Source organism: Dermacentor silvarum, chromosome 11 (genome assembly GCF_013339745.2).
Source record: "Dermacentor silvarum isolate Dsil-2018 chromosome 11, BIME_Dsil_1.4, whole genome shotgun sequence".
In the NCBI taxonomy this organism is placed as follows: domain Eukaryota; kingdom Metazoa; phylum Arthropoda; class Arachnida; order Ixodida; family Ixodidae; genus Dermacentor; species Dermacentor silvarum.
In genome coordinates this window covers 68569483-68689621 of record NC_051164.1, presented here as the reverse complement: position 1 = coordinate 68689621, position 120139 = coordinate 68569483, and the positions used below count along the sequence as shown (strand labels likewise).

The 120139-nt window shown below is 45.5% G+C and overlaps 3 protein-coding genes and 1 pseudogene across 3 annotated transcripts; 3 read left to right on the top strand and 1 right to left on the bottom strand.

The window, feature by feature from the left end:
* Positions 1–12443: 12443 nt before the first annotated feature.
* LOC119433542 (heat shock protein 68-like) lies at positions 12444–14853 on the bottom strand (annotated as a pseudogene).
* A 14179-nt stretch (positions 14854–29032) lies between these two features.
* On the top strand, positions 29033–45061 carry LOC119433529 (heat shock protein 68). The gene is made up of 2 exons (XM_037700771.2): positions 29033–30178; positions 44067–45061. The coding sequence occupies exons 1-2, from the start codon at positions 29126–29128 to the stop codon at positions 44925–44927; spliced, it is 1914 nt and encodes a 637-aa protein (XP_037556699.2). The 5' UTR covers positions 29033–29125; the 3' UTR covers positions 44928–45061.
* Positions 45062–47813: 2752 nt separating this feature from the next.
* LOC119433659 (kinesin-like protein KIF3B) lies at positions 47814–78116 on the top strand. The gene is given in 23 exon segments (XM_037700909.2): positions 47814–47959; positions 49535–49647; positions 51233–51318; positions 52309–52416; positions 52551–52675; positions 55643–55767; positions 55908–55991; positions 56086–56165; positions 57872–57941; positions 58074–58166; positions 58653–58785; positions 59640–59654; positions 59657–59726; positions 59844–59939; positions 60683–60878; positions 61594–61791; positions 63845–63964; positions 64353–64471; positions 65264–65380; positions 66319–66370; positions 68718–68857; positions 69941–70006; positions 70981–78116. Coding segments are annotated over 22 exon segments (2238 nt in total). The 5' UTR covers positions 47814–47959; positions 49535–49626; the 3' UTR covers positions 71105–78116.
* Positions 78117–86372: 8256 nt separating this feature from the next.
* LOC119433085 (NADH dehydrogenase [ubiquinone] 1 alpha subcomplex subunit 7-like) lies at positions 86373–90581 on the top strand. The gene is made up of 4 exons (XM_037700225.2): positions 86373–86511; positions 86688–86734; positions 88572–88730; positions 90456–90581. Exons 1-4 carry the CDS (start codon positions 86452–86454, stop codon positions 90496–90498), a joined length of 309 nt encoding a protein of 102 aa, XP_037556153.1. The 5' UTR covers positions 86373–86451; the 3' UTR covers positions 90499–90581.
* Positions 90582–120139: the final 29558 nt, after the last annotated feature.

The following is a 120139-nucleotide window of genomic DNA, read 5'->3' as shown; positions in this document are numbered from 1 at the left end:
AAGCGACGCGTGTCTTTAGCTTTCTGTTGAGCTTTTGTCGCTTCCATCTCTTGAGGAGGGCACTTCTGGCTTCCCAGAGGTGGAGAAGGTGCGCGTCAACCGCGGGCGTATCGGCATCAAGTTGTATGACCTTGGTGTGGCGTTCTGCTATATCTAGCACATTTTTGAGCCACTCGTCAATGTCGGTTATAGTTGCTCCGGAATCTAGGTTGTCCCTAAAGGATTTCCATTCAGTTAGTCGTGCAATTCCGGTCTTGGTCTGTCTACGGGTGTGTGCTACATCTAATTGGAGGATATGGTGATCGCTCCCTAGGGTTTCCGGAAGCCGACTCCACTCTGCCCAGGGGACGTCCGCCGTAAAAGTAAGATCGGGGTTTGTGTCCCTGGAGACGCTGTTTCCAATTCTCGTGGTCTGGAGAGGATCATTCCAGAGGGTGAGTCTGTGTTGTTGGGCGGCATCGTGCACTCTAGCACCCTTCCTCGTGGTGGTATGATAGCCCCATGCCGTGTGCGAGGCGTTGAAGTCCCCCACTATTACGACTTGGTGGCCATTCGTGGACTTCTTGAGTTTTCGTAAAAAATGATCGAAGTCCGGTAACTGGTCCCGAGGGGGGCTGTACACGCTGGCCACGAATAGGCTTTTCTGCGTCTTTCGTTCCGGTAAAACCTCGATTAGGGTGTGTTCTGTCTGGGTGTTTTCTATGTCGTGTTCTTGCGCCGTGAGAGTTTTCTTGACCAGTATGGCAGTGCGTTGGGTGTGTGCATAAGTGGTGTATCCTTGCAGTCGGACATTCTGCGTGTTGGTTTCTTGTAGTGCTATGACGTCGGGTTGATTCAGCTTGATGAATTCTTGCAGGCTTGCGTGTCGAGGGCGGTACGAGCGACAGTTCCATTGCCATATGCGTATAGTTGAATGCTGGTTCTTCGCCTTGTGGTTAGTGGTCGCCATCGTCGATGGATTCGAATTCGCGTCGGCGATCGCGAGTGGGCGAGATGGAGCGAGAGTCGCTGTGGCTGTTCGCCCGCGCTTTCTTCCGAGTCGTGTGGTGCGAATTGTCGAGTTGTGCATTGGTGACATAGTTTTTCTTTACATGCGCGATAAAATTGTTGAGCTGTGGCGCGATCCCATCGATCTTGGCGTTTAGCGTGGCGATCTTGTTTTCGAAGGTCGCGGCTGTTTTTTCGACTGCTGATTGGACGATTTTTTCCATCGTGGCGTGAATGTTGTTCATAAAGGCTTCTTGAAATATCAGGCACCTTGCATCTACTATGGCTTCGACATCCGCCTTGGTCAGCGTCGTTCCCGACTGTCTGTTAATGTTTTCGAGCTCCTGGCATTTTTGATGCAGCTTGTCTGTGAGTTCTTGCTGTTCCTTGCATTTTTGGAGCAGTTTGTCGGTGAGCTCTTGCTGTCTCTGTTGACTGCGGAGTAGTTTGTCTATGAGGTTTTGCTGGCTTTGCAATTGGCTGTGCTGATTCTGCAGTTTGCTCTGCTGGTTCTGCTGTTTGTTTTCGAGGACCCGTATGGCTGTGGCTTCGGTCGACGAGGAGTCCAAGCTGCTCGTACCACTCGGGGCGCTCGAGCCACTTGCCACATCGGCGTAGCTCGCGCGCTTGACCGAGTGGGAGCGCGAGCGAGAACGAGAGCGGGAGCGCGAGGCATTTCGCAGTATTGACTTGGACCTGCTGCGCCTTGGGGAGCTGCCCACACTGATACTGCTCGAGCTGGTGGCCGCGGTGCTCAGCTCCGGGAACTCTTCACTGCTGGAGCTCCAGCGGTTGTCTCTTTCTTGGAGCCTGTTGAGGCGCTGTTGCCGTATATTATATGGTGGTGGGCTTGGCTTCAGTCTCTTCTTGCACTCTGTACTTGCAGTTTCGTGCCCTTCTCCGCAGAGCTTGCAGGTTGGTTTGCAATCATGGTTTTGTGGTTGTCCGGTCTTGCCGCATTTGTAGCAGAAATCCGGGACCGGTCTCGGACAGACGTCTTGACGGTGTCCCGTTGTGCCACAGGTGCAGCAGTACTGCACTGACTTTCGATATGGTCTGCAGCGGAAATCAACGCTCTGGAAGATGATGTAGTAGGGAACGTGCGGTCCTTCGAAGAATACGACTGCCGCGGTCGACTGACCCAGCATTCTGGCGTGAAGAACGGTGTATCTTGCCGGTGCTCGGATTCCTGCCATGAGTTCTGCGGTGCTTGTTCCGGGTATGAGGCCATTGATGACGCCTCTGGAGACGTCATCAGGGGTTCGTATGTTGCCTTTGACGTTGTGATAAGTGCCTCCAAGCTGTATTTTGTTGATGCTGACCAGCATCTTGGCATCTTCCTTGTCGGCCGTGCTTGCGATGATTAAATTTTCGATTCTCTGTACTTGCACGCGTACTTTGTCATTGAAGTCTTGCTGCGATAGTCCACTCGCTCGGCCGATGGCGTGCATAACTGCAACGGTGTTCCATTTGGCGAGGTCGAGACCTGCTTGCGGGCGGTAGACGATCTTAAAGTCGTCTAGTGGCAGGGGCGGCATCCTGGGTCTGCGTTGTTGCTGTGGCGGTGCTGGATTGGACGTCTGCTCATTAGTTGGTTTTGTTGCCGGCGTCTTTACATTCGTGGTGTCCTTCTTGCCCTTTTTGCTCCTCGTGAGCCAGGCGCTTTCCGCTTCGATTGTTCTGCCGCTTTCTGTATCATAGTTCCACATATCTTCCCCGGTGTTTTCTTCCCTCCGGTCCGTTTGCATTGCATTTGTTTCCTCTTCTTTCTGGTTCTCTGACATTTCGCTTGCTGCAGCAGCCTCTCGGCTCATCGTAGTGTCCGTTTGCATTGCATTTGCTTCCTCTTCTTTCTGCGCCTTTGACATTTCGCTTGCTGCAGCTGCCTCTCGGCTCATCGTAGGGGCTCTTCGCCGCGGCGTGGGCGAGCGCTCGTGCGCTCGTGCTCACGTGGCGTGCGCCGCGACGGCGTTTCCTCTGATGGGATTGCAGCAGCTGCTTTGGCGTTAGGCTTAACCTGGTGGGTGTGCGGTCGACTTGATATCTTGAAATAAGGTGCACTTACCCGAAATAGGCTATTGTCCGGCGATTTCTCTCGTCTTGCCGGTTGCACCGGTGCAAAACTTAGATTCGTCACTGGCCTTGTTCCGGGATGAGAAGCACGAAAAGCGGGAGCCCATGTGAGACACGTCTGTTCTCCTCGGCCCCCTGGCGGCGAGTCCCTACTTAAATAAATAAATAAAAATTAAATGCACTGCATGGCGTTGTTTGCTCGCTTGCTTGTTCCTTGTGCCGCTTACCCACTACGGGGGACTGGCCAAGAAACCGGCGGTTAAAAGTTACAAGGGAAGGGGGAGAAACACTTACACGAAAAAGTAAGTCAGAGTGAGCTATAACTTTTATGATAATTATGAAATATATTTATTTGACAGATACAGAAATAAAATGAACTGTAATTATATATAAATAGCAAATTTAGTGGTATTTTTGCTGGTATTCCAATAATTTCGAACACACAATCAGCGATTTAGTGAGCTATCCAATTATTTATTTCGAGAATTAACTACTGAGATGTAGTATGCATGCAAACAGTCCTTTTCACTACTATCCCGCTGCTGACCGCCACTCAGACGATGACAGAGCAGCTGGTACAAGTTTCTTGTTCTATTTTTCGCTACCAAATAAACAACTTCACCACCACCACAACCACCGCCGCTGCCACCGCCGCCACCACCAACCACCACCACCCCCACCACCACTTTTTCTTCTTCGTCTTCTGCGGGTTCCCACGCGTTATTCATCGACGGGGAATTGGTGATTTAAAAGCAACATTTGGGCGTAGAGAGCATGGACGAACAGAAGCCGTATGGAAAACTTCAAACCAGAACAGCAAAAATGAAAAGTCGAGTCAGATAAGGGGACGAGCTTAAACGGGTGATTACATGTTCGAGTGGCGATACTCATTGATCTCTACGGAAAAGCTATTCGCACCCGATTACGATAACCGTGCCGTTGTAATTTCCCTGTTTGAGCTGTTCTGTTCGCGTTCGTTTGTCCTCAATGGGACAATCGCAGTCACTTCTGGAATAACCGAGTTTTCTATTAGTTAAGCCCTACTACTATTACTATAAATAAAGGTTGCAATGAACACTTGGAAAGTGAAAGAAAACGCTATTGGTTGTGGCACAATATAGGTGGATCTATCCACTAGTGCAGATACATTACTGCTAGCTCCCTCCAGATATGCGCAAAATGGATTGAAAAAAAAAGTCCTGGTTGCGCACTAGCTAAACAAATCACACATTTCGCCCAGCTCGAAGAAACGATGACAACGACAACGCGCTCCGCCTCTCAAGTCCCCTGGCACTGAAGTTCTGGCGACGAATCGGGCTTCTTCGCCGCTTCGCGAAGGTAGGTTCCACTGATCTGTACTATAGGGGGCTGGATGGCGCTTCGAGCGCGCGCAACTGAAGCTACCGGAAGTGATAGGCCTTGTCCCGGAAGCCGGCCGTTTGCGGCTTCGCATCGCTTTGCAGCTCGCATGCGCTCGACGTGTCTTCTTTTTCTGCCCAAAAATGCCTGCTTGTTGTGCCGGGAATTGCACACGCAGGCCGGAGAAGTCTTTTGGAAAAATGTTTCACGCGTAAGCATTTTTCAAATCAGTGTAATTTGCATTGTGCGTTGCGTAAAACCAAGGCTGTACCGCTGGCATTTCGGCGTGCATCCCAACACTGCAAACCACAGGCACTACAAGTTGGTTCATTTTATGCAGAGGTTCCCGTGGTCTCGGAGAGATTTTTGCAGTCGATGGGTTGCAAACTTAAGGCGAGACAAGTGGAGGCCATCACCGGGAAGCAGCCTTTGTAACGACCACTTCGCGGAGTCGTGCTTCGACCGCACGCGAGCACGAACGCGGCTATGGCCTGATGCTGTCCCTACGATATTCAATTCATTTTAACATTCTTTTTCACAACCAGTAGTCATCAGCATTGCTGAAGTGTGTGCACAAAGAAAGATTCCAGAATTTTTTTTTTTAATGCGAAGCATTCCTTGGTGAACATTTGCTACTTTGACAGTATCTATCTATCTGTCTATCTAGCTGCATACGTCTTTGTGCTCTCATGGTCGTTTCGTTAACTTGGTATGTACCAAAGTTTGCATACTGTGACAAGATTATATGACAAACATAAATGATATGTCACGGCATGCGTGTCATGTAGGTCATGAAACAGCCGCCTACGTCTTGGTGCCCTCATGGTCGTTTCGTTAACTTGGTCGGTACCAAAATCGGCATAGTAGGACAGGAGTGTATGACGAACATAAGTGATAGGTCATGACACAAATGTCATGACATGCGTGTCATGTAGGTCATGACAATGACCCAGCGAAAAGAATAACACTCAAAAACCACTGAAACGGGTTCGGACGTGGGTACTAAGTGAAGGAAACACTAAAGGGGGCTGGTAGAAGTCAGCCATGAGCATGGCTCAGCAAAAATGACGATGACTCAGCGAAAAAAATCAACACTCTAAAACCAACGGAATGGGTTCGGATGTGGTACTAAGTGAAGGAAAAGCCTAAAGCTTGATGGCCGAAGTCATAAGCATGACTATGGCTTTCGCCTTAAGGTCTCTTAGGTGTAGCTAAAGGGACTCCCGAGGACTCATGACATGCGTGTCATGTAGGTCATGAAAGAGCCGCCTACGTCTTGGTGCTCTCATGGTCGTTTCGTTAACGTTGTAGGCTCCCCGCACACTGCTTCGCATAACATCGATTCCCACATGGCGTGGGATCTGCTGGCTTTTTTTTTAAATAGTAAACAAGATGTTTTGTGCTTAGCCTGCATCCTTTGTACCATATCCTTGCACCGTTAATAGAGTTAACATATGATTTGAAATAAATGCGCATGAGTTTTCTTCACCAAACCTTTTGTTATTCACCACTCCGTGTTTGCTATGTGTTAAAGGAAGGACATCAGTGAGGAGTTATAACACCATGCACTGTAAACTGGCTATATCAGTCACGAGCATGCATAAACTCCGTCTGAAAACAGCAAAGCGGAATTTAGAGCACATATCCAATATGGAAAATGTTTCCTTGCTGGCGCATAAGTTGCCGAGCATATTCGATCGCGTTCAAGCGTGATCGGGAACGAATTTCTCGAATGTGGTTGGCCGTCTTGCGCGAGCCTAATCGCGATCGATCCTGAGACATCCCTACTGCAATCGAAAGTTCCTGATGTGATGCCATGTTTCACGTAATTCTATGCAGCTGCTTTCCAAAGCTGGAATCCCGCGCCGATCGCGTCGCTATTGTGAATGATGGACACTCGAACGCTGGTCATCAATATTATTGTTTTAAGTAAATAAAATTACAAGAATACAGGCTCAGACTGGCAAAAAGGCATGTTCCTGACAGAAAAAAAAAGAATAACTATTATTGCGCAAAAAAGAACGAAAAGAAAAAACCATTCTAACGCAGCTTGATCCCCTTAAAACGCGCACTGGTAAAGGCAGCAGACACCTCCTTCCGGGACAAGCCGCCGGGCGTCTCCTAACTTCCGGTGACTTCACTTGCGCCCGCCGCGGTGAGCGGCGATGCGGCATCCAGCAAATTATAGTGGAGATCAGTGGTAGGTTCACTCGGACCTACTCTATCACACACAAATCCAGAGCACTGATATATATATATATATATATATATATATATATATATATATATATATATATATATATATCCAGTGCATACGCTGGAATCTGCGTGAGGAGAATTAAGCTTTAGTCAATTAAACGTTTCATTAAACGCTATTTACAACTTGAAGATTAATATGCAGAAGACAAACAAAATGTTCAATGGCCTGGCAAGGGAACAAGAACTCAGGATCGCCGGTCAGCCTCTAGAGTCTGTAAACGAGTACGCTTACCTAGGTCAATTACTCAAGGGGGACCCTGATCATGAGAAATAAATTTACAGAAGAATAAAATTGGGTTGGAGTGCATACGGCAGGCATTGCCAAATCCTGACTGGGAGCTTACCACTGTCGTTGAAAAGTGTACAATAATTGCATTCTACCGGTGCTAACATATGGGGCGGAAACTTGGAGATTAATAAAGAAGCTCGAGAACAAGTTAAGGACCGCACAGAGAGCGATGGAACGAAAAATGTTAGGCGTAACGTTAAGAGACAGGAAGAGAGCGGTGTGGATCAAAGAAGAAACGGGGATAGCCGATATTGTAGTTGACATTAAGCGGGGAAAATGGAGCTGGGCAGGCCATGTAATGCGTAGGATGGATAACCGGTGGACCATTAGGGTTACAGAATGGATACCAAGAGAAGGGAAGCGCAGTCGAGGTCGGCAGAAAACCAGATGAGATGATGAAGTTAGGAAATTTGCTGGCGCAAGTTGGAATCAGCTAGCGCAAGACAGGGGTAATTGGAGATCGCAGGGAGTGAGACCTGCGTCCTGAAGTGAACATAAATATAGGTTGATGATGATGATGACAACTAACCGTGATGCGTACAATTGTATTGCCTCCCATACAACTTGTAATCTTGCGCAACGTTTATGTTCATGCACTACACCGTTCACAAGCTACGCCGAAATGAAAACACTAAATCAGGCTGCTGAACAGTGTGAGCATGGCCTCTGAGATCGGGCGGCGCACGCCTCTTGATCTCGGAGGCCGTCGTGTGAAACCTCTACGCAACGATTTCAGGGAGACAAATACGACTTACGATGCTTCTCGAGGAAACAATATTAAGAGAATGTCGACGTGAAATATTGTGTCTTTTTGTTTTCTTTCTTGCCAGGAGGGTGAACCAGTCGAAGCCAAGAAACAAGATCACAAAGCGCTCCACTTTGAACTTCAACCTCTGAAGGACAATAGCGATGGCCTCTGTGCAGCGTCCGAGGCAACATGTGATGATGGACCAACGCTGCCGTTTTCGCCACGTCAAGTGTAGCCGCGACGCCTTAACATCGTAACATAATTTACGGTCGACGAACGCAAAGTGACAATTTTTAGCCGCGTGCGTCACATAAAAGCTGCTTCTCTCGAATGTATACACTCAGGCAGCACGAGACAGTTGCTTCCGGCATTTTTTTCTACAGCAAAGCTCTTAGCCTCTAGTTGGTTAGGATTTTTCGTCGGCTCGTGCTCACCCAAAAACAGTACCGCCACCTAACAGCCGCGGCCACTCAGACAGATCTACCTCAAAGGGCAGCTGGAAAACGGCTTTGTCTTTCGGTTCCCGCGTAACAGAATTACGTTTTCTCGTATATTCGAGTTGCACTCCGAAGCTATCATGTCTGCAGCTTGTGTGTAAGTCGTACTTTACGAATTGTCTGACGCAATTTACTTCGAAAAATTAAATTAGTTCGATGAGGCACTTGCGCTTGGCGGAGGTCCTATACAGGAATCAGGATGCACGCTGCACTACCGCACACGTGCGTGCCCGCGTGACGTACGTACGTGTGCACACAACGTATCTGTCCTTGACGCGAGGGCAGAGCTCTGCCTGTGGCATCTGTCGCGAAGCGTGTGCTGCGACCGTAATCATCATTATGGCAAACACGGTCCAAATAAATGTGTTCCATCGGGAGTTTGCGGCTGTCTAATGTCGTCTGTGTTGTTTTTTACCTGTCTAACGTCGTCTACCGTCAGTTGGGGTGGTGGCACTTGCCTAACGTCGGCAACAGCTTCGCTGTAGTACATCCACTTTCACAGGGTGGAATGAAGGCGTTTTTTTTTTTTAAGCATTCCTAGATATGTATTCATGTGTTTTATTTTACGGTTAAGAGGATGCTTCACCTAGAAGTTCCTATTCAAATACATGGGAACGGAGAAAAATCGATTTGTTCCGAATCCAAGCACTGCACTGATTTCAATGAGGTTTGTTGAACTTAAAGGGACCTTCAGTAGGCTCCACGGAAAATTTTGTTTGTACAATGGAGATTCTAAAATGACGTCTAGGGCGCGTTTTACCTGAAGAATTATTTTCAAGTTGGCTATTATTATAAGACGAGGTAAGGGGAATTGAAATGTCGTGTCGCCGTGCTGCCAGAAGGCTAGCCTCACCACTGGCTTCCACTAAACTCTAGTGGAGATCAGTGACCTTAACTGCCAACACAGACACAATCTCCGTTTTCCTCGGCTACCCTCAGCAAACGACATTCCTTCCCCGCCTTCGCCCATACCGGAGCCGAGGAAGTGCGTCACGTTGACGTCACAAACCCACTATACTACTTCTTTCCGTATGTTGCTGCGCGGCGCACTTTCAGTGGCGGTTTTGCGCGTTCCGCATTGGATGATTTACCGAAGTCACGTCCCATAACCGGTGACGTTGCGGCCAGTGCGTCTCCCATAGAAACAACGCCCGTGTCCCGTGCATTAGAGACAGGTTAATGTTAAGGATACCCTGGTTGTCAAAATTAAGCCAGATTACGGGGTGCCTCATAATCAAATCGTGGTTTTGGCCCGTAAAACGCCAGAATTCGATTCGATTCTGCGGCAGGAAGCGGGCGCTTCCTGCCGCGCTTCCTCGGGTCACGCGCCCCAGTGTCGGAAAATTACTTTTCAAACCAAATTGCAAGTGTCTACAAAAGAAACCTATACCACGGCCCCCGAGATCTGACAGCGCGGAGATCTCCAAGGCCATGCTTACACGAGTTTCCGAGAATTAGTTTTGCAGTTGAAGAAAAACTCGTCCCCGTCCGAAGGGATCGAACCCGAGACAGACGCTCTTCCCTGAACTAGGACGAATTTTATTGCGATAGCAATTATGCGGACGCTGGAGGCGCCATTCCATAGCGCCGACGTTGTCGTGCGTTCCCGTCTATTGTAAAACGAACACAACGCTTCTTTTTTTTATTATGCAGAACGGGAACAGTTATACGGAGAATGGCAATTGCACTCTCAATTTCAATTTTTGTTAGATATCTCCTGCGGTCCAACCTATAGTTTCGTTTTGACGCACACGCGGAAACGCTCTGGTATACGTCGGTGACACTGAAAGGTTTAAGAGGCGAGACATGAACTAAAGACACGAGGGCGAGCGCTAACTTGCAGCTACTGTGGTTTATTTCGACTAAAAATCTACATATGGGTGCAGAACTCCCAAAACCTGAAGGAGCACGCGAACATGTGGAAAAAAACAAGAGAAACGAGCACAAAAATAAAAGAAAATAAACAGTGTAACAGCCTAAACCCTTGCATTCAACAATTCTTTGTCCGCCTGTGCGATGGAGTGCCTGCTAACACAATCCTCTTCACGTGCAATCAGTCATTATTCAGTGTTTCAAGACGAACTAGTCCAATCAGTTACGCTAATAACGTTAGTGTCAAATGAAAATATCCTTGATTATCAACCTTCGCACTTGCTAAGCGTCACACTTGTACGTGCGAAAAACGTGTGAGTCTCTACAACTTCGAAAAAAAAAAAGTGCGAGTACTCCTTTATTGCCTGCGATAAAGCACCTGGTATGATATTCCTTTAAAAATACGGCGCAGACATATCGAGCAAATAATTGAGCGACCGCAACGTCGCAATTCCTATAGCCTCTTCGTCTATATTGTTCTAAAGCGGAACTCTGAAACATATTATTTTATTTACTAGTGTCATCTCCTCCACATATACCTCAGTGTTACTCTAACGCGCAACACTTGCAAGTACAATACAACGGAATCTCGTTGATACGATCTTCACGGGAACCGGAAAATAAAGCGTGTCATCCAAAAATCGTATTATCCAAAGTATTATCCAACCAAATCGTATTATCGGGAAAATAGAAGGAAACGTATTATCCCGGAAACCGTATTATGCAGAATCGTATCAACGACATTCCACTGTGCTTAAGAGCAAGCGTCAGCTCTGGGCCAACTCCCATTTGCCCGTTCAAATACACGTAAAACGCAGAAATACTTTCACGAGACGACCGCTGAACTCAAATTCCAGTGATTCTAGCAAGCAGAATGTAGATTTAGAGCCTGGTATTTTATGCTACGATTGCCGAAAATAGTTGTTTCAAAAAAAAAAAACAATAGAAGCCTGAAGTTCACCCAAATCCTGAACTCTGCACCAAAAGCAGATATCGTAATTCTGTAAGCTGCATCTGTTACGTCGTCTCAAGCGGACAAATGTGACATATAAATTTACAGCTTACATGAAATATTCACAATGTTACAGAACTTTCCTTAAGGAATCGACGGCCGAAATAAAGATTGTGCGTCCTACAGTCACTAGATTTAAACTGTTTATTTTGGGTGCAACAAACCTCATCAAGTTCGGTGCAGTAGATGCCAAGAAAAACGATTATACTTACCTTTGTTACCTGCAGCGCTCAGCGCCCTTATGTCGGTATGTGAAAACAATCTACAATGAGTACAGTTAATTTGAACCACAACGTCACTGCGCTGAACAGATTATGCGCCCACAGCGACTTACCTTTACCGCTCTGGCTAAGGAAGTTGAAGTGAGGTACCCTTCAACTGTGCACACTAGCTAATCCAGGCAGCGTGCTCGCAGGCAGTGATTAAGCGATAGACTGTTCGGCTATTCGGCTGCTGTTTATACACCGTGATCTTCCATCGCGCATGCGTAGTCCAATTTACCAAATAAGCCCACATCAATACTACTTACAGCTGTCGGAAAATTGTTTCCAGGTTCAATAAACCCGACCTCCGCAAGGGCGTAGTCGGCATTAATCGAGAGCTATATATTATACCTCTCGATAGCATTTCGCCTAAACCTACGCGTTTTCGTCGCTGTATACCACTTTGTTTTCTTTTTGCTGCATTATACTTTTTTTTTATTCCACTCCCTTCTGCAACGCCACCTGGTCCTTGAAGGTATTGTAATAAGTGCATAAATATATCTTCCCGTATAGCTTGCGGCTTCTGCTTTTACGTCGGTGTATTTCGCATAGCCATAATGTCTAAAACATAGTTAAGCCTCACTTCCCACAAAAGCCTATTTCATCCAACCGCACATTAATGCGAGAGACGCTTATCATTACCGCAGGCGTAGCGCGCAGAGATCAACACAACCGAATAGTTAAACAAGCTTGAAAATTATTTGAGTAAAGATTTCCAGCGACGACTAATACACATCATCGCCTTATTCACAAGGTTCACTCGCTGAAGTTATTTTAACTATAGCCTTCATCTTGAATGTAAACCAACTATCGCCATTTAAATGTAAGTAACTGTCCGTCCTTTTCACACATTTCTGTTTTCTTCCGCCCCCTCTCCCAGGGTCTTTCAATCCCTCATCCCTTTCCCTTACCCAGTAGGATATATCGGCGACTACATACGCTGGCAGAATTATCTGCGTTTCATTTAAGAGCTTTTCTCTCTCTTTGACGTAAACGCATTTGCGAAGTGCAATTGTGGCACGTACGATGAGCATTGGCCCAAGTGCCACATCAGAGATACGAAGTAAAGCCATACAACTCCTTTATAAAAAAAAAAAAAGAACACGTCCCTTTATTATGGTGTCTCAATAAACAGCCACATACATTTGATAACCTAGATGACTATGAAAAGTTGAGTTATATATACAATTATGAAGGATGAGTGACTAGGTAACAGGCAATCACTAATTTAGTCCACTTCTTCGATTGTGGGTCCGGATTGTTGCGACGTTGAGCTGTGCTTTGGTCCCTGTGCTTGATGGAGTTTGCTCATTATGGGCATGCAGGCTTGCTGCAGTTCCTTGAGCCGGTGTTCGTACTCGTCCTTTTCAGCGAGGCTGTTTGCATCGATCCAAGAGATGGTCCTCACGACACTTGGAAAGCACAGAGTCCTTGTCTGCAGCAGACAGCTTGTCTCCTGCTTCTTCAGCTGCCTGCTTGACTCCATAGGCATAAGACTCCAGAGAGTTCCTAGCAGCCACCCTCTCGCGCTGCGCATCGTCCTCCTGCTTGAACTTCTCGGCTTCGGCAAGCATGCGCTCAATGTCCTCCTTGGAGAGACGGCCCTTGTCGTTGGTAATCCGGATGCTCTCCTGCTTGCCCGTGCTCATGTCCTTAGCCGAGACCTGCAGGATTCCATTGGCGTCCATGTCAAAGGTCACCTCAATCTGGGGAACGCCGCGAGGTGCCGGCGGGATGCCGTTCAGGTTGAACGTTCCCAGCAGGTGGTTGTCCTTGGTGAGGGCACGCTCGCCTTCGAAGACCTGGATGGTGACTGCGGGCTGGTTGTCCGCGTAAGTGGTAAAGGTTTTGGACGTCTTGCAAGGGATCCGTGTGTTCCGTTCGACGATGCGCGTCATCACTCCGCCAGCCGTCTCGATTCCCAGGGACAGCGGAGCCACGTCGACCAGCAACACATCGCGGATGGCCTCGCTCGAGTCGCCGCTCAGGACGGCTGCCTGCACCGCTGCTCCGTATGCGACGGCCTCGTCCGGGTTGATGCCCATGGACAGTTCCTTGCCGTTGAAGAAGTCCCTAAGCAGCTTCTGCACCTTGGGGATCCGCGTAGAGCCGCCCACCAGCACGACGTCCTGGATCTGAGACTTGTCCATCTTGGCGTCGCTGAGTGCGCGCTCCACCGGTTCGAGCGTGCTTCGGAACAAGTCCATGCAGAGCTCTTCGAACCGGGCGCGGGTGATCTTGCTGTAGAAGTCGATGCCTTCGAAGAGCGCGTCGATCTCGATGCTCGCCTCGGCGGAGCTGGACAGGGTCCTCTTGGCACGCTCGCAGGCGGTGCGCAGTCTCCGCACCGCTCTCGGATTTTTTCGGAGGTCCTTGCGGTGTTTGCGCTGGAACTCTTGCACGAAGTGCTCGACCATCCGGTTGTCGAAGTCTTCGCCTCCCAGGTGCGTGTCTCCAGCCGTGGAGCGGACCTCGAACAAGGAGCCCTCGTCGATGGTCAGCACGGAGACGTCGAAGGTTCCGCCTCCCAGGTCGAAGATGAGGACGTTCTTCTCCCCGCGCAGGTTCTTGTCGAGTCCGTACGCGAGAGCGGCTGCGGTCGGTTCGTTGATGATGCGCAGCACGTTGAGCCCCGCTATGGCACCGGCGTCCTTGGTGGCTTGCCTTTGCGAGTCGTTGAAGTAAGCAGGCACCGTGATGACGGCGTCGCTCACTTGCTTCCCCAAGTATGCCTCTGCCGTCTCCTTCATCTTGGTCAGAACCATGGCGCTGATCTCCTCCGGGTTGAAGCGTTTGCGCTCGCCCTTGAACTCGACGCTGATCTTGGGCTTGCCACAGTCGTTCTCCACTTTGAAGGGCCAGTGGCGGATGTCTTCCTGGATCTTGGGGTCGTCGTAGCGGCGCCCGATGAGCCTCTTGGCGTCGAACACCGTGTTCTCCGGGTTCATGGCCGCCTGCGCCTTGGCAGCATCGCCGATCAGCCGTTCCGTATCCGTGAAGGCTACGTAGCTCGGAGTCGTGCGGTTGCCCTGGTCGTTGGCGATGATCTCGACGCGGCCGTGCTGGAAGACACCCACGCAGGAATACGTGGTGCCCAAGTCGATGCCGATGGCCGGCACGTCAGACTTTCTGCCGATAGGCATGATGATTGTGTTGCGGTAGTTGCGTTCCGTTCAGAACACTTGCTCACTCGTTGCAGTGAATGAGTAATCTGCTGTACCGCGGTCGCGACGCGCAATTTATACCCTTCGCGCGCTTTTCTAGAAACGCCCAGAAGCTTCGCGAGCCGCGGTAACCAATCAGGAAAAAGTGGGACAGTGACGTCAGTGCAGCCACTCCGCGATTGGTCTCCTGCGATGCGAAGCATCGAGAATGCTCTCGCGTCGTCTGCTCGCGAGCCCTAGAACGTTTGACAACACCGTGGATTCCTGTCTTACGCATGAACTTTCTATGTGTTGTAGTTAGGATAAATGCGTTTTCTTTCTCGATAATCACAACGTGAAACACCTTGTGAGGGTTTAGTAATTTATAAAACGTTTATGTTTTGTTTTTATCTCGCGAACGCGTGAGCAGCACAAGCGGTTGGTTCGTCTCTATAACGATTCTTAATAGTGATATTGATCGCCAACATACTTCAACTAAAAGCATTTCTACGCACTCCATGTTTCATCAAACCATGTTGTTTAATGTTTCCGACACATCATCTGCAATGTGATGTTTCTCATGAACAGTCCGAGAAGTTCCGAGCTCGTTCGTGGTAAACAGACCTCGCCCGAAAGGTTCGCGAGCCGTTTCGCATACACAGGGTCGTCTGCTATCGCGAGCATACATATCGAAAGTTGACGCATCGATCTCGTGCAACTTGCAAAACATGGTTCGCGTGGCTTTCTATACGCTGTCACCTTTTAGGGCAGCCGTACGGTGCGTTGACACGGCAAGCCTACGATGAAGCCCATCGGAATGTCAAGTCAGCTCCCCCCCACTGCCCCCACTCGCACAACGCTGGCCAGTTCTAGGAATCGCCTGCTGAACTACAGTGGCCACTGTAGCTGAACTAAGCTAGTTACGAAGTCGAAGAGCGTGACCACGGCCGGAGCCCGGTAGAAATTCCCTTTTTTGTTGTGACTTGCAACGTCCGAGCTTATAAGCCGGGAATGCTCACTGTGAAGTCGATCGACGACTTCGTGGAAGTCAGCGGTTAACACGAAGTAGAGACCATAATCTGTTCCCTGTCGTCTTCCGGCATGCTTGCCATACAAGCGCTCAAGCCAGAGCCTCCCAGCAGAAAAACGTGAAGACGACCCCAATTTCTACCGTGAAGGCTCCTATATATTGTTACGAGACAGTGCCAGATCGAGGGAAGCCGGACCTAAAAATGCATCCGTTGCAGCAACACCTGCATCTTAGGATGTGATTGGGCTAGCTATATGTCATATCTTTAGGATCATGTCTTCCCATTCATAAGCTGTTCATCTCGCACCATCACCGAGGAAACAAAGTTATATTTGTTATTCGAAATAGAGTGTGCCCAGGTGAAAATTCCCTGTTGGTTTCTGCTGGGAGCTGCTGGTTTGTGCTGGTTTCTGATGGAACCAGCGAGTAACCTGCTGGTTTTAAGTTGGCTTGAACTGGTTCAAACAATGCTCGCAGTAGTTTTGTTAGAACTCGAACTAACTACTCCAAGCATTCACTCTTGGAGTTAGGATCTGCTGTTTCTAGCTAAGAACTTACTGGTTTTCAACTCGGTGCACTGATCCATTTAGGGAAGGACGTGGCATAGTCAAATACAACCCAAGAATGCTGTTCGAATGTACATATTATGCCTTATGCTGTACATCAGTGCACTCTTTTTCCTTCATTACGCAAAAATTTTACCTCCAGAGGCCCAGCTGAAGCAATCAAGATTTCATATTTCTCAACCCTAAATTTTTTGAAAAGTGTACGAAACATGCATTTAAGTTCATGCGGCATCAGCTTGTTGCTTGGAAATGTTCTCCACATCGGTGAGTAACAAGTCGGCCTACTGCCTGCAACCCTGCGCTGGAACCAGCAGCTACCGGTTTCAGCTACTGGTTCCATCACCTGCTGGTTATTCCATCACCTACTGGTCTCAGTAGCTGCTGGTTCCAGTAGCTGCTGGGAATGTGCTAATAAACCAGCACTACTGGGACCAGTAAAAAAAAAAAAACAGGAAACCAGAAAGAAATTTTCACCTGGGTGGTGCTTGCTTTTGTCACTTTCTGTCACCGCATTTTTTTAAGGCTGAGTAATTCATTATTCATAATTAACTGTATGTTGTATGATGTGTACTGCCAAGTCCGAGATAAGAACTGTCACAATGTCAGGCCAATAAAACCTGTCAATCTTGATAAGCTATCTGACTTCCAGGGAAACTATTTCTGTTTAGTGTGAAAATATGGTGCACTGCTCAGCGATTCAAACGTGACACTAGGAGCAAGCACATGGCTGCTGGTGCTTTTTTTGCCACCGATGTCCTCTAGGGACATTGATGTAATGCATTGAGGTATACAATCAAAGCAATAGCCTTTGTCATGCATTGCGGCTGCATTTGGTCCCCGAATGCATGATCACCGAGCACTCTCTGGTGGTGCAAAAAGCACCGGCAACCTTGCAATCTGAGTATCGCGTTTCAATCACTGAGAACAGTACATATGAAACACTGCAATATTGTATAACAGTATTGTAATAGCAATATTGTAATAGCAATAGCATTCAATTACTGCTTAGCACTACTATATGATATATGCAGCATAGCCCCCCCCCCCCCCAGTCAACAGAACTTGCGACTCTAGTCCCACAGGGTGGCAGTCGCACTGTCAACAAGTCGGCAGGAAAAAAACTGTAATCATGAGCACAACAGCAGCCAGCTCAAAAAGGTAAATTTTTCCACCTATTTAAATTGCTTGAAGAGATATGGCACGTAAGGTGAACCAATTAAATGTTTCCAACCATTTCTATGCACCCTGCTGCAGGATATAATGATTTACATCAATTTTAAATATTAGCCACATTGTACCGACCAAGTAAGATGAATTCCGCTTTTAGGCATCGAATACACGCAATCCGCACAGATATGTGGCCATGTGGTATCTGCAATTTGTGAACCGCATCATCAGAATTAAAGGATAAAACTTAAATAGTAGGAAGCACCCAGAACAAACCCTATCTGCCTATCTGTAATATGTGCCTTGGTGCACAAGCCCATTCATAGCTTAGGTGAACGTGCTTCAGAATTCGTCACGTTAAGGCTCCACTAAGCTTGGTTCATACTCCAGGGAGGTGAATGTACTCTGTTACAGCCCCATTGGAACATGTCAGCACCATGCTGCTGCAGTAAGCTTCTATGGTCTCACATAATGCTGGCATCTACTCTGCTAGAGAATCCCTTTCTTAGAAAGTAACAGCCTTTTTAATGACAGCAAACAGCACTTACACAAAGCTCCTCAGATGTGGAACGTGCTGGCCTCGTATGGGGATCAAACCCAGGAGAAGGAGCGTGGCGCAAGCTAGAGTCGGTGAAAAGCAAAATAATGTGTTTGAAGCAGCGCAGAGCCATTTTATGTTCTCCTAGCACTCACTCATATGAACAGTGACATTAATTAATTATAGTCATGTGATTCCCTGTACGCACCCAGTCAGAACAGCTAGCTGTGTGGGCCCAGAAAAAAACATGATGCGATTTCTTCGGCCCAACACTGATGCGATTGAATCCGTACATGTGGCACTGTTTCTGCACACAGCAGTGAGGTTGCACCACTTTCAATAAATAAGACTAGCTGCCTTCCAGTGTTATACAATGTTTGCCCATGGTGCACTGTTTAAGTTATTTTCATCCAAAACTGTGATCACGTTCAGAACGCAAGCTGCTACTGCAAACCCGGCACTGCTTCCAGACGCCTACTCGCTTCTACTGCACCCTTAAAAAAGTTTGCACTCTTTGCGGCTTATCTTGACCCATAACAATAATCATTATCTACCTTGCTAGCGTTTCCTTTCTTGAAAATTCTGCGCTCGCTACTTTCCTGTCAAGAATGCACTGTTACGTTGATAATGCGCATGCCATTCGTGACGTGAAAGTACTGACCGCGCAGCACTAAAGAAAAGGCGCGCCAGATAGATGACGATTAGTGTTGTGCAACAAGATAATTAAGCCCCAAAGGGTGCAAGCTTTTCTCGGAGTGTGGAATGACTTGTAAGAAGAGAACTGCCCTAGCAAGCTCCACGAGCATACGTAAACATCAGATCATAGCTTTCTCGGCCATATAGTGAACTATTTACCAAATGCTGTGATGCACTGTACCTACCTTTTGCAACAGTGCTTGGGCAAAAGTTGATGCCGCTCGTAACCTGTATTGGAAAGAATACCCTTGATTATACACAGGGTAGTCTATAAAAGGGCATAATAGGTACATCTAAACAGATGATGCACAACTGCCAAGGCTAAACTGAATCAAGTGCTTTTGCAAGACAACCACATGCATACAAAACAAACACATGCATACACAATGCTAGCCACCAGAGGAAAACTAATTTAATGGAAGCACAGACTCTCCACAGTGACTTAACCAGCTCACTTTTGCTCCATAGGAAATATATAGACGCAATGTAAACAAACCTGTCAAACAGATCTGCTCACTAGTACACTTGATTTGAATTACCATTAGTATGTAGCACTTATGGAAAGCGAACTGGCTGCTTCGCAACATTATCTATTTGGAACAGTGTCCCTCTATACGTCAAGTTGTCTCCATCATTAGGCCTCTCCAGCCAATCATTATTTACCTTTTACTAGATAACTAGTTTTCACCATATACCAACCCGCTTCATTATTAGATATTCACATTTTGTTCTTTTTTTTCTTCTCCTCTTTTCTATTTTGTTGTGTTCTCATCTTGCGAATTCTCAATTTGACCTCTTTTCAGTTTATGGATATTTTTGTATGATTCATTGTTTACGATTTCACTGTTGTTTCTGTTGCACTATATATATACTTTGTATTATTACCCGTAAAGAATGTAACCACACTGCTGTTTCTGTCTTGCGCCATATTTTTTGTACAATGTACAATTTCCTGACAGGAGGTCCCCTTTCATATATGTGCTCTGTGACATCCTTCCGTATATTCATGTATGCATGATATGTTTTTTTATAAAACAAGTAAACTGAACAAGTAAACTGACCTGAGCTCAAGAAATTGGTGCTTTCGTGCTCAATACATGTTCACTTTAAATTCATCACCGTGTCTTGTACTGTTGAAGCACGTTGCGTTCTGCAATAACCTACGCGTTCTACGAGCAATGCCATGAAGCAGATTACCACCTTCCAGCTTGAGTGCTAGCCTACAAACTTAAGCAGACAAGTAAGGCATGCAAAGGGAGGAGTGCCTTTTCAGATAGTTTATCATGCTGGAAGAAAATGCAGTAAATAACGTCACAGATATACATTCCTACTTTTGTCTTACCTCATATGTGCCGTAAGTACAGGAAGAGCAATGACACTGGTTGGGATGGCATACATATAGTGAACCGGGACACTGTCACCTGTTCCTCTCCAATCAGTTGAAAACCCTACAGGCAGTATACTTTAATTTGCAAACAAAAAAGCAGCGAGGATATTCAGCAATGGCATGTGCGAAAGATTACAGCTTTGGTCATTACACAGGTGAGTGGTCATTAGGAAAGGAAGCAAGTTACACACTGGGCATGGACTGATGACACACACTCGTGGCACAATGAGGGAGTGTCATGAATCAGCCACGTGCAATAACTGCTTTTCTGCATTCATGACAGGGCGTTACTCGTAAAAAATTGGGAATGTTTTATCTCTTTCATAGCCTCTGATATTTATAGTGATAAGGATGCAAGACGTTTTAAGCAAAATGTTTTGACATTAAAAATTACTATCACTTCGTGCATCCTTTTAAAAGCTTCAATTATCTCGTGAAACCTTCTGAGAACACAAGAAGATACTACAGTCACTGCCCCACTAAGTCACACAGGTGTACATCAGCCAACACTGTCCAAGAACATGTGCTTAATTACTGTCTTACACAATGCAGCAATGATTGCTATGATACATTATAAGAACATTCATCAAAGCAATTATTAATTCAAAGTGATATGATCCCCAAAAGTATTTTATTTGCTGGCTGTGTGGGGCCAACATGTTGAAAAGTGTGACACCATCTAAACTGGCCTATTACCACTAAACACTTAGCAAAAGGTTGCACTATAATTTGTAGGCCTTCCCAATGTTTGACAGCGATAGTTGTTATGGGCTCGCTCCCCTAGTTATTTTTATGTCCACCACTGGCACAACTGTTCATGACAGGGATCCCTAGTTGCGAGTTTATAAGTAAATGCGAAAAAGATGTGGTGCAAAGCCTCCCAAGCAGATTCTAACCCCTTTCCCACAAGGTAGCAGTCAATCAGCCAAAATTTTTTTTTTATTGCCTTTATTCAATTCATACAGAGATACAGTATACAGACATACCAGTCCAGCATGGAAGGACAAGAGAAGCAATCAAAACTCTGGCATGTACACTGTTGTCCTTTATGAAAGGGAACACGTGACCGCATGGCCTGCGCACTGCGGCGGCTGCCTACCGCGCCATCAACCGACCGCTAAAGAAAGCACGTCCACTTTTGGCGTCATCTGTTCGCAAACCAAATAACGAGTCATGGCCGGTGGACAAGCGCAGCTACATTACACTCCCTCTCCGCTCGCGCACATATATTTCTTTTGTGTCATTAAACGTATTGATATCTGCTTTTGAATTTTGTGTTCGCGTCTTTTACATTATAGATACAATGTTGATTAAAATTTTTACAAACATTTGGAACATTTTTTTGCTTCAAGTTTCTTACGTAGCAACATCTCCTTAGCTGTCATGATGGCCAGGGTGCTTTGATTGTGCATGGCGTTGTAGCATCTAGCACGGATATACTAAACGACAGAGCACTTTCTCTGCCAACACACCAGTAATTTATGGGTAAGTAGGATTCTGCTTTGAAGGAAAATTTCAGCGGTGATCAGTGATACACCTTTGAAAAGGCAAACCACAACCAAACCTTCACCTGAGTGCATCACTCTCACCCAAATAGCTCTAGTTTAGGCGAAGCACAACTCGCGTAAGCGGAGAGCGCTTTTACGTTTCGACCGTGCTCGGGCACCACGCTCGATTTGTTGGCAGCAGATGATACGCTGCAGGGATTGGCCGTTGCGCGAGCGGAGAGGGAGCGTAATCTAGCAGCGCTTGTCCACCGGCCATGACTCGTTATTTTGTTTGCCAATAGAAGACGCCAAAAGCGGACCTGCTTTCCATAGCCGTCGGTTGATGACGTGGTAGGCACCCGCCGCAGTGTGCTGGCCACGTACTCGCGTGTTCCCTTTCATAAAGGACGACAGTGTACATCAGCTCTTCTAACCTAGGAACCTAGTTCAGTTCACGGTTCTCGAAGTTTATACATTGAACCATTATGATGGTACAGAAGCGAAAAAATACTGCACCTGGAGAGTGCAGTTACGCTGCTAGCTGCTAAGATTGGCTGACACTGCTGTCTGCAGCTTGACTACAAACCAACACCGAGGTGAAAAAACTTGAATGAAGCCAGCGGTAAAATGCAAAAAGCAGGATAGAAAAGAGGACAAAGACATAGTTTCAGTCTGTATTCTTCACCACCAAGAACCACTACCTCCAAAATGAATGACATTTTCTTCTTCTCATTCTCAACAGAAGACTGCTCTGTGTGTGCCTGCAAATGTTTACTTCAACCAACGCCGCACGAAACTGTCCAGGGCTTGCTGCACATAATATACAGTGTTTCTGCCGATGGTACAGCAGAAAAGAATAATGGACCTGGACAGCAATGATTGGCTGGCAATGCGTGAGTTGAAAGAAATTGAACGAGGGCAGGATAGAAAAAAAGTAAGCAGCAGAAGACAGGATACAACAAAAGGCAGAAGAGGCCGTTTCTGTCAACTTGTTTATTACCGGGAAGTGTCACTCTTCACAAAGGAAGATGATGCAACCTAGAGTCGACCTTGAAAGTTTTCTTCTTGAAAGCAGGTTACTCGCACGTGTATCTGAAGTGGTTACTTGAAATGATACCAGATGAAACATTGCAATATTTATTATGTATCATACTGCACAAGCTATCATGCCACTCTATACTGCCATCATACTGCCAAGCTATCAGCAAAACTGCAATTTTGATCAGTCAGGGTGCTGGATACTGAAACATGACCTCTAACGAGGCTTTAATATGCGATATTATTAAACATCTGTAATGGCAACTGTGCCACTGCTGGTACAAAATGCAGCTCCAAGGGTGCAACCTGCTCATTACACGCACTGGGTATATGCGCATAGTAAGTAGTAAGCTGGGCAAAATGCTCACATGCCAAAGTGTCAAATGACAGCACTTACTGATTTCCAAAGCTGAAGCAAAAGAAGAAGAGAGAGGGTTCTTGTTTTTAATAAAAGCAGGACATAGACGCCTGCCTGGCTGATCGCTTGACATGCTACTTCAGATGTTGGGCGAAATGACATGACATACACGTGATCAGACAAACACATACGGCACATATGTACGGTGCTCAGCAATTCAAATGCAATACACAGAGCAATTAGAAGAGGGGTGCAAATTAGCACATACAGAGATGGTATGATAGCTATGCATCAGCGAACTAGCCCAATAAGAAGTACTAATACTCGGAGTGCATGGCTGCTGGTGCTTGTTCTATCACTGGTGGGCGCTGAAGAAACCAAGCTGATGGTTGTGGTATACGATGAAGCCGAGGGTGTTTCTGACACACAATAACTTCATTTAAACCTCCTTCCTTCCTCTTCCTCTGGAAGGACATCCTGCCAAAATAGTGTATGTGCTAAGTACATAATGAGGATAATCGGTATGCTCCTTGCAATGAGTAAAGGAAGTTCCTAGGACAAACTTTGTATTGCCATGGCACATTTACTCGTGGCTTCATTTAACTAAGCATATGCACTGACAGCCAGCAGCTAGTCATGAATAATCGTACACTCTGTGGTGAAAAGTGTCACACAAGAATTGCCACTTCTACAATGCTCCAAAGTAGGAGAGAAGTTCACAGGAAGATGGAAGCTAGAAGTGGTGAGCAGTGGTCTAAAAGATAGGCTGCTGAAGCCAACGTTTGTTTCGACACGGGGACTGGTCTTCATCGAGGGCAGCAACTGCTTTCCTTAGCAGCGTCTTTAAGTATCCACAGCTCTATCTGCTTTGCCGGTGACCCCCTGAATTGTGGCACAAAAGTTGCAGCACATCATGGTCTCTGGCACCTAGGATGACAGACGCGTCATGGCAAGGGATGGTTCACAACTTACCCCAATCGCCACATGCAGAAAGGATGACTAACAAGCAAGCTGGCACGGCCTAGCCCTTCAACCATCACGGCCCATGCCAGACGATCCCACCCAGCCTTCTCGAACCATGCCTGACTGACCGGCACTTCTTCGTTACAAATGCTCTTTTTTTCTTAATGTTTCTAAGTCTTAAGGCAGCCCTCTGCTACAAAACAGTAATGAACACTGGCCACTTGGGCAAGAGCTCTTTTGGTGTGCTGCCGGAATTTTAAGAAAGACCACGGCTACTTTCAGAGGAGTGCACCACAGAAACTTGTTATGATCCATTATTTGCAGCTGTTGAATACAGCTGCAGCACTAACACCACTAACAGATAAGTAAAACAAAAAAAATTGTTACAATGCTACTACAGCACTGTTTGCAGTAAGTGTCTTGCAGTGCATATGGGAGGGCGTTATGAGCTGCCTTGCATGGCAGTACCAGCCATAACCTGCCGGCACATCACATATGTGACACTTAATTGTACTTTGAGGCCATGTAAATACTGCACATTTAGGAAATACTAAGTAGGCACAGAGCTCTGAAGAAGCACTATTGCAGCATTCAATACAGCCACAAGTCGCAAATGCATTTGCCGAGCTCACTCGTGAAGATGAAAAATCCACTGTCCCACTACTAATCAAACGATTAACTAGCTAGCACACTGAGCAAATCTATAAATCCGCATATCGGAACACAGAGAGAAACATACTTCAATGTGAAACAAGCACCTTGATCAGCAACTGCACCCGTGGGATGGGTACAAAGATCAGTTCTTGCCATTTGAGACCTCATCTGCAAAACCTTTAATGAGTCCACCAAAATTTATATAGTGAAAGAGAAAAGAAACGAGGACGAGCCAATCTTCATAACAAAGCCCCTGCATGTATCTTTGTTATCCGCAAAAAAGAACGAAAATCTTATGCGATTTAAAACATGCTATTTTGTGGGAACAACTCCACAAAGCATGTGGGTATTAGTGTTGAGGCACCGGTTCAGCATTGGCAGCGGTTTCTCCGCCTCCCATATGGTCAGCTTCCGTGCCTGTTTCTCCGAGTATCAGCGGGAGATTACTACAGAGGCATTTCAGCCTGCTTCTACGACTAGAGCACTAAACTAAGAGAGGGCATAGCCACACAAGTGACCTTTCTTTCTCCACTAGACTTTCCGTATTTATTTCCCCTCTTACCCTTCCTCCAATGCAGGGTAGTGCTGAGCTTCTCTTTGGGTTAACCTATCCACCTTTCCCATCGAATTTCTCTCTCTCTTAATATGTCAGCATCCACACACTCCTGTAGGTCAAAGCAGTGGCGTAGCCAGAAATTGATTTCAAGGGGGGGGGGGGGGGGAGTTCTCCGCCGACAACTACCACTCCTCCCCCTCCTTCACTTCACCTCTCTCTCTCTCTCTATATGTGTATATATATATATATATATATATATATAGAGAGAGAGAGAGAGAGAGAGATAGAGAGAGAGAGAGAGGAGAGACAGAAAGACAGAGACGAAGACGCACGTCTTTGCCTTGCCGAAACAACACTTTGCTTACCTTCTGACAAAAGTTTTGCACTGCTAAGGCGTGCAGCCACTTCACATCAAATTATGCTATCGTCCTTATGCTATTTTTAAAAATGCTGATATTAAACATAACTAAAATTTCGTTTATAAATTGATGCATTTAATAATGTATGTCGATGACCTAGCTGGTACATGACTTGGACAAACGAACAGCGCTAAAAATGGGGCCAAACAAAAAGAAGATAGCGCACTATCATGTGTCTTCTTGTTTGCAGGCCAGACTTGTTGCAGCCCAGGTAACAGTCAAGATAACCGTTGTTTTCAAGCCAGATCTTCTAGTGAGTCGTACAGCCACGGCTACGTACGGAAGAGGGCGGGCAGTATTTTGGAAGTCACCTATCACTCAATCGCGCTTTCGGCCATTACGGGCCATTACTCAAGATATAAAAATACAGGATCGAAGCTTTGCCCTAGAACAAGTTTCCTTCACTTTCAATGACCTGCTGTCCAACTTGTTTCAATAGATGTTTGGAAGTAACTTGTGGGCATGGTATTGTAGGTCTCAAGTGATGCATATTGTTATTTGATAACACTCGGGAATTATTGAAGCATACAGTGTGAAGCAGGGCTGCCTCCTGCTTAGAAGCCTTTGTGAAAATTACGTAATCCGTAGTTCGCAGTGAAATAAGGGCCAACAGCTCCAAGAGATTTGAAATTGTCGTGTCTCCTGACACCCATCTATTCTGAAAATTGCCCAGACGTTTGGGCGGGCCCTCCGCAGCAAGCAGCACGTTACGACAGCCCAAGTGAGCCTCAGCTAGGCGACTGGCCACTGGCCGACTAGTGTTGACCGATAGGGCAGTCACGAGACGCTCTCCCTATGTGCATAATTATCTGCCAAATTCGGTTTTCATGTCTTTTGTGTGCCCCCCCCCCCCTCCTCGTATCCATCTCCCCACTCCCTTTCTTAAAATTATTTTCCATTAGTCACTGTCACACTCTTCAAGATTCACAGAGTTGTTGAACGGCGCGGCGCCCCCTAACATTCCTATATTTGTTTCTGCATGGATTTCGAGGCCATCCACCTACCTGCCCTCTGACCTGTTTGTTGTGGAGGTTCCTTAGCTTCCCTGGCCCAGCACCCCTGTCCTTGATATATTTTGCCGTGCACAAATCAGCATTCTGTAGGGCTTTCTTTCTTGTCCTGTTTTCATACTTAACCGCACTTTAGCAGGGAAGAAGTTTGGGCGTGTTGGTAGGTCATTGTAATTTCAACTGGGATTCATAGCGCTAAAACAACACAAGGACGAGGAAGAACACGGGACGACCGCTAACTTTCAACGATTGCTTTATTGCAGCTGGTAAGCATATATATACTCACTGGGAAAGGCACTGCAAAATATGCTCTGAAGGAAAGAAGAAAAGGAAAAACAGTCATGTGGCTACTATGCCAAAAAGTTCAAGCTCTTTCTATAGAAGAATAGACAGCGTGCTAACACATCGTCACCTGCTCTAGCTATCTCTGCTGCTTCGACAATTTCCCTCGTTATCTTATTCCTGTGGCGATACACAACAACAGTTTGTTTTAAGAGAGGGTAGCATGGTTCCTTCGCGTCACATTTTCTACAGTGGGCAGCCAGGTGCCCGTCTATTGCGGTACTCTCTACTTTGTTATTATGCTCCACCAGACGCACGTTTAAGCATCTGCCCGAATTGTCGAAGCAGCAGAGATAGCTAGAGGAGGTGATGATTGTGTTAGCACGCCGTCTATTTTTTATCGAAGACAGAGCTTGAACTTTTTGGCATAGTAGCCACATGACTGTTTTTCCTTTTCTTCTTTCCTTCAGAGTGTATTTTGCAGTGTCTTTCCCAGTGAGCTTATATATGCTTACCAGCTGCAATAAAGCAATTGTTGAAAGTTAGCGCTCGTCCCGTGTTCTTCCTCGTCCTTGTGTTGTTTTAGCGCTATAATGAATCCCAGTTGAAATTCATACTTAACAGTGTGTACAAACTAGCCTAGCAGCATGCTCTTCTCAAATTTGTTAACATAATGAAAGTCAGGGACAAGAGAAAGAAACTAAGAAAAAGTGCTTGCTTGCTTGCTTCCTTGCTTGCTTGCTTGCTTGCTTGCTTGCTTGCTTGCTTGCTTGCTTGCTTGCTCGCATGCGTGCGTGTGTGTGTGTGGGCGCGCGCTTATTCTGGCGTTTCCTAGACAAGCAAGTCACAATATTTTCAGAGTGCTTTTCTTCTGCGCAGCGTGGTCGCGACAATTCAGTTAGAAGCTCTTCGACGACATGAAGGCCTGGTGGGGAGCAACAGTGCCCCCAATTTTTGGAACGCGCTCGTCCCATTGCCATCTGTATGTGGAATTTTTAGCGCTGATCCGAAAACGGTCCGCAATGAGATATAGAGGGGCACCATATGAGTGGGGTCGTAATGTTTTGTGCATGGGTGAGGGGGTCGCCCCCATGACAACCCCCCCCCCCCCCCCCGCCCCTTTGGACCAGCACTAGCCCTCGCTTTGCTTTCACATTCAAGCTTAACTTAATTTTTACCAATGTCGCAGTGTAGGAGCCCGCCTCCTGAAACTTTCTGTTCCGTGGGAAAGCAGAAAGGGGGGGGGGGGGGGGGGGAGTTTCGGCGCCCCCAAACCCCCCTCTGGCCACGCCAATGGGTCAAAGCATAGAAATAAATCAATTGTATTGTGCTAGTTGGGAGGCATTCATTTCCTTAACCAGCGTGAACTAAACGATCAAAATATGAGGCACACGAAAAACGACACGCGTGCAGACATATTCAAGCACGTGCAAATTAATTAATGGAACATATATACCAACTCTGGCGGATTGGCCAGGAATCAGGTAGCCTAAAAAATAACAAATGAGGTTATCTAAAGTGTAAAATGCAAGTTAGCCACTTGTATGGACTAGCTAGCTTTAAAAAGTAAAAACAAAAACATCAACTTGAAAATGAACGAATAAATAACATAATTAAATTAGCATAAGATAGCAATACAGAATCAAACTGACCTTGGCATAATAAATCTTGCGTTTTTCGTGTCTTCTAGCTCGTTCTCGTTTATCCGCGCGTCACATATGTCAATCAAACCACCACGCTAGCTTTCCCGTTCAACGCACGGGCGTACGCTACGCCGACTGATAATAAAATTTAAAAAAGAATTGCGGGGATTACTTTCAGGTGAACCATGAATGCATTTCCCCGTCGACCCTGAAGTTTGGCCGGCCGACTCCGCGCTGGCCTGGCGACAACAGCAGTTGCATTCACGACTTCCGATCGACTTATTTTCACCACCGTTGGCATCGAACATTTGCTCGCGGGCTTACTCATTCTTCATAAGTGGGGTACAAAATCAACCGCTCAGTAATGCCTGCCTTGTCGATCGCGAAAGGTAACGAAAGAAAAGCAGGCTCAGGGTGAGCTTCAAGGTACGACACTCGTCTGCATCAGTTCTCTAAAGTGCCAACCACCTGAATATGTTGCTCTCTCGTTTTCCTCGATCACCGAGCACGAATAGAACATAAAAAAGACAAAAATCAGTTTCGTTATATGTGCGCGGAAACCCGTTAACCCTTCACTGCGAGCAGACGACGCGAGAGCATTCTCGATGCTTCGCATCGCAACGGGCCAATCGCGGAGCGGCTCCCCTGACGTCACTGTCCCACTTTGCGTTCATTGGTTACCGCAGCTTGCGAAACTTCTGGGCGTTTCTAGAAGAGCGCGCGAACGGTTTAAATCGCGCGTCGCGACCGCCGTACAGCAGATTACTCATTCACTGCAACGAGTGAGCAAGTGTTCTGAACGGAACGCAACTACCGCAACACAATCATCATGCCTATCGGCAGAAAGTCTGACGTGCCGGCCATCGGCATCGACTTGGGCACCACGTATTCCTGCGTGGGTGTCTTCCAGCACGGCCGCGTCGAGATCATCGCCAACGACCAGGGCAACCGCACGACGCCGAGCTACGTAGCCTTCACGGATACGGAACGGCTGATCGGCGATGCTGCCAAGGCGCAGGCGGCCATGAACCCGGAGAATACGGTGTTCGACGCCAAGAGGCTCATCGGGCGCCGCTACGACGACCCCAAGATCCAGGAAGACATCCGCCACTGGCCCTTCAAGGTGGAGAACGACTGTGGCAAGCCCAAGATCAGCGTCGAGTTCAAGGGCGAGCGCAAACGCTTCAACCCGGAGGAGATCAGCGCCATGGTTCTGACCAAGATGAAGGAGACGGCGGAGGCATACTTGGGGAAGCAAGTGAGCGACGCCGTCATCACGGTGCCTGCTTACTTCAACGACTCGCAAAGGCAGGCCACCAAAGACGCCGGTGCCATAGCGGGTCTCAACGTGCTGCGCATCATCAACGAACCGACCGCAGCCGCTCTCGCGTACGGACTCGACAAGAACCTGCGCGGTGAGAAGAACGTCCTCATCTTCGACCTGGGAGGCGGAACCTTCGACGTCTCCGTGCTGACCATCGACGAGGGCTCCTTGTTCGAGGTCCGCTCCACGGCTGGAGACACGCACCTGGGAGGCGAAGACTTCGACAACCGGATGGTCGAGCACTTCGTGCAAGAGTTCCAGCGCAAACACCGCAAGGACCTCCGAAAAAATCCGAGAGCGGTGCGGAGACTGCGCACCGCCTGCGAGCGTGCCAAGAGGACCCTGTCCAGCTCCGCCGAGGCGAGCATCGAGATCGACGCGCTCTTCGAAGGCATCGACTTCTACAGCAAGATCACCCGCGCCCGGTTCGAGGAGCTCTGCATGGACCTGTTCCGAAGCACGCTCGAACCGGTGGAGCGCGCACTCAGCGACGCCAAGATGGACAAGTCTCAGATCCAGGACGTCGTGCTGGTGGGCGGCTCTACGCGGATCCCCAAGGTGCAGAAGCTGCTTAGAGACTTCTTCAACGGCAAGGAACTGTCCATGGGCATCAACCCGGACGAGGCCGTCGCCTACGGAGCAGCGGTGCAGGCGGCCGTCCTCAGTGGCGACTCGAGCGAGGCCATCCGCGACGTGCTGCTGGTCGACGTGGCTCCGCTGTCCCTGGGCATCGAGACGGCGGGTGGAGTGATGACGCGCATCGTCGAACGGAACACGCGCATCCCTTGCAAGACCTCCAAGACCTTTACCACTTACGCGGACAACCAGCCCGCAGTCACCATCCAGGTCTTCGAAGGCGAGCGTGCCCTCACCAAGGACAACCACCTGCTGGGAACGTTCAACCTGAACGGCATCCCACCCGCACCTCGCGGCGTTCCCCAGATCGAGGTGACCTTTGACATGGACGCCAACTGGAATCCTGCAGGTCTCGGCTAAGGACATGAGCACGGGCAAGCAGGAGAGCATCCGGATCACCAACGACAAGGGCCGTCTCTCCAAGGAGGACATTGAGCGCATGCTTGCCGAAGCCGAGAAGTTCAAGCAGGAGGACGACGCACAGCGCGAGAGGGTGGCTGCTAGGAACTCCTTGGAGTCTTATGCCTATGGAGTCAAGCAGGCAGCTGAAGAAGCAGGAGACAAACTGTCTGCTGCAGACAAGGACTCTGTGCTTTCCAAGTGTCGCGAGACCATCTCTTGGATCGATGCCAACAGCCTCGCTGAAAAGGACGAGTACGAACACCGGCTCAAGGAACTGCAGCAAGCCTGCATGCCCATAATGAGCAAACTCCATCAAGCACAGGGACCAAAGCACAGCTCAACATCGCAACAATCCGGACCCACGATAGAAGAAGTGGACTAAAGCAATGGACTGTGATCTAGTCACTCATCCTTCATATATAGTTACATAGCTCATCTTTTCATAGTAATGTAATTCATTTATTGTACACAACACTGTACGTAGTTGCTGTTACTCAGACACCACAATAAAGGGACTTTTTTTTTACCAGATGTCTTTTTCTCCACAGTATGGCATGGGTGATGAGCTCACCTAGCCATCGTGTGACTTATTGTTTACGTGAATCTATAAGTGGTGTTGCTTTCCGAGGTAAGTATAAGAAACTTGTCAAAATAATAAATGCTAGAGTGTAAAAGGTTTGGATGGCTGTACAGAAAAGGGAATGAATTTAGAGAGACAAGTACTAAGTAAATGCATGGAGATGTTACCATGGTCACACACAAATTTACATGTAGGGAGGAAGGAAACAACAGACACTACATAATGCTGTCACAGGGACATAATTCACATATCTGGTAACACCACCAAAGATGGACAATTTTAAAAGGGAAGGGTGCAAGAGAGGAAAGGCGGTGTGAAGGTGTGCTCATGCTATAAGCAGTGGCATAGCCAGAGGGTGGCACACTGAACAAGTGCCTCACCTCTCTCCCTTCTATGAAATTTCTGCGTACGTGCTCAGCCCAGCCGCTCTTTCTCCCTTCCCATCCACAATTAGATGTGTGCCCCCACTCAAAAAAATAAAATAATTCTTGCTAGGCCACTACATCAGGATGCAAAATGGCAAACAATAAAGCCAACAAGTATGGACGAAAGATTGCAGTTGGCAGCAAAAACATGTTTATACGGGTGGTGTGATTTGTGGAGAGGAAACAGTTGCCAACATGAAAACCATGAGCTGGTGCGAAGTCTGCCTTCAGGCTAACTGCCGAAGTTATCTTGTTTGGAGATACGAATGGCCACGTTAAAGATTTAGATCCAACCTTTCACCATTTACTACAACGGCAAACATGTATTAGGCCTCAGCGAGGGACACAATCTAGTAATTGTCAAGAGTGAAAGTAGCTAAATGCATACGGGAATCTCAAGATAAGCAGTTAAACAGGACCTATAGACTCATGATAGAAACAATATACAGTAACTGAACAAAATGAAAATAACTTGCATATGGAACTAACAGCTTGGAAGGTGATCCAAGGATGTGTCATACAGCTGCAAAGGAAAGTTTAACAGCAAGCTAATGCCAGAATCAAGACCTATGATGGCAAATTTCAATGACCAACGGGCAAAAAATATAGTGGTATACATTGACAATCAGATCAGAAATCCAAACAAAGAGTGGGATTACAGAAATATAGAAAGTATAATACAAAAAGTAATTCAGAAAAAGTAGATCAAGATCCACTGGAAAGGAAGGAGAAAGCGACTAAGTTGGTGGAATAAAGAAAATTAAAGAGGCAATTAAGGCTACATGCAATGTATCGAGAGAGAACATGAAAGCTAAACGGGCTCAAATGCCACGCAATGTGAGAGAGATGGCATCAGTAAAATGATGGGTAAATCATTGAAGTAAATTGCTACTGTGTGTTAGTGCATATGAGTTCTATACGCTTCTCAAGTTAAGTGTCATACATTTGATGGACCAATTGGCACCACAGGGTGCGATTCGAAATCCCATGGCTTTATTGGGCGGTGCTATTTGTTGTCGGCAAGCAACTAGACTACCAGCTCTTTCCGTAGAATCTTAATAGGCCATCAGTTCTGGATAGCCTTATTGGCTACTAGTTTCTGTTTAGGAATTTTCACTAGAGGTGTTAGGTTTGAAATGACAAGCTATTAAAACAAAAAAAGTTTGCGAGTTTTTCACCATACTTAGTAGTCTTGTGAGATTATTTCTTATTCTGAAAATTTCTGAAATACTCTTATTTATCTCAAAGCGTGATCAACATCTATTTAAGGCATAGGTCAGATCATTTGTTTCGCCTGCGTTCCTAAACCCATAATTGAACTTCGAACTTTATTTGCATCAAGTAGGCACTTTACAAGATGCCAGGAGGCCCAAAAGAAAAAAAATTAAGCAGACTCAACCCAACAAAGGGGTCTTGGGTTCTTCTAGGTTACGTAAGGGTGGTAGGCTGGGCACAGTACAATATGGTTATTTCCTTTTTTTGGCTGGGCTCAATCCGTGAATATAAACTGACGGCAGGTTTCCTTTGAAACAGTTTAAGCTGTTTCGGGTGTTTTGTATGTGCTACGACTCCAACAATAGTCGTTTTTGTTGGTTGGTCTGGGTTGTTAGAATTTCAATTTCTTCGAAGGCAATCTTATGGTCCGCATCTTCTGAGTGTTCGGCTAGGGGGTTTCGCTGTCTGGAGAACGTTCTGACATCGTTCTTGTGTTATCTTATTCTTTTGGTGAAATTTTTCGTTTCACCACTGTATGCTGCCTGACAGAACATTTGGTTTTGTATACGACCCCTTGGGCTCTCTCTTGGTGAACGGTCCTTGGTTCTCGGTAGGAGATGGTTTATTATGCTAATTGGTTCGTGCGTGACCTTTATGCCTTCTTTCTTCAAAATTCTGCTGATCGCTTCACTGGTACCTTTTATGTAGGGGAGAGATATTCGTTTCCAAGACGGTGGGGAGGACCAAAATGCATTGCACATTGGAATCCGACAGAAGAGAAGAAAAAAACGTTTTCACCGAACTCCGAAAGAATGGCTACCCAAGCCATTTCATACGAAAAGCAATCCGGAAGCAAAAAAGAAACAAACTTCGAGAACCGCCCCAGATTTCTTGCCAAAATTTCAACCCCTGACAAAAACCTTACGCTAATGGTGCCTGTCACTCACTCTATTGACATGACACTGAAGACATGGACTTGTCAAAGCACCAGATTGGTGAATGTGCTAGTTCCCCAGCTGCAGTGGACACAGCAAGACCAAAAAACATTTTTCCACCAGGTGTTGCACTCGAGCCTTGTCCAAACTCACGCGGCCCAGGTACTCGGCAGGTAAATCTGCTGGTCTAGCAAAAGCATAGATGCACTGTTCCATCATATGTACTACGCACGCACCAACACCTGCAGACCTAGGGCGGTATTCTGTAAGAGTCCCAATTAGTGGACTGTCCATTTCGGCTGTCGCTGATTGGCTGCTGCTTCACGAGCAAGAAGGAGACTGGCTAGCACCTTCCTGCACGTGAAGTAGCAGCCAATCAGCGACAGCCGAAATGGACAGTCCACTAATTGGGACTCTTACAGAATACCGCCCCTACTGTTAGTGCCACAAAGTGCACCTAAGATTTGCAACTCATCTTCAGTGCCAGCCCTCTTCTCACCTTACTGAAGTGACAAGAACACACTCTAAAGCAAGTTTACACCCTTTGGGGTGCATCTTGTCCCCAAACAATAATCGTCATATGTCATGTTTGTGTTCCCTTTCTTGAAAACTCTGCGGTTGCTACGTTGCCTGTCAAGAATGCCTATGTCACGCTGATAACGGCCATGCTGTTTGTGACCTAAAAGTACCGGGTGCACAGCATTAAAAAAAAGAAATTAAGGCACGCATACAGATGACGATTATTGTTTGGAGACGAGATCAACCTCAAAGGGTGCAAACTTTTCTTAAGTGTGTAAGACAGTGCAATCTACATGCTACCACACTGCTGAGCTTCAAAAGTACAATGATCTTGAGAACAACTGTAAGAGGATTTAAATGATGCACAAGGAAGAATCGACCACCATTCAGAGCCTCAAAAAGCAGGTGAACTCAGGGCAGCGGCAAATCAAAATGCAGAAAGTCAAGTTCCTCAACAATGAATAAACAGATAGTCAGAGTAAATCATTCACACTTGTTGTGCCGAGGCTTGCAGTCAGGGGTATACAGTAAGGCTGAACCGCCTACGCCTATTCTTGCGCATATTTCTGGATCTTTACCTGTATTTGTGAAATTTTAAGAATGTCTCCAGTGACTAAAGTATCGGTTGTTTTTCCAATCCACAAGCATGGTAAAATTACTAGTACAATTACAAATTATTGACGTATAGGAATCCTATCCAAAAAATAACATCCCAACTGTTATAATGTAATATTTATGTTAATATTATATTGCAATAACTTTTTTTTCCCCCTTCCCAAAAACGCAGTTTAATCTGAGGCCCGATGGCAAAGCACGGTGCTCATGGCACTGAGGGACGCGGGCCCGCACAACATGTGAGTGTAAAGAAAGTACAAACGAAATTACATGTGAACTAACACCGGTTTATTCTAAAAATCTGTGTTTCCTTTTATGACATAACACTAAACACATCACAGTGATATCCATGATAGCAGCGCATGAAAAAATAAAGACACACAAAAAGAAAAAGACGGGACAATTTATGTCTTTTTCTTTTTCCCATTTTTCTTTTGGCCAGTCTTTTTCTCTTTCCGTGTCTTTGTTCATGGACATCACTGTGATATGTTCATTGTCATGTCATAAAAGGAAACACACATTTGTAAGAAGCAACAGTTGCTAGTTTGCACCTTACTTTCCTTATGTTAAAACGAAGACAGAAAGAGAGAAAGATAGAACAAGTTCCATCTTTTTTTCTTTTGTGTCTTTTTCCAGTTTCTATTTGCAGAACTTTTTCTCATTCTGTGCTTTCGTTACGCCCTATGCTGCTATCTAGAATAACTTCTAACTCGCCCTATTTGCCAACCTTATCATTGTGATATGTTCACTGTCGTGCTATAAAGGAAACTTTTTAGGAAGAAAAAAGGTAAACGAAGATGTCTGAAAGCTAAACCTTTGTCCCGCATTAAAATGATGAGAATGACAATGAAAGTGCATTTTCAGAATCTGGAAAGAAAGAATCTACGAGGTGTGTCCAAAAAGAAACCGAACTTTTGCTATAGAATCTTTATTGCTTATTGTACAATATTTTAAGCACTGTCCCCCTCAAAGTAGTCCCCTCTACTAGCAATGCACTGTTCCCGTCGTTCCTTCCATTTTTGGAAAGCCTCCTGGAACGCAATTTCTGGGATGGCGCGCAGGTCTCTTCTCGCATTGTCCTGAATCTCCTCTATGGTTTGGAAACGACGTCCTTTCAACGTGGTTTTAAGTTTGGGAAACAGGAAACAGTCTGCTAGCACTAGGTCCGGAGAATGCGGTGGGTGCAGAACAGGAGTGGGATGTTTTACTAAATAGCTGCGGACAAGGAGCGACGTGTGAGCCGGAGCATTGTCATGATGCAACATCGAAGTCTGGTTTTGCCACAATTCAGGCCTCTTACTGCGCACAGAATTTCTCAAATGCACTAGAATTCCCTGGTAGACTTCCTTGTCTACCATCTGACCACGTGGTTTAAATTCCTGATGGACAATGCCTTCGCAGTCAAAAAACACAACCAACATCACCTGGATCTTTGACCGACTCATGCGTGCTTTTTTGGATGAGGAGACTCTTTGCCCACCCACTGCGAAGACTACAACTTAGTTTCAGTATCATAGCCATAAACCCACATCTCATCGCCTGCTATGATGTTCTTAAGGAGAGAGAGAGAAAAAAAAATTATTAAAATAAAGGGACACCGCAGGGCCCATTGTCACTTTGGCACTAATCCAGCGAAGAGCTTGTGCACGTGCTCACTTCAGCAGCTGTAGCTCGCCAACTAACGGTCAGAGCGAAACACCGCAAATGGCAGTTTGTTGTCTAAACCTGCCGCTACGTGCGCAAAGCTATTTAAAAAGTTTCTTTTTGCCGGGTGGCACGTAAAGTTATTTCACTCACTCACTCTTCTGAACACACCTTGTATTTTGCCTTCTGTAGAGCAGTTAAACCTGTAGCAAATTCGCCAACTAACGGAAAATTCAGAGCGATTCTAACACCGCAAATGGCAGTTTAGCGCGTACCTTGCTTTCATCTAAACCTGATTTACTCCCCACTACGTGCGCAGTTTGAGTAGCCGCTAGCAGGCGGCACGAAGTAAGGATAGTAGTTCCCTAAACTGTAAACATTCCGTTTAACTAAATTTGACTAATGCGCACTATAGCACATTAAAAAGTTTTTTTTTCCTTCGGCAACATCAACTGGAAAAGGAGAGTTTGCAGCAAGCGGCTTTTGAAGGGAGGGGGAAAAGTCACGCCCACGGCGGAACACAGGCGTGTGCTCGCTTTCGCCTCCTCGCCGTGAATTCGAGCGCGCCACGCGCGATGCCGCCGTTTTTCGCTACACGTTCCCTCTGCCGTTTGGCGCACTATTTAAAAAGTTCAGTTTCTTTCTGAACACACCTCGTATTTTGCCTAAGTCTGTAGATGTATATAGTACGCCCTTCCCCACAGCAACACATAATCTCATTCTCACAGTGGCCAAAAAGTGTGCTTTAGCATGTGCTACTGGAAGAACACAGCAACACATATTGAACAAGCACATAGAAGAGCTACAAGTAAAGGCACTTGACGGATACTGCCATAAGCCAGGGGCGCACCAACAAAGGGGGGGGGGTTGTACCCCCCCCCCCCTTGCGTCCAGCCCCACCAGTCCAACGTGTACCTTCAGTGCTCTGTTCACATTGTCATCTTGAGGTTGAATCCCCCCCTTATTAACACAAACACTGTATCACTGTCTTGTATTTATTCATTCACTCTTAAATTACTTTGAGTAAAACTCTGAAGAAATAAACATCGTCATCATCCTTGGTGTCATTATTATTGCGATTATAAGGCAGTTTATGTGCTGTTGGATTCCTCTGGTTAAAGCAAGGAAATTGCATATTATGCAAAGTGCTTGCTCCCCCCCCTGGCAGAGATCCTGGGTGCGCTACTGCCATAAGCACACCAAGAAATTACATTAAATTTGACAAGTAACAATCAAACTGTCACTGGCAATGTTTAGGCAAGGAGAGCAATATATTTATTCACATCCTGCTAGAGATGACAGCTCAGCAGGTTAGTGGTTTGTTGCAGAGTGTCATCTTTCCTTTAGTGCAGGTCATCAACATCATCAGCCTATATTTATGTCCACTGCATAATGAAGGCCTCTCCCTGCGATCACCAATCATCCCTTAGCGTGGGTACTAAATGGTAAATGAGAGTTTCACCTAACATACTCACTAACTCCTTCAATGATACAAAAAGCTAGCTGATCATAACTAATGATGAAGAGTAGCATATAAGCTAAAGCATTCTTGTAAAGGTATAGTTAATGAATACAGCATGCAGGTAACAAACAAAACATGTTTGTAAACTGGATTCCTCTCTTTTTTCCACATTAATCATTGCAAGTTCCAATTTCTTTAGGGTGAAATTGAAATATTTATCAGAGAATATATTCCTAGTCTACACAGCAACTTGAGTATGTATATAAGGAAACTATCACAAGAAGCAGAGGATGCAACATTTCCAGCTGAACTTCAGAAAACTGCAAGTTACACGACCACGTTTTAGTGACTTCATAATTCATGGCCAGTCGAACATGAAGTTCAACATGCACTGGCAAATTACACGCGGAAATAAAGTGCAGGATCAGGAAAATTGTCTTTGCCGACAGCTGTTCTTTATTTCCTCCAGATAAAAAAAAGTTGCGCATATCCCACGAACTGCGCGAATCAATGTAATTGCAGCTTTCCGAGCTGTTTGCATTGACTGGCGATAATTGGCAGTGATGTTGACAGCATACGGCAGTCGTGAGGTGATGTTAAATGTTACCTTGCATACACCACTTGTGTTTGTCCACGTAGTATACACAGAACACATCGCGAGACGTGTTTGCTTGAGGCATTGTTGTGCACCATAGTATTTTCTTTTTCTTCAAGAGTTTGCCCTGAGGCAAAATAAGTGCGCCATTGTTTGAAGCGGCTAGCCTACAAGGAGGTTAGCACTGTCACTGCTTCACATGATGCATCGCATCGTGGCTGAAGTGTTGATTTGCTGGACGGCTGCTTGCACGATGTCGTCTTGAGGCTGCGGTGCTTTAAAGCAACTTTGCATCTGCATACCCTGCATCAGCTGTCCGCATGGACAAACCTGCAGGGTGCTTAATTTTTCAGAAATGGCAGAAACATACCGTACAACCTTGAATTCAAATTCTTTCAGTGTGTCCACAACTGTTGCCTTTTCTAATAGTATAGCATTTCCTATTGAAGAGACCCAAAAGGAGGTATGCTTTCTCACAATGCCTCTCCCTCTGCCGCACTCCTGATGATAATTATAATTATTATTATTATTATTATTATTTTTTTTTTACGGCAGACACATGCCTCATATCGTCACAAATAATTGCTCCGGCATGTTCTTGTCCTCGAGAAGCCAGCTAATAGCAACAGCACTGCCCTTTCGGTTAACATGCAGATTTTCCTTCCAGATTTCTTTCTTGCCATATTAGTAAATCTCCATGGCCTTTTATGTTTCCATCATTTGCATCCAAATTATTGTCTGTTTCTCTCAATTTCTTGCCGATGGATCCTAGTCGTCTATTTCCCTTACTTGGATGCCAATTTTCTTGACCTGTTCCTTCATTCCTTGTCCTCCCATCCCATGTATGCGAGCTGGCACGAGCGAAGAGTGGTAAGGTTGTTATTCACCCGTTTCATGACTGCACTGGCTCTACCTATTCTCCGTCTCCTCTCTCTACCTCATCTCATCTACTTCCTCTCAGGAATGTTTTGTCAGTACAAAGGTAACCGCTGCAGCTTCTGTGATACTTTTACGGAAGGCTCACGCATCATTACAGCCTTTAGAGGGCATTGTGGCTACAGCCAGGAAGCTCTAAAGACTCCCGAGGGCATTGTGGTGATGCTTAGGCAGCTCTCGTTGGAAAGGTCTCAAAGACCACAAACGAGACATGCTTTTTGACGTCACCTTTCCCCTCCTTACACGTTCGCAACCACCCTCCGACGCAATGTGCATGACAGCAACAGCAGTGGAAAAGTCAAAAAAGGAGACAAGGAAGGCTTCGCTTTAAAAAGTGAGAAAGTGGTCATGAAACAACGAACAGTTTATGAATGAGAAAACATGGTCCTATAGGTGACCATGCAGAAACCGTAAATGTTTCATTCACAACAATGAGGCTGCTTGTTCAGGGCTTTGTTTCAGTTATCCCACCGCTTTTTCATCCGCTGCGACCCAGAGAATCATCGGGGGCATTTTTTTTGCTCTCTCCTGTTCTACTATATGGCCAGCAAACCAGAACATGACTGGCTAAGGAGATTGCTTCATGGTTGACTCTTTCAAGCAGTATAAACTCCAGCATCATGTAGCTCAAGCCATCTTCGCTTTCCTTTGTGCTTCCCACCAATTTAGACGCAGTCACTGACATTCGCAGTGCACTTATTTGGCTCGTAACTGCGGATGTCGGAGGCAACAGTCAACGTGGCATCCCTCAAATGGCAAACGACTCTTCATCTTCTAAAATGCCAGCGCAGTGGATGCACTTTTTTTCATGACTCTGAGTGACGAAATCCAGCCTTTATTCACTGGTGCATGACTTGGCAAATGGAACTAAGGACCTTTAAATGTAAAGTTTTACATGTTTCATGAATTCACTCTTCTCCCGTGATTTACTTATGCAACAACACCACCGTACAGTCCAAGCTCTTGCTAATACCTGGGTGTACATATCCCCTCCTCTCTAGTTTCGTCACATCGCGTTAATAAATGGCAACGCCAATTGAACATTAGTACATCCACCGTAACTTCTATTCTGAACCTATCTTGCTCACTAACTCGTAGCAAACATGAATATGCTGCAGCGATATGGAACCCTAGCACTGACAACCTAATCTAGGTTCTAGAACCTGTACAATATAATTCCGTTTGCTCCATTTTTTAAAACTACAACTGCTACAGAAGCATTAGGAACCATAAAGGCATCACTTGGGCTTCCCTCTCTTGCTTCACATCATATATATTTCTGCCTGCACCTATTTCACAAGATCTACTGTGCCACATTCCTTCTCTCCACTTTCTCGCATCTTGACTACAATGGAAAGCTGAGCCATTCTCCTGAAAGGGGTTGCAGAAAATAGTGTGCACCTCTTCCTTTCCACACTCACTCTCTCTCCTCATGAAGAGCATTGAGGTTCTGCAATGTCTAACCAAATCCTGCAGTGAATCTTTTATTACCAGAACATCACCCAACTGGAACCCTCTTCGTAGATCCATACTTACCATCACCAACCCCAAGTATTTCTTCCACTCTGTACTATTGCATACAAAGGATTTTTGTATATAACATTGTTACAGAATTAAATGTATATCCACTTAAATTTCCTTCATAATACCTTCGACCCAAACGATATTACTAAAATATGAATAAATAAAGTGACAACTGTTACTCAGCAGGGCCCCCAGGCAATAAAGTGAAGACCAATCTTGAGTATTGCTTATGTAAATAACATTTCTGCAGTTGTGTGAGAGGGGTACGTTGCTCAGCCATGTGAAGGGTATAATTGCACTGGAGCTGCTTAGCGCAGTTTGGGTCACCCTAGCGCAGTCACTGAATCAGGGCTATCAACTCTGTCTTTATTTTCAGAACTGTGTGTGTCTCTTTCTCCTTTTTTTAACCCCCGACGCTGAGCGACGAAGTCATTTCAGCTAGGCTACGCGCTCGCCGCTCAGCAGTCGCGGTCACTCTCGGCTTAATTATCGATGTAACGAACGGCATCGCACATCGTGTGGTCCAACATCAAAGGTAACAGTTGCTCGCTAAACAGAGAACAGCTAACCTAAAACAAAATGTTTGCAGCCTGTAAAATACATGCCCACTTGACTGCATCTAACAGACGCAGACGACAGGTACGCGATGCGTCGAAGCTCCGGGGTTGGCGGAAGGAACACGACTCCCCCCCACCACTTATTGATCGCGAAAGGTATCGAAATTTCTCGAAGGTACCCTCTATGCCGCTTCTTTTTTTTTTTTTCTCTCTCTCTCTTAACTTTCCTCGTGTATCACAACAACCGCAACTTTATTTTGTTTGATGTAGTAGCCTCGGTGATGGTGCGAGACGAACAGTTTATGAACGGGTCTCCTCTTTGTTCTTCGAGTTTTCACGAAGTAGTCGATCGTCTTCACAGTGAGCACTTCCGGCTTATAACCTCGGACGTTGCAGTCACAACAAACGTGGACTCTAGCTATAGTGAACTAGAATGTAAAACATTCTAGTACACTGTATAGTCTAGCTACCGGGCTCCGGCCGTGGTCACGCTCTTCGACGTCTAACTCGCGTAGTTCAGCCGGCGATTCCTAGGACTGGCCGATGTTGCGCGACCGGGTGAGCTGCCGTTTGAAATTCCGATGGGCTTCATCGTCGGCTTGCCGTGTCAATGCACCGTCGGCTGCCCTAAAAGGCGACGCCGTACAGAAAACCACGCGGGCCATGTTTTGCAAGCTGCACGAGATTGATGCGTCAACTTTCGATATGTATGCTCGCGATAGCAGACGACACTGTTTGTGCGCGAAACAGCGGCGTACGGGGAAACGACGCGAACCTTCCTGATGGGGGCGAGGTCTGTTTACCACGAACGGGCTCGAAACTTCTCGGCCTGTTCATGAAAACTATCACATAGCAGATATGTCGGGAGCATGTTGGTAATATCACAATTAAAAAGCATTACGGACGAACCAACCGCTTGTGCTTCTCTCGCGTTCGCGAGAGAAAAAACAAACGTTCTTAAATTGCAAAACCCTCACAAGGCGTGTCACGTTGAGATTATTGAGAAAGAAAACACATTTATCCTAACTACAAAACACCGAAAGTTCATGCATAAGAAAGGAATCCACGGTGTTGTCAAACTTCCGGCCCAGGGCTCGCGAGCAGACGACGCGAGAACATTCTCGATGCTTCGCATCGCAAGAGACCAATCGTGGAGCGGCTTCACTGACGTCACTGTCCCACTTTGCCCTGATTGGCTACCGCGGCTCGCGAAGCTTCTGGGCGTTTCTAGAAAAGCGCGCGAACGGTATAAATCACGCGTCGCGACCGCGGCACAGCAGATTACTCATTCACTGCAACGAGTGAGCAAGTGTTCTGAACGGAACGCAACTACCGCAACACAATCATCATGCCTATCGGCAGAAAGTCTGACGTGCCGGCCATCGGCATCGACTTGGGCACCACGTATTCCTGCGTGGGTGTCTTCCAGCACGGCCGCGTCGAGATCATCGCCAACGACCAGGGCAACCGCACGACGCCGAGCTACGTAGCCTTCACGGATACGGAACGGCTGATCGGCGATGCTGCCAAGGCGCAGGCGGCCATGAACCCGGAGAACACGGTGTTCGACGCCAAGAGGCTCATCGGGCGCCGCTACGACGACCCCAAGATCCAAGAAGACATCCGCCACTGGCCCTTCAAAGTGGAGAACGACTGTGGCAAGCCCAAGATCAGCGTCGAGTTCAAGGGCGAGCGCAAACGCTTCAACCCGGAGGAGATCAGCGCCATGGTTCTGACCAAGATGAAGGAGACGGCGGAGGCATACTTGGGGAAGCAAGTGAGCGACGCCGTCATCACGGTGCCTGCTTACTTCAACGACTCGCAAAGGCAGGCCACCAAGGACGCCGGTGCCATAGCGGGTCTCAACGTGCTGCGCATCATCAACGAACCGACCGCAGCCGCTCTCGCGTACGGACTCGACAAGAACCTGCGCGGTGAGAAGAACGTCCTCATCTTCGACCTGGGAGGCGGAACCTTCGACGTCTCCGTGCTGACCATCGACGAGGGCTCCTTGTTCGAGGTCCGTTCCACCGCTGGAGACACGCACCTGGGAGGCGAAGACTTCGACAACCGGATGGTCGAGCACTTCGTGCAAGAGTTCCAGCGCAAACACCGCAAGGACCTCCGAAAAAATCCGAGAGCGGTGCGGAGACTGCGCACCGCCTGCGAGCGTGCCAAGAGGACCCTGTCCAGCTCTACCGAGGCAAGCATCGAGATCGACGCGCTCTTCGAAGGCATCGACTTCTACAGCAAGATCACCCGCGCCCGGTTCGAGGAGCTCTGCATGGACTTGTTCCGAAGCACGCTCGAACCGGTGGAGCGCGCTCTCAGCGACGCCAAGATGGACAAGTCTCAGATCCAGGACGTCGTGTTGGTGGGTGGCTCTACGCGGATCCCCAAGGTGCAGAAGCTGCTTCGGGACTTCTTCAACGGCAAGGAACTATCCATGGGCATCAACCCGGACGAGGCCGTCGCGTACGGAGCCGCGGTGCAGGCGGCCGTCCTGAGCGGCGACTCGAGCGAGGCCATCCGCGACGTGCTGCTGGTCGACGTGGCTCCGCTGTCCCTGGGAATCGAGACGGCTGGCGGAGTGATGACGCGCATCGTGGAACGGAACACGCGCATCCCTTGCAAGACGTCCAAGACCTTTACCACTTACGCGGACAACCAACCCGCAGTCACCATCCAGGTCTTCGAAGGCGAGCGTGCCCTCACCAAGGACAACCACCTGCTGGGAACGTTCAACCTGAACGGCATCCCACCGGCTCCTCGTGGCGTTCCCCAGATCGAGGTGACCTTTGACATGGACGCCAATGGAATCCTGCAGGTCTCGGCTAAGGACATGAGCACGGGCAAGCAGGAGAGCATCCGCATCACCAACGACAAGGGCCGTCTCTCCAAGGAGGACATTGAGCGCATGCTCGCCGAAGCCGAGAAGTTCAAGCAGGAGGACGATGCGCAGCGCGAGAGGGTGGCTGCTAGGAACTCCTTGGAGTCTTATGCCTATGGAGTCAAGCAGGCAGCTGAAGAAGCAGGAGACAAGCTGTCTGCTGCGGACAAGGACTCCGTGCTCTCCAAGTGCCGCGAGACCATCTCTTGGATCGATGCCAACAGCCTCGCTGAGAAGGACGAGTACGAACACCGGCTCAAGGAACTGCAGCAAGCCTGCATGCCCATCATGAGCAAGCTCCATCAAGCACAGGGACCAAAGCACAGCTCTACATCACAACACTCCGGACCCACGATAGAAGAAGTGGACTAAACGAATTTAAATGTAAAATAGTCACTCATTTGTCATAGCAGTGTTTATCACGTCCTCATAATCATTTAATTTATTCCGTGTACATAAAGACTGTTTTTACTGAAACACCACAATAAAGGGACAGTTTATCTTTGACACCACATGCTGTTTCTTTTTTTAATGGTGTTGCAATGGGGCTAATGCCACCTCGCCACCATTAATAAGCAATGAGCACATGAGACTTATTTGCAAAGAATAATGATCTGAAATTGTGAGACAAGTATCATCAACTTGGAAATTAGCAATGTGTGACAGGTTACAGCAGCAAAGTATGCTCGAGCAGAACTGGCATACAAATATAAATAGGCAAGAGAATCCAAGCTACATTCATAGGTTATCACAGGTGCATATGGCAGGACATTAAGCTTATAAATTTGTATTGAAGGAAAGGCTACTTGTAGATATTTGAAAAAAAAAAATAGTAAAGGAAGGCTAGTTATTTAGCCAGTCACAAAAAAATATATATTTTTTTTTAATGACAACTCGATCACTTAAGTGCACGCATAAGTACCATAGGTGCAGGACATATTTTGTCGCAAAGAAAAACAGCTTCATTCAGTTTCCATGCACTTTGTGAACAAATTGAGCAGGCACTGCACTTTTCTTTCAGCCAATGCAAAACAGATGCAGCTGCATGCCTATAGCCATTCATTTAATGTGCATATGTAATTCAAAACGAGTTCTCAGAGTTCATCGCACTTGCAGCAGACATAGTGGACACATCATGCAAGAGGCGCCCCAATAGCATGAATCGAATGGACGTTTTTGCCATTTACATATAGAATATCAGGTGCACTTGATACTTGCGACTAAAATTACTGCAGAAATCATAGCTCAATCACTTGCTGATGCATGCGGTTTAGATGAGACTGAGATGCCCCTCTGTCGTGTGGTACTTTTTCAATTCACTGAAGAAAGGAAGATCCTGTTTAACAGTCAATTTAGAAAGAAAATGAAGAGCCCCCATTCACATTAGTGTGCCCTGCATAGCAGGGAGAATGTTCAAAGCAATGTATATAACCATTATTACGCTGCAGTGAGCTTCCACATTTCTCTGATGGTGCTAGGCACGTTGGTGAAAGCACAGCATATAAAATACAGAAAAGTGAACAATGGGATATGGGTAGCGAAAACACCTGATTAGAGCTCTTCCAGCAAGATGACTACAAATTAAAATGAGCCAAACAAATGTGCAATGGGGATGGACCCTACAAAATGTGTCACAGGAGGCTGACATTTAAAACATATTGAGCTGCCGGGAATGTATAATGCTCAAAACTTCTATGAAATCGACTGAATCTAATGTAGTCAGTTCATCGCACAATCACCAGATGAAACGGTTAATTGACGCAGTAAGAGGTATACAAAGAGAGGCTATTGCAAGTGTTCAGTAACAAGAACAACGCAATTAACTCAGCTTATTAGGCAATGTGCAAGAAGGTCCACTATAGTTCATTTCTGCTTAAGGAAACTTCTGGCATGCTGACGTACAAAAATGAACCTTAATTCGTAGACCAACTGCGGTGCTTCGTGATGTGCCTTGATCTATGATGGCGGCACTGTACAGCTCCACGAAGCAGTGGCAATCGCGGTGAAGAAGAACGTTGCCGCGGAGTGTCAATTCTGTTCATGCTGCTGAATCCAAACGCGTACTACCGTCGCTTCACCTGACAGTTACTTCGGTTTAAATTAGCAGTACGTGTGCACGGGCTTAACATATATCACGCAAATAAACAAGTACTGTACGTATGCGAGTTGCCTTACAAACGGATGACTGTTTTCTGGCAGGAAGTACCTGCTGTGCTTGGTATCCCGCGGTATACAGCTTTCCGTCTTCGGGGTCTTGCTGCGTTTCCCGCACAAGCATTTCCTAGCAGCCGCGCTTACGGCTTCTTCGGTTGGCCGCTCCTTACAACTGGTGCTCGGCACCTAGCTGTCTTTGAACATACTCATATTCGCGCTAGCCCGCTGTTCAAGCTTACCCGTCTTGCGCCGCTGCTCTTGCCCAGAGTCATCGTATGTTCCATGAGGCGCGCCTAAAGAAACTATCGCCCACATTTTATAAAGTTGTCCATGAAGCCTGCCCGAATGTCTGGCTTTCCCGCGCACGTATTCATGGTGAAGGACTAAAAAAAAAAAAAAAAAAAAAAAAAAAAAAAAATCGACCAAACAATAGCACCAGTGGTCGTATCTTGAGAAACGAAGTGGGTAACACACCTTCGCCAGTCTTGGAGCTTAAAAAGACAGAATTGCCACATAGAATAAAGAACCAACTTGGACCTACTTACAAACGAAACCGCGCTAAACGCCGCGCTTTTAGTTTCGGATTTACCAGAGGCTTGATTTGGCCATTGCCTCCTTTACTAAGGAGGCATTGATTTGGCTTTATGCGATGTTCAAAAAATACTGATATAATATTTTTGATTACTCTTCTTTTCTGTTAAAATAAAGGCCCTAGACATCCAAACTCTACAAAAATATTGACAAGCCCCAGGGTGCCGTAAGTAAACTAATATATTAGGTGTTTTTCTACGGCCACTTTTGGTTTCGTTACCTAGGAGAATAATGTGTCATGACGTCATGATTACAGTGTACTAGAATAGTACACTGTAGTCATGACAGTACACTGTAGTCATGACCACCGTGGTCATGACACAAAGTATGTGGTTCCCGCGCATAAAATTGAAAGGCCGTACTCGGATTAACTTGGCTACATGCGACTACGTGTGACTGTATGCACACTGAACGAGACGAAGCTCTTCGTAAGCCAAAGCCGGATCCTCGTCACCACGGTAACGAAGACCACACATCTTCAACGCTCACGCAGAGACGGAGGGGAGGGGCTCGACGTCGCTCTCTGGCACCGAAAAATGTACAAAGAAATAAAGAGAAACCGGCGGCGAAGGCAACCAGAGGCTCTGCCGTCATGGCTGGTGACGGTCCGTGATATTCGCCCAAATTGGGGTGCCCACTATGACCACACCGACGTAAAGGTTGGTCTGTACGTGAGCTTTTCATCGAGCATTGTACTTTCGTGCGCTGGTGGAAGTGTTCAGTGCTCGAATGACGTCATGATCTAAGCGTTTTCCCAGTTTGTTTGTGGCCAGAGAAGATGAACCACCACCATGCGTCCGCGATCTCGTTGGGATATCCCGTAAATTGAACGATGATCTCACGTACGAGAGATCGCTGGTTACATTCTCAATCGGCGCTATCGTTTTCTTTTTAAATTCGAATGGCACTTGCGCGAGGTCGTAGGTGTCGACTTCGTTCATCATACACCTTACGTCAAAACTGAAAGCTGGGCTACGTACTTGGCGCATTGGCGATAAGGGTGCACACATAGTGCACGCATTCTAGGATTGATGATATCATTTGCACTAATACAGATGCGCTATACTGAACTAAAGATGCTGGGCTTCAGTGGCGATGACGAATAGCGAGCGTCACTGGCAAGGGACGCACCATATTTGAGCATTAATAGCCATATGTAGAAACGTGCCAAATTCATCGTGCGCATATAAACAAACATTATACATCTGGCAGTACTTGTGCGTACCTATATACAGAATAGTACAGAGTTTGACGATCAGGTGACAGTGTGGTGCGTAATAAGATACCTGCCGTTGCAATTGACCTGCCGCGATACAAATGCAAGTGTGGCTGCAGAGGGATGTTCTAGGAGAGTTCAGTTGCACAGTAAATTTCTTTTAGATATATGCATACAAATGCATGGACAGATGCTAGATATTATTCTAATCAGTGGTTATTTGGTTCAGGTTCTTTATCAAAATGAAATAATTCATGCATTTCACGTGAACACGGCGAATTTTTTTTTTTTTTTCTCTTGCCTATGTGAAATGCATCAATTCTATGAACGAATTGTATAGTAAACACTTCCAGAGCTTTTTTGTACAGTGCATAAGTAAAGCCTTAATTAAGAATTGAATTAAATAAGTTTCAGTTAATTAATAATTGGTATTGTTGCACTTTTCTACGGACCAAACATTATTGCTACTGGCAGGGTTGTTTTGCAAGTGAACATATACCAAATAGAGAAAAGATCATCATTGCAACCAATTTGGTGGAAAATGCTCCCACTACAACATTAGTGTGTTCCATAATCATGTGGCATTGCTATATGTGGTGGTTGTCTGTTGCACCTAAGTTCAGCAGTGCTTAACTTCATTCATTTAGTCATTTCAATTTAAAGTGCTACCATTAATGCCAAAGTTATTGCCAAGCCAAGCGCCACCAAAAGAAGAGGATATATGTGAATGAGGAACAGAAAAAGGCACTAATGGCTGCATTTCCGTCTGTCTATATATGCTGGACCTTAGGCATAGTTTGAAACAACTCGTGGTATTTTAGTTAATGACGCAGCAATTTAAGGGCAGTTTCACTCATTATAGGCATGGGATATAGTGATGAAAAGTAAACATTGAATTTAGAAATTACAAGTGCTCACACAAACTTTGAAGCTGTTATGTAATTGAAGTGAGCGATAAGATAGGCTTGTGATAAAAATCTCCTCTTCTTTCTGTGTGTTTTATTTATCTCTTTTCCAGATGCGTGCCCCTTCTTTAAGCCCAGCAACATTCTTCTTTTTTTCTGAAGAGACCTCCACATAAGCAGCAGTGACTTCCAGAGGCTTGAAGAGATGGGCAAAACTGTAGATATGGTGAGTGGTAGCTCTTGCATCCCTGTGTGTTGATACAGACGACTTCGTACTGATGCAAACTTCCGGGGACTACAGATTTTTGTTCCTAGTGTCAGAACTTTGAATTATACTAAGTTGAAAATAATACTTGGCTTGAGACGATATTATGGCTTTGATACATGGTTTGAGACGGCATTACGGCTTTGTACGGTCTACCAACACTCTTTCCTAGAGCGCTTGAGTGGTGCACCTTGAAGCAAAGAAAGCTATTATTGTGTTACAAGGTGATGCTGTTAGAAAGGCTAGTTTGTTGCTGGATTCATAATTGATGTTACCAGCGCAAGATTAAATTGGACACGAAGAGAAGACAGAGACACAACAAACGTTAAACTACAGTTCAAGTTTACTTTAACAAAGGGCTACCAAACACAAGAACCATAAAACACAGCATTATTACTGCACATGCGTGCTGTTAATCCTCTAAGATACTCCAGCGTTTTGTGCAGGGACAGACACAACTCCAGTGTTTGTGGTGCCTCTCTCCTGTGTGTCCCATTTAATTTTGCACTGGTAGCATGAATAAAAAATGTTGCGTTGCCGCTTGGTTTCAAAGGCGATTCTTATGACCAACAGTAGTCATCCAGTCTTGAGTAAGTAGCGCAGTTTTCACCGTGGTCTCCTGAACCTAGCAGGTGCTCTAACTGCTTGCAGTGCGGTGCTCAGGCGCTCTAAGCAATATTGTGGTGCCCTTTACATGAATGGATATATGCACCTGGTGAAACAGATACGTGACCAGAGCAGGAATATAAACAGACACGCAAACTACCCAGTCGTGTTTGAAATGACCGGTCCAGTGGTACCACCACCTACCTGTTGACAGGTGGTACCACCACTTGGTACTAGTATACCCCCCGTCAACATACCGGGAGTCTAAATGCCAAATGTCAGCACACTTTGACAGTTCGTACACTGTGAATGCCCGTTTATCAGCTGTTTCTGTCTGCATTCCCCCCAATGGGAAGCCAGAAAGTTTGAATTAAGAAAATTCTCGTTTTAAGTACTTGGCCTCAGAATGCATGGAAAACATAACAGGCCTGCCAAAACCTTAAGATTTATTTGAATTGGTCGGAATATTGATTTAATAAAAGTATGCTGTATGTCATTTTCTCATGCCAAACCAACCCTCCTCTCCTTGGGACAGAGGAGGACCACACCTCCACCTACAAAGAAAGTCTTTTATAGATTATTGTATCACAAGTAATCGGATGCAAGACTGAGCACACTTTAAAATATGACACACCAATAGCAGCAGGCTATGCTGGATTCTCAGCTCAATTCTTGTCAAGTTAGAGCTTTTATGGCTCAAGCCGACAACTTTTTTACTTAGATGATGTATGCATTAATTTGATTTTTATGGAATTTCTGTGTAGTAAATGTTGATGTTGTACACATTTTAGATTTCTTGATTTGTTTCAAGTCTAAAGCACTCTACATCATTTTGGTTGGGATGGACGTAAAAAGAAAGAGTGCTTACAATCAAAAGAATAAAAAAGACTGTGCTTATTGGGTCAACCGTATCCATCTGATTTACATGTCTGCACCGCAGGCAAGGTCAGCGAAATCGGAATCCGTCAAAGTCGTCGTCAGGTGTCGGCCACTTAGTGAGCAGGAAATTGCTGATGGCCACGAAAGGTGAAGTGCCTTTCTTGATTTTTTTTTTTTTATTCTGTCAGTACTGAGTGTGAGTTTGAAGCGTCCAGAAGGTGCCTTTCCACACAGTGGAACTAGACCACCTTATGGGCAAAGCTCACACATGTCACATAAAAAAAAATGTGTCACACGTTTGTTTGCAACCTTGCAAGTTCTCTCTTTTCATTTGCTGTTGATCTTGGATGGGATGTACACCTAAACATTGAACAGTTAGGTGAGTTTAGTTAGCAGAAAAAAAAAAAAAGAAGCTCTGAAATACTTCATCACTGCAGTGGACAACTCTATCAGTGAGCTCTCGTAAGAATCTCAGAAGCACGCATAGATTGATAGAATGGAAAATGATTGTGATAACATTATGAGACCAGGATATGGCAGTCTGGAATAGAGGAGCAGTGGGGGTAGCTGATCTTCTAGTCGAGTTTAAAATGAGCTGGCAGGGCCACAGAATACGCAGCACAGATTTGCAGACAACACATAATTAGGCTGTTTGATGAGATAGGGAAATTTCCCAGTGTAGGATGGAACCGGTTGATGCAGGACAGACAGAGGCCTTCATCCAGCAGTGGATATAAATAGAGCGATGACGATTACGTGCCAGCGAGAACTTTGAGGCAATCTTGCGAGTGTCACTTCGTTAACTCGGTCGTGCCCAGATGATAAGGACAGTGCACTGGGTGTGGACAAGAAAATTCTTTTACGAACTCTACTGCCGTCAATTTACTCAGCTGATAAGACATGACCAAGTTCTCAGAAGTTACACTGCGGAGATGATTGTTTGAAGCGGCAAACAGAAAGGGAGAAAACAAGTGTCAATGCAATTTGCCTGATTTTTCTGCCTTTAATGTACCTGTTTCTTTAGAAGCGTGCAGCCGGTGTAGCTCGGTTTAAGCTTAATGACCAAGCCTACATTGCTGGCAAAGACAATGTACATAGTAAGCTGCTTGCTTTGCTGACTTGAGCTTGGACTTGCAGAATTGTTGATTTGTACCCGGACACTGGCATCGTGACCATTCGGAACCCGAAAGCAGGAGATGCCGATTCAGTGAAGCAATACACTTTTGATGCAGTCTACGATTGCAAGTGAGTCACCCTCTTCCCAGTCATTAGGACAATGATTTGCAAAGGAAGTAGCTGGTATAACAGCACACTCTTCCGTGACAGCACCAGACTGAGGAAAGCGGTGCTTAGAATGAAAGCCAATTTTCATCTCGCAGCTCGAAACAGATGGATCTCTACGACGAGACATTCAGGCCTTTGGTTGACTCGGTGCTCCTGGGATTCAACGGCACCATTTTCGCGTACGGCCAGACCGGCACTGGGAAAACTTACACTATGGAAGGTAATATGCTAAAGCCCCCACCCCTTTCTTCTACTTCCTTTTTTTTTCTATTGTTTTATTTGCGTGTAGTGTGGAACATTGTGGAAGTGTCATATGAGACACTCACAAGACAAACATTTGATGAGCTTTGAAACCAACAAAGCACAACCAGTAATAAATTTTTTTGTGGGTGTAATACCAGTTCTAGTCGCAGTCTTCTGTTGAACGGGCAAAAATATCTGTTGTACTGTGACAGTGCGACAGAGCACCAGGAAGTGCCGTGCAGTACCAGGTAATGCTATAAATCCCAAGACCGCGCTGTATTTATCCTAATGGACAAGACCAATATTGTAAGACACAAACTTGTGTCTTACCCATTGATGTCATGGTTGCTTTTCTGACCATGCTTACCAGTTAGATTTGGTAAGTGTGTAGCCAAGTCTAACCATTCATCTATGAACATACTTTGTATTCCTTTTGTTTACATGCATTTCAACAGTTAATTTTAAATTAAGACATGTTAGTGTGTTGAGGGAGCACAGCTTTCTAGAGAGCAGGCCTTCTTCCCCAGTATTTTGGGTGAATATCAATAATGAAACATGCATGTGAATATAGATTTTCAATATGCATGTGTTGTGCAAACTTTTGGTGTAACGCGATATTTTAAAAATCGTAAGTCTTTTTTTTTTGAGCAAGAACTTGGTTATGAAAGTGTTGAGAGACAAGCAACGGGGAGTAGTATTTCATGGTTGACCAGAGTCTTGCTCTGCCAAGAACCAGAGTTTTCATTCCACCGTCAAAGGAAATTGCACGTCAAAATAACTTGTTCCTAGGCAAGCTGGTTGATACTTGAGGAAGCCATTGTGGCACAGATTAACCAAACAGGAAGAAGAGAAGGCAGGACACGCATAGTGTCCTGTTTTCTGTTCTTTGTGTTTGTTTTATTTATGTTACGGTGGCTTGCTCAAAAACTGCATGTCTAATCTTACCAAAATATTGTATGCATGGACTCGACGGCTATGCGTCGGTGGATTACTTTTTCCCTTTGTGCAACAGTTATGTCGCTGGTGAAGCAAGCTTCACAATCATGTGGCTTCCTTTTATACTTTCACCTTTTTTTATGATGCACAGTGTGGTCAGGAGTATCAGTAAATGATTAGAACGTGTTATCCAAAGGAAATAACCTGGCACGGTGTACTGTATGCTCTTCCATCTGTTCTGCTGCTGCAGATAATGCAAATCATGACTTTTGGGTTCTTCCAAGTACACTGTATTGATCCAGTCAAACCTCATCACCACCTTCCATTTTTTTTTTCTATTATTCTGTTCTTAGGAGTTGGTAAAATAGTTGTGAATTGTTCTAGGACAAGAGTGCACATTTTATACACCTTCACTTTTCACTGAGACCTTTGTTCAATTTGTTTCCTTTTAAGATATGATTATAGGCAAACTACTGGTGGAATGTAGTACTAACCAGCTTCTTGCATTTAACGCATGTGTAATAAGCAAGCTGGAAGATGCTTCCATTGTGTGGGACCCGCCTACTAAAAAATATCAGACACCCATTGTGAGGGCGCAGTGGCTCTGGCCACTACACAGTGCCTCATAATCATATTGTGGTTTTAGCACGTAAAACCCCACAATTTAATTTTTGTAATATCTTTCAAGATATTAGACCTTAATGCATTATTAGAAAAGGGACTTAAGGTTCATCTTCAGTAAGTACAACAGAGAAGACTCGCCGTCTCATTTAGTGCAAACAAATAACGCCCAGATGCTAGAAGTTCGACGTGGAGTTAGTCGTATTACTGCATTTTTTTCATAACATCTTATTACATAAAATTAAAGCGAAAGCCCCAGAGTATCTCAAACCTCTTAGGAATCGACAAGCTCGTCGAAGCCACAGTCACTCTAACTCCAATTTTTGCAAGCAGGAACACTCATAAGCGCAGTTTTTTCCTCAGATCTATCAAAGAGTGGAATTCTTTACCAATTAATGTTTCTGAAGCTGGTGACTACGCAGTTGTACTGGAAGACCACATTTATTCATTTCACTGATGTCATGTTGCCGACCTGGCATGTTGTTCGCTACTGATGATTTCTCTGTTTGTATCACTTGTAGTCTTCTTATGTCTCCCCTTCTGCTCGGGCCAGGAACTGGCCTGCAGTACATTTCAAACAAATAAATAAACCTATCAGGCTGAAACTTGGAGGATAACAAAGATGCTTGTAAGAAAGCTAAGGACAGTGCAATGAGCGTTGGAAGGGAATATGATAAACGCTGCATCAAGATACAGAAAGACAGCCATATAGATTAGAAAGCAAACATGGGTGGACCACATCCTGGTTGAGATTAATGGTACATTCGACTGATTCCTACCATGCTCCAACTCAGTGCGCAGCGGAGCTCTCTCGAGATTGGAGGCAGGGGAAGCATGCACGTACCGAACATTCAGCTGCTCCCAGAGCAATTGCAGGAGCCACGTGACTTTAGTTCTGTCGGATCCCGGTCGCACTCCCAGCTCGGAAGGCGAGAGCACTCTGAGCTGAAGTGCGGCACTCCAAATAGACTAGGCGAATGTGTTCCAAGCACCCGATTTTGGCCAGCTGAATGTAAAGCGTGCTGCCAGAGTACTCTGGACCAGTCGAATGTGCCTTAAGTGGAAGAAGTGGAGTTGGGCAGGCTTTGTAGTACGTAGACCAGATAACTTGTGGTTGATTATCGTAACAAAATGGCCGCTAAGAGCAGGAAAATGCAGTGGAGGGTGACAGAGGGATTACACGGAGCGATAAGGTTAAGAAATATGCAGGGATAGGTTGGGTTCAGCCTAACACTGAACAGTCTTCATTGAAGATCTCTGGGAAAGGCCTTCTTGTGGTGGACTTATATATAAGCTGATGATTATGGTGGTCATTACGTCATTTCTTGGTTTCTTGCTGTCATGTTTTCTTGTCGTCCTCATACTCTCTCTTTATTTATTTCTGCAGGAATTCATAACAACCCAGAGTGCCGAGGTGTCATTCCCAATTCTTTTGAGCACATCTTCAGCCATATTGCAAGATCTCATAACCAGCAGTACCTTGTCAGGACCTCGTATCTTGAGATTTATCAGGTGAGCTGACAAAAGGGTGCCCGAGGGACCCCCAACTTCTGTTTGAAGTAACGGATTGATTGATTGATTGATTGGTTGATTGATTGAAAATGTTGTGTCAGTACTCCTTCAACAGCTACTACTTTTGCTGTTGTGTGCAGGAGGAGATCAGAGACTTGATCTCAAAGGACCAGTCAAAGCGGCTAGAGCTGAAAGAGAGGCCTGACACTGGAGTTTACGTTAAGGTAAGGGTCGAGGTAATCCTGGCGATCACTGCTGGCAGGATATGCAGCAGAGGTTGTCACACAGTGCTACATGCCTTTCAAATTTGTGCTGCAGGACTTGTCCTCGTTTGTGTGCAAGAGCATCAAGGAGATTGAGCACGTCATGGCAGTTGGAAACCAGAATCGATCCGTAGGGTACGGACTCCTTGCACCTTCAAGCTTGCTAGCTGGGCAATGAAGCCCGAGAAGGCACAGGCAAAATTAACTGTTCTTTTCAATTAAGAAAAAAAAACAAAACTAATTCCCTGTGTCCATTACCCTGGCTTCAGTGTCTATTTGTTTCATACGGTTGCAACTAACAAAAATTGAGCCCCTTGGTTCTTCTCACTCTTTTCACTTCTCGCTGGGCAAGGCAGTTCATTGTAATCAGAGAAAAGCGACAGCACAGAAGACGACGTAGGCAGGGAAGTTGGCAGGCCAACATGCGAAAATTGGTTCAGCTAGCTTCCAAATTTCATATGTGCTCACGTCGCTTCTATGTTGGTTCTTCTTTAAACTCAGCAGCTTGATTTCATGGTGCTGAGTTTTTCATAATTGTGATACATGAGAAGAAATGATCCTGCAAATCTTGCTTTGCAAATTAACAAGGCTGCTTCACTTGCTTTTTTATTAGGGAGCAGGCACCTTTTTTTTTTTTTTCCTTTTTTCATAATTTTGGTGTGTTGTGGCTGTTTTCATTCTTGAACTGCTATGTTCAAAAGCTTCGTCTTGGGGAAGCACACTGCATTAAAATGCATGACATCACACTGACTTACCATCACTCTGGTCTCAGCGTGAAACTTGAAAAAATATAAAAATTCGGTTTTCATTCTGTTTCTTACTGTGAAACGTAACAAAAATATAGTTTTGGAAGAATACTTGATGTCTAAAGTGGTTTTGTGTGTCTCTTTAGTGTCCCTTCAAACCAGCTTCAGTATTTTAACTAGACCTGTTTTCTATCGCAACTGTGGGACCGTTCCCGCATCATACATTGCGAACTGCCACACCGCGCCGGCCCCGAGCGGCCATTTTGACTTTTCATGTCGCTTGGCTTGGTTGCTTGACGATGGCATTGGCCGCCCAAAGTGCTGGGGGCGACATTTATTACGTATTTTCGGTTTCCGCCAGCAAAAGTATGGCCTTTGCTATCTAAAGATGATGTCTATGACGCGTTGCGGCCCTAAAGTTCGTTTTGGCTCATAGATGTTCCGTATGAAGTCCAAGGGCGATAACGCCGTCGCCGCGCGCCGTATGCTTTCTTTCGCGCGCGAGACGCAGTCGTCGGCTCCCCTCGCACGCTTTCACTCGCACATACAGCATACGTCGCCGCGCGCCGTATGCTGTATGTGCGAGTGGAAGCGTGCGAGGGAAGCCGCGCGGCCATATGCTGAATGTGCGAGTGAAAGCGTGCGAGGGGAGCCGACGACCGCGTCTCGCGCGCGAAAGAAAAGCAGAGAGGCAGCGCGCCTCCTTCCGTTGCGCTCGAGGCACCAGCGAGGGAGCGAGGGGGGGGGGGGGGGGGGGGGGGGGGGGGGGGGGGTTGCGGGCAGCGTTGTGCTCTGGCATCATACTGCGCGGCGGCGCGCGCGCGGTCCCGCGGGCCCTAAAAATACTTTTGAAACTAAGTCTAAAGTGGTTTTTTGCATCTCTTTAGTGTCCCTTTAAACCAGTTTCAGTATTTAACTAGCACTGTTTTCTCTAAGGTTGTACGTAAGTGCACTGCAGACTTGTCTTACATAACCCTAGCTTACCTACAGTTAGGTTCCTACATGGCTTAGTTGTGGCTTAGTTGTGGCTTAAAAGCACACTCCATACTTCAGAGCATTGTGTTCTCTCCAGTAATAATTTTTTTTCTCCTGCAGGGCTACAAACATGAACTTACACAGTTCAAGATCGCACGCTATATTCATAATCACAGTGGAGCACAGTGACGTAAGTTTTTCTCGCACCAGGCAATCTCTTTGTGCATATCCTTAGACTACTTCTGTGTGGAAAAAAAAATGGAGAAGCTTATGCATGAAAGGGTTCTGCCTACATGTCGTAAATTTTAAATGTCTCTTACAGCTTGGACCAGATGGCAAGCATCACATCCGTGTGGGGAAACTTAACCTCGTTGACTTGGCCGGCAGTGAGAGACAAGCCAAGACAGGAACATCTGTAAGTCTCTGGCCTCTGTTTATACTCACTAAATCATCCACACTATTGACGTGGAAAAAAAAAGGCACTTCAGTTGGATGGTTTTCTACTACCGTTGCAAGTTCAGTTATCAGCCATAGCTGCCATATCTTGATGGGGAAAGCTTTTAAAAAAAATGTGCACACTTAGGCTCAAGTGTTACCTTTAAACACCTGGGTTTTCTGTAGCTCTGTTTAAACCTCAATATAACGAACTCGGATATAACAAAGCAAACACTACTCTAACATGTTTGTTGCTGATATCAGTGGGTGAAGAATATCGGCTTCTGATGAATGTCGGATATAATGAGCATGTTTTCGTGTCAGGGGCAACATTGTTATAACAAGGTTCGACTGTGCAGCTGTGTCTTTGTGTTTGTATGCTTTGAGGTATTATTCACATTTTAAGTGTTTTTTTGACAATGAGCTCTGTATAGTATCTAACTTCTTATGATTTCTTCCATGCCAGGGCGACCGGCAGAAAGAAGCCATCAAGATCAACCTCTCACTTTCTGCACTGGGCAATGTCATATCAGCACTAGTGGATGGCAAAAGTTCCCACGTGCCTTACAGGGACTCCAAACTTACGCGGCTACTACAAGGTCAGTGTTTAACCACTGCCGGGTTGTTTAAGAAGTTTTTTTTTTTTTTTTCAGAGGAAGCCTTGTCTAGGGAGTTCCTGTTAAATTTGCGATAATGTCGAAATCAATATGCTCAACATCCACTGAACTGATTTTGTGACGTACTACGTTGTATATAAAACAGAAAGTCGAAGTTTGGCAACTATCCTTTCTTTTTTTTTTATTAAAGCTCACAGATTCCTTTCCAGAAATCACCAAAAATCGAAACAAAAAGGAAAGAAAATGGGGCGTCCAGTTTATGACCTCGTAATTGTGCATTGAAAACAAATATCATAATAGTGTGAACTTCATCAGTCAGGACATCCGAAGTAGAAGACGCATTATACATCACTGCAATACACTATTAATTTGTGAACATGACTTTTAAAACTCACAAAAGGAATGCAATTAAAGCTGTAACTAACGTATTATAGTCTTGCACTTTCGACACTTTAATAATTTACAGCATCGCAATACCTCGTCTTGATGTGGAATTAACCAGTTGAAAGCATGGTGGTGCCATTTTTTCCTTTGCTAATTTTTTAACAGCATTTAAAAAACGATTTGAGGTCTTAAATTGAAATCATGCTTTTAAAAGCCAGCAGACTTTAACATTCTCTTAATTGCAACAAATTTTATTCAGTTTTGTGCGTCATTTTTCCCCAAGGAGAGCATTTTTCACATTTTACAAGTAGTATTTGAATGGGGAAATCGGAGCTTGCTCCGAACTAAAGCTTCCTCTTGAAAACGCCAGTGCGGTTGTTCACTCTTCATGCGATCCGCAGTAACGAATGTGTTCTTCAGGTATTTAGGTTCTCGTCATTTTTTCTGTGCAGACTCCCTAGGGGGAAATGCAAAACCATCATGGTTGCCAACATTGGTCCAGCCAGCTACAACTACGAGGAGACCCTGACGACGCTAAGGTACAGCAAGCCGAGTGCTTTAGTCCTTGCTGCGACTCCAACTTAGCTGCTGCTAAAAGCACCCGCGCACCATCCTCGGAGCACTGCTTTGATGCATCGCTAATTGCTCACGAACAGGTACGCCAACCGGGCGAAGAACATCAGGAACAGGCCGCGTGTGAACGAGGACCCGAAGGATGCCCTGCTAAGAGAATTCCAGCAGGAGATATCAAGGTGCGTTCTTGCACCCGTCACTTGGCTGCTTTACCATTTGAAGCTCGAGCTGGAGTTGACTTATCTTGTGCTTGAACTGGTTCGTCTCACTGCTTCTTCGCCTTTCTCATGAAACGTTACAGTCGTCACTACGCACCGTGTTCTCAGGAACGTAACCTGTCCAAGCACATGTTGCGAACTGTCAGTTACGATCATGCGATTAAGAAACGTTCCTATAAGCTGCTCAAATCTTTCTGTGCCTAAACTTTATCAATTTATCGGTACAAACCCATCACTGCAGTTCAACGGCTGTGGCATTCGGCGACTGAGCGCAAAGTTGGGGATTCTGTTCCCAGCCGTAGTCGATGCATTTTTATGGAGGCAGGATGTACAAATAGTCCTGTACAGAGCTTTGGGTCAGCTGTCAAACCACAGGCAGTCAAAATTAATCCAGAGCACTCCACTATGAAATCCGTGGTTCTGCTTCGAGGCGTTAGACCCATTCATTCATTCATTCATTCATTCATTCATTCAATTGCATAGACAATATAGATGTGGTGGAGTGGCAATTGATTTGATGATGTGGACAGGCACATCATATTCCAGTAGCACAGCGTGCGACTTATGAAAACTCTCCTTTGCTTCTGTCATTGTCCAACTGATTACATTGATAGAAGGCGGAATGGGAATAAAGGCAGCTGCTAATTCTAGCAGCAGCTGCTAGCTGCAACAAGTCTAGTTCATTAATGAATGCTTCATAACAGGTTGAAGGCCCAACTGGCAGCTCGAGACATCAAAAAGAAAAAGAAACGACCCTCGTCCAAGGAGGTATCGCCAGGAGCAGACGAATTTGCTGACGGTGATGCAGACGACGATCGTGCCACTTCGCCATCGTCCCTGCAGCTGACGCTCGACGAGGAAAGAGTGGCCATCTTGAATGACCACAGCCTCATAGCAGAGGCAAGTTGTTATTCATTTATTGCCACACTTCTGCCTAGTATTTGACAGGCAAACTACAGTGAAGTTAATGTTGCACTCCGTGCCAAAGCTTTGCTGTCGGCAACAAGAAATGGTCATCATCGCGTCATCACGACAACAATGAAATGGAATGTAAGAGTTCAAAGAAAAGAAAGCACAGCAGCTGGTATCAAATTTACGGGATTCCTCTCTTAAAATTGATGCACTGGCTAACTAGACTATTACAAAGGCCTACTCATTCCACATTGGAATGGGGGATATGCCCATGTGCGACTCTTGCGGAACCAGAGAAACGATTGAACACGTCTTATGTCTCTGTCCCCAGTATGACGTCGAGCGTGAAGCTCTCCGGACAGCATTGAACCGGCCGGACTCCAGACCATTTTCAGAAATGAAGATCCTTGGACCATGGCCGTACGCGTCAATGGGACAAAAAGTCACAAAAGCGTTTTACAGTACCTCAAGCCGACAGATCTTGGCGACCGTGTGTAGACTCAGTGCAAATTTTCAAATGTGCGCGAAGCTGTGCTCTCTCTATCTCTCTCTCTCTCTCATCCATTATACACTCTCCCCCAGAGAGGGACAGCAAACCGGACGTGCGTCTGGTTAACCTCCCTGCCTTTCCTCTCTTCTATTTCTCTCTCTCTTCTGGGGATATGTCCCCATGGTTGGTGAAGCTATTTTCGTCGCTTCGCAGGAGCGAGAACGCCTGCTGGGCGAGGTGCAGAAGCGGCAGGAGCAGCTTCTACGGGAGCAGGAGGCAGCCGACAAGCTGGCCCTGAAGGTGCGCGCCATGGAGAGCAAGCTCCTCTCGGGCGACAAGAACATCGTCGACCACACCAATGAGCAGCAGCGGGCCCTCGAGCAGCGACGCCAAGAGATCGCCGAGCAGAAGGTACGTGCTACCTTCTCGTTCCCAACCCATGTTTTGTACAGACTTACGAGGGATTCTTTATGAAATTGTATATAGTTTGACGACGCCTCATCTGGTTCATTAGTAAATTCGTGTCGCAAGAAGAAAGAAAGGATGTTGACCAAAAAGGTGGTGTTAACAAGTAATTTACGTTTAGTGTTATTGGACATTAGTAATGGATGTTTCGGGTTTGTGAACAGGGCTTTCATACGAAAGCTGAAATGTCTGATACCTTTCGGTCAGCATCCTTTCTTTTTCTTGTGATGTGGCTCTCTAGAGAACTGAAAATGAAATGCTGGAACATGTCATAGTCAAAGCAAGAATGTAGGCTAATTAGTTGATCGTATGTGTTGTGCATTGCAGCAGTAAATCAAGTTATAAAGTTCGGCAGCATGTTACGCTGCTGTAACACGTGAAGGCAAAAGCCTGCTGCACACTTACAAATGCGCCGTCTCGCATCATCGCGTTGCTGTTTTCGCAGTTCGGCTTCTTCGGCTTGTTTTCAACGCTTAGCTGCGGCTTTGCACGCTCGTATAGCGGGCTCAGACTCGCACCAACGACGTTTCTCTTCGAGTTTAAGTTGCATCATCTCAGCAGGGGATTGAAACGTGTGTTGTTCTGTATGTTGTATCGGTGATTTCAATGAAAGTATGCACTGTTCGCTTCACTTTGCTGAGCGCTTGTTGCCTCAGCCTTACGGGGGTATGAGCCATTGCTTACGGTGATATGAGCCATTGCTTATGGGGGTATTACGAACAAACTAACGATCTAACTATCGCGTTCCACTCTTAAAGGCGAGGCTTAAGCGTCCTCCAAATTTTTCCCTGTTCCCTTTCCCCCAGCTCAGGTAGCCAATCAGACACTTTTAACCAACTATTACGAGGGATGAGCCATTGCTGATGATAATTTCTGTACCGCTGGACCGGGCAATGCGTTTCTTTTTTCAAGGCCATCGGCGGTATGAGCCACTTAAGGCTTTCGCCTTAATAAAAGACAGAAGACAGAAACGATCGCAAAAAAGAAGGCATAATAAACTGTGCATGCAATGTACAGTGCAATATGCAACAAGAAGGGCAAAAGGAGAAATAGTAACGCATTATGTTTTATCTCTCTTTCCACCTACCTTGTTGCATTCTGTGCAGTACATTACTTGTTCAGTATGAACCAACTAGTCCACAACAGAGTACTTCTTCTGGGGTAGTAGGGATAGAATGTAATGGGAACTTGTATTGGTCTTCGAAAAAGAGGTTACAAAACAATGTCCAGCTCTGTTTAAAGAGTACTTTGCATATCTTTTAGTGTGTATAGTGCAATTGGTACTGTTCAAGTGGCCTGTAATTTTGTTCACTAGTGGAATGTATCTAACTAGCAGAGGTGTCACTCGGCGATTGCTTATGTTAAGCCTCTCACACTGGGGTGGTAGGAATTCAAGGGTGACTTTTGTGCCATCGCATTCTTTCTTGGCTTAGCATCTACAAAGGCAGTCATTCCAAAGACAATCAGGGCAGCTTGCATCCCGCCCTCTTCATCGGGAAAGTTTATGATAGTTTGAAGAATCTTCATTTCTTCAAACTATCATTCATTTTACTGCTGTGAGAATATCTGACACTTTTTTTAATGTGTCAATGCAGTATCCTGTTGCTTTGCCAGTTCCCGCATCAGCTGATACTAGCAAAGTTAATAATGTTTGTCTACATTTATTAAATGTTAAAAAAATGTAGACAGGCGAGAAAGGATAGGTAATTTTTGCCATTAGGTGACCTGCCTACCTGCTTGAACAGCCTTTTAAATGTTCATATTGCAGGGCTGCCTTCTTACTAAAGCTCAAATGTATGAGGAAGATTGTTTCTCGTGGCCTATTTTGTATCAATACAATAGACTCTCTTTAAGGCAAATTATGTTGATATGAATTCTTTGGTTAGATAAACAGTCCAGGGGCATTCAGCTAGTTTCTGTCGATAAAGTTCACTTCTCCTAAGCCTTTTACTGCTCAGATGCTGCTTATAGGTAAATCTTCTTTTCTTCCAAAACATAGCGGCGTGAACGGGAGATGCTGCAACAGCTTGAAATGCAAGAGGAAGGCACCTCGGAGATAAAAGAGACGTACACATCGCTCCAGCAGGAGGTCGACATCAAGACCAAGAAGCTCAGAAAGGTTGGCATAGCTTCACTCACTCCTAGGATTTCATGTGCAACACACCTTTATAAAAGGAAACACGCAAGCGCGTGGCCGGCGCTCTGCATCGAATGTTTATGGCACACTCAGCGGGCACCTGGGAAAGGCTCGACAGCTACTAGGGGCAGCTACCAGGGGCTGGATTAACTACAAAAGCCAAACCATATCCATGGTCGAGTAAAGAAAGCTCAAAGCGGCACCTCAAGTAACCGCTAGCATCTGTCGGGCTTCAAGCATGTGTTTAGTTGCGGCACCATAACCAGCTACTGAGGATTGCAGGTCACGCGTTCACGTGTTCCCTTTCACCTCGGAGATTTTAAACTGTGCCCTTCTTTTTCCTTCATATTGAAAAAAAAAATCGATACAGCTGTTTGCAAAGCTGCAGTCAGTGAAGACCGAAATCCAGGACCTCCAGGAGGAACACTCGAAGGAACGGCGTGACCTCGAGCAGACTCAGAATGAGCTCACCAAGGAACTCAAACTCAAGTGAGTGCCACCAAAAGTTAACTAGGAACAGAGAAGTTTGGTTGAACAATCGCAAGACATACGTACATCAAAACCTCATCATAATGAAGCTGAAAGGGAGCCAGAACTGCTTCATTATATCTATAGCCAATAGTGTTATAAGAGTTTTCATTGTAGTGGAAGAAATGCTGCCATCTCAATTGAATTGTTTTAGCTGAAACCTGTCTCAGCCATTGAGACTACACATACTTTACAAAGGTTTCTGTGATTGAAGAGGATCACATTTGTTTTGAGGTTAAGGAAGAGCGAAAAGTGTTGCATTACTTTCTCATTATGAAAAGAAAGGTGCAAGTTAAAGTAATCGAATTGTAGGTGTTATTAAGACTTTAAAAGTCTACATCAACTTTTTTCTTCGTTTTTTGCTAGTCTCTTTTGGTTAGTTCCTTTAATATCACTACTGCCATCTATTTTCAGTATATTAAATGACAGTGATTTGACTATATTTTAACCAGTTCATAACCATGGGCTCCCCTGCTGAGTATAGAGACTTTTAACGAGAATTTCACTCATGTATGCATAAAAGTTTTCCTGCTTTGTTCATTCCAAAGATGACAATTCACTTCATGTTTGATCTTCGTCTTATTTACTAAGAGCAAGATGTTGATCATTGTATCATAACACAAAGGCATTTTGTCTAATTTGCAATGAACTTTTGGGGTTATGTTCCGTGAACAATGTCAAGTTTCATCACTGTAGTGTGCCAGATTTCGTTTGAAAGAATTCTGTTAACATTTCCATGCTTACATTCTGCAGGTACCTCATCATAGAAAACTTCATCCCACCTGAAGAGAAAGTCAAAATTCTTTCACGAGTTGTCTACGATGAAGATGAAGATCAGTGGGCCTTGCTGCCACTATCCGAAGTTCCTGGGTATGCCTCTACACATTTTTATTAATAACAGTGTAATTGCTTAGTGATATGCTAACCGTACACAACTTTTTGACCAATGATAGATTGGCTAAAGCTGCTCTTAGATTATGCTGTTAACAACGTGGGAGCTGTTACTATCTTTACTGCACGTTAATTATTCATTTTATGCAATAATCCACCGAGAGCAGCACACTGCTATGAAGGAAACTCGGACGGTTTAAGCAGAAAGAAAGCATTGCATTAAATTGTGCTACTACTTTGGTGTATGACAATTTTTCAAATTCATGAAACTGTACTCCCACATAACTGATTTTCCACATTTTTGTAGTTCTTAATGTTGTGCCCATGCCACGAGTGTACTCACCTGTACAGATGTGATGGAGTTTACTTGCACAACTAATTGTACTATAAAGACAGCATGGTGACAGACAAACAGCGCAAAAAAGGATGGGGACTTAAAAAATAGACAGATGTAACAAGCAATGTTATGTCCATTTTTGTTTTCCAAGTCCACATCCTTATCTGGGTTGTTTATCCATCAACACGCAACTTTACCTAGCTGCCAAACTTGCCACACTTTTTGCTAAAGACAGCTAAGCAATGAAGTTCGATGCAACAAACATGAATATAACGAGTGCATGTCGTGAAGTAAATATAAAATTTTGTTGGCCATGCTTTCAACCTAAAAAACTTTTTAAGACGTTTTTCTGTACAAATTACCCACAAACAGGAAATACTGTAAAAGTCTGTGACATCACATTTATATACCAGCGCTGAGGCTTATGCATGCTATTCAAAAAGTGTAACTTTAGCCATCACTTTCTCTACTAGTAAATAACATCGCCTTAGAAAAAACACTTCGTCAGTTTACAGAGATTTAATGTTCCTCTTTAATGTCCCTTTAAGAAAGCATCAAGGCTGATGTGCTTGCTTTTCAGGGCTATGGAACCACTGAGACCACCTTCGGCCAAGTCAAGCCTCAAGTCAAAGGTAATACTATGCTTTTGGGGCACTGGATGTTATCTTTCAAAGAAGAAAGTCTGTAACGTTCATGATAGGAAACTGAGCCAGTCCATCAACAATCATGATGGATAATGTAAATAGAACAGACGACTAAAAAGGACGGGCGCTTGTCCTGTATGCTTTCTTGTTACCCAGTCTGTTTACATTGTCTGTCACAAGGGTAATTGACAGTTCTAGCTGAGCATTGCTTACGGTCCACTCCGCTTACATAGCCTTTCACTTGCTTTTTTGAGCACCTTTTTTGCAGGTGATAAGTGATGACACACTGAAACGACATATTGTTTTGTTGCCCTCTGTTCGCGCATGAATCAAAGAACCCCTGTAGCTGAGCCTCTGGGGATATGTAGGGTCTGAATGTAGTTTCAGAACTGTTTCGACGGAAAAAGTCTGGCCACGTGCTGAGGTACGAGAGAAGAAATTGAGAGGAAAGAGGGTGAGATTAGCTTGTATAAGGTATGTCTGGCTATCCTATACTGGGGTGTTTCTTAGTCGCGTGTTGCAGGCTTAGGCTAGGCTGTGTGATATTGTCCCAGTGTAGCAACAGTGAAAAGGTGGTAACACTTCTAGGAAAAGTTTATAATGAATCTAGCACTTGATTTGGGCAAACTTGTGCCCAGAAAGCATTAAAACACGACAACTGGCAAGCACGCTCGGCAGTCGGCGAATCTAAGCTTACTACGAGCGCTTCCCCTCGTCTGTTCCATGTGTCTTTGTGTATTTTATTCATGCTGAGTTTTCCAGTCAATATGCCAGACCAACTAGCCCAACAGTTAGTCCTTTTAAGCTTACTATTCAAGTCTATCGGGCATGTGTTTATATATATTATGGTCGTGTGAATATCATATTTTCAATTTCGAAGTGAATTCGAATAATTCGAACACCCTGGCTCTCGCCATCTAGTGGCGGCATGCAGATATACGCAGCGCGCAAAAAGTGCAGCATCGGTGCACCGAATGCCAATTGCTTCTTCATTCTAATTTTTTTTCCAAATTTTTGGGCTGCCCAGTCGGTATGTGCGGGCCTTACACGAGTCTATACGGTATATCTTCGCAAGTTGAGCACGCAGTGGCCGCCATGCTCACACCACCGCTCGCGCGGATCTTCTTTATGGCCCAAAATTTCATAATGCACATACCTTTCAACCTGTCCTTGTGGCTGTAAAAATTCCTGCCACAAGCACTTAAATCCTGCTGCTCGTTGATGAGCTTATCAAAGCCCTTCCACAATGCTGACGAGGAAGGAGCCTCTTCAGGAGCTTTCGTTGTGGAGAATATCTGGGTCCCTTGGTGTTGAAGTTTTCCTTGCTCCTTCTAAAGCCAGGTTTTTAATCCAGTTTGCTATTGAAGCATTCTGGTGGTACATAAGGGTCTAAAAACATTTCCAAGCTTGCTACATGGCCAAATTTGTAGTTTGTAGTGGCCTTAGGTATTGGGCCAGATATATAGAGGTTTCCACCTGCTGCCACCTGGTTTCCATCAAATATAGAGGATTCCACCTGGTGGCTGGTGTCCAAATGCATCAAGGTGCAGTAGATTGTGGGTACTTGAGGCCAGCCATAAGCACCAGCCGTGGCCCTGTGACAGTGCCCCCTTTCTACTTTTGATATGCTTCACTGCGTAGCAAAAGTGCTTCACCACAATACATTCTGTATGCTTCGCCACATAACGCATTACGGCAAAGCTGACTTAACGAACCGACAACAGCAATTTTTGGAGGTTAGAATTTTTCTGATAGTGAATGTGTCTTTCGAATCGAATACCGACCGATTCAAATCTAGCATTCAATGTTTCAAATATTTCCACACCTATAATATATATATATATATATATATATATATATATATATATATATATATCCAGCACACTCAGGGAATTGTCCAACCTCAAAGCAACACGTGTTGCCTGCCACAGCGGCTCTGACAAAGAACAATTTGTACAACAAAGCTCATCATCTCTCTTTTTTTTTGTTTGTGTTTGTCACCACACATTCCAGAGCAATCACTACATAGGTTCGAAATTACACAACACTACCCACGGCGTGTGTGCAGTCTGATTAGGCATGCATGCCTCGCCCATGAATTTGCAAAAATGTCTACAAAAATTTTTACTCAGAAAGTGCGTTTTTGACTCCACCATAAGATGATGGCAGTGGTAATTTTGCAAAAGCAGTCACCGACAACAAAGTAAGACAACATGGGGCAGAATTCACATTTTACTTTCTTGTGCTGCACGAAGACCTGCCCATTGCATGTTGAGTTGAACGCTTTCGACTGGAGTGCTAGCTTGGCTAATTCTGTGAAAATATAACGCTGCAGGGTGAGCACATCCTACAGGTGGAACTGGACATGCCCGTGAGGACAACGCGAGACTACAACGCCCCCGCCCTGTCTCCACATCTCAAGGCCGTCCTGGACGACGCGCTCAAAGAGGAAGAGGACCTTGACATCGATGCCAGGTGAGTGAGGCCACAAGTTTGAGAAAGCGACTCCCCTTGGCCCATAAAATGGTACCGAAGGCAACCAGTCAATCACCCTAGAATGTCAGAAAACGCTTCTACCTTCTAGAAAGCCCATAATTTTCCTTTTATGCCACAAAACGACTTATGGTACATTTGACTGGTTGGTTTCGAGCGTTCTAAAATGCTCGCGCAGTACACCTAGACAAAATTGAGCGCTGAAAATACGCTCGCCTAGTTTGTTCAGAGCTCCACGCTTCGCTGTCGCACTTGTGCTGCAGACAGCACAAGCAGTGCTGTGTCAAGAGAGAGCATCCGTGATTCGTGCTGCAAGAAAACCTACTAAAGTCTGTGGTTAACTGTGTCTTATTTGATGTTTCAAGGTAGTGTAAATAAATTTTTAACTATGGTTGACTAATTTACTAATTAACAACAGGACGTTATACGTCGCAGAAGCCAGTGCTGTAATTTCACAGTAGCTGCACCAATTTCCTTAGCAAAAGTGATGCATGCTCATATTGGTTTACTAATGTATCACATTAGCTTTACTTTTAGTGTTCTCCTAATTTATTTGTAAATATTTAAAGGAATATCAAAGAATTTTCATTGTAACTTGTGTTTAAGTGTTACATACAACTTACGTTTTATGAAAACCTATTTTTCGTGAATTTTTCACAAATGGCCTACAACACACACACAAAAAAAGAGGTCTCAGTTTTCACACTCGGGTCACAATACACATCCGGACATTAAATGTCATGTGCACGAATTATTTATAGAGCTAAGACCTGGATGAAACCACGAAATACTGAGCTCACAAATGGAAAGTTGCATACATTAGCCTAGTTTTAATGCCTTTACAAGAGGTCTAATCATCTTTAAAGAAAATAGGGGTTCCTTTTGAGCATGCATTCCCTTGCTGTTTCTTCTGATTATTATCAACTGCGCATCTACACAAATATATTTTTAACTGTGAAGATGTTTAATCATGAAATATAAACTATTCTCTGAAGCTCATGCTAATGACCATTCCTTCTGTTCACCTGTACGTTTTAACTAGGCTCTGTGCCTTTCTTTCCACAGTCTAAGCATCTTTCAACGGCATGGTGAACCGAGACAATACCGGAGAGAGAAAAGTCATCGCTCTAGGTGCAGTTAATTCTCCTACTCTATGCACGTAGCAGAATAATTATATGCACCAATGCCGCACCACTAGAGCATCAGTCATTTTTAAATGAAGCAAGCTTTCCTGCACTACTCTATCTATGCACCAATGCAAATAAATTTTGTTATTTATAGTGTCGAAAAACACGGAGACAAGAGTACTGTGCCATCCTACTTTGTCTTACCTGCTTATTTTTGTTACTAAACATTATGCACTTATTCTAACTCACCCAGTACCCTATCTTCGTCAAATGAATTTTGGTTGTGCATACTACTCTTTCTCCCTTAAAGTTTAGTCATTTCAGGTCCAAGGTTTGCTTTCGTAGACAATGGAAGAGTGCTTTAGAAGTCATTGCCTTGCTTGGTGTAAGCAGTTAGTCACCCAACCGGGCATTGAATGCATTCCACCGTTCTTAAACAAAACATTTCACTTTGCTCTATCTTCTTTATGATGTGTTTATTTAAAGTATCCAGAAGACTCAAGAAATTTTTCTATTTTATAACATGCAGTATTTCTACTTGCCAAGATATAAAGTTGTGCAAGCTTGCCTTTCTTCTTTGATTACCGACTTAACTTGATAGTATTAAATGAAGCTGATCCCTTGTTTTCAGCATTGATAGTGAGATGTTATAAACAAATGTCTAACACGCCCTTCATTTTAGTGCTGAGCTTTTGTTTCTTACTATGAATCCAGTCCACCTAGCTCAATTTGCAGTCTTAATATTGTACTGAACTTAGAAATAAAAGTGCATTCACACATGCGGAGCGAGGTCAAAACGAAAGGAGCCAGTGGCATTCATCATGCTTAAACACACTGCTCAGCTGTAAACCCAGTGCGCGTGAAATCTCTAGGCCGTGTCTTTGTGCTGTTTATTTTCCTAAATTCAGCTTGTACAACCAGCAGTCTGTTGCTTTAAATTGTGAAGCCTAAAACGATTCACTACGTGCATACGCGCAGGTCAAAATCAGCGCGCCATCGGCTTCACCAGGAGCCGTTAGAGTTGGCTTCCGAGGCGTCTTCGTCGTCGTCGTCGACAGTGAGCAACTGTTACCCGGAGTCAAGAGGGCTAGTGCCCAAGTGAATGTCAGAGCCCCTACAGGATCCGCAGAAGACGGCCACTTTCCTACTGCTAGTGCAACTCCTGCTCTTCTTTGCTGCTTGTCTAGAGTGCTCGCTGCGCAGATGAAACCGCAATGTCGTGACAGTGGAACCCGTCACGGCTTAGCATGCATTGTGACAGAGAAACCTGTCGCACCTTAGCACGCGTCCAAGGGAACGCAAAACTAGTTGCCATACGAGAACACGAGGGACCGGGGCAAAGGTCCGTGTATCTAGCTTTCGATCATCAAAACCAAAGTGCAGCTAGTTTCCAGGTGTCAGCAAAACTAGCCTGTGTCAAAGATGAGATGGCTAAAACTTCTACAGTGAAGCTAGAGCACGCAGGGACACTGCGTCTGCAGAGGCAGCGCAGTAAAGTTTTTTTTTTAGAAAAGTTACCACCACGAAATGCAGATTTGCGAGAGGAAGTCATTTCAAACCACACACTCTTCACGTTTTCGTCACAAGCGTGATGAAAGCGCTGCACTTGTGACGCAATTGCCTACCATAGAGGCAACAGCGCGGGGTGTCACGCCATGAATGTTTGCTGCATGTCTCTTGTGCAGCAATGTTCACTTGGTCGGTTTTGGAAATAGGGACGCAAAATTGTAGAAGACTGTCTCATTTTATATAAACCTGCATAATGAGACCATAACGAGACGTTTTCCCACTAACAGAACACCACACTGTATCTACTGAAAGCATAGCCATGTTGCAATATGCTTCATGTTGCATTATGTTTTAATGTGTGACATTGCTGTTCGAACACCATTAGGCAAAGTGTCAGCGAGACGCACCTCTGTGACCTTGCACCCGGTACATTATTTTGTGTTTTCATGTAAAAGGTTGTTCTGAAACTTTTGCTTAGCGCAGGACGTTAACTGTGAGAAAAAGGCATGCACTAAAACGGTGATCTGCATTGTGGTTGAAACATTCCAGAGGTAAACGTGTGCTATGGTTTTGTGACCCCAGCAAAAGCCTATTACACAAGACCATTGTGTGCGGCATTTTTTTACTGGAATTCACATTTAAGAGGTGGTCACATATGCAGCTACCAGTGCAGTCTTTGGTGTGTGTTTTAAGTGTGTAAGCATTGATGTACAGATTACTGCTGTTCTTCTTTTTTCAAACGGAGAAGCTACTGCATATTTCTTTTTTGAGAAAAAAAAAGGTTTTTATATTAAGAGATTTTCGATGTCAAACTGGTATGATGCATTCCACAGTTTAGTGCCTCGCTGTGTTTGGGTGATGCAAGTCATGATTTAACTGTGCTGTTTAATGCCCAACGGTAATATTCAGCAGCCCCGTGCGTCTGTGGTGTGAATGTTGTCGAGCAAAAGTTTTGGATCACCAGCGCTTAGTTGCTGCATAAACTCATCGGATGCATGCAAAACTAACTTATAAAAGATGCCACGTTGCATGCATTCAGCTACCTGGTTGCACAAAACATGGTAATCACATCGCCAGCCACAGTTCAGTCCAGTCCCCTATCGTTAGGCAGAATCCATTCCGTTTATCCACTGCATGTTATGGTAGGAATATCCTCTTCTATGTGTATACAGTCAAACCTTGATATAACGAAGTTGTACTTGCAGCAAAAAACGTCGTTATATCGAGAATTTCGTTATATCGAGGTTTCGTTAATTCAATAGAACTGAGATGGGGAAATAAACATAGTGCGTTACATTGCGAATTTCGTTAAATCGAAGTTCGTTATGAGGTTTGACTGTAGTGTAAATGCTAGCTAGCTTGAAACTTGATGCTTAAGATAATTAAGCAGCTGGTGTTTGTACTTACAGCAGCATGCTGCATTGTGTACTGCTAACCTTGTGCAAGTGTACCGTGTTCTTGAGAATCCTGCTATGCGCTTTACGAGTTTGAGGAACGGCGAAAGCAACAACACATTGGACATCAAAAAAAAAGAGAGAGAAAAACTCTGATTAACCCTGTAGGAGCCTGGTTTAAGCTTCGCTTTGGTACTGCTCATATCAATTTTCCCGCTGCGGCGAAGCTTGAGCTGTGATAAGCAGCAGCCAAAGGCGAGCGATAAGCATGTTATATATAGAGCTAGGTAGCGGTTACTAGAAGCATTTGCATGCCTCACTGATGGTTCTCGTAGCCACTTTCCAGCATTGCACTTGGTTTGAGTGCTTAACGAACCCATGCTCAGATTTACTCCTTGTAGAAAAAAAGTGATGCATAATGAACGGGGCCCGTGAGTGTAGGCAAAAGAGATGTGCAAATTTACACTCAACTGCCAAAGTTTACAGACCACAGGATCTGAGAAAACGTTGAATTTCCGAACAGCTTGTGGCCGTAGCCAGTAAAACCATATAGCACTGTGGCAAAACTGTAGCTGTCCACTGAATGCAATAATGTGGTGCTGGTGCTCTACTAGTACAGGCTGGAAATCCAGACACCACGCCATGTTTCGATGCTGCCGAGATGATCAGCTTTTTCTCAGATCTCGCGGCCTGTAAACTTTTGCAGTTGACTGTAAAAGTGCTGTGCTGTGCTCCCCGTCTGGCTTTTCTTTTCCCACATCAACCAAACCTTTACATTTGAAGCCAAAGACTCCGCGCAGTCTCGCCATGCATCTCGCCTGACTCGACTTTATGCTTTTTTTTAACTGTTGCAGGCAGTAAAAAAAATGATTGATTGGAAATGCGAAGATTAGTGTGAAATTGAGAACACATGCTTGTCTTGGCTTTGATCGCCAATAGATCGTTTCCCCAAATGATCTAAACGATTGTCAATCGTTTAAATAGCAAGGGGAAAGAAAGCTTCAACGTAGATAATTCTGCAATGCCTGCTTATCCCAATCTCGTCATCTTTTACGCCTACTCTAGTTGGCCCTGTCTATTAGCCCACCTTTTTCTACGCCCACAACTCATGTCTAGCAACGATGAGGCCAAGAGTGGAAGTTTGTTAGGTAACGTGGCTCTTTATTGTGAGCGTGTGTAACCAGTGCACTGTGCAAGATTAAGGTTGGAAACAAGCGTTTACCAATTGTTTTTTGTTTGAGCCTCCCGAGGAGAAGCGTGGTTGCACGCACACCCTTTGCCACGAGCGAAACTCGGTGATACACATTGCACGTGCGACCACTCGCACAAGTGTACCGCATTAAGTGCATCCCAGCATTAGTAGCTGACGAGAAACATACCCTGGACGCACTGCAACAGCCCAGCCATTTAGCTGCTGAGCACAAAGGCACAGTGTCCATTCCCAGCTGCGTTCTAATTGAGGCGGAATGCAAGAACTGCAGAATGATGGTGTACTTATATTTAGGTGCGTGTTCAAGAGCCCTGGTATCATATTTTTAGTACATTTTCTTTTTCAGTTCCTTTTACCTCCCTTCGCAAGAATGAATGCAGCTGCGCTGTTGCCGCTGGAATCGACCATTTGGCATGATGGATGATAACAAAGAGAATGGAATCAGAAAAACCATACGAACAAAATATGGCGGTTCGATAGCAAAAATTAACATGGGCATTGTGGGGGCAATGCCAAAAGAATGTTACGGTGTTTCTCAAAGCCCAGGCATAGCTATCAAATGTGTAACTTCAGTGACTATAATATTATTAGTTAAAAGAAACTTTCATCGCATCACATTTTTGCCAGCAGTGTTTGAAAGAGCATATTGCAGTCCTTACTCATTTCTGTTAGCAGCCACCATGCAGGATTCAGACGTGCATTCCATTTAGCGGTAGCAGTTGAGGGCTTACTGTCAGTGAAGCTGCATTATGAATCAGCAGTAAACACTAAAGGCAAGGCTTAAGCCAAGCTAAAGTGATTGACCAGTGCTCTAACCTGTCGAAGCACTTCTTTTAGTGAGAGCAGTCTTTTTAAATGCGAGAGATACTACAAAAAAGGCGTAAACAAGTGGCAGTATTGGTGCCACCACTGTGAATATTCACGGTCAACTGGCTAAAGACTTTTTATGCCCCATTTATAACTGGCAAATGGTAGCCAACTACTGACCACAAAGTGATGGTTAAATTGCATTCGAACATAAAAAAAAAGAAGCTCAGTTAGTGGTGTCCACATTGCATTCTCCAGTGACAGCTCCCTCACAGTAGTGAAACCTACTAATCTCGAAGGCTCTGCTTTTGCATACTTTAGCTCCTAGAAGTGACATCGTGGCTGCCACATTTTGAACATCACCTGTTGGCACTATTTGCGGAAGTGTGACTCGAAGAAACTAGTAGTGCCTGCCTGAGCACGGCCTCAGAGATTGTTGGTGCAGTGTGGAATACCTCAACTGTGCCAATGCGTGTGGTGTGAGTGCTTCTGCTTTCTCTGGCCATTAAAATTGAGCAAGATGCATGCTGCTTTTCACAGTGTTTTAAGTTATCCCTTGGCACAGGCCAAGCACTGAAGGATTTACAGCACTACAATCTGCAAGTTTAGCTTGACTTCACATCTGCGCATTTAGTGACCCTTAAAAAAAAATTAAAGGCTGTAGTGACCTCTTTAGCACTGCTCTGCAATTTTAAATATGGATGGCAAGCAACTAGCCCCACTTTCTAGCTTTAGAAAATGCTTGAAACACTCTGAAGACGAGAAACTAATCATACATAAGTGATGTTTTGTGTGATACAGTGAGCTCAGGAATGTCGACAGTTTATGCAGGCCATTTTAATTTCGGTCTCTGGGTGCCACCGGCTTGAACATGCTGGGTTGTTTAGTACGAATTAGTGCAAACGTTGTGCAGTGCTGCTGCATTCAGCACTGCGTGCACATGCCGATATGTTGCTAAAGGCAACGTGTGGGCATCAGTAGCGCACCCAGGATCTCTGCCAGGGGTGGGTTGAATTTTTGTGGCGGGGGGGGGGGGGGGGACAAGCACTTTGCATAATATGCAATTCCCTTGCTTTAGCCAGATGAATCCAACAGCAAATAAAATGCCTAATAATTATATTAATATAATGACACCAAAGATTATGTCGATGTTTATTTCTTCAGCGTTTTACTCAATGTAATTTAAGAGTGAATGAATAAATACAAGACAGTGATAGTGTTCTTGTTAATCAGGTAGATTCGACGTCAAGCCACCTCCTGAATTGTAATGACAATGTGAACAGAGCACTTAAGGTATGTACACGTTGAACTGGTGGGGCTGGACGTGTGGGGGGGGGGGGGGTGTTACAACACCCGAAACCCCTCCGTCGGTGCGCCACTGGTGGGCGTGGTCACTTCGATGTTGGCAGGTTCGCTGTGAGACCCACGTGTAAATGATGCAGATAGAAATCTGCATTAAAGGGAAGCTGAAGACGCTTTCAAACATTCCTAGTTTAATATCCAAGTAGTAGTAATAGGAACCAGGCTCTAGTGGTTTCTGGCTCCACCATTGGCGCTGTAGTGAGCTTTAAAATATCTGCCACCACCTCACCTTACTCAGTTAGTCTTCACCCTCTATATTTCACTGCAAACAGAAACTCCTGCCCATGATCAGCGAACAAGCTTTATCATGGTATCGTTATTTCGGTGTGGTTAACGAAGGTTCTAAAACTGGATATGGGATTTGATTCAGCTTCATCGTCACCATGAGCTGATTCAAGTCCACTGGAGTATGAAGGCCCTTCTCAGAAATCTCGAGTTCCATCGCCTGACTCCATCCTACGCCTTTAAAATTTCCTAATCTCGTTGCACCTCCCAGTACTTTGCCACCTTGAGCTACATTTCCTTTCCTCCACAGAAACAAGTTCTCTTAATAGACCACTTTTTTTTTTTGTTCATCTATGCCATTATATGACCTTCCCAACTGCACTTCTTAATATCAACTAATTTGCTACTCAATCCATACTGTTGTCGCCTCTCAGTGTTTTCCATTTTTATCGCTCGTTGTGTGGCCTTCAGCTTCCTTGTTATCCTTCTGGCTACACCCCTCTAACAGGCCAGTATTTGATGAATGCACAGATTGTATATCTTCTAAGAATATGGGCAAGCTGTTGTTTAACGACTAGGGAGTGCTTGTCGAGTCCACTTTGATACATTTTTGTTCTGGTGCAGATATACTCATGCTTTTTTTTTTTTAATGCTTTTTTTGCTAGTTTATGCTACGTGGTGTGCACACGATGAATAGAGGCAGGCCAAAAGCTTTTGCAAATGGTTTGCTTGGCTTACACTTCAGCTTCCCTGATGGTGAAAATGCCTCGGACGGTGGCACCTGAAGTCCGCAATTGAAGTTGTCTGTATGAAAGCAAATAATTTTGCCGCGCGTTTCAGGTTTTGTACTCTTGAAGCGTTAAGGGTTGTGTAAAGAGCTTCCAAGAACCTTTGCATGCTCATTCTTTCTGTGCAAGGACGTACAGTCTCCTACGAAAGTTTACGGGACACGGGAAAATATGCAACGAATGTTAATTTCTGCTCCATTAGAGCGCGGCACTTCTTAGTTAATGGATCACTGTGTAGACCGCAAAAATCGCTACAGACCTAGGCTGAATTCTACACTATGTGCCCAGGCTTCTCGAGAATTCACATTTTTTTGCAAATCCTGTGTCCCTTAACCTTTTGTGGCTGACAGTACGTATTTTATAATGTCACTTCAGCCGCACTTCGTGCAACCTTATGCTGTCAACGCAGTTTGCATCGTCACTTTGTTACGGTGAAGGTTGGTTACGTGCAAGCCAGCGTTTCTTTTTTTATACTCGGACATCTTTGTTAATACATGTGGCAGCTGGACTGTTGATAACTATGGGCCTTTTTTTATTTATTTTTCCCTTCCTTGAAAGTTGAAGAACAAGCGTTGATGTCAACACACAGAGTATTTGTTTCTAGTCGGTTGACTGCAAGTGATATTTTTGTAGACACTGTTTTACTAATTAGTGGGTATTTATTAACACAGGCTAACAGCGCATGCCTCTTGACGTTGTACGTCCTTTTCTCTTTTTACTTATTTCATGAGAGTTTATTTTTACTTGGTGTGCATTGGCACTGTCCTTTCATTTGTGACGGGGGTGAAAAATAAAGATGCATGGCCATGGTGCCACACATGTGTGTGAACTGTTTTTGCCACTGCAAACTGCCCCTTTCGGGCTGGAATGTTGTTGAAGCTTAGTCTAGTGAAATACAAAAACACTTGAACCGAGTTACTAACAGTGAAACCTCAGTATAACAAACACGGATATAACGAAGTAAACGCAAAAACTTCCTCGCCATTATCATTCTGCAGCGAATATATGCTCATAACGAATATCGGATATGGCGAAGGTATTTTCGTGTCAGGTGTGACTTCGTTATAATGCGGTTCACCTTTATATAACAAACAGGCTTATGCGGGGAGGGTCTTGTAAACTTGCCGTGAACTTCCAGATATAAGAATTTTTGACTGGGGGCAAATCGCGCTGAACCTGACAACGAAACGACACCTGCTTTTTACTGTCGGTGCCGGCTACACGTGGAGCAGTGATCAGGTCACCGGTACTTTCGATTGTTGCGCAGATTGGCTTTACGATAACCCACCTTTTATACAGAAAGGAAAGACCTTCTGCATTTTGGAGGAAAACTGTAAAGCAAAAATTTCTATGCAATAAGTAGAAGATTGCCGCAAAACATAGGTCCAATATTAAACTGAGGACCTCATTGGTATTCAGTACAACAGAGCGTCGCCGATTCATTAGTTTCGGAGGGGAAAGAAGCGCTTGATTCTAGTGAACAGAAATTATATTGATAAAAACGTTTTCCAGACCTTTGTGTACAACTGAGCTGTAATCAGTGCTGGCATACTAATTTGGTGTTCCCTTAATAAAAGTAGACCGTAATTTATAATTCATCGGAATTTCTACGCACCTAAGTTACTTATAGTTTGCTACGTTCTTATGCAATGCTAGGAGATGGGTACTCGGCACTGTACTAAAGCATTAAATGTTGCAAAAAATTTTCGGATATTCCATATTCGGCTGTTCTTTTTTTGATTCGATTCAATATCTACTACTCGGTATTCGCACACCCGTGCCAAGAAGTTCAGTTAACAGCGGCAAAATGAACAAATTCAAGTTCTTTATTGCTTGAAGTGTAATCTGTAAGGTCCTTTTGCTGCTTGCTCTTCATCAAGGTCAAGCATCTTTTTTGATCTCGATGAACAGCACTGTGTAATTACTACATGATGCCATGCTGAATAGATAATGAAGAATGCTGAATACGGAGGTGAGACACAAGAAACAAGCAGGAACAGAGGGCTTCACAATCGGAAAGAGCAGCAGCCACTAAACAATTGAATATAAAACGGAGTCGTGCTGAGGGAAGCAGTTAGTGCCGTTTGCTGAATATGTGTTTTCAAGGTTTTAGCAACCGCTGCATGCGTGAGGGGCTGCCAGTGTGCTTCGAACCGAATCAGCATGCTTTCTAGCTCTAACTAAATGATTGTTCCTTCCACACCACAGTGTGGTTTCTAGCGGAGACCTTCCAGTGCGTTAGAATTAAGCAAAATGTCAAAATTATCCGAGGCCGAATCAATGGGAATTCATCTGGCTAAAATTCTGTCACGTAGGAATTCCATGGAAATGAGAACTGAAATGAGAACCACACAGCCGGGCGCTGCAATTTGACAGGGTCCAGTTAGCAGCAGGTACTTGGAATCGTTGGTGAATATAACGAAAGTGCAAGGCAAGTAGAAAATGTAGACGGAACGCCCGATATTTGCCGAGCGAATAACAGATCACGAGGACACACAAATGACGTGCACAGGTACTGTCCTTCTTTCAAAGAGACCAAAAACATTTTCCTTTCAAGAAAGCAATTTGCATCTCCCTCACAGCTTCATGCCACGCTCGGATGCCAACTTCTTATTGTCGTGGAACTTCCACCATCTTCTGGGCTTCCGCAGAAACAGTGTCCTCACGCTTCCAGTCAATTGATTCACTGCCACACTGCAACCTGCTAGCTTCTTTTGCAACTCGGATGGCTGAGTGACCATCCCAGAAAGGCGTTGGTCCTGGGTTCGTTCCGCAGAATAGGATGAATCTTTGATCATGAAGCCTTCGTTACGAAAATCCTCTGTGGGTATCCTTTTCAGTTCATGCTACTCTTGGCTGAATAATTTGTCCCTTTCAAGGCACTGCCTTCACATTCTGTTGGTTTGTGCTGCAAATTATACCAGCTGGCCTGTGTCTTAACTGTGGGCATATATTAAATCTACTTATATACAATGTATAGAGGCACACTATGACTGCATTATCACTCGGGTCAACTGGGTAAAAGTGGTGGTTAACAGAATTGCACACAAGGAATTCTTGCATTATACCAGCCTTGGGCCATTTATTGGAGCTAAGGTAAGGTTGGAATACTTCTGAGAAAATAATTGAAAAACAAAATGAAGACCATTTCTTTTCAACATTTTTTGTCAGTCTCAGTACTGTACACAAATGTGACGTGACAAATTTTTTTTTCTTGTTACATGGGCAATTTCGGTGCCAGGGAAGTTTTCAAAATTTGTTAGGTTGAGCCTCTGCTTCTTTCAGAATGGAGTGGTCAAAATCCACATCTTGACGAGCCGGTGTGGGGAACTTCAGGAGGGGGCATCACCACCCCAGATGTTTTTTTCATATTTCCAGCCTTGCCATGCCTATTTGTCACAGCAAAATGGGATTTTTTTTTTCCACCTGTGATTCGCACTAATACGACCCAATTCGCCATTTTTATTTCGCGAACCTCGCGCAAAATTGTCAGCCCGACATTAAATCTAGCAAAGGAAATTATTCCCTGGCAGCAACATCTTGCTCTCGGAAGTGCATCAATTCAAATTGTACAGCCAGACAGCTGGGCACCGTGACAGTGTAATGGCTTAAATTGAAATCGGGGGGGCCAAGGGAAAAAGGAACTTCAGTGGAGGCATTCCTTGTTCGAGCGAGACGGAAAGCCAAGCCGTTTCTTTGAAAACTGCTACTGGCAAAATAACCTCCAAATACAAACCAGAACCTGCAGCGATTGCTTGTAGGTGGCAACCATATTTTGCCAGGGGCTGCGGGCATATAGTTCCATACAATTACTAGAGGGAACTGTGGCACTAGCACCAACAGGAGCTGCAAAGGGCAGTTCAAGCACCATGTGAATGACGGGTTGTACATGGATTTGGCTAAACTGTCTTTAAGTGGGTTTGCGAAGCGATATTTTTAAAAAGTACTGCATTGCAAAGAATCGACAGCAGGATTCAAACACAGGACCTCCGGCACGGATGCCCCGATATCGAAGCCATTACGTCACGGACACATGGACAAGCAGAGCCTCTGCTTTGAAATTTATGCCCAGATAAAGCGTAATAAACGGAGCCACAAGAAAGTCCGAAGTCCCAAGCACAAAGATCAGACAAATCCATGTATACTACCCATCATTCCCTCTAGTTGCAGCGAGATACAGCGAGCTAAAGTAGAGATTAATTGCACTTGCTCTAAACACAGGTGGAGAGAAAGATTCTGGTCTACACGAAGTGGCTGGCGTGCTCTTCTTTTGGTGCCCCATATTCAAATTGTAGATTAAACTATACTACAGGATGGTGCACTGTGCTTTGATTTGAAGGATTGCAAGCACAGAGTAGCTATACAAAAATGTTGCACAGAACTGTCCAAATTAACGAGCATTTGTTTTATCCGAGGGCTCACCATCTCTGACCATAAGCGGAATACAGTAACCAGGCAAAAATGTAGCCTGGGCACACCATGAAAATCATAACAGCTGCAGGTATTTAGCAGAGCCACCAGCAGCGAAGGTACTTAACACACAAGCAGGGGTGTAGCATGTTTATTTGTCACTGAAGAAGCATCGAGTCATCCTGTCAGCCTCCAGCGACGCAGCCTGGGAGATAATGGGCAGAGCAATTAGGCGACAGTGGAAGGTCACAAGTCTGATGCACAATGGCAAATGGCCCATTGCACAGTCATAGAAGAAAGATCGTTGTGGATACAAGTACTAGTACCTATCCCGGGCAACCAACTGAACAAGCACAAAGAAAAGGCTAGCTGCTTCTGCTGCACTTAAAGGTTAGCACGGATTGGTAGATTACATCTAAAATTGTAAATATACCACAATGTCGGTTTTGTCATGATCTGAGGCTTGCTAAGCCAGAAAAGACGCAGCAATTCCTACTTGTACAAAAATGATTAGTCACAGTGCCAAACTGAACCACCAGTGCAACTCGCCAATTAAAATACAATTGCACACTAAACTGAATCAGTGTTTCGCTTTATTGATAGTGCTTTCGAAAGCCCACGCAAAAATAAAAAGCTATACATGCCAACAGAAAAGTTGAGATGAAACACACATAACTATTTCCATTTGAAAGGTTTGCTAAATGCATTGCGCCTTGGTTAAATTCTAGGGTTCTACGTGCAACAACCACAACATGATTATGAGGCATGCCGTAGTTAGGGGCTCCGGATTAATTCCCCTTGGTCAGCTTAAACACAGGACAAAATTTCTCTCCCTCCATCATACTAAAGCGCAACCAACGGTTGACAAATACTGTTCCTCCCAATGCATGTGCTTGCTGAATCACTGCCAAACTCCATTCTCCATTCAGCACGTGCAGGTAGCACATTACACGCACATACTACCAAAATGTGCCCACACATTAGGAATACTTAAATTGCCAGTTTACATTCTCCAATAAGACAAATTAAACAAGGGTAGGTTGAAGATAACAAATATAACTAGTAGCCGCAAGACAAGAGAAAAAAGACAACATAGGCCACTACATTTATCCGCAATTCATTAATGCTGGCCAAGATCAGCCCCAAAGATATCTGCAAACGAAATGTACCATGGACCACATGGATGGCTTTCTGTGGAGCTTCAGAAACAAAAGATCTAATTTTAGGGCATGCAATCAGACCTGGAAAAAAAAAAAAAAAAAAAAAAACACAAGCGGAACCTAGGTTCAGTGTGTGTGCAGCGTTGCTGATAATTGTTTAGAACAAGCACACGGCAGACTAGCCATTTCTGCTCATTATAAAGAAAATGGGGCTTCCTTTTTGAGTCGGTTCTAAAACTTTTTTGGAGAGCAGTGTTGTTAATGATATTTAGACCAACAAAGCTGTAATTTGACGTATATGCGCGCAGTTGCGAGCCACTTCCTATGGCTAAATTTCCATACGATATGTGATGGGAGTATGATCTCACTGGAAACAAGTTCAATCTAATGTGTATCTCTCCCATTAGCTACAGAAAGGTAACATTATAATCAATGTGGACAGTCTGCTTTTTACCATTTCCCTTGCATGGTTTTGGTAACTTAAACCACCTGCTACAGTGCCGTTACAAAGTACTTTCACTGAAATAAGAATTTCCTAAATAAAACCGAACTATAGAAATCAGACCAGCCTTTCTCAGCAGACAGGACAAGCAGTCAAAAGGCCAAAAACACCCATATGTCACATGCAACCATTGAAAGTGCTATGTGCAGATTATGTCTGCTTGGCCACATCAGTTATGGGCACACACAGCCAACGACCTGGATGTGGATCAACATAGGCATAGTACTGAAATTAAATCAGTGTCTTGCAATTTGTAACAAGCAGACCAGAAAGAAATGTATATCCCTGTCAACACGAACAGCCCTGTCAATGGGAGACTGCTACTTCCTCTCTCAGCCATCATTTAACACGAAGAGAAATCACTGCTGCTACTTTGTCATGAAAGTATGCTCGTTAATCAGAATTAGCTCAATCACACAACCTTGTCCAAACCAAATCTCCCCAGATGCAGCACTAATCAGAGGAAAATCCATGTTTTCGCTTCATTTCAAAGATTCACCAGAAGACGCAGTGCCTACATGGTCTTTACTTCGTGTCCATATTTGTGCATAATATTTGACCAATCTGACTGCTGCTGCCCTTGCAAGTAATAAAGAATTCTATGCTGCGTATACATATTACCCTTTGCGGAATGAAGGATTACTAGACATTTACATGAGCAGCTACATCGCTGGTGCTATCTTGTGGCACAGATTAACCACAGAGGACCCATAGCTACTACTGCAGTGATTCATCATATTCTGCTCTTCTAAACCATCGTAGCGACATAATAGACAACATTCAGTCCTCTATTCTTTTTTTTAATCAAAGAGAGCACTCGACATAACACTTAGAATGTGTTGTACTTCGACAAAGTGTCACTACTGGTGTCCACAGCCCAGGTAACATTGTATTTTATAAGCTGCAATTCATGTATGGACAGGTTAAACTAGTTAAACTCTTAATATTAGTATCAGAAACATACCTGCCAACCTTCAAACTTTAAATCAGCAAACATCCAGCAGACATGACAAGGGGAATAAGGCAATAGATCACATAAAAAAAAAAGTTTGCCCTTAAGCACCAACCACACAGCACATTACTAGCAATTATTATTACACACAGCCTTTAAATCGCACTGACCTTTTCAGTGCCTCTGCTGTTCCCGATTTAGCCTGCTTCAGGAATATGTCTTAAGAAGCTCGTTAAAATCAAGTACTGCTATGGTATATGGCGTCCTGCTCTGTACTACCACCAATTTTCCTGTTTTCAATCTTGCCCCCTCTTATTTTGTAACAAATTTGAAACTTTTCCAAGGAACACATTTTCGTTCATAAAATCGTAGAACGTGCCCAAATTTGTAGAATTTATAAAAGATTCGAGGCAGCTGGCGGGTACACTCGCAACCTATGTAGCTTCTACTTAAGGTACATGCTACATAAACATAGTGTGAACAATGAATAGGACACCTGGGGCAACTCACACTATCTTAACCTCCTGGCTTCCCTCTCAGACTCGAGCAGGGTCAGGATGTCGCCTTCACGGACTGGGCCCTTGACGTTGCGGATGATGGACCGGTTGGACTCATCCAGGAACTCGACACGGACCTGTGCAAGTCGCCATACCCTCAATCAGTTCTAGTATGTCTGCGACACTGAAGCATACATAAGAGAATGAACAAATTTTAATCCGGTAATGCCTGATTGTATCTATATGCTGCATGAAGTTTGATACCACAAAAGTGGCGCTTAAGCATGGGAAGCATAATGCATAGCCTATAGCAGTGCTTTTGATACACAGGAGCGAGTTCAGCAAAGCAATTGATTTATTAATTACTATACTATAATTCTAACTCAAATAACATTTCATTTTTCTTGCCAATTCTCCAGGGACAGAAATAAAGGAAAACAAGTTCCATTTTTTCTTGATGTAAAATTGTATTAGGGCAATACATGGTTATATTGCCATGAGCACAAGTATGCAGGAATCTTTTCGTAGAAAACACAACTGTAATGTAACCAGCCGGCTCATAACAGACCCTGCGCTGCTTAAATGAAGTGCCCATGCTATGCACCAATCGTTTTCACATAGGAGAAATACTGCTGCCTACACTGGTCCAGTCATTTGATTGCGACAGGATCAACTAGATGTTTTCGTAACACTGGATCCACAGCAGTGCCGACGTAACAAACAGCTCGGGGGAAAAAAAAAATAATGAACTGGTCCGACGTCTCGGGCGCTGAATGCGTGGAACTTGGTGAAACTCCACAAGGGTTCTTACAAGCGTGCATAAGACGCGATCATGCCGTCACAGATCTTTCAACTGGAACGCTTTTATAACCATCAAGTCCGTCCACTAGTGCAATGCTAGTGCGTCGTGGAGAGCGCAAAGCATGCCAGCAACGAGGCGACCGGTTGACACAACGCGCCACTCGAATCGGCTGAAATTCACCAGAGAACTCACCTGGGTACACTGTCCCTGGGATCCAGTACGGCCCAACACCTTGGTCACCTGCAAAAGCGTGAAGAAACAAGACCGTCAAAACGAAGCACGAGCCATGCCGCGCATAACATGCTCGTTCAACATCACACGCAGTTAAGCCTAACGGTTCCCTTCGAGACAGAAGCTACAGACAGACTCGGGTAAGGAAAGTGCGCATGGTAACACTCTAGGACGCCAAACTGAACAATTAACGGGGCTTTCATTTCATTTGAACACGCACAGAAGGGACAAGAAGCACAATTATACTCACACGTGCTAGTTTGACTTTATCCATGTCGGCGGCTGGCAAGCGAAAGGAAGAGAGAGAGCCTCAGCCGAAGACGCGTCCAACGTTCTAGCCACCGGTGGTTGTAGTCGACCACCAACAGGCGGCGTTAAATAACGTTAATGTTAACTTACTGCTATGAAATTTTATAATAAACTATATTTACATTTATTAAAGCGCGTAAAAGTTTTCAATGTAATTATTAAAAAAAGCTTTTTTTTTTACAAAACTACAGCATCAATGTTGAATGTTATTGCAATCCAAGTCGAGTTGTTTTACTATCCGAGTCAATCCATTGTGGGCAAAAAAAAAGGTGATCGAAGGGCAGCCAAGCAATGTCAGCACACCGTAGCGTATCGCCAGCGATTCGCATGGTTCGAGACTTTCTGCTCGGAGTAAGGAGCCACAATTATCATTACAGTTACTATCTAGCCAAATGCGCAAGTGTGCGAGGTTCGCACGGAATCACGTTCTTGTAGAGCGTCGCTGGCTCTGAGCGGGTGTCTGCTACGTGATTAGGTTTTGAAAAAGTTCGTGTACTTTCGATCACTAACGTTTTTGCTTTTTGCAGAGACATCCAAACGCCCAACTGAGGTTTCCGGACGAGCTTTCCACAAGGTACTATCAATGCACTGTAGCCGTATGGGTTGATGCGTTGCTGCCTTAGCTCTTCGATGACGCGGTGCCGGTTTCACACCTACAATCATTGTCGCTCTTTCCTTGAATAGGCATGGTGCAGAAAGATTGGGACTGTTAAATATCATATATGGGTTTGGACGCTTTCTGTTGCCTTCTTAATTAGTTGCGCGCTCCAATTCTGATGGCACCAGGGTTGAGAAAGCAGCGTAAAGAGCTCGTAACATAGTGATAATAACCACTCAACAGTTCTTGACGATTATGAAGTCTGCGCAGCTGCGTAAGAACCGAGAGCCAATATTACACGGGAACAATCAATTACGAGGTCGCACGGAAAGTAATGTTGCTGCGTGGCTGCTCAATTTATTAGATGTGTCTATGTATAAGCAAAGTCGGCCTCACAGACGCGGAAGATACGTTACATTTAGCCTAATACCTTCAAACTTGCAGCTGGTGTGCACTCAACGAACTCTTTGTTCGTTGAGTGCCTTAGAAGTGCGGACATCTGTATGCAATAAAAAAAAAAAATGTACAACACCTTCCTGAACAAATATACGCATCACCACATTGGAGAGGTTTAGCTTAGGAGGGATGTATGGGTAATTAGCATCTATCAGACTGTGTAGTTGTACTCCAGTACTGGCTCTTAGCCATTTCTTTACATATGCTTGCAGTTGATAAACAAGAACAACCACCAGTGGCATGCAGCGGAGACATATTGTAGAGCTGTGCGACAATCACATAACATACAAAACTCTTTTTGCAATGACACACTCTGTTCTCCTTATCTGCTGACTTCATTGTGTAGGTAGCAACAAAATTCTCATGAACGTGCATTTTTGAACCTTTTTCTGAAGAGTCATCCTGTGCGAGAGCATTACGAGCACATTATGTTTGATCATAGCATCACAATAGAAATTTTTAGAATAGGGGCATCAATTTTGCAATAAGGCTTTGTTTTGAGATAGTTGGTTCATTTCAAAACTTTCGATAAGACTTCCCATAAAAAATGTGGACGAACAAAGGATACGTACAGTGGGTGTGTTCCAGTTCTGACCAGCATTGAACACAGTCTACTATGACCGCTAATAAGATAGCTTCAAGCTTAATAGAACACATCTGGAAGACGTCTCAGTAAATTGACACCACCACGCATTGATGGGAAAAAGCTACGAAGAGCACATATTTTGCTGTACTTAAACACCTTGCATGTGTGAACTTACGAAAAATACAATGTAGCTTACGTCATAAGAACTGCATAAGAAAGCATGACTGGGGCACAGCCGAATTTTCTGTTGAGGTTTCAAGCATTCTGCTCATCCACCATCTTGTTCAGACAGCAGGGCAGCCTGCGTTGCTTTTCAATTCAATGCTGTCTTCATCGAGCTGTCATTTCTGCTGGCTTCGTCAGAATTCGGAAGATGCTTAAGATGACAGTTGTCTGCTCAGCTGTCTGTTTGGCCATCAACGCCAAGTGTTAGAACACGTCCAATGGGAAAGGTCACCTGTCCTCGTGCGCTTCCATTCTATGTCCATGTTAATACATGAAGCCCTGTCTAGTTTTAGCCTCAGTGTGCATTGCAGATACTGAAAATTGAGACATGAGAGAACAGCAAGTCTTTTTTAATAAGTTTTACGATTGTGCTTTTTGTCTCATGGCCCGCAGCACCACTGTGGCTAATAAAAATCAGCGTCTCTCTTTTCCCATTTCTAAGTAGTCAAATGGGCAGGGTTCAAGAAGGGGTGTTTTGGGGCTTGTTTGAAATCCCGTGGTGTTGAGCGACAGGTCTCCAAGCAGCTTTTGCTTTCTCCTCTGCAGGTCTCCGCCACCGCCCAATCTGCCTCCAGGACCAGCATGCAAGCTGTCTGACAACTACTATTACACCAGGGACGCCAGGAGGGAAGTGGACCACCCAAAGCTGATCTTCGACAGCGCGACTCCAATGAAGCAGATTACAGCAGGAGATGGCGCCAAAGGGTAACGTCTGAAATGTTGAATGCTTACTGTGGTGTGCATCCTCAAATTTTCAGGACAGGAAACGAGGAGGAGGTGGAGGCATGCATGCACAAGTGCTTTTGTTCACGTGTGCTTCAATTAAAGGGACACAATAAATTTGATTACCTTTTCTTTGGTGCAAGAATGTTGACTATCTGCAGGCAGTGCCAGCTTATCATTTTTGATAAGAAGTGTAGTCATTGTATATTCAGCCAGTACAATAACTTTTGATGCCGCAAGTATGCTCCCCACTATGGCATGCTTCATCAGATGATAATTTTGGCACGTAAAACAGCACAAGTTAACTTTAATTATCATTTGATCTAAGGAGAGGTAAACACTAAAGAGGCAAAGCCTGATAGAGGTGTTAACCTAACTCGACTACAAGTTCAACAGCTGTTATAGAGTGCTCATAAAAGTACACACAAATTATACACATAGGTATAAACAGTATAGACATATAAGGTTCAATGTACATCTTCCATTTAATTGATGCTAAGGACCAGCAACAGAACAGAAATGTTAGGTTTAATGTTAAAGGCAACAAACAGAGAGCAGCACAAATTAGAAATCAAGTGTGGTTATGGTATTCTAGTTGAGAGTTAGTGGGAGAGGAGCTGGACAGGACATATTATGTGTAGAAAATTTGACAACCAGTGTGTTTTGGTCACAGAGTGAATGCCAAGGTAAGGCAGACACATTTAGAGGGCAAGAGAGGATTAGATGGAGTAATGGGAGTAAATTTGAAGATAGAGTATAAAGTTGACTGGCACAGAACAAATATGACAAAATATTCACTGGGAGAGGCCGGTGTTGCGGGTCGGGGATTAATCCCGCCGCTGCTGCCAATTGTTGCGGGTCAGGGATTAATCCCGCCGCTGCTGCCAGTTTGTTGGGAACGGGTAGTTGAGGCTCGGTAGCGTTTAGGCCGGTGATCCTTCAGCCAAAGGGATGAGTACATCCGGGAGTAAGAGCGAGAGAAAAAAGGGTTTATTCTACATACTTACAATGGCTCCAAATATGGAAGCCCACTACATGGGAGAGCACATATCAGAACAGGTCAGGACACACCACTGCACGCAAGGTGTCCCCTTATAAAACATCGGTCTTCCCTAGTTGACCCGACTAGGGAATCAGATGACCTTGATGCGGCCAATCAGACTTGTCTTGCTCGCTGAACTCCGCCTCCAATGTTGCACCTTCGGAGCAAGGACGAGGCAATCCGGAAACAGGGGTTGACACTCCTTCCACAAAAGTCGGTGACCTGTTTCTTGCCCTCCGACGGTCATCTTGCTCGGGTCGGGAGAATGGCCTTTGCACTAATCCCCGCGTCTAACGAAGGGGGGCAAGCTTCGTAAGCTTCTTTGTCATCGCGTCCCAGCCGGTGTCGCGCCGCGTCGCCAAGTAGGCGGCTGCTGATGAAGGGGGTGGCATCGGGGGAAGCACCTAAAGAATGGGCACTGCCGAGTTGGGGTGCTTGTTTGCCCGTCTCGTCGGTGTCTGGCACTGTCACTGTCTCGGCGACGCTCATGAAAGGGCCTGCCTCGATGGGAAACAATCAAAGAATGCGCCCGGCCGATTCGGGACGCAACACCGGAAAATTATTTGATACTGATAATGTACTACAAAGGGTAATGACACTGCTCTTGAGTAATTAGAAATATCAACATCATTCGCTTATCAGCAGTAATTTCTTTTCTTTTTCAGGAAGCCCGGCCTCGCGGTACCTGGCACACCATACCTGCCTTGAAAAAGGACCAAGGTCGTTCTGAGCCTACTTTATGTGTAGATATAAATAAATTGCCACAATAAAAAAAATCCCCTCTAAGGAAACATTTTGCAGATTGGCCGAGTGGGTGGATTGTTTATTTACTCCCACATTTGTATAAATTCACTTCTTTGTGCCATGATACTTCTTTCATGCATAGTTGGAGGAAACCGGAGTTCTGGGTTGCAGATCACACTTTCAGTGACTGACAGTAGCCGAACAACAGATGTCTCTAGACCACCATTTTGACAAAGGGGCCTGTCTTTGACAGCCCCTTCGACATATGAAAAAAGTGATTTTAAATTCGTGCCGTGACACTGCCGTACCGGTGCTGTGGTTTCGGCGCGGAATTTAAAAGAAGTGGAACTTCGAACTTTCCTATTTGTTTTAATAACCCTAATACTGAATATGATTTTAAACGAATTGTCTCTTTAGTTTCTCTTTAACACTCCATTTTTTTAAAAATAAATGAGTATGTCAGGATTTTCGTGTCCGTATCACAAACAAAACTTAGACGGAACACTTTCTTTTGAAGATTCATTAAGCGGAGCCCGCTGTTTTTTCCATTGAGGGACCTAAAGATGGCGGGAGAACTATAGACAGCTGACGGCCTTGCCCACGGAGAAGGAACGCTGTTCGTAAGGTCGCGTACCTCTATATAAACTAAAAGTGGCAACGAAGACCGCGTAATAGTGCACGTCCCGTTCATTAACTCCTTTTGTGCGTAGGCGGGCCGGTACGCGAATACGCTTCTCGCGTTCCGACTCGTTACGCAACTCGCTGGGCGACGACTGGGCAGTCCGCGACGTGCGGCAACGACCTCGAGCAAACCGCCCGCGCAGGGCGCGACGAAGAAGCGCCGCACGTCGTTTGTCACGTCGCCCGTACTTTTCCGCCCAAACGCGTACATACACGCAGCCCACGTCCGCTCGTGCAAGTGTGCGCGACACTTGTTGGAAACCGTTGCCCAACTTCCGAATGGAACGTCTCCACCATGCCGCAGCTGCCGTTTCATTGCTTTCTATATGGATATAATTCGGTGCATGGAAGCTCTTCGCTGCCCGTCTTAACACTTGGCGGCATCGTGTACCTTCGCGCGGTGAAGCATGGCGTGTCGCTTTCAAATACGCCTTTTCAATTTCTCACGGTCACTAAGTCGGCGATTAGAGAGTTTTAGATTAGGGGACGCAAGCGGCTTGCGTCCCCTAATCTAAAGCTTTCCTGATTCTTTGAAACCCATCCCAATGGGCAATGAAAGTCCGGTGGACGTCCACTGGTCCGCCGGTTTTGGACACATGGAATCATGGATGTCCGTCGGAGATCCACAGAAATCCAGCGGATTTACTACGGACGTCCACAGGACGCTTATGCGCAAGAAAATCGGCAGTCCGTCGAACACCCGATGGCTGCCAGAACCGCCCATTCGGACGTTACTAGGGGCGTGCAAAACCATGCACTTAGGCCTTTTCTCTACCTGCATCGGACATCCACAGGAACACAGTTATTGAAACTTCTGTAGCGACGAGGTTGCAAATTCGGGGTGCTTGAACTGTGGGCATTGTTATTTTGTTTTTCTTGTGGAAGCGTGCAATTTTGCCTCGAAAAAATCTGAATTCATGATCGAGACTTTATGCGATGTCCATTGCAGATGTCGCTTGCACCATACGCAGTGCAGAAACTGTTTGGAAATAATCAAATAGATGATGTCCCATGGATGTCCCTCTGTCGTCTGAAAAGCATGAGGTCCGCATAAAATCCAGTGCAGATGTCCTTAGGACGTTCGAGGTTAAAAGCAAAACGGACGTTCAAAACAACCGGAACACAACGTCCCTGGGTAATCCTGGGGATAATCGGCTCTGGACGTGGACGTCCGGATAGGATTCGGATGTCCACCGTATTTCCATGGCCCATTGAGATTTTTTGAGAGTGCTGCTGTCACGCGCCCGAAGCATACTCCTGAAGGTGCACGATGCATAATTTGGCATTCAAACTTGCGCAATTATGCAGGTAGTTACAAATTTAGGCAAACCATTTTGACTAATAAGCTAATCAATGATTACACAAAAAAAAAAATTCACCAGTGCGACTGCTAACAAAACGCCGTTGGTCCTATTGTGAAGCCCTCTCTCTCTCTCTTTTTTTTCTTTCTTTACAGCTTGGCCGCGTTACTTGGGACACACGTTATACGGTAAACAATTCTTAGAAAAAAATGCACGCTCAGATATGCAAGTAGCAAAAATAGAATAGAAAAACTATGCACATACGCATGCAAAATATGTGTCGTACATATTTCATGTACATTGTGATATACGTCGAGCGAAACCTACAAAACCCATTACATACAGACACATAATGCACCAAGGAGAAAGAAACTGTCAGGTTACTTGCTACTCTCGGCACAGAATAAGTGGCCATATCCATGACCTAAAGGGTGTACATATTAGCGCGATGTGGAAACAAAGACTGAAGTAGGAAAGAGCATAGTGAGCTCTAGCTAAGCTATGCCCCCTAAATTTGACCCAACTCGCCCAACAACATATTCTACTATAACGTAAAAATTCCAAAGCTATGTAAGATTGAAATTGCCGTCCATCAAAGCGCTATAGGGAGAAAATTAAAGAAGGTCGCAATATTTGTTTAGTGGCCGTTTACGTTCATTGTATTGACGGGCCGTTAAGTGCATCCTTGAAATACATTCCAAGGAAAGAAAGGTCGGCGTTGGTGCGCTTATAGTGTTTCATCACATAATCTCCGAGCCTGCGCAATACATAATAGGGGATGGCTAATATTGAACGCACCTTCTTTGTCGAATTGCAGCCATAGCTTCGGACACCGCTGCACTGAAACAGTCCTGACAGTGGCAGGTATACGCGTAACTGTTTTGCATATGTCGTCCCTTTACGCCCAGTCGATGCTTCCGTGTCCGGGGAGTACAAGAAGCGTGTAGGTATGCACAAACGCATACACACAGGGAAAAAAAAAGAAAAAAAAAAGAAAAAAAAATGTAGGTAAGTAAAAAGCGCGTAGGTACACGCGAAGAATATATACGTTATCTCCTTCGGAATGTAAGAAGCACAGAAAGCAGGGAGGCGTGCGACCTCTGAGCGAGCGTACCGCATTTCCACTCGTACAACTCGCCCCCGGCGCGTATAATACGAGAACGAAAGAAACGAGGGAGCAAAAAAATGCGTGATCTTCGTTTTATTAAACATAGTTGACTGATTGTTCGCCTTTACCCCTTTTGTACGTTGTCGGGTGTATGTTTTACTTTATATAGTGTGGCCAATCCCCTCGTGGGTACGAGCCATGTTTTGAGGCAACAACAACAACATAGTTGACAGCTGGGCGAGTTCGTACGGGGTCACCTTTTTTAACAAACTGCGCAGTGGGACGAAACACGAGGAATTTATTTTCGTTTTATTACGCTTTATTACTTTAGTTTCGTTTCCGAGGCTTCGAGCGTTGATGTTACAAAGAAGCGTGACGTTACCGGTATACCCGGATGTCGAACTTATAAATGCATATTGCAGTAAAATAAGCCTACGCGAATAAACCTACAAACCAAATGCCGACGCCTGCAAATAAAATAAAAAGGGAGAGAATAAAACAACAGCAACAACAACAACAACAACAAATAATAATAATAATAATAATAATAATAATAATAATAATAATAGAAACTTTATTGGAATGGAAAAGATTTTAAGGAGGGGTGGTCGGGGCCTCTCAGTCCAGGGCCCCACTGGCCTCTGCTGCCTGCCTGACCTGACTAATTAAGGACTTTTGTCTTGCCAGGTCGGAGCGGGCGAGCTGTGCCTCCCACTGCTCCATTGTGTTAATGGTAATTGGCCTATGAGGGTGCTTAGTGCACTCCAGGATATATGTATTAGGGTAGGTAGGCCACCGCACCAAGGACAGTTGGCCCTATATAACGAGTGGAATACATGGCGTTTAGCCATTTTAAATGGGGGAATACCTCGGTCTGTATTTTACGCCAGTCGGCGGCCTCTTCCCCGCTAAGTTGTGGGTGAGGCGGCGGGTATTTTCTGCGGACTCCGCGCTAATGAGCAAGCATGTCTTTGGCATTTAAATTGGTAGGATTTTGTGAGGGATAGTGCGAGTGGTTGGGGTTAGAAGAGGACGCCGTCGCTCGGTTAGTAAACCCTCGAGCTAACGCGTTTGCCTTTTCGTTCTCCTGTACCCCCGCGTGTTCCTTTGTTAGGCATTTTAAATCAATCCGATGTGATTTGTCCAACACTGATGCTCGCCTCGTGGTTGGAAAGAAACGCTCTTAAGTAATTGTATGTGTGCTCACCACAACCCGCGAGCACGAGTTCCTCCATTATTGCGGCGTGAGAGACGTTGTCGAAGGTTCCTTTGAGGTCTAATGCTAGGACTAATCTCTCGTCGCCGTACGGTATATTAGTTAGAATTTTGTCTCTAAGTAGGAGGAACGCGTCCTGGCAAGATAACCCTATGCGAAATCCTGTGTCCACCTATAGTATAGGTATGTTCATATCGTCTGCTGCTAAAGTTCTGATTGACTGGGCTGGTTCCCGGAGAGAAAGAACTAAATAAAACATTCCGGCAGAACCAATGTATTTGTAAGCGATAGCTAGCGCATTACGACAAGGGACGCCCTGCAGAGCGGGTATTCTGTAAGTGTGCACCTATGGTGGACATGCCCATTTCATCTGCTGCTGATGGCTGGGTGCGCCTGCCTCCTCCTGACGCGTACGCCAGCCCAGCCAATCAGAACCTACGGTCGTTCTTTATTTATTTATTTAATTTATTTCTAGTAACAAGTAGCGACATCTAGTGTCCCATAAGTTGACCATAAACGGCCAGAAACTAACAAACCGCAAGGTGTGGCAAGAGCCCAAAGAAATATCGTTTAAAAAAAAAAAAAAACGGTTTCGTTATGATCACATAACAAAATTTTAAATATAATCCCGCTGTGAAATAATCTTCTCTCGCCGACAACCACGTGGTTTATCGGGCAGCGTGAAATTAACGCGGCGACGTCGGGCGATGCTGCAATTCACTTAATTGCCGTATTAACGCGCAAGGTCAACCCGTTAAATACACTCGATTCGGACGTCTCTCAACTTCGCAACAGCGCACACCGCGCGCTGCCCGACTGCGGAGACCATGTGAAGAGACAAAAGCAGTCACAAACAAGAAAAGAAGAGAGAAAAAAAAAAGAGATGTCGGAGTGATTAGGACGTTATCAGCAGACGCAGAAATGACGTAATCACACACCATTAGATTTAAATTCATTATTTAGATTATACTGTAAACTACTGCATATCAATTGTTTCTTTTGTCATTCATAACCACTCTTTTCTGTGTTGTCTTCAGCACTGAGAACGTCAAAAATAATATTAAAAGAATCAAGACGATGATGGTACGTGATTATGATAAAAAGTTGCCTTTATATTTTTTGAGAAGACAACAGGTCAATGAGTTTCATCCTGTCGGATCCCTCCATGATTTTAACTGCGAGTGTCTGTGTCAGTGCGTGCGTGCGTTTCGCCTCGTATACGACTATAAAACCGGGACAGCCGGCACTGCAGGTGATACCAAAAAGCGACTGTATCACGCAGCTGTACTCAACTTTCGGCGCCAGTAATACGCGCTAAAATACAGTATGCGTCACATCGCAAGCCACCTTCGAGCGCGGAGTCGTATGTAGCTTATACGTGTATCTCCCCGTTTCCACGCAACGCTGAAACTTCCTTTGTCAGGACCACCCGTGGTGTTCCGTCTGTTCAGGTCTCCATGACGCTTGCGCGAATCTTTCTTGCACGTCACCATTCCCCGGTTGGGTGGCGCGATACGAAATGCGATAAAGGTGTTCGGACCCTTCATATGCAATTTTCTCTTCTTGGCATGAAACAAGCGTTGGGAGGTTTCCGGAATGCTATTTAGACAGTCCACGTCGACTTTAGTGTCCCTCTTTCTTTAAGGTGCGCCCAATGCACGGTATAGACGAGCTGTTTTGCATTCACCTGTTGCCAAATTAGTTCAATTTGAATTTACGATCAAGTTTGCACTGTGGTGACAATGCGCGAAGAAAAATAAAACTCACGGCGTTAGCTAGGCGCGCCTTCTCGATAAATGTTGCAATGTATAAGTACAATATAATACAAGTACAATATAATACAACGCACGGGTATAAGTACAATAAGGCTATTAAGAAATGCGCATGCTTCCCTGAAATAAGCTGTATGACGTGAATAAAGAGAGAGAGAGAGAGAGAAAGATAATAAACTTTATTTGCTACAGAGGTGGGGTTCTGCAGAGCGCCTGTGGATGAGTCCTCAATCCAGGACTCCGGCGGCCTTAACTCTTTCCGTAACGCGCCCATTTGGGCATCGTTAGCGCTCTATCGATGGTTTGAAACGCCGCTTTCGAGACTTTCCGCGCCGCTCACAAACATACTGCGCTATCGCACGTGAAGGAGGATAACTATATTTTAGTTTTCTAAGCAGTTCGCTTTTTTTCCCGTGAGGAGGTGATTTTTAAACGCGCTTCCAAGTTTCGCGATCGTCAAAGCAGAACGCAAAAATCGCAGATATCGCGAAAAGTCAGAGCACGCTGATCGACGACGACGCAAACCAGCCCGGAACTTCGGCGGCCGCAGCCCGGCACGCCCAACTGTAGTGCTTGCAATTAAATATTTGTAGCGGAATACTTGTTCAATAAAAAAAATTAGATTTTTTTCGGAGACATTGCCTAATAGACGGCAATACATTTTGTATATCTCATAATTTTCGCAACATTTTTTTCTTAGTAGATACAAGCGTGTATGTCTTACAAACTTTGTTCAATTTCATTGCACAATCTTGATTTTAGCAATTTATATCTTTTTTATGACATACATCTCGTTAATAAAACTTTGATGCGTGAGAATTGCATTAATTCCGCTTTCTGTTTATGCATTACATAAAATATTCAGTGCAGTAGGTCTTTCACAAAAAAAAAAAAAAAAATCTGCCGTAACACACAAAAACACCTATTTTCCCCATGGTAGGGAAAGGGTTAATTATAGCTGCCCGTCTGGCGCGTTCAACCAGTCAAACATGGTCATCCGCGGTACCCAGCTGGACAGCGCAGCCTCCCACTGCTCCGGCGTGGCGTTGTTCACGATGGGTACTGCCTGTGTATTCTGGCATTCCCGTATTGTATGGCATACTGTGGGTTTCTCACCACACCGGGGTCGATTTAAGTGTCTCTTTATACAGTTTGACGTATCTTATTGTAAATAAGTAGGCCTGGATATGATTTTTTCTTCCAGCTGCAGCCACGATACCGAGTGCTCCCTGTCTAATTCATTGCGGGGTGGCGTATACTGCCTTCACGTTCCGCGGAAGTGCTCCAAAATGTCGCCGTAGGCACGGGTCACAAGGTAGATGGTAGCGAAGCTTCCGTAGAAGCCCATACGTTCAAAACATGGCGGTTCATCTGCGGTTCATAAAGTCCCTATATAAGAAAAGTACCGTCATCCTTTGATAAACGCCGCTTATCTCTCTCTCCTGTATCTCCGATTGGACGATGATATCGCGCGCTTTTCACTTCTTTATATTATCTTTTTTTCCGCCTCAGAGCCATGTTGTAAGTCCTCTGCGCAGCCGCAGTCGCCGGCGGCGACGGCGGCGGCGCGAGCCCGGCCTGAAAGCTTCAACGTGGACTTTCTAGGTGCGCCACCGTCGACTTGGCTTTCGCAAGCAAAAAGTAAAGAAAAAAGCAAGCGCTTTAGGAGAGGAGGCGGCGGAGGAAAGAGTACATGGCGGTACTTTTCTTATATAGGGATTTTAGCAGTTCATGGGGCTTAGCGCCATCTGTGTGAGGAGGGGACACTTCCGGCGGAAAAAAAATAATCTGACGTCATATCCGTTAAAAACAGAAGTGATGTCATTTTGTTCTCAAAGGCGCGAAATTTGTTTTCGAAGGCTGGCCATTAGAGCTGTATATGTAAATGCACCGCCATTCGACTTGATAGGCGTTTCGAGCTTTCAGCGCGGAAAGCGATGCAGGAAAAGTTCAGCCGTACGGGTGTCGAAATCGCATCGCTGCACGTAACATACTTTCTTTGGAGGCCGACGAACGCTTTGGGCGTAGAGTGCTCGTCCTTTCGTCGGACGCCAAGCCCGTCGGCCAGCGCTGTCTCACGAAAGCAACTAAAGTAAACAACTATGTGACGGTCGCAACTCACTACTTTTGACTGAACAAGTTAAGAAACATTGAAACTACCCGCGTCATCAAATTGAGACAAACGTCGACAAGCAAAGCAACACAACATGTGAGGGGGGGGGGGGGGGGTGGAGATGAAAAGTGTAAATGAAAAAAATGTAGAGCAACATGAAAAACTCCCGATACAGCTTTCTGTTGCTCAACACGTCCTACATAAAAGCGTTTTTCTGAGCGTGAAAGAAGACCGCGAATACACGCAAAGTGCCTCGAGCGGCCGGTCGTGCGGCAATTCTGCGTGTATTCGCGGGCTTCTTTCACATTCGGAAAAACACATTTATGTCGCACATATTGAGCAACAGAAAGCTGTATCGGGAGTTTTTCATGTTGCTCTACAACTTCCTCAGTGACGCTTTGATAATTAGGACAGTACTTCTCGAGATAGATAAGTAATTGCAATTAATTACTTAAATCTCAGTAGCGAAAAAATTACTGGCGGCTACTCCACTGTGCTGGAAACAATACGCACTAGGTTGGTTTCGCGTAACGCTGTTCGTCTTTTTTTAAATCGTGCGGCGTGATGCTTGGACACACTACATATATATATATATATATATATATATATATATATATATATATATATATGGGTAGGGCTCGGAAAGCTGGACAGGCCCCAGCCCGCCCTGAAAAATTAAAACTTTCCGCCTATGCATGCATCGAAGGTTCCAGAGTAATCGCCGGTGCCCGCGTGTCTTCCAGAAAGTATAGACAATTCGCGTCGCGCATACATGCAATCAGATTACACAAGGTTCGTTGACAACATACAGGGGATAGAACCATCGATAACATTCGAGAAACTTCCGATACATGCAGGCGCGTCCTACCTACGCTGAGCGATAACATTTGTTAGGCGGTGAAAGGCGGTCACCCGAGACAGATAAACAAGTGCACGTGTCAATATCATCTCCCCGTGCAGGGATTCATTGCAATCAGCAAGACGGTGAGAGCTGATAATTGAGCAACGACTGTGTAATGTCAAGTCACGGCCTTTTTCTGCCAGTGCAGGAGCGCGTGTTATACAGTGCCGTCACGGCACTCTTACTGCACAGCCTGAGGACAGACATGAACCATTAGAAGCTAACTATAATAACTAACTAAATAAATACCAAAACGCATGAGCGAGACAAAGCAAACGAATACCTTTGAGCAATCCCGACACCGTGATTATTTATATACGACGGAAGGTACGTGCAAATCGGTTGCGCGCTGCGATGTTGAGCCACAGTATACTATACGGGGGGGGGGGTGAAAAAAATGAAGAAACAAAAATTAGCTTTATTACGCGAGCTCGTAGCGGCGCAAGTAGATTAATAACGACCTTGAACAACACAACGACAGCAAGCCAGTAAAGGTGTTTGTGGCTTTTATGGCCGGTCAAGGTCATTGCATCGGCGCCGGTTTATGTGACGCCGCATGGACTGGCGAGCTGCGTGCGCGAAGTTGGCGTGCCTTCTGCAGAGGGCTGGGCGCTTCTGCGGGTTTGGATTCTGATGGTTAAAATTCCTCGTAATACCATGACCAAGTACAGTTGCGAAAACTAGGTGTTTACAATCAATCAATCTTTATTAACGCGACCAGGAACAACCTGGTGATCTTGGTACTGGTGCACGTGAGAAATTGTATAACGAGCATACACAGATATATATATATATATATATATATATATATATATATATATATATATATATACATCAGCAAGAACCCAAGGTGGTCAAAATTATAATCTGGAGCCCCCCCCCCCCCCCCCCACCTCGGCTTGCCTCATAATCAGACAACCAGATCGTGGTTTTGGCACGTAAACCTGTAGAATACAATTAGTTTAATTAGCTGTGGCCTCGCATCTGCTTATGAACACAGCATTAGCTTGGATCGGTACCAGCTATCATATGCACTGGCGTTTCAGCTAATAGTTTCCCAGAAGCCTCCTTCGCCCAAACTTACCCAAAAAAGACGATGCAGTTTTTTGCAGAATATTTTCTTTGCGAACTAATTCGTTCATGCCGATGAAAGTTAGCCAAGTTTGCCGAAATTCGCGTTGGCGATGGCAAGGAAAAATTAATATACACAGGACGAAGCGCACTCCTGCCGAGTTAAATTTTCACGGTTTAAACAGCGGTTCGCTTAATTATTTCATGGATGACACCATCATCTGTAAAATTAAGTGATGTGCCTTGCAGGCAGTTATAAGCGCCGACCGAAGAATGGCCACAAGAACTTGGTCCTGATTTTTGCGTGTGAGCGCCTCATCAACAATCGTAATCATCGCTGCTCTTAGAGCGATTTATTTATTTTGACCACTCTCGGGGACATGCATGACTTTAAAAATGACAACACCTATAGTAAGTACCATAAATAGAAACACCAAATCAGTTTAAGCTGATAAAATATTACTTCAAAACTATACTTTCGTTATTTTCGCGGTAATAAGCTGATTATTAGAGAAGAAAACGAGGACCAAGATTTATCATATTTTTTTTTCATATTTCCCACCGAAACCTCAGCTTAGAAGAACTTTCTGTGGGCCTACTTGGTGCATACTTGATTAACTTTTTAAAGCGCAAACAAGAGACAAGGCACACAAGGAAGGTCAAACACACGACAGGCGCTATCGTATCATATCATATCATATCATATCATATCATAGCGTCTGTCCTGTGTTTGACCTTCCTTTTGTGCCTTGTCTCTTGTTTGCGCTTCAAAAAGTTTATCAAGAAACCTTAACGCCGATACGGTAGTGTGACATCACGTATTTTAATGTGCTTTCTCGTATTTGAGTCGCTGTGACAGATTCAAAGTTCTCGATACTTGCTAAGCTAACTCTTTAGGTCATTAAAAAAGGCATTGTAGTCCATTTTTAACGATAACAAATAACTATCGACGATTTTATATTCGATTCATGGGCGCCACGATCTTGCGCTTTACACAAACGGTTTCTAAGTTTTATGAGAAGTGAAGTCACGTGACATGGTCATGAAATGCGGAACGCATTTATACAACTATTTTCGTGCTTTCGAATCGACTGCAGTAACGTACACTTCGTTGTTAAAGACAGAAAACAGCAGCATTATCAGACCAAGATGGCGGCACCTAAACCCTTACGTAAAATGGTCTATAGGCCTGTGCAGACGCCGTCATAATCTGTGACGTCACGGTGAGCTAGTGCGGGAAGTTCAAGGTGGCGTCGCCACCTTCCTTTCTTTCTTGCGCCTTTCCTGGCTGATATTGAGCCTCTTCTAAAGGTATGATTTGCTTTTTTGGTATTGTGGAAATGTATAATCCTTTATTACAGCTCAAATGACTTTTTTTTTCTCTTTAGTGCACCTTTACTGGCTTTACGAATAGCGAACTAGAACGTACAAGCATGTTCTACAGTTCAATGTGTAATTAGAGTGATGCGATCACTTGCGGAGGCAACCACCTTGTTTTCGAAATGATTCGCTTCGCTCCACGTTTCGCTCTTTCGCCACGATGTGGCGTTGGTGTCGCTTTCTGCGCACGAGTAAAGCGAGAACGTCGCTGCTCACCGAACTTGCCCGAAAATAACCTCAAAACCCCTGCGCTCAATCACTGCCAAGCCAGTGAGCAACGGTTGCTTCGGCCGGTGGTTCGCGATGGACGCGCCGCGCAGCTTCGAGTCCTTGGGGTCGTGGCTGTAGTCGTGGGACAACGTTAAACGTGTGTTCACTTATGAACCGTCGTCAGGACGAGCCACAGATGTACGCGTTCTATGGTCAGCACAGAATTGCCGAGCGATGAGCGTCATTGCACACTAGAAGAGTAACTTGGACCTTGGAACAACGGCTCAGTTGGGGTATAGCGACGTGCTCTGGAGTACTTGACATAAAATAGAGGCCGCTTAAAACGGAACTCGAAGGGACAGAAAAGTGTGTTCCGTTTATGCGAAGTTTCATTCAAGCGAGAGACACAAAAATCACCAACATTTGTTTTAGCCGAAGTACTTCCGAGTGTTTGATGTTACGGTGTGAAAAAATGGCATTCTACTGCTCCCTGCTTCTAATATTGCATTTTTTTTTGCGCAAGGTTGTGTGCGCTGTGTGGAGGGGGGGGGGGGGGGGGGGGCTGATCATGTGTGAGAGGATTTCCAATAATTCTGCGCAGTTCGCGAGTTCCAAATAGCGATCCAGACTTTCAATTGCATCTCTATCTTATGATGTCTGGTCTAAAACAGTAACCTGCACTGAAACAGTAACATCTGTGTCTTCCACACGAACTTTACCGATATTTTCGACTGTCTCCTCAGAGCAGATAGGACATTATTCCTGGCAGTGTGTGTAAAACAGTAGTGCCAGCCTGACTACAAGATCCTGCCTACTTCGTATGTAGTGCTCCCTTCTTCAGCAGACATTGCTTGCCTATAGCGAAGTCCTCGTGATGGAAACACAATTGCAACTTCGACTTCTTCAATTTGCGTTAACTTTTCCGCAGCTGCCTGATGTATTCGATACGCTTCAATGTTTATAGCATAGTCATTTTACGTGTTTGTCGAAGACTTCCAGTTACAAACACCCATGATTCAGGTGGTTAAAGTTGTGTTTAAGCGTAGTTCACCCAAAAAATGTGTTTCGTTTAACCGAAGTTTGTTAACATTATGTCTATGAGTGGCCAACCAAAACTGATATCCTTGTTTCGTTTATCTGGCATTTCCGTTTAAGCGAGTTTAGTTTATCCGGAGTCCAATGTACGTCTTAAGAGGAATATTCTACTCAGAGGCTCCCAATTAAATACATGGGAAAGGATAAATAGTTTTTCTCGACAACCACTGCGCCACTTTTCATGAGGCTTAAGTTGCATTCAAAAGAAAAAAAAAAGTTAAAATCTAGTGACTGTTGGTAATGGATTCATTCATTTAGGTTATCAACTTCTATAAAGATTGCTTCTGAAAACGAGATTATTAAGTTTAGAACTCTTGTAACTTAGGAATAAAAAAATATATAACAATTCTGTATATTGCATCTTACGCTACATCTAAAGCGGACCGAATTGATGCATTATATACGACTCTCTTGTAAATATTGCGAAACCCACGTTAGATATAAATTATTATGTAATGTTTGTCCGCTTTGGATGTTCTAACAGATGCTTTTTACAGTACTGCGACATCTGTTCTTGGCGCAGAAGGTCGAGTTACGGATCCACCGATTTTCGAAAACATTTGTAAAAACTTTCAGGCCCAGAATCAAAATTATGCTTCCGATACAGCCACTAGAGTTTAACTTTCGCTCTTAAATGCAATGAATTTCGTTAAGATCGGCTTAGGGGTTACCTCAGAAAAGATTTTCCGCGTTTTACATGTACTCGAATAGGCGGCACCGGAGTTGGGCCCGAGCTAAAGCTTTCTCTTAAAATGAAAGCGATATAGTTTCTATACGTTATTAATTAATTTCTTAATGAAGAATAATAAATAAATAAGTAAATTCATCATACTGTCAACCCTGTACAATGAGGGATATTATGTGTACAGCGAGGGTAAACAAGTGAAAAGAACGATTCATTTTTCGAACTGCCACAGACTGGAACGGCCTTCCCGGAAAGATCCTTGCCATCGCCTTGCCATCACCTGGCCATCTTTAGTTTTGCAACATCTGACAGAACACCTTGAACCTATCAGTGTATAGCCAACTGCATCGTACAAATAACACCTTTTTTATATTTTTGTGTTACTTAATATGTTTCATTGTTATCTTTACCATGTTTATTATTAAACAGTGTATATTAATAGTTTGCATTGCAATGTAAAACCAACATTTTTGCATTTGTAAACACCCCTTATTTATACCACCTCTGCGGGACCTTTAAGGTAATTAAATTAACTGAACTGAGCTGAACATCATAGGTGCACAGAGACATCAAGAGGCTGCATAATCTTGCAAGCACTTTATAAAGAGTTTTCAAATGCACGAGCATCGGTTGCAATTACTATACAGGTTGGCAACGTGTTCCATAGTTCAAGAGCGACCGAAAAAAAAAAAAAGGTATGGCGAATTACATCACTACGAGCAACGTAAATATAACGTAATTGTGATTAACACGAGCACTTGGTTTCCCTGGAGGTCTATCCACTGTTCTACCAATTTTTAGTTTCCCTTGAAGCATCTGCAAAAAGTAAGGAAGACTTTATATCTATTCCTTTGCCTGCATGTTTCCAACTGTTCTAATTCGCAAGACTGCAGCGTTTGCGTGAATGAGTCTGTCCATTGGTATATATATATATATATATATATATATATATATATATATATATATATATATATATAGCCACACCCGCCCTCCTCCTGAATTTTTCGCAGTGTTTATGAATTTAGGCTCGTTCTAGAATTTTATGAATTTTGCGTCTAACTTTACTAAAAATAAATGTTGTTCGCGAAAAGATTTGCTCGTCAATCTTAGAACCTTCGGTTGGAAGTCTTCTGATGTTGGAGAGAGACAGAAGAAAAGGGAAAGGCAGGGAGGTTAACCAGGGAGGACGATCCGGTTTGCTACCCTCCGCTGGGGAGAGAGGCGAGGGGGAAGTAAAGTGAATGGAAACTAAGCACGCAAGAAGGGTACCTGCTGGGAGCAAGCTTATTCAGACAAGTTGCGGGAGGCGGGCAAAATCAGCAGCAGCTGCGGAGGTCATTGTGATCTATAAAAGCAATGCGTTGCTTGTCAGTCTTCGCTGTTGTTAGCTTGCTGTTGCTTGTAAGTTAAGGGCAAGCTGCGTGCATTTCCCCTTCCCGAAAGAGGGTGCCTAATTTTATACGCCGCACTTGGAATATTGTTAGCGTGTTGTCGACTTGCGGTTTCCCCGGCTGAATACCCGAGAATAGGTCATACTTATTTTCAGTGAGACGCTGTGCTTTTTAAAGAAACAGTCGAAGCAGATATGTATGGGAACGAACCGTACTGAAACTTGTTAATTTACGGATGTGTACAAATAAGTAGCTAGGACGTCTTAATCACGAGCTTCGCGCTAGTTGCTGTCCATGCAGATAAATGTAATGAATAAGTAGGCGATTAATATATACAGCACTAAATACAAATTAAAGACAATAAATATACATAGCAAACGCAGAACTGAATCGAAACATACTGTAGTATGAAATTCCACAAAATATTATGGAGCAATTGCCAATGCATCAATGCATACAAAGGTTAGCCAGCGCCTCTCTCTGGCTAACACTCCTAAACAGGGTTAATCTTATAGGCATAGAGAAAGAGAGAGAGAAAAAAAATTAAGGGAGGAGGAAGGGGTATGCTAACCAGAAAAGTGTCTGGTTGGCTAGCCCATGCCTAGGAAAGGGAAAAGGGGAATAGAAAGAAGAGAGAGAGAGAGGCATTTCCTTTCTATCTTACTTCAAAAATTGAAATATACACAACAACAACGGCTGAGATATAGCCAGTTGCGCGGAGTGCATTCAACTGGTGGCCAGTCTAACCTAACCTAACTTAACCTAACCTGGTGGGAGGTGGTTGTTGGTCAGCGACCTCACCGTATGCTTTCACTGACGTAGGCCGCCGGCAACGGCCTGTGACTCGCTCTCGGCTTTCTCCATGGAGTAGAGGCAATACATCGATAGCAGATGCCACTCCGAGTAGCTCTCTCTTCAACGATATATCCTCCTAAGACCCCTTGCACAATACATTGCGCATTGCCTTCAACTTTATCTTTTTTTTTTTTCGAAATTCACTCGGAAGTGATTACGCAATATATCATTCTGGGTGTGAAGTACGGTGCATGTTTAACTGTACAGAAGTGGTTTACTCATATTCTTGTCATCCGTTTTCGATAAATTTGACACTCAATTGATCTGGACCTCTGTGTCGTCCCAGACGGCCGAAAGCAACCTTGAGGTGTATTTCGAAATCACTGATATTGTGTAAAAATACCGGACGTGGCAACCACATGGCAATGTACTGCACGTAGTTCCATCTTCATATCTGCGTTTAAGCAAAAATGCAGTTTTTACCATAGCAAACATGAGGAAATGATATAGCTATTTTTTTTTCCACGTGCATGCACATGCAGATTTTGGCATCTAACCGTGCTTTTAAAATTTTAACAATTGTTCTTCAAGTTCATAACATAACCGTAGACAATAAAAACCACCTCGAAGAGCGATTACATCCCATAGTTGTGTTCGGGTCTCAAGAGGATGTAGCCCCCAGCCCCCGTCCCCTCCAAACAGGAGGTCAAAGTGCCGCGCTCTCCGAATAAACGTTTTGCCATCATCCACCACGGCCTCGACAGTGTACACAGCCTGTCACTGTGCGCTCGTGCCGTCAGCGGAGACAGGATGTGGTGGCGAATGCAATGCAACCTCACGCGCTTGTTTAATGAAGCGGCCAGCAAAACAGGCGCGAGCGCTGTGCAAGAGCTCGGGTGTGAAGCGTTAGGCCTAATTATAGACGCCGTGCCGCGGCGTCGTTGCGAATCGCCAGCGCTCGCTGTTGTCTCGCCGTTGATCCAGCCTGCATGACTGACGCTCGAGCTAGAGAAAAACGGTGGTTCTTTATTCTGTCGGCGCCCGTTTCGCTGACGTGACTGCTGCGTGACGTGGCATAGCGTTGTTGCGTAAGTCTCGCAACTCCCCCCCTCCCCCACACCACCTCGCGGACAGTGCATGCTCGAGTGTAGTGCGTCACAGCTTGGCTGGCTTGATCGTTCTTGTTGCAGGGCCTCTTGCATGTCCCTCTATTGAAATATGCAAGGCTGTATAACCTCTGCTAGACTGTTGTCGCGATTTCGCGACGTACCGAATATAAGTTCCTAAATCCGAACTGGACGCACAAGTGAAATCAATCCTGATTTAGACAGCTTCAGTAATCTGTCGCCATCTGACTCAGAGAACAATGTTCTGCACACGTTGTTTCAAACGAGGGTGAATTGCTGCCCAAGAAAATCACCCGGCTGCATCTATTCAGGTGCGCAAATTGCGGGCCTCCCTGCAATGCCGACTGTTGCAGAAGCTGCCATAATCACGATGCGAGACGTTTCACCTCCGGAGTCCGACTTTGTGCAGCGCGAAAGCGCGTGACTATAAAGTCACGATTTCCTGCTAGAGACGACCATTCCAGTGTTAGCTAAAATGTCGTATCTTCTATAGCTCGCATAGAAAGGATTTTCCTGTGCGATTCAAATGTGTCTCTTCAGGCAGAAATATTCGGGCTATGAGAAATTCTAATGTTCACAGGCGCGACAACATCTCGCTATTTATTTGAACCTACTGGCAGGACCGTCAGGACCCGTGTGGGAATGCGCACATAAACATAATACTGTATTTATAAAGGGTTAAAAATTCAGAGCCCTTCCACTATATATACTGTGAAGATGGAAGCCAGCGAAGCTGTGACTATGGTGGGTCTGCTGTGGTGAATATTGCCCCCCACGATGAGAATGGGCGTATCGTCGTTGGGCATCACTCAACCGAATATGTCTATCGTGAATGTTCCGGTTGAGAAACTCGCGTTGAAACCTGGACGTCGCACCGGGGAAGTTGACGCTAGCGTTGCCGAGGCGTGCACCACCGTTGTCGGGTTCCTGGAGGGCAAGGCGACGCTGACGTTTGGCCTCAACATCGCGCTCCCTCAACTCGGGGTCAGCGGCTCTTCGCTGACGTTTCGCCTGGGCTTGGGAAGCCCTCACGCGAGAATAGGCATGCGTCGACGACGAGTCCTTTCCCGAGCGCGTTCGCGGCGGCGTTGCTCAAACGCGTTAGGACACGTCGTCAGTTTATTTATTCATTTATTCATGGTACCTCAAAGCTCCCAGAGCGGGGCATTACATGAGGGGTGGGCACGTGGAAAAATGGCGGGACAGGTTAGGTGGCGTGACTTGAAAGATGCTCTTCAATAACAGCTTTGAAACGGGAAATGTCGGTGATGAGGCCGATGTCAGAAGGAACGGTATTCCATTCTCGGGCTGTGTGCAGAAAAAACACAGCATTGGGATGTGTATGGCGGGAGAAACGATGCGATGGAACGATGATTTGGTTACCTGTGGGCATGCTGCAGCGAATGAATGGCTCATGAATGACTCATACCCCCTGAAGCAGTGGCTCATACTCCCGTAAACGCGGCCTCCCTATTATGACGACAGAGTTAGTAAAAGCTTTATTGAAAATAAATAAAAGAATGCACGATGGTTGGGGCCCCTATTCCAGGGCCCCACTGGCAGGAGCGGCTCGCTGGTCTTAATCCAGAAGGATTAAGCCAATTGGCTATCCCGGCCCTCGTCCGCAAGCCATGCCTACCACTGCCTATTCCTCATGAGTGGACATTTGAGTACTATTGGGCTGTCTATGTGCGGAGGCCTCTTTGCGCACTCCCATATGTGATGTGTTTTAGCACCACGGGCACTCGTCAGTGAACCTCGTGGGGTGTATTCTGTGTAGGTGGTGCAAAAGGACCGCCTGTTGGGCTAGTTGATCTAACACAGTTACTTTCCGATATAGCGCAAAAAAGTACACACACACACACACACACACACACACACACACACACACACACACACACACACACACACACACACACACACACACACACACACACACACACACACACACACACACACACACACACACACACACACACACACACACACACACACACACACGCACGCACGCACGCACGCACGCACGCACACACGCACGCACGCACGCACGCACGCACGCACACACACACACACACACACACGCACGCACGCACGCAACCCCCCCCCCACACACACACACACACACGCGCGCGGACGAGCGCTACTATTTACTGTTTATTTCAGTCAACAAACCCTCCGATTTATAAGGTTAACCACGTACACCAGTATCGCGCCCCTTTCCCATGCGAGGTGATAAAAACAAATCTAAAGAAGTTAACAGTGCTATCTGCCTCCGACAACAGAGCTCAAATAGTTCAGTTCGGCACTGTGCAAAAGAATTCACGCTTCGCTTATACAAATATCGGAGTTCTTGTGGATATAGAATGCTTCTAGAGCCACTCGAGCCATGTAGTTTGTAGACTTTTATGACACCACTATCTTAGGCAAATCTACAAACTACACGGCTCGATAAACTTTTGCATGTATCGATAAACTTTTGACATCCCGAGCGGGCCTTGACCAAATATTATGACTCCAAAAGGAACTATATAGAGCGTGGGAACTTCAAGTATGTACGTTTCAATTTTGCTCCTGGTCACGGACGTCATGTCTTGGAAGAAAAATTAAGCGGTACCCTCCTGAACGGGAACTGTCCAAGATATGCGTAGCGTTATATGGCTGTCGGCGTGCACGGTGCGCAATGTATTATGCGTGGTAATTATGTACGTGGGAGTTATGCTGATGTAGGTGCGTTATATATATATACAGGGTATCCCAACTATCAAGCTCAAAGATTTAAAAATATGCAAATGCCATGTAGCTGGACAGAACCATGGTAATGGTGTTTGCCGTCGCTTGGAGATACACAGATTATTTTTCTTGCATTCCGCCTAATTAATTCTTCATCAACATCATCAGCCTATTTTTATGTCCACTGCAGGACGAAGGCCTGTCCCTGCGATCTCCAATTACCGCTTTCTTGCGCTAACTGATTCCAATTTCCAGATGCAAATTTCCTAATTTCATCACCCCACCTAGTTTTCTGCCGACCTCGACTGCGCTTCCCTTCTCTTGGTATCCATTCTGTAACCCTAATGGTCCACCGGTTATCCATCCTACGCATTACATGGCCTGCCCAGCTCCATTTCTTCCGCTTAATGTCAACTAGAATATCGGCTATCCCCGTTTGTTCTCTGATCCACACCGCTCTCTTCCTGTCTCTTAACGTTAGGCCGTACATTTTTCGTTCCATCGCTCTTTGTGCGGTCCTGAACTTGTTCTCGAGCTTCTTTGTTAACCTCCAAGTTTCTGCCCCATATGTTAGCACCGGTAGAATGCAATGATTGTATACTTTTATTTTCAGCGACAGTGGTAAGCTACCAGTCAGGATTTGTCAATGCCTGCCGTATGCACCCCAACCCAGTTTTATTCTTCTGTAAATTTCTTTCTCATGGTCTGGGCCCCTGCGAGTAATTGACCTCGATAAACGTACTCCTGTACAGACTCTAGAGGCTGACCGGCGATCCTGAATTCATTTTCTCTTGCCAGGCTGTTGAACATTATTGTTGAACACGCCAGTGGTGGCGTGGAGCAGAGGTAGAACACCGGGTCTCTAATCTGAAGGCCGTAAGTGCAACTTCTGCTCCAGTCCACTACATTTTCAGGCATGGAGTGGCGCGCTTGAGACCGGCAAAAAAAAAAAAAAAAAAAAATGCCGAGAGCTAGTGGGGCAATATACAATTCCAGGTGCAACCAAATTAGGAAGGCCCACTAGGCTTAAATAAAGACAATCCCTCACCAGAACAGGAATTGGTCTCCCTGGTGCAGTATTCGACCACTGCGTCCATCATGACTCCTGAATTACATAATTAGTCTTAATTATTCAACTTCTCAAATACTATAATTAGATGAAAAGTGTCGATGAGAAAATTGTAGAGCAACACAAAAACATCCCATACAGCTTTCTGTTGCTCAACACGTGCTACATAAAAGTGTTTTTCCGAGCGGGCTTCCTTAGCAGGCTTCTTTCAGTGTATTCGCGGGCTTCTCTCACGCTCGCATAAAAGCTGACGTCATGAGGACATTTGCTACGTCTACAAGACAAGCCCGCTTGCACCCCCACCATCCCTTCCTATGACGTCACAGTAAGGGGCTGTCGATGTACGCTTTATTCCCTCCGGCTGCCGGCCTAGCTATTTCACCACTTGTTGGCAGCACGGGGCGCAAACCTCGGGGCAAGAGAGACAGAAGGATAGCAAGAAAAGAGCGCGCGGTTGGGAAGAGGAAAAGCGCCGGTGTTTCCAAAAGGAGTGCGAGAACCGGAGCTGGAAACCCCTTGGCCCATCTTCAAAATAGAATCCACGCGATTGCGTACGTTTGGGAGAGGAGGCCAGCGCGCTTTTGAGCTCTGGATGCAGCCACATTTCTCAGCTTTGCTTCGTTTTCTTTTGAATGTACTAGGCGTTTTAGATTCTTTAGTTTCATTTCTTTCCTTAGTTTTCTTTTTTTTTTGTAATCTGGCTTTGGCACCACTCTTTTCTTTACACTAACGCCGGGGGTTTCACTGAGTGACGCCCGCGCGCCTACCGGGCCGTTAGACGCCCCCCTCCGTCCGCCCGGCCGAGGCGTCGAGATGTGTACCGTCACTTCGCGGTGTTTCGGTGACTTTCACGTTGCCCGCGGCCTTCACCCAATGCGCGCGCGTCCGCGAAAGCGTGGGCTCGAGAATTATGGCCTCGCTCGAAGGCGGGCGGAACCCTCACGAAAAAAAAAAAAAAAGTTCGACCCGACGTTCGTTTCGCCCTTTTTCTCGTCGGTCACGGCCGAGCTGCCGCTGCAGCAAGGTTTCCACCGGCACCCGTCGCGTGTCTGCGAGACGCGGTCGGCTGGGTCGAGGCCGCCGCGAGTCGCGGTCAGTCGGGCAGTGTGACCGTGGACGGTGACTAGGGGTCGGCGACGTTCTAACGTATAGTACCAAAGTTGAGCCGACGTAAATGCATCCCTGGATCCGCACCTGCTGCCACACACTGTCTGCCACCGTTCGGCAGATCCTCTTCTAACATTGGACCAGCGTTGGACACACTGCCAACCTTGGCCATGCGCTTTTCTACAATGGGTAAACATGGGTTTAACGTTGGTCCAATGTTATGAAAGCGTCTCCTGAACGTTGGCAGACTGTGTGCCAGCAGGAGTGGTTCCAGGGATGCACTTAGGGGGAAAGAGTTGCCCCCATCAAAACAAATAGCGAAAGCGGAGGGACGGGGTGGTGAGGACAAGGGATCACTGCACTGTCATGATGGGGAGAAGAGGAGGGCCTCCCCTCAGGCCCCTCTGGATCTGTTGACGCTGTTTGGCGTTCCGTATTTCACCCATGTGGTTTGCCTGTCGCTTTGCCAGTGCATATCTTTTAACGATGCTGGTTGATGAATGCTGATCGGAATACCAGCTTGTATAGTGGACGTTGGGCACAGTAACAAAATTTGATGCTCGTGGTGAAATGAACGTCATTAAGGCCGGAAGTCGTAGTTATTCGCGTCAACACCGGAACTTCGGTATTGACGTCTTGGCACATAATCGGCATACTTAGCGAAAAAGAAATTCGGATAGAGGAATTTAATTGATTCGATATAGAGGCTTGCAACTTATGGTCCATGGGAATCACAGTTTCTTCCGCTGTAGCCGTTAGTTCGTCATAGCGAGGCACTGCCGCGTACATGATTGCCGGGGTACACCCGCCCGTACGTAATCCTTCTCTCTTTGTGAGTCAATGGCGAGACGTTGCTGTGTGTTCCGCCACAAAACAGAGCCATCTCTCAAGCAGGGCTCGACGAGCAGCAATGCGGCAGTGCTCGGCCGCCGCCTCTGTTTATTTGTTGCCCCGTCTTAATAGCGCATGAGCGCCCAGCTACCGAGACCTGCGCGCTAGCTTGCAAAAGCCGTGACAAACAGTCGTCCTCACGTCCACGTTCTCTCTCTCTCTCTTGCTCCACGCCTCCGTGAGTTTCTAAATTTTGCGCAGCGCGAACCTCCCCGCTGAGTCAACGCACTCTTCCTCCCTTGCGTCATCCGCCCTCCTCTCTCGTCGTCGACGTCTCGCGTTGACGTCGGGGAGCTCGGCGGCGCCACACATCAACCTAAATCTGACTGCCGAGACCAGCTTAGCCCGCTTGCTTTCTTTCTTGTTCTTTCTTTCTTTCTTTCTTTTTTTCTTTTAGCGAGGACGAAATATTATGAAAAAGAAAAAAAAAGTGGAAAGAAGGCGCTCTTGTCGAGTGAGAAAAGCGTTACTGCAAGGCCAGGATGACTGTTGTTCTAACACGGTTTTCTGGGCCCATGGCACGAGCTGACCTGGTGGCGACTTCTGATAGTTAGCCTGGTGGCCCCGATCTTCTGCCAGTGCTGTGGCCAGACTGAGAATTCTGTGCCCGCTGTGACAATTGCCCTGTAAACAGACTCCCGTGCCACACCAAAGGGACTCCCGATGGGCTTCTCAAGCCTCCCTCCCATTCCAACCACACTCACAATCTTGGCGTGGCGCAGGACCGGCCTTCTTCTACCGTTGCGACGACCACGGGCTCTTCCTATACTCCAGATCACGTCACATTAATACCTGAATTTAGAGGTCGTTTGGAGTATGGCCGCATACGGATCGCGTGCTCTGAAAGGGAGGCGTGCAAAGTGCTGCAGGGTTCCTCGAATCGACTGACCTCAGTGAGAGGGTGTGCAGTTTCGGATGTGGTTTGCCAGTTGGCGCTGTTCTTTCTTTCTTCCACTACCCCCTTCAGGGGTGGCGCCAGGATTTTTTGGTTGGGGGCAAATCATCATCATCCAGTTTCGCTAGGGGTGCAGGAGGGAACTTCCTGGTCACTTGGCACTCCATGGTGGCACGAGGGGGGCGATTGGAAGGAGGGAGGCAGGAGAAAATTTCGGGGGTCGGCTGCCCCCCTCCTCCCTCGAAGCCTTTTCCTCCTTGTAAGGTAGAAAACCGGATGCTTGTGTGATTGATTCTAGTGTTTTCCCTCTATTCTCTCTCAACAAGTCTAGCAAACTTGCGTCGCAACTGCCCTGCCGGCTGTTGCGACACGTTCACCTCTGAAGAAAGGCATCAAGGCAAGCGTTCATCTTTTGGCGGCGCATAGGCTTTAACGGTGGCTCATCCGGGAATATTTATACGTCTGGTTTGGGGGGCACCTGATCGCCAAGGATTACGCTGACCGGGATTTCGTCCAGCGCCTGTATCCTTAGTCCTTACCCAACTTTGAGGAGTTTCCTTCCCACCTTTCCCTTGACGTATATGAAAGACGTGCGGTTGATATATAGGCCGCGTCGTTGTCGGGACATGGTCGTGTCCGTGTCCCACATCAACTAGAGGTCCAGGCCTCGTGAGCAATTTCATCGCCAGAATCGATAGAAACGGGGCTAGTTATGCTCACGGTTCGTAACTCACAATACGGCTGAAGATCAGCTCGAGACTCTCTGGCGCACGATCGAGAGACGGACCTTTAAAGGGACCGACAACCAATTTTCATGCTACCCGTTTCTTTATTTTCTTTGTTTTTCCTTTTTCGTACTGCAAGAGAGAAATCTTACCACATCAGAGCGTCCAATCCTTCAGTGGTAGCGCGGAAAACGGTGGGTAACATTTTTGGCAAGAATTCTTCGATCTAAGCATGCTGGAAACAGTGATAAGTGAGCGTGACAGCGAGTTTACGTCGGCATTAGTGGGAAGAATACAAGTGCGGCCCTATACATAGCCGCAAGAAACTAATATTTCGTATATCAAGCCGGATGTTCATGTGGTGGGTGGAATTTTGTACCTAACTCGAGGCATATTCACTCGCAAACTCGCACGCGTACAAAAAGCACTCACGTGCGCCGCCATGCAATGAGGCAGGCAAGGCGGCAAACCACGGTAGTGCCGCTTCACTCGTTGCCGCATTCACAGCGCTGTTAGCGTGAACCTTTCTTTAAAAGTATGACACGCGTAGAATAAAGCACAAATGCGTACATACATAACACAAAGGCTGCGATTTTTAAACAATGCATGTAATGCACATACTAGCAGCCGCCTTATACGTACAGTAAGCTGCGGTTGCATGGTCAACATCCATCTCTAGTACCAAGGTTTCACCGCAAGGCGGAGGGACATACCATTTTTCTCGGTATGTCCCGGTATACAAAATGCTAGAAAACAAAACAAAACATGTATGTCAAACATATGCAAAACAAACAAAACTATAGGCCGGCGTTGGCCGCAATGACGTACGCGAAGCATTTCATTTGCTTGGAAATCGCTGCAGAAATCTCCCTCTGATATATAGTTGCCACCGGCGCCAGGACAGCCAATCGCTGGTTTTTTTATCTCACTGCAGTGTGACCATCAATGGTACGACGACAAGAGACGCTGCTTCTCTCTGTAGTTGGAAAATTGTTGGATGTTTGTTAGTACTTCTGCAGTACAATTGATCGGGTTTTCACGAACATGTGTTTCGCGCTTGAGGTGGCTGGAAACGTGTCCTGAGTGGTTCGTGTTAAGCCTAACGGTTGCTGTTATATACATACACACGCGGCACATTGAGGGGAGCTAAGCTTTTGTTCGTGGCGCAATACGCGTACAACCCGTACGTCTGGCGCGTTTAGACCTTCACCAATCTGTGAGACGCGACGGTGACCTGCGCGGCCTCTGTTACCGGGCCACGCCTCACTTGTCAGCCCGTAAGAATCTTCGAGCAACCGGCGTAGGTGGCTCGCAAGAAACAAGAACCTTTTCCAGAGCTCATATCGGCCTTGACGACCAGGACTGTGCACGTTACGCCCTCGAGAATTGGTCAATACCGTGAAGGGACGTGACGACGAATCGGTTCCCCGAAATTATGGTTGGCAAATAAAGGACTTCGTGAAACCGAAATGAATTCAGAAAGATGTGTGCAAAATCCAGAAGCCGAACGATTCCTTCTGAACGGTGCAGCGTTTCAGTAGTCTTCAGAATTGCAGCAATCAAAGGTGCGCTGTTCCATAGCGGGGTGAGATGAATTGTTGCGTGCGGTGTACATGCAAATATTTGGCTTGTTTGCGTGAGCGGAAGGAAAGTTTAGAATAGCGAATGGGGTTGTGCTCCCGCGTGTCACTTCGTGTCCTCTTTACAACCAGTGTTCGTTTTGTCCCAGTTAGTGTCTTCCAGTAGATAGCGCAATGAAAATGAGCGAAACAACACACACGCACACACACGCACACATCGGATGGTTGGATGGAGCCGTGCGTCATTCACGCAAAATATGTTACCGAGAGGTTCTCTTCAGAAAAAAAAGTTCCGGGAGAAGTCATCTCTGCATGAATGTCGACGTTAATGCGATTAGCACTGAAGAACTGTAGCGACACGCCATCTCGGATTCCGAAAGTTATGCGGGCAGAGCCACGGCAGGGCAGCCGAACAAGCGCGCACCGACGAGAAACTACTGGCATATCTACAGGGAACCAAACTGTCGGGAACCGAGGGGTCGCAGCGGAGCGTGCAGAACAAGGAGACCAGCTCAGCAGGCTTTTAGAACCGTCTGGCGCGTGCCGTGCTTGCGCCGTTAGCACGCGCCGCCCAACTTTATTATTGCGATAGCAATTATATGGACACTCAAAAGCAGATTTCTGCCGTCGGCGTCGCCGTCGCCGTCGCCGTCGCCGTGAGGTTCCGTATGACGTCATTTGGAGATGAAATCGTCGCCGGTGGTAATTGGTCTTGAGGGAAAGGGAAAGGTTGGCGCTATCTTCTGCAGCCCTTGAGGGAGCACGGCTCAGCGCCATGGCCGAACGCTGTATGTGCGAGTGAAAGGGCGCGAGGGCGCGTCTTTCACGGGGAGTGAACGCACGGCGGAGAACAAACGCGCGTTCTGCGCCGTGCTCGCTTAAGGGCTGCAGAAGTAGGCGTCTCTTTCTCCTTTACAATCACCATATATGTAGAGCAAACGCGCCTTCTTCGGACGCGCGAGAGGCCGTGGGGGAGGGGGAGGGAAGGGAGGCGACGTTTAGCTGCGGCACCAAGTGCCTATTTAAATCAGAGGCTCCAGCAACAGTCACCAACGCCGCACGCATTTGAGCTAACGCGGGCAAAACGCCGATGGCGTCGACAACAGTTCTGCGTGTTGTTGCTACCAAAGCCGCTCACCTTACTTCGTATGACATTGCTGTGTTGCTATCGCATTCATTGCTTCGCCCTTAGGGCGAAACTGTGACATTTTTGTCGTCGTCATTCGCAGCCTGCCCCAAAGCGCTGGCCAAGAGCGCCGACATAAGCGTCCCCGCTTAGCAGCGTCGGTGGGCGCTACGGGGCCCCCCGCCCAGACGGGACGGCGAAATGTACTCGTCGACGAGGCAGAGAAGAGGCTGTCGTAGTTGCAAGCATATCGACGGGTGCGCCGGCGACGTCCACGAGGAGCTCCTTGGGAGGCGTCTCGACGTAGGCCGGTTTGAGGCCCCAAAGCGCTGGCCAAGAGCGCCGACCTAAGCGTCCCCGCTTAGCAGCGTCGGTGGGCGATACGAAACGACTCGGCAAATCTCGATGATTGCTCCGTGATCTCGACGCAATATGTCGCTTATTGGACCACCACAGTGTAAAGGGATGGCTTCACGGAGCGTTCGTTTGCCAAGGCTGGCTGCGTGACGTAATGCTCTCTCCTGTCTTTCTCCATGGGAGCTGCAATCGGGTCGGTTCAGCTAGCATTGGAATTATGGGAAATGCAAGGATTTGCCTAAATTTCGTCCTGGCTTTCGCCGGGTTGTGCGTTGTCAATAAACGTTCATTTTACAGCGAGTCTATATATGGCTAGCCAGCTAGGCTAGCCGATTCGTCCGTTTGTTACCTGTACGCAGAAGCTGTCATCATCAGAAATGGCACGAGCGTCGTCTTCTTCTGCCACAGCTGGCTTGTTGGCGCTCATCATTCCAGCGTAGAATTTCACTCCTCTTCTGTCGTCGTAATGGGGAGGCCTCGTTGACGGGGCTATGAGCCATTGCTTAAGGGGGTAGGAACCATTCATAGTCTTACGTGAGGGACAGATTTAATTTTGAACAAACTTAATCTTAACGCGATAGCGTTTAGGGTCCTGTGTCGCAGAAAATCCGGCGTCGGCAACCGGCGTGTGATCAAGGTGGCGGAGAAAATTATCCAACCACATCGACCGCGCAGGCCCTCCACGTGGTGCAAAGTTTTGGTGAACAAAAATTAAATTTATCACATTGAAATGCGTCAGAAAAATGGTGAAGTACGACTTTACCATTCGGCGTCGGATTCGCCGTCGGATTGTTTACCAATCGGCGTCGGATTGTAATTTGAATGTACGAGAAAACCTAATTCAGCTACGAGGAAACTCAAACATTTCTACCAGACCTGCGCGCGTCCAGGCAATAGCAAGCAAATAATAAAATAACAAAAAAAGGTGCTAGGGCCTTCACATTTTAATATAAGACCACTTATATTGCCCCTAAAAAAACGTCTTTCCAGCAATGCATTTCAGTTTAAAAGTGAAGCAGACTTTATAGGGATCGGTGTAAGCTTGGTCTTTGTAAGCTGGCTTTCCCACGTTCACTGTTGCAGTGAATGAAGCCTACTTGCCGTATGCGAACAATGCGATGCGAACGGGTCCCGATAACGCTATAGCGTTCTACTCTTAAAGGTGAAGCTTTTTCCAAGAATCGCAAGCGACAATGCGACCACGGCGGACTGCGGGCATACCGTCAGTCACGTCGTTTTCTCCGTCGCAGCCGAACGTGTGTGTCACCTCATTAAGAAACACAACAACGTAACCAATAATTGAGGAAGACTTTAATGTACCGCCGGGGTTAACCCAGTGATAAACACCGGGGCCGCACGCTTCAGCTTCGCTGGTTAACCATCTCGGAGTGCTTGGGCGGTGATTTTTCAAACGAAGCTTGTATTGCCTCACAAGTGTCGGTGGTGGCTGTGGCGATGGTGGTGGTGTCATGCTAAAACCCTATCAAAAACCTGTCGAAAACTCGCGTCTCGTTCACTTGGTATATACCAAAATGGGAATGGAAGTATACAAATGCATGGCTAAAATGACTGATAGGTCATGACATTGTAGGAGGACGTGACGGCGGCCGACGAGCCGTGCCGTCGTTCCCTACTCAGAAGGCGAAGGCGGCTAGCCGAGCGGCCGCTGCGACGACCAGCGAGGCAAGCTTTCAGAACGACACTGTGGCTGTGCGTGCCGAGCTTGCGCCTCGAGCACGCGCTGCGCTTTTTTTTCTCTCTCTTTGCAGCGCCGACCATAGCGCTCCGCCGCTGCGGTGTTGGTGGGCGTTTACAACATCAATAACGCCACATGCTCGTCAGTTACGTCACGATTAACGATAATAAAATCACGTGTGGTGCATATCCGCGTTGGATCTGCGGGTATGAGCCAGCGATATGCGACTGTGAGCCAGGGACAAGAAGGAAAGACGAGGAAGGAACGAAGGAAGGAACGAAGGAAGGAACGAAGGAAGGAACGAAGGAAAAGAAAGAAAGAAAGAAAGGAAGAACGAAAGAAAGAAAGAAGGAGGAAGGAAGGAAGAAAAGAAGAAAGAAAGAAAGAAGAACGAAAGAAAGAAAGAAAGAAAGAAAGAAGAAAGAAAGAAAGAAAGAAAGAAAGAAATCACGTGTGGCTCATACCGGGCCGCACATTTCAGCTCCGCTAGTTTACCGTCTGTAAGGGGTGCATGGGCGGTGAAAGCAAGCTTGTATTGCCTCCAAGTGTCGGGATCTCTCCTCTTCACCTCTTCTCACTTTTC

What these genes read in the sequence shown, in the direction of transcription:
- LOC119433529 (XM_037700771.2), top strand. Translation starts at nt 29,126, where the DNA reads ATGCCTATCGGCAGAAAGTCTGACGTGCCGGCCATCGGCATCGACTTG. An exon ending in GCTCTACGCGGATCCCCAAG is followed by an intron (nt 30,179 to 44,066) that starts GTGCAGAAGCTG and finishes CGGATCCCCAAG; the next exon opens with GTGCAGAAGCTGCTTCGGGA.
- LOC119433085 (XM_037700225.2), top strand. Translation starts at nt 86,452, where the DNA reads ATGTCAGCACACCGTAGCGTATCGCCAGCGATTCGCATGGTTCGAGAC. An exon ending in CCGGACGAGCTTTCCACAAG is followed by an intron (nt 86,735 to 88,571) that starts GTACTATCAATG and finishes TCTCCTCTGCAG; the next exon opens with GTCTCCGCCACCGCCCAATC. An exon ending in GCAGGAGATGGCGCCAAAGG is followed by an intron (nt 88,731 to 90,455) that starts GTAACGTCTGAA and finishes TTTCTTTTTCAG; the next exon opens with GAAGCCCGGCCTCGCGGTAC.